Source organism: Varanus komodoensis, unplaced genomic scaffold, assembly GCF_004798865.1.
Source record: "Varanus komodoensis strain SLA01 unplaced genomic scaffold, ASM479886v1 scaffold3, whole genome shotgun sequence".
Classification (NCBI taxonomy): Eukaryota; Metazoa; Chordata; class Lepidosauria; order Squamata; family Varanidae; genus Varanus; species Varanus komodoensis.
The window spans coordinates 60,655,678-60,799,856 of NW_025335761.1; the positions used below are offsets into that span (position 1 = coordinate 60,655,678).

General features: G+C 45.7%; 2 protein-coding genes across 4 annotated transcripts in view; one reads left to right on the top strand and one right to left on the bottom strand.

Annotated features, from left to right (window-relative positions):
- The first annotated feature begins 28,793 nt into the window (after positions 1-28,793).
- RTN1 (reticulon 1) lies at positions 28,794-103,540 on the top strand. 2 transcript variants are annotated; one of them, XM_044436299.1, is made up of 8 exons: positions 28,794-29,511; positions 32,223-33,020; positions 90,545-90,752; positions 92,246-92,384; positions 94,564-94,633; positions 97,176-97,222; positions 99,800-99,858; positions 102,165-103,540. In XM_044436299.1, the coding sequence occupies exons 1-8, from the start codon at positions 28,794-28,796 to the stop codon at positions 102,205-102,207; spliced, it is 2,082 nt and encodes a 693-aa protein (XP_044292234.1). In that variant the 3' UTR covers positions 102,208-103,540. The 2 variants fall into 2 exon arrangements, with proteins under 2 accessions (XP_044292234.1, XP_044292235.1); XM_044436300.1 differs by lacking the exons at positions 28,794-29,511; positions 32,223-33,020 and adding an exon at positions 68,723-68,783.
- Positions 103,541-141,928: 38,388 nt separating this feature from the next.
- LOC123026793 (JNK1/MAPK8 associated membrane protein) overlaps positions 141,929-144,179 on the bottom strand; it is an 8,642-nt gene continuing 6,391 nt past the window's right edge. For both annotated transcript variants that reach the window (XM_044436815.1, XM_044436816.1), the window contains exon 7: positions 141,929-143,313. In XM_044436815.1, coding sequence (XP_044292750.1) covers positions 143,095-143,313 — 219 coding nt within the window. In that variant the 3' untranslated portion in view covers positions 141,929-143,094. The remainder of the gene's footprint in view (positions 143,314-144,179) is intronic.

Genomic DNA, 144,179 nt, shown 5'->3' on the forward strand with positions numbered 1-144,179 from the left:
AGAAGTGATGGGCACAGAAGGCATTATCCTCGAGAAGAGAAGACTGAGGGGGGATGGGACAGCACTCCAGGAGAACTTGAAAGGCTGTCACAAAGAAGGACAAAATCTCTTCTCCGTCATCCCAAAGTGCAGGACACGGAATACAGACCCAAGTTAAAAGAAAGCAGATTTAGACTAGGCCCCAGGAAGACTTTCTTAGCTGTCAGAGCAGTACGACAATGAAACCTTTTACCTGGAGAAGTTGTGGGCTCTCCGTTGCTGGAGACGCTCAAGAGGCAACTGGGCTGCCATCTGAGAGGGACGGTTCAACCTGGAGTCGTACACTGAGCAGGGGGTTGGACTGGCCCCTTCCAGCCCTTAATATTCTGTGATTCTGTGGGCATATAGGCTGAAACTCTGATCAGGAATGCTGTGTGGGATGTGTCAGGACAAAACGAGCGGAAGCATATTCTCTTTTAGCATAATATGGCTGCTAAAAGCCTGGCACAATAAGAACAGCTTTGGATTTCAGATGGGATTCCTGATCTTGCTCCCCAGGTACACCTTTGATATACTAATGTGCACCTGTCCTGAAAGATCTTCCTTTGGGGGCACACCTTAGACACTCTAAGGTTTTCCTGTCCTGAATGCTCTTTTTCCTGTATTGTATTGCCTTAATCCATTCAACCCTATTGTTTTACTCTCCCTATTGTTTTACTCTCCCAACCCTATTGTGCCTATAGCAAACTGTCTAGTGATTCTCCAGCCTTCTTCCAAACTGTTGTTAGTCAGGAAGTTGTGTCCGACCCGTCGCGACCCCATGGACAACATTCCTCCAGGCCTTCCTGTCTTCCAAACTAACAGGCTATAAAATGGTCTTGTACAGACTCCATCTTGGTAGTTCCTTCAGCAGCTGCCAACAAGCTGCATACCATTTCCTGGATGTCTGAATAAACATTCTTTTGATTCTATCCCCCAGCAGGCCTTCTCTGGTTTTCCTTGTCACAGGCATGGGCTCAGGCAGGCAGGCCGGCCCCCAACCTCACCTGCGCTGCCCGGACACCTTTGCACAGCAATTAAGCTTTTTAAAAAACTTCCCTCAGTGCCTCTCCTCCAGATTCACTCCTGTTACACAGGGGCTAAAAAGAAAGGGAGAACTGGTGATTCCCTTTCACCCCTGTGTCGGGGAGAGTATGAATTTAGTGCGGGGTGGGGGAGATGACAGCTGAGGGGGATGTATTTATTTATATCTCACTTTCTCCTGCAAGGAACCTTCGAGCTTCTTACAGCACCCTCCTGTTTTCCATTTTCTCGTCAAAGCAGCCCTGTGAGGTAGGTTAGGCTAAGGGTCAGTGATGGACCCAGGGAACTTGATAGCCGAGTGAGAAATAGAACCAGATCTCCCGAGTCCTAGTCCAGCACTCACACCGTTACGTGACACTGGCTGTTTCGTGCCCATGCATGCTGCCAATCCAGGTGAGGAATCTCTGTGCTTCCTTGAATGTACAAAAAAGAAAGATAGGAACATCCGCACGCTGTATATTTAACACAGCATTTCAGCCAGCTGCTGTTTGCCACCTTTATCTGGTTTGGGAAGCAGGCCTTTGATGCATCAATTCTTTCTCCTTCACCAAAATGCACTCACTTCGAAGGATCCCTCGCTGATCAGGTCCCACTGAGACTTCCAGAAGAATGACTTTGGCCATTCCATCTTGTTTCCTCCCCTAGTATCTCTCTGAATATTTCCAGTTCCTGAGCTGACAAGTGTCAGAGTCTCCTTACCAATGGCGAGAATGACCACTCGGTCTCAGGGAAGATTTAGATTGCATTGAACCCCAGTGTTTTTATGGGGAGATCACCCAGGCCCCCCGTCTTTTACAGCATGCTACCAAATAGTGGTCTCCACTGCCAGCTACAAGCTTTTAGAACATGCTCAGAGTGTTTTATCGGTTCTGAGTCACATGTGCAAGCAGGGCAGGTGATGACAAAATAAGGGGAACACAGTGAAAAAGAATGTGAGAGATCTGCAGAGACTTAATGCAATCGCCTTGATTACAAGAGATTAACATAATGATCACTGAGGCACAGGGATTATTGTCTAGGCATGCAAATGAGGGTGATTGCAATAATGCTAGAAAAACTTGTCTGGTTGCCTTATCAGTTTTGTTTGTGATTAGCCCAATAGCCTTGGGAGCCCCATCTGCAAAGACTTTTCCCAGCAAAGGTAGTTGTTTTTGTCCGACCCATTGTGACCCCATGGACAACACTCCTTCAGGCCTTCCTGTCCTCCACCATCCCTCAGAGTCCACTTAAGCTCACACCAACTGCTTCAGTGACTCCATCCAGCCACCTCATCCTCTGCCGCCCCCTTCTCCTTTTGCCATCTATTGTTCCCAGCATTAGGCTCTTCTCCAGGGGGTCCTTCCTTCTCATTAGGTGGCCAAAGTATTTGAGCTTCATCTTCAGTATCTGACCTTCTACAGAGCAGTCGGGGTTGATCTCCTCTAGGACTGACCAGCTTGATCGCCTTGTGGTCCAAGGGACCAAATGTAGTGGCCATCTCTTAAAGGGACAGCTTGAAAGTATCACTAAACAGAAACCTGCCTTGGAATTCTGGTACTTTCTGAGAAAGAGGTGCAGGTTTGCTTTTATAACACAAAGGCACATATAAGCAACCCTTTTCTACCAGGATTTATCTGGATTTCCCCAACATGAGTTGTATCTTTGCAAAATGGTTGTGTGCAGTGCAGATCAAGCCTTAAATTATTTGTAGTGCCATTTTCACAAATAGTTTATTGTTGCTGTTTGCTCCGTGCTGTCAGGTTGCCTCTGATTTATGGTGACCCTAACAAAGCCCCCCAGAACACCCTGTCCTTCACAGCCTTGCTCGGGTCTTTCGCAGAAATGGGGTCTGAGTCTTTAAATCTCTAAGTAAATGGGTTTGCACTGCTTTAATATTTTATTACATTCACATGCATGTTATGCAACTCTGAGCCTAGCATATTCCCTTGGTAATTTTCCCTGTCAGTTTCATCCTCTCACTAATTCATTCTTAGCTGGCTGTATTTCTTACTTCACAAAGAAGTTGTCCTTGTCACTTTTGTCTAGTTTTTTTGGTACAGATTCCCTGAGCTTTTTTTTTTTTAAATAGTGCAACACATAACCTGTTTTAAAATCCAAACTCTGCATGTGAGACTGACTCAGATGGAGTTAGCTTTCATAACCTATCAATTACATACAGTTTGGAGAGGGGGGGACCAGCTGTGGGGTGTGTGCTATGGGCACAAAAGGATTGAAAAATAGTTCAACACTGTACAAGAAGAAGAACCTTCAGGAGAGGCAAAGAATTAGCATCTCTAAGAGGAACAGTAGCATTTCTAAGGTGTACCTGGCAGGCAAGACTTCCAAGCAGTATCAGGCATTTATCAGTCATAATATGGCAGAGCTTTTGCTCATTTCGTCCTGACACTACGTCAAATTCTGTTCCCATCACAGACTGTAGCCCTGCTCACCAGAGAATCCGCTCCGAGTTGTGCACTCACAAGGATTTCTGCTGTTATAGGTGGGTGACCACTGTTTCCCTCTTGGGAAGAAAAGTCAGGATAAACTGTTCCTGACCTTTTCCTGGAAAAGTACTGGATAGCACACAGTTATGCAGCGGTCAGTTCTGAACTGCAGGGGTTCATCGTGATCGTTCCCATGAACGAGAGACCCAAGAAGGGACCCAAAATTCAGAGGGGTGATATTTACAAACCATTTTTAGCAGTTTTCATGTCTAGCATGAGCAGGTACATTCTACCAGTGGAGTGGGGATAAACCATGGGGTTGCGCTGGCTTTTACTGGGACCAGTGCTTATCGTAAATGATCTGGAATTAGGAATAAGCTGTAAAACGGCCAGATTTGCTGATGGCTGTGCATTGTTTAGGGCAATTAAAAGAGAAAGGGACTGCAAGGTGCTGCAAACAGATCCCTCTAAACTGGGAGAGTGGCCATCGAAATGCCAAATGCGTTTCAGAGTAAAGTGACGGCTGTAAGGACAAAATCTAGTATTTCAAGTAAAGGCTGATGGGATCTGCGGTGGCCAGGCCTGCACAAGAAAGGGGCTCAATGAAGAAGCTGAGTCTGTGCGCACTGATGCTGTGAAACAGACACATTCCATGCTTGGCATTCTTTCCTTGTCCTTGTCTCCTCCTTCTCCTTGTGTCCTCCTCTACTTTCTAATAGTTGAAATTCTCTGCTGTACTGCAGCTGCTCAACAGGACTGTGTCACAATAAAAGAACTTAACTTTTTCATAATCCCAAATCCTGAAACAGTTTAAGCTTTTTAAAACAGTCAACAGCTAAACCATATGTCATAGAATAGGCCAGTAGGTACCTCAATAAGGCATTAGGTAGCTTAAGACATCTTTGAATGACTCAGCACACCTGAGCCTCCAATGACCAAGGTGGCCCACGGAGGGCCTCCAGTGAAGGCTGTGAAGCTGCTCCTTCAAGAACAGCGCATCTCGTTCACAGCAGGTTAAACACACTCCGTCTGGTCTGAGAAGCCACCCACCGACAGCTCCTCATTCTTGTCTGGACTGAGCTTCAGTTTATCCATCTCAACAACCAGACACTGGTTTAGCACATCCACAGCCTCACCTGCTGAAGATGAAAAGTGGAATAGATGGCAACATGCTCCAAAACTTGGGATGACCCCACTGCATGGTTTCTTGTAGATGTTGAGCAGCATAGGGGACAGAATCCCTGAAGAAACCTATCCTAGAGAATCTATGGGGCTAAGCAGTTTTTCTCAGACACCACCACCTGGAGCCATCCACCCAAATAGAACCAGAAGCACTGGCTGCAGTCATGCCAATTCCAGCTCAGACAGCTGCTCCTGGGGACTGAATGGTCAATGGCACTGAAAGCTGCTGAGAGGTCCAGGAGAACCAACAGGGTCACACTCCCCCTGTCTCTCTCCCGCCGTGGCTGATCATACGTTGAGGCCCCATTGGTGAGGGTGTTCAAAGACAGGCTGGACATGTACATGGTGGGAATGTTGTGAGCGGAGCTGGCTGGAGCCGGGGGTCAGACTAGATGGCCCGGAGGCCCCTTTTGACTCGCTCTGTTTCTATGCTTCTGTACCAGGTGACCAAAGCTATTTCTCTGCCAAAAGCTGGCCTGACCCTCGACTGAAATGGATCCAGATGTGGCCTCCTGCAAGAATACCTGGAGCTGATTGGCTACCACCTGGCCTGGGAAAGGAAATGGGGAAAAAAAACATTTCCACAGTCATGCTCCTCTTACACAGATCTATGGTGTGACTACACTTAGAATACCATGTACCATTCTGGTCACTGCAGCTAAGGAGGAGACCGTAGAGCTGGAAAAAGTGCAGAGCAGGACAACTGAAGTGATCAGGGGGGTGGAGTAATCTTTCCCTCATGGGGAAAGATTAGAAAAGAAGCAGGTAAGGGGGAGCAAAAATGAATGGGACAAGAGCAATGGAAACAAATTACACCTGGTGTGGAGAGAGTGAGGCTCTCTTCCCCCGCAACTTACCATGCTAGAACTCAAAGGAGTCATCCCATGAGAGCCAGTGTGGTGTAGTGGTTAAGAGCACGGGGCTGGGACTCAGACAATCTGGGTTTGAGTCCCCGCTCAGCCATGGAGCCAACGGGGTGACTTTAGGCCAGTCTCTGACTCTCAGCCCAGCCTACCTCACAGGGTTGTTGTTGTGGGGATTAGATGGAGGAGGAGATGTAAGCTGCCTTGAGCCCTTTGTAGGAAAAAGGCAGGATATAAATCGAAAAATAAATAAATAACATAAAAATGAAGCTGATGGGTGGGACGTTCAAGACAGAGAAGAGGAAGGTCTTCTTCTCACAGCATATTGTTAGACTATGGAAGTAGCTGCCATGGGAAGTGGTGACGGCCACCGACCTGGATGGCGTTAAAGGGCGATTGGACTCATGAGGAAGGAGGCTCTCAGTGGCTGCTTGCCTTGCTGGCCATGTCCTCCCTCCTTCACCAGAGCTGGCCTGCCTGCCTGCACCCCTTGCTGAGGAGCTTGGGCAGGAGGAGGCCTTGCACCCATCCTGCTGGAGGGTCCTGAGGGCAGCTGGTTGGCCATCACGTGGGCAAATTGCTGGACTGGATGGACCTTAGTTGGTCCAGCAGGTCTCTTCCTGTGCTCTTAGGTCTTGATTTCCCATTCAGGACCAAGCCACTGCAAAATGCTTTACGTTACATCTGGGAACTCTTATGTTGCTGCCAGGACAGTTCATTTGTCCCCAGCTACTGTCAGAGTTGCAGCTGCTCGGAGGAAACAAAGAGTTCTGAGGCAATGGGCATCACTTGCCGTAAAAAATAAGTCAGTCTGGTCCCCCTTGTCATCTGCATGAAGCTGCTGGGTGAGGTCATCCAGAGTTTTGGAGTGCTGCTGACACAGCTCTCTCTCTCCTTTACATCTTCAGAAGGTGAGGCCGTGGATGTGCTTGGCTGGATGAGGCTAACAAGCTGAAGCTCACTCCAGACAAGGCTGAGATGCTATTAGTGGGTGGTTCTTCTGACCAGATGCAGGGAAGCCAACCTGTTCTAGATGGGGAGCACTTTGTAACTTGAGGATGCTCCTTGAGCCATCTTTGTCACTTGAGACCCCGCCGGCTTCAGGGGCTCGGAGTGCCTTCTACCAGTTTCGGCTGGTGGCTCAGCTACATTCCTGTCTGGGCAGAGATAGCCTCCTAGTAGTGATCTGTGCTCTGGTAATCTCTGAACTAGACTACTGCAATGCACAGTACTTGGGGCTGCCCTTGAAGACTGTTCGGAAGCTGCAGCTTGTGCAAAACGTGGCAGTCAGATTCAGAATAGGGATCAGATGGTCTGAGCATATAACTCCAATTCTGACCCATTTGCACTGGCTGCCTATATGCTTCCAAGCCCAATTTAGGGTGCTGGTTTTGACCTATAAAGCCCTACATGGGCTTAGGGCCATGATACCTGAAGGAACACCTCTCCCAACCTCTGTCTACCTAGACACTATGTTCCAGTGCTGGGACCTTTCTCCGATTTCCACCTCCAAAGGATGCTCACGTGGTGGGCAACAAGGAGAACTTCTCTTTTCAGTGCCAGCTAAAGACTACCTCCTACTGCAGGGCATTTAATTAGTTACTGGGTTAGACAGGGTTTAACAGGGTCTTTTAACATATAATTTGTCTTTTGCTTTAAATATTGCATTGCTAACTTTATATGATGTTTTAATTGGTATAGTTTATATTGTTTTAAAGCTGTGAACCACCCAGCGAGCTTCGGCTGTTGGGCAGAATAGAAAGGAAAAATGCATAAATAAACTAAATGAACAAGTGTTGGTCCTCCATTCACAGGACACTTGGCACCAGTATTTATTTATTTTATTTGTTAAAACATTTCTATGCTGCCCCTTGCCGAAGCCTCGGGGCGGCTCACAGCATAGAATAAAATACACAATAAATTAAGACAATAACAATTAAAATATATACATTAGAATAAAATAAGCCGCCCTGGCCAAATAAAATTCAATAGTATTAACATTTAAAATTCTGCTTAAATAAAAAGTATAACCCTGAGGGTGCAAACTCACACTGGGACTCAGGGCTTGGCTGGGAGGACCCCTCATTTCTGGCTCAGCTGGGGGGACCCCTCATTTCTGTCCAATCCTGCAGATCTTAATTTCAAGCAAGAGGCTCTGGGACATTTTTCCCACTGCCTCTGCACTGTACATCTGTTTTGGATTAGCAGTGACAATAGAGGAGAGTGTTAATGAATGAAATGGAATAATGCCCATTTTGCAGCTCCAACATAGCAATTAAATAAAGTACTCAGAAATTCTGCATACACTTCTCCCAGCACTAAACAAAGGTAGAGTGAATATTGATTTTAGGAAAGAAGAATCTTTATAGCATTATCTTCTGGCAGAGTTTCTGGGTCTCTGTGCAATAGACACTATGCAGAAAGGAGTATATTTAAAAAGCAAACAAGGATCAAATCTTTACTGTATTAGCTCCACCCACTGAAGCAGTCCCAGTGTTCGTCCCTTTATTTATTATGGGGCAGCCCATGGCATTGTCTTGGCAGAACTATAAATGAGGTTTTCCCTTTTTTTTCAGCAGGCACCCTCATGACATGCAAAGGAGGCAAATTCTTGTTATATGGCGCAGCGGAGAGGCCAGAAACAGCTCTGCCTCAGTGGGCTCTGGCTTTATTTTCTAGGTCTCTGATAGCTGAAGTAGACAGCTCTCCTTCCTTTGGAAGTTTCAGATTAGTCGTCAAATGTATTTCATCTTTTCATGGCAACTTGCTGGGAGAGTGAAAAAGCAAACCTATTCCGAGAGATTCCTGGCATTCGGGACCTCACCACGAGGAGAAGAGGGGGCACGGAGGAATCCCCATGCAACGTGGAATTGTCTTCCCACGTGAAGAGAGGTTTGGCTCATAGAAACATGGAAACAGAGCAAGTCAGAAGGGGTCTCATGGGTCATCTAGTCTGACCCCTGGCTCCAGCCAACTCCACTCATGACATGCTCATCATACAACATACACAGTGTTACATATTTCCTACAGGAATACCTGAGGGATTTTCCAAGTGTGGCTTTAGGTAGCCGAATGACAGCACCCACTCAAATGGGGAAGGTGTCAACATTTCCCCCCAAAAGGAGGGGTGCCTCCTCAAATCCTCGAGAGCCAGTGTGGCATAGTGGTTAGAGTGTTGGACTGGGACTCAGGAGATTGGGGTTCTAGTCCCTACTTAGCCATGGAGTTTACTGGGTGACTTTGGGCCAGACTCTTAGCCTAACCTACCTCACAGGGTTGTTGTTGTGGGGATAAAATTGAGAGCCACAGGAGAAGAATAATGCAAGCTGCTTTGTGAAAGAAAGGTGGATAGAATAGAAATTTAATATAAATAAATAAGAGGACAAACAGGATGCATATATTCACATACTAATTTATAGATAGCTATACAAATTTGGAAATAAAAATGCAGGACCTTTCTCAAGGAACCAGGTGAGCTGTAGGATCCAAATAAGGAAAATGGAAAGAGACTTTTCCAAGAAGATTTGCAACTGGAACTGTTGCCAAGGGCATTTCTACCAAGGCTGGACTTGAGGGAGGGATATTTATGCAACCAACAAGTGTTTACTTAACTTCTGTGCCACAATAAATACATTTACAGTCCTGTACTTGTTGCATGAATCAAGTGGTAACAATGCCAGTTAAATCCGTTTCTATTCAAGGTTGTACCACAACAAGAAAAGGAAAAATCAAGGGGGGGGGTCAATACTTCTGCAAGGCAGTGCAGTTTTTCTAAAAGTTGCTATCGAACCTGTGGGTAATTTATATATTTCTGTAATTTTTCATGGCAACAGTCCTCAACTTTAATAGAATTCTATTTGAACACTTTGTACCTTGAGATGTTACCCATATTCTTCAGTCACTCTTCCTCTTTGATTTCCAAACGATGTCTGTAAATTTTACATTTTCATCTAAATATTATAGACATATTTGAATATTCTAAATTCGGCTGAGTTTTGTCCATCTTAATATCTCTCCTTCTCTCTCTTTATTAGTGCTTAGTTACAGTCACATTATTTAATATTGTTATGTTCTCTGCATTTTTTAAAGCAGTCATTTCCAGGGGGTCTTTAAAATGAAATTCTCCGGCCACCCTTGTTATGTTTCCAAGCATCACAGCATCTCCCATTGCTGATCTGCATTGTTAAAAATGTCGAACAGCATCACACTGTTGCCGCTCCTCCACATTCCCACGTGTATACCCTCAAAACTATGGCTGAGGCCTTTCACCCACTGCCAGAGGATTTCCTAGCGGGAATTAAGTCTGCACGGAGTAGGGGCAAACAGGCACCAAAGATGCTCAGAAACTCAGTTAAACTCTAAAAATCGACAGAATTGTTAGTGTTCTGATGGAGCTGGCAGTTACTCCGTTAAATCTGTAGAAGACAGGGAAAGTTTGGTGGAATGCATATGGGTTATGCGAGAAGGCTGAAGGGGGAACTGATGCCACACAAAGAGATGAAAATGTGACATAAGCTATTAAGACACGAGGAAGTCCAAAAAGGTGAGAGGCAAGGAGACATAATGTAAGGAGCTTGCGGTGCTTGTGGGTAGCTGGAGAGCTGCTGCACAAAGAGACAGGATGGGTTGCCCATCTCTGGAGGCAAAGCAGGGAGGGCACCGGTCCACCTTTCCTAGAAAGGTGTTCTGGAGCCCTGGGAGAGCGGCTGAGAAGGCCCTCCTGCATTCCCACCAGGGATGCCTGCGATGGGGCCGTGACTAGGAGAAATGTAGGGCAGGCTCAAAGTGTGTGTGGGGGGGGTGCGTCTTCCAGGTAGTCTGGGCAGCAGCCAGAAGGGCTTTATGGGTCAACAGCAGCACTTTGAGCTGTGCCCAGAAGCAGAGGGGGAGAAGCAAAGGAATTCTGTGCGCGTCCGTCAGTTCTCCTTCCGTGGAGGCAGATTCTGTGCATTCTGGCTCCACGGCTTCCTTATAGGACCTGGATATGGGCAGCTGCCGGAGTGCTACTCGAAGCAGTCTAAAAATAGCGGTCCCAAGTGGCACTGAATTTAGTATCTAGGCCAGAAATCATTGCCAACGGCTTCGTATTTTAATTGCCTCCTTGCCGCCCACAGTGGTGCAAATCGGTGCAACGCTGCAGTGACTTGTGTGCACGACAATTCACTGCAAGGCAGAAAGCAGAGTGTTGCTTTCTACTCGGATGCAGAATTTGCTGTTTGGTTGGAGCAGTTGGTATCCAAGGCACTTCACTAAGTCAGTCTCTCCATCCAATGGCAACATTTTCCTCCTTGCAGGATTTGGGACCTGGAGATGAAGTTGTTGCTGGTCAGCTGTTTCCTCTTTGGGAGCCTTTGGCTTCCCAGCTTTGATTCCTATTTGAAATAATGCTGTTTATCTGTCAGTCTTGAATGTGCAACAAGGCTCTTTGTTGTGGCTCCCTCACAAATTTAATACAAAGGAGATTTCACACACACACACAAAGGCAGAAAAGCATTTGACAGTAAGTTGCCCTCAGCTGTATGTGATATGATGCATTCAACTTAAGTACCTTATTCTTCTGCAAGCGTAGCGGAGAAATGGAGATTTTCACAAACTGAATCCAAGCACCAGACACCTAGAGCCGTGAGACCTGGCTAGTTAATATTTTAATCAAGAATGAAGCTAAGCACCCTTTTCTGCTGTGCATGCACTCACCCAGGACTCCTTGGCCCTTTGTTGCCCAGGCTCAAGAGGCCTGCCTACTCCCTTCCTACACGAAGCCTCTCAGATGTCGTTCCTTTCCCACACCCCCTTTCTTCAAGCCTGTCTTTCCTTCAGGCCTTGGTCTCCTCTCTATGATCTGCACTTTTCAAGCCCCTTCTGGCCTGAAGCTCTGTGCTCCTGGGCCCCTTGGCTGCTGTCCCTCCTCCTCCTCCTCCTGAGGTTGTCCTCTGTTTCTCCATCAGCCACAGGGCATGGGACATCCTCTGCTTGTCAACGGTGATTTTTCATTTCCCCTACAAAATGCAGAGTTTCTCAACATTTGATTATTGCCCTTCATGGCACCCTTTAAATGAGCCGTCTCCACTGCATGGAGATGGCTGTTGAGGTTGTAGTCCACAGAAGTAGAACAAGTCACATGGGAGTTGTAGTCCAGAGTGTGCCAAGTTCTGCCAAGTAGAGGAACTGCTTATGCACCTTTGTCGTCTTCCTCTTGGACGTCTATTACATTGATATCCCACCTTTTTCTTCTGGCAAGGAGCCCAAAAGCATCTTGCAAGGTTCTCCTCTCCATTTTATCCTCACCACAACAATCCTTTGAGGTAGGTTAGGTTGAAAGTCCATGACTGGCCCAAAGTCACTCAGGGAGCTCCATGGCTGGGTGAGGAGTAGAACCCAGCCCTCCCGAACCTCAGTCCAATACTCTAACCATTATGCTTGCCAACCTAATGGCAAAGATCCTGCAGAATCCATGTAGGGTGTTACAAGACTGAGGACGCTCTCCTAGGCAGGTCACATGTGATGAACAAGGCAGCAGATACATGGAAGCTTTTTCGAAAGGAAAAGCCATAAGCTGCTTTGGGGGTGTGCAGGAGGGCAACCACCCATTTCTGATTGACAAACTGCCCCACAAATAAGCTTCTCCCTCTGGGCTGGGAGGCCCTTAAAAGGGCACCTCCATCCCCGGGAAGCATGGAATGTTCATAAACATTCTCCTTGGGTCTTTCTCCTTGTGACTATAGCCATCATTCCTCTCTGTAGTCCTCTCCAGGTTGGCCACTGCAGACCCTACTGAAGAAACAGATTCTGTGTCCTTCAATTGCTGAGTCTCTGTAGTTCAGATCCCATTGTGTTCAGTCAGACTGAGCTGTACCTCGATTTCTAGGGAAGATGTTTGCATGTCTCCCACTCTTGTCTGCTCTCCGTCCTCTTGTGCCTTCATCGTTTTTCTTCCTTTCAAAACAGATTGCTTCAGGTTTTGCAAAAAGCTTGAACCAGGGAAAAGTTTAGAAAGTCAGCCTTTGGATCCTGGTCCACAGCAGTAATTTACAGTTTTGGTGCTTTGCTCTTCGGCTGACTCTGAAATGCTTTCATGCTGCATTCCTGTTGCTGGAAAATATACACTCCTAAAATCTATGGTAAATTCTGTTCCTCCTCCTCCTCCTCCTCAGCAGTCAATGAGCATCTGCATTATCTTGCAGTAAAGCCTTTTCCAACCTGACACCCTCCAGATGTGGATGCCAGTATCATCACATACTGGCTCAGGATGATGGAACTTGTTGTCCTGACTTCTGGAGGGCAGTTGTAAGTAAGTGGCAGAGTGGACAAAAGAAATCCATTTCATTTGCAGACATAATGGCAAGTTCTTTCTCTGACCTTTTTCCATAATAAACATTTCTGAAAATTATGAGCTCTATTTAAAAGCATTCATTAATAAATGTTGTGCAGTTTTGGATCCTCCGTGAAGGATGGATTCTTGCTTTGGCACGAATGTTGTGTATTAGATGTTGTGTAGTAGAGCTTAATCATGGCCAGGTATCTTCTGCACGAACCTTCTTTTAATTGCGTTTCATAGCATTGCACTGCTGATGCTATCAAGAACCTTTGTCAAGGAAAGCCACATTTTATGATCTGGTTTTTATGAGCTCCACGGGGCTGTCCTTCAAAATGGTTTGGAAATTTTAGCTGGAGCAGAATGAACTTCTTGTGGCAGGCTGTTGGGAGACACACCTCATTTGTCTTCAATGACAGCCCATGGAGGACGGAGCAAGATGTTTGTGAAAAGGCTGCCCCCAAAGTCAGAGAGAGTTCTGAGAAGTGTATTTGTCTGCATAGCTGTTTTGGAGATGGGACCTGTGACCTTCGTTAAGGAAGGAGTGGCCTTCTCTCTTGTCGTAGGAACAGGGAAGGCTACTTTCCACTGAGTTGGACCTTTTGTTCACCTAGCCTAGGGGTCAGCGACCCGCGGCTCCGGAGCCACATGTGGCTCTTTCATCCCTCTGCTGCAGCTCCCTGTTGCTCCAAATATGTGTCACAGCCGTCAATGTGTGACACCCACCGGCACGCGATTTATTGAGCTTTTCGACCCCTGGTAGGCCAACTATGGATAAATCCAAGAAAAGAAAAGTTTCAGAAGGAAACAGAATGTTTAACGGTGCATGGACAGATTCATTTGCTTTCACTGCTGACAAGACTGGTTTATCTTCATTTTAGATGTCAAAAGGGTTTTGCGGCTCCTGGTGCTCTCTTTTCTGTGGGAAACGGGTCCAAATGGCTCTTTGAGTGTTTAAGGTTGCCGACCCCTGGCCTAGCCCAATACGTTTGACCCTGACTGGCAGCAACCGCCCTGCAGTGTTTCAGGCAGGGTTCTGTTCTAGGGAGAAGCCAGCCATGGAATCTGGGACCTTCCTCCTGGAAAGGGGCTTTTCCAGTGAGCTACAGTCCCTTGCAAAATGGAAGCCTTCCACACTTGTTCTCGACCAGGCATCCATCCAAACGCTACCATGCTCAGGTTAGGGATCAGGAACTTTTATACGAGTTTGAAGATAGCCTGTTTTCCCTGGCTGTAGAAGACAACTTCTGCTGTTTGTAAATAATCTTGCTAGGGGAGCCATGGGAGTAGGCCACACAACTGCACAACTGTATGAAACTGCTCGATGCTGAGCGTGTCGGTCGATCTAGCACAAGATAGAAGAGTAGTAGAGCTTGAACCAGCCATAAGGTCATCAAGTCCAACCTTTCTCTGCTTCCATATGTGGTCACCCATCCTACTGCAGCCAGCACCTGTCCAGCTTCGCAAAGGTGATCTGGGATGCTTGCTCACTGCATAACTGTGCAAGGAGCATGCAATTGGCTGTTTCAAGAGGGAGTACCTCTCCAAGAGGCGCAGTGGTTTGAACCGCTGAGCCGCTGGGCTGGTTGATCGAAAGGTTGCCGGTTCGATTCTGCACGATGGGGTGAGTTCCTGTTGGTCCCAGCTCCTGCCAACCTTCGAAAGCATGCAAATGCAAGTAGGTAAAAAGGTGCCACTTCGGTGGGCACGTAAACAGTGTTCTGTGCACTTCAGTGTTTAGTCACGCCGGCCACATGACCACAGAGACTGTCCACGGACAAACGCTGGCCCCCTCGGCTAGGGAACGGAGAGGAGCACCGCCCCCTGGAGTCAGGCATGACTGGAATTTAATGTCAAAGGGAAACCTAAACCTTTACCTCTACCTCTACCTCTCCAAGGTCTTCAGCTGGAGCCTTTCCCAGCCTTGCTCTCCAAGGTCCTTGTCAACGGGAGGTGCTAGGAAATTAATCCATCTAACTTCTGCCTTCCACTGAGTTTTAGCAAGTCTCCTCATGGTAGGCAGGATGAAACTAGATTGAGACTAGACTAGCTTCTGGTTGGTTTCTAGACTCAATCCAAGGCACTGATTTTGACTTCCGATTGGGGTGAGCACCTTTAGGGGCCTTGTGTTCTAATACCAGGATGCACAGTTTCATTGCAAAAAGAGGAAATATCCACACAGAAAGATGATGAAATCAGAGGACATTTGCTTCTATTTGATGCAAAAACATTGGGAATTTTGCAAAATGGATCACCAAGAAAGAGGACAGAAAAGGATGGTGATGTACCCGTAATGTGCATATCCTAATGCATAGGTATAGATGCAAACTTAGAAATAATTATTAGAATGGATTGTGCAGCTGCTGGCTGTTGACAGGCAACCATTCTTATGGCTGTTTATTTTTAAAACCAGAACTGGAAAGGACTGCCTTTCAAATAGAGGATGTTCCTGTGTAAAAGAGAACACATGGCCACCCTGGATTGAAAAGATTTCCAGGTTGAAAAAAGTCGCTACAAGAACTTGTCAGCTGGACCTGGTGGGGCAATTTTGTGTTCCGTGGGTGTGTTGGCCAAACAATGGTCTCTTGGAGACACTTTATCAAGGTTGTTTGCATGGAACCCACAGTGTGAATGATCAGATCGTCCTGCCTGGGCCATCCCTGCTCAGCTGTTCTGAGTTCAAGGCTGTGGCTTCCTCTCGGGAGTCCATCCAGCTCTTTGGCCCATCTTTCCATCTTCATCTTTCCCTAGCATGATGGTCTTGTCCAGGCAGTTTTGCTTTCTCGTGATGGTCCCCAAACCCACAGTAGGTCAGCTTTCAAGCTTCACTTTCCTTTACAGGTAAATGCTAACTAGATCCTGAGAACATCCCAGAGGCCTTTCTCTGAGTGCCCCCACCAAGTGAGGGGAGACGAAGGGGCTTTCAGTGGTGGTACCCATCATTCCTTACTCTTGGTTGTACTGGCTAAGGCTGATGGAAATTGTAGGACAAAATATATTGAGGGCCACAAATTGCTCTTCCCTGTGAAAACTCTCATTTTATGACCGACAAAAGGCATTAAACAATCTGAGCCAGGTGGTTGATTTAATGGACTGAGTAGCAGTGCTGGAAAAACAATTTACTTTCAGTGCTTTATGCAGGTAAACAAACAAACACGCCTACACACCTGTTTCATGCCTCTTCTCATTTAAGAGCCTTACAGAGTCATTGTAACATCCCTGAAGAGCACAACACCCCTGCTGCTGACATCAATATATTCCATTTGACAAACATTTACATTGTGCAATCTTTCAGAACTGTTATGTCACCCCCAGCCCCGTGCCTTAATGCCTTCCCGAGAGGAAGAACTGGGCATGTTGAGCCTCCAGAAGAGAAGACTGGGGGGGGGGGGGATAGCACTCTTCACATACCTGAAAGGCTGCCACAAAGAGGAGGTCCAGGATCTCTTCTCCATCATCCCAGCATGCAGGACATGGAATAACAGGCTCAAGCCAGATTCCGGCTAGATGTCCGGAAAGTCTCCCGACTGTTAAAGCAGTGCAACAGTGCAACCATTGACCTAGGGAGGTGGTGGCTCCCCCACACTAGAGGCATTGGAGATGCAGCTGGACTGCCTGATGAGAGGAATGCTCTAACCTGACGTCCTGCACTGAGCAGGAGGTTGGACTCAGCCCCTTCCAGCTCGTATGAAACCACGTCCTGTGAATCCAGTTTTTCCACAAAGCCTGCCTTGGTTGTCCCCGTGATGAGCTCTTCTCCAAGTCTGAAGACAAGAGCAATGGGCCACACCTTGGGAGCCCTAACTCCTGATTGAAAACTGCACCAACCAGCCATGGCTGCAGTCTGGTGGCAAGGTGTCATGGCCCCAGCTGGGGCTTTCTGTTGCTGGCTTGGGAATGGCCTGATTTGTGAGCGGCTTGCTGGGGTGCGTTTGCTTTGCCAGCTTGTAGTCCATGCTTCCAGCTCTTACACCTGTGAAAGAGGATTGGCAGGTGGCGTGTAATGTGATCTGAAGGCATCAGCACAGCAGGCTTGGGGTTTGTAGGGGTCAACTGGAAACTGGGAATAATATACTTGGTGGGATTCTGCATCCCAAGATACACCGTCCCTTAGTTCCAGTCAAGTCCCTCCTTTCCTTGCTCTTCAGCTTTTTGGTCCTTGCCATCGCTACCCATTTACTGGCCTCGGGGACATCCTGGTGTAACCTCTCTGGATTAGCTGGACTGACTGAGTTCACCGAAGGAGAGACTTGGCTGAATTATTCCATGCACACAAAAGCTAAGCTGAGCTGTTAGCTGTCCCAGATTTTGGAATGCTGGGGAAATGTCTGGAGGAGCAGTAAGGTGAGCGCCTGGTGTAGCCTTGTCAGGATTGGTTCCCCTGTAACATGGGCAGCTCAGCACAGGTGCAAATGGACTGCAAGCTCTTTTCACTGCAGCAAGAAGAAGGTAGCCCTTCTTTAGAGAAGGTGGCACGGGAACGTCACCAAGGTGATAGTTCTAGTCAATGAAGTTGTTCTCTTAGAATCGTAAAAACTCCATCAAGTTGTTGCTAGTTGTGAAGTCGCGTCCAACCCATCGCGACCCCATGGACAACATTCCTCCAGGCCTTCCTGTCCTCCACCATCCCCCGGAGTCCACCCAAGCTCACACCAACTGCTTCAGTGACTCCATCCAGCCACCTCATCCTCTGCCGTCCCCTTCTTCTTTTGCCCTCAATCGTTCCCAGCATCAGGCTCTTCTCCAGGGAGTCCTTCCTTCTCATTAGGTGGCCAAAGTATTTGAGTTTCATCTTCAGGATCTGGCCTTCCTAAGAGCAGCCAGGGTTGATCTCCTCTAGGACTGACCAGTTTGATCGCCTTGCGGTCCAAGGGACTTGCAGGAGTCTCCTCCAGCACCACAATTCAAAGGCCTCAATCCTTCGGTGCTCAGCCTTCCTTCTGGTCCAGCTTTCACAGCCATACATTGCAATCACAGCCGTACATTGCAAACCATCAAGTTACTGGATATAATCCAAACAGAAACTGGGAGCAGGATTCTGGAGACGGCTGATGTGTGAAGACAGTGCTTCAAAGGCTTTCGCTTCTCATGGTTAAAGCATAATATCAATTGTGAGATCCTGCAAACACAGGAGTCAAAGCAGCCCCACAAACTGAATACTTGAGTGAGAGAATTTCCTGGTACTAAAGATGTTGCATCCGCCAAGCTCCCGGTGTTGTATACATCCAGGGGCACCTGGAGCTCTGTGCCGGTCCAACTCTCCCTGCAGGCAAACGTTGCCTGTAAGTAAGAACTGCACCTAAGTAGGCATTCCTCTTCCAACCTCTTCAGATGCTCCAAGGTAGCATGCCCCAAGTCTGCCCTTCCTCAGCTGAGGTTTTCCTGTTTGTTTCCCCCGGGACATCCTGAATCTGAAGGCCTCTCTTTGGCTGGGGATACCAGACTCCTCCGCTCTACTCCCTGTGGAGAAGTCAGGCAGAATAGAGCTCCCACCATGAGTGCATTCAGCAGCCCTTTCTGTGTCTCAGACTGAATCTTTCTCCAAGGCCACAGTGGTGTTGGGGAGACATGGTGGATGTGGCTAAAAGTGTGCATCAAGCATATTGGTGGTTGTGGTGTTAAATCACAAAGTGTTTCCTTCTTGGAAAGTTAGAAACATAGAAACAGAGTGACGCAGAAGGGGCCTCCCAGGCCATCTAGTCTGCCCCCCTGCCTCCGCTTACGACATGCCCACTATGTGCATGTCCAGCCTATCCTTGAACACCCGCACCGGTGGGGCCTCAGCCACCTCCCGGGGAAGCCCATTCCACACCCTCAGGGTCCTAACTGTCAGGAAATGCTTCCTGGCATCCAAATTGAACCTTGGCTCCCTGAGCTTCGCTCCGTTGGAGTGCGTCTTGCCCTCCTTCATGGGGAGAACAGGTCTCTACCCACCTCCGTGTGGCACCCCCTCATGTACCTATATGTCACCGACAGATTCCCTCTGAGTCACCTCTTCTCCAGGCGGAAGAGACCCAGTTCCCTCAGTCTCGCCTCATACGGCATCCCCTGCCATCTGGCCACCAGCCTTGTGGCCCTTTGCTGCACTGTCTCTAACCTGGCTATATCCTTCCTGTAATGTAGAGCCCAGAACAGAACACAACACTCCAGTTGCGGGCACACCAGAGTCATACAGGGCAGCAGTAATACCTCCTCAATCTAGAAGCCATGCTGAAAATATCCTCTGGCTTAGAGGCTAAATAGGAGCAGGAGTCCCGACGCTGAGGCAGCCTTTCACATGCCCTTCAGCTGCAACCTAACACAGTAAAGCATATTTAGCCTTTAAATACTGCAGGAAGTAATGGAAGAAGGCGGCTTGAGACCATGCAACCCTGCCTGGCTGGTATTGACGGGATCACAAGAACCAGCAAGGTGTTTCTTTCTATGCCAACAGTTTGAGAGCTAATTGCTAAGCATCCAGCTCTGTCTATGAGCTGTGATAGCAGCACTTTAAAAAAAAGTCCTCAGCCATTGCTAATTGCCCCAGATTTTACCAATCACTCCCTGCAGAGATTAGTCCAGGAGTCAAGCTTGTTTTATAGTTCTATTGTATAACTTCCAGGCAATTAAAAAAATGACCCCAGGCCAAGAATTGGCTAATTAAGCTGTTGAAGAGTAGATTTTCAAGTATAAGTTATACATCTTGTAAAATGGATTGCCACATACTGGTAGTACATTTGCTAAAAGTGTGTAACTTTACTCTTATTTTGTTTTTCAACTGGAATTGCCATGATTAAACAAATGAGGGTGCTTTATAGAGAATCCGATCATTGATTCATCAGCTTGTATAAGGCTGCAGGCAAAGGAAGGAAATGGGTGGGGTAAGAAGACATGTTTTGGAGGCCTTGCTCTCTACCCTTCCACTTCCTCGCTCTCTATGGTGATGCTTTGGAGGCCCCCTCTCTCCCCTTTCATTTCCTCTCTCTCTCTCTCTCTATGGTGGTGACAATTTTCCATGCCAAGGCAGCTGTATTCAGGGTGACTCAGAACTTCATGGCCTCTATGACAGCCATGGAGCTGTCTCAGCATGTCACCAGCCCAACACACTTAAAAAGTCACACTCTAGACCTGATCTTCTTAGCTGGACAGGGAGATGGTGATCTGAGAGTGGAAGGCTTAACATTAACCCCTTTGTTGTGGTCAAATCATTTCCCTTTGAGGTTTAGGATATCAGCCCTTTTCCCCTTCTGCAAGGGTGGGAGACCTATTTGAATGATCTGCCCCCAGAGACTGATGGATCTGGATGGCTTCCAAAGGGCTCTGGGGTTGCTTCCTGCGGATATGGCTGGTGCTCCTGTCAAAGCTTAGGTCACTCTGTGGAATATGGAGATGGCCCAGGCAGTTGACACAATGGCACCCAAGCGCCCTCTTCTCTTACAAAGAACCTGGACTCCTCCTTCGTATACCCTGGAGCTGAGTTTGGTGAGACGGGCAGGTAGATGGCTTGAGCGCAGAAGGAAAAAAACTCACGATGGATCCAGATTTGGAATGGAACCTGGCTTGGCCACCCCATGGGATGACTTTTGGCAGGAGAAAGATAAGGAGTGCAACCTGTTGGTTCTCCTGGACCTCTCAGCAGCTTTCGATCCCATCGACCACGGTGTCCTTCTGGACAGGCTGGTTGAGTTGGGAGTAGGAGACACGTCACGTGGGGCTTCCCTTGAGGATGGTCCAGAAACTTCAGCTGGTCCAGAATAGGGCAGCCAGGCTGCTGACGAGGACTGCCAGATACGATCATATAAAGCCAGTCCTCTACCATCTCCACTGGTTGCCAATTGAGGTCCAGGCCCACTTCAGGGTGTTCACATTAGTGTTTAAAACCCTACATGGCTTGGGGCCAGGCTTTCTGAGGGAGCACCTCTCCCATATGAACCTTACTTTCCCCTCAGACCTGCATCTGAAGCCCTTCTGAAGACGCCCCCTTCTCAGGAAATAAGGAGGGTGGGTACAAGAAGAAGGGCCTTTTTGGGAGTGGCACCCTGACCTTGGAATGGGCTCTCCAGACAGATTCACCTGGGGCCCTATCTATGTTCTTTTCGGTGCGAGGTGAAGACCTTTTTATTTCATCGGTATTGTAATTGTTAGTTTGGTTTTAATGGTGGCATATTTTACTATAGAGTGTGGTTATGCCTTCTATGTAAATATAGGTTCTGTTGAGATGCAACATGGGTGCACCTGTATTGTTATTTGATAAAGTGTTTCATAGTGTGTTTTTACCTAGTTTTTAATATGGTTTTATTGTTTGTAACCTGCCCAGAGAGCTGGGTGACCAAAGGGGTGGGCTGAAAAAAATCAAACAAAAAACCAAATAAATAAAAGTTTCTTCCTTTCATTGCAGTAGAAAAACTGAAATGGTCAAGACGTTTATGCAGTTATTTGGTTTTTGGCCTTAGCTTCCTGCACCCACCCCAACGCACGTCAACGCAGCTGCCTCTGAGATTGGGCTCCTGGTTCAGAACATCAAATAGCAATCCCTGAAATAGTGGTCTAAGTGGCTCAGCGAGAACTGCGGCTCCAGCCACGGGCCAGGGCCCCTCCGTGGGCTTCTCCTACACACCAGCAGGCAACTGCCGGGACAGGCCAGCCATTTTCGGGGAAAGTACGTGTGCAAGTGAAAAGGGGAAACTGCCATATTGAGAACAAATTTACTAAATGCATCTGAAAATACACATTTTAATGTCTTTAAAATAGCAAATTAATGTGGATAAGTGCAAGGTCTTGCACTTGGGGCATAGGAATGGGTGTCATAAGTGCAGGTTAGGGGACAAGTGGGTGGAGAGCAGCACTTGTGAAAGGGACCTCGGGGTGCTGGTCGACTGCAGGCTGAACATGAGCCAGCCGTGTGATGTGGTGGTCAAGAGGGCAAACGCCACCCTTGGTTGCATAGCCAGAAGTGTGGCTTCTAGATCGAGAGAGGTGTTACTGCCACTCTACACGACTCTAGTGTGCTCACAACTGGAGTATTGTGCTCAGTTTTGGGCCCCTCATTACAGGAAGGATCTAGCCAGGTTGGAATCGGTGCAATGAAGGGCCACAAGGTTGGTGGCCGGTTTGCAGGGGATGGGGTATGAGGCGAGACTGAGGCAACTGGGTCTCTTCAGCCTGGAGGAGGCTCAGAGGGGATCTGTTGGCAACATACAGGTAGGTGAAGGGGTGTCACACGGAGGTGGGTGGAGGCCTGTTCTCCCCTGCGGAGGAGGGCCAGACGCACGCCAATGGAGCAAAGCTCAGGGAACCAAGATTTAGGGTGAATGCCAGGAAGTACTTCCTGATGGTTAGGACCCCGAGGGTATGGAATGGGCTTCCACGGGAGGTGGTTGAAGCCCCATCAGTGAGGGTGTTCAAGGCTGGACAGGCACATGGTGGGCATGTCATGAGCGGAGCCGGTTGGAGCCGGGGGTCAGACTAGATGGCCCAGGAGGTCCCTTCTGATTCACTCCAGTTCTGTGTTTCTAAATAACAGAAATAGGATGGAACAAGCCTGGTTGACGCCTCCTGCTCCTCTTTATTATTGCATTACATTTATATTCCACTTTATTCTTCTCTTGTGAGGAACTCAAGGAGGCTTACATATTCCTCCTCTCCTCCTCTACATTTTTGCCTCACAACAGCCCTGTGAGGTAGGCTAGGCTGAAAGGCAGTGACTGGTCCAGAGTCACTCAGTTGGTTCCATGGCTGAGCAGGGACTGGAGCCCAGATTGCCTGCGTCCCAGTCCTGCATTCTTAACCACAACTGGCTGTCAGTGTCGGAAAAATAAGAAACCGAATGTAATTGAAGTTGACAGATTTGTCCAAACTGAACTACCTGAATCTCAGGGGAGACTCATAAGAGGCCAACAGTATTTTATTGATTAAAATTACAGTTTGTATTGTTCAGCTTGGAAGCATTCCCTTTTTCAACCTCTTCAATTCGAAACAATTCCTAGATTAAAATTTCTGTGTGGTTAACATTGTCTATGAAGTTGCAGTCCAAAGATTTGGAGCTAGTTATTTCTGCCCTGGTGACTACCACAGACAGCTCCTTTCTGAAGCAAACTTTTCAATCATGTACAGGAAAAATGCGCACCTGGCCAGATAATTTCCTGCCGCCATCGATGAGCCAGTAGGAAGAGCACCATCTGCTGGCAAATGATTGGCAACATGTCAGAGTTTGACTCCTTTCTTAGCTCTGGATGCTGGATAAAGTTGTTCTCCAAGCGCTCTGATATCTGCTTCTCAAGGGCTGCAGTTGTAACTGGAAATACAAGTTCACTGTGGTGGAGTTGGTGCTCAGGTGTACCCAGATTGGCTCATGCACTCCAGCTGGGTTCAGGTACCTGAGAATGAAGATTTATTAAAGGACGGACATGCCCTGCCCTGCCCTGCCCTGCCCTCAAGCCACTCATAAGTTAACAGTGGCAGTAAATAACAATAGGAGAGGCAGAGAAGGTTAACCTGTGGGTGAATGTGAGCAAATGCAATTACAAATGCTTAATCATTACATTATATTGATATCCCACCCTTTTTCTTCCTTGGAGAAACTGAAGACAGCTTACCTTGTCTTCTGCCTCTTTATTCTATCCTCACAACAACAACCCTGTGAGGTAGGTTAGTCTGAGAATCCATGAGTGGCCCACACCCAGTAAGCCAGGTGGAGACTAGGACCCAGATCCCCTGAGTCCCAGTCCAGGTCTCTAACCATCGTACTATACTTGAGACTGGGAGTGGAGGGCAAAGAAAATAAGAAAAGCCCCTTGATGCGATGTAACCTGAGGTCCTTCCATTGTAGTATCCTTTTCCCCAGAGGCTTCTGGGAAATCTACATGGAGGTCAGGAAGGAAACGGCCTGCTCCCATCGAATGGTCTGCAGAAACCGGCATTCACAGGCCACTGAATGAGGAGGCTTCCTTTGGCTGTCCTGGTTAATGCCTACTGACGGACCCGTTCCCCAGAATACATCAGTTCCCTTTTAAACCACCGCAGCCAGTGGTCAGGGAGGGAGTGCCAAACCTGTGGAGCCTCAGCGGGGAACCAGAGGAAGCAATGAGAATTCCACTACCTCCTCTTTGCTTCATTTTCATTTTATTTATTACATTTATATGCTACCCTATAGCACACAGGGCTCTCCAGAGGCTTACAATAAAACAGAAAAACACATATTCCATACAAATACAATAATACGTTAGAGCAATACAATCAAGCAATACGATATTTAACTGTAAGCGATACAAAATCAAAATGTAAGCCATCCTGAGCGCTTGTATGGAAGGACGGGATACAAATGTTTGTAATTTAAAAAAAAACCTTAATACAATAATATCATACATAATGCAATACATAATGTCAATACATAACCCAATATAATACATAATACAATGAATCATATCAACAATAATAAGATATAGCTATAATCCCTCCCACAGACAAAGCCCAATTATCCATCCGTACAGTTAAGGTGACAAATTTTCGCACCTGTGAGATTTGGATAGACAGCACAAGGAAACCTTGCTGTTGATGAAACCTTGCTGCTTGAAGGCTTGTGTGACTAAGGAGGCTAAGCAGCTGTCTGCAGCCCCCTTTCTCCTCTGGGCCCCCTGGGCATCTATCGGCCATTAGGCGCATCAGGGGACCACACAAGAGGTTAATTGGCTGTATTCAGCAGCGGGCACCAGCTCTGTTTCCGTGTGCCTCGGTTCCGCCAGCTCCTTCACAACAGCTCTGCTATTGTCTTGAATGGGATCATCAAAGGAGATCTTTCTGTCCGTGGCAGGATTCGCCCAGTACCATCCTCAGCGACTGAAACCCGGAGATGTATTGGAGGAAACAGGAGGGCCTCAAGCGCAGTCCTTTGAAGAAGTAAACAAGTTTTCGCCCCAGACTCCTGAGAGTACAGATTGCTATTTGAGAACATCAAATAATGTCGTACTCGTTATCACAGATGGGTCTGTGAATTCTTTCTGTGAAGTCACCAGCTCTTCTGAATCTCCTGAAAGAATAAATGAGCCAGAATGCAGTTTTATATTGAATATGGCATACATAGTCATTAAAATCAATATTTTGAATGATTGGAATGCGTATGAAATATTCATTAAAATATATGCATACTTTATTTATTTATTTGGAACATTTCTATCCTGTCCTTTGCAACAAGCCTCAGGACAGCTTACAAAAGGTTAAAAATAGTAATACAAAATACAATTAAAACATTCAGTAAAATCACAACATAAACAAGATTTCTAATTCATGATTAGAGAAAACATGCACAAAAATGTCCAAGGTAATGAACATTATGCTCAGAAACAAACTGAAATAGGGAAAATAGCTTCCAGATAGGCAGGCATGCATGGCAAAATGTGCACACAAAATTACATATTTTAGGAGATGTGCATGCGAGAATGCATGAATCTTGGTGCAAAGATATTGTACATGGATGTGGAACCGGGCTGAAACCAAGACAAGTAGGAAACTCCATAGAACTGTAACTGACAGATTTAGCCATTCCAGCCCTTGATTCTGTGTGAAAGGGATGAGAGAAGGAAGGAGATGTTGTTGTTGTTGTTGTTGTTGTTGTTATTATAACATTTCTATGGCAGTGGATGGATGCAGAAGATGGTAGCAGAATCCAACAGGACTACTTCCAACACTCCGTTCTAAAACCATTAGTTCCCTGCACAGGAAAGGTTTCTACTGTTTTCTGGGAGCAAGAAATTTCCAAGATGTTTCTGGGAAAGTGATATGGCAGCAAGCCTTTCTTTTGACCAAGTTGCTCAGGGATGGGTACATTGTTTTTAACATTTTTTTAAAGTTTCATGGTCATTAAAGCCATCCTGAAGCCATCTGTAAGCTTCCCTTTGAGCATTTCCTAGTCTAGAATGCTCATAGCAATGGCATGAAATAGCATCAGTTCTATGAGAATTCTGGAAAATTCAAGGTAGTTCAAAGTTGCCTTGAAGGGAGAAGACCCTTCCATTCATTCACCGGGTTTAAAACTAAAGTAAATTATTTTATTTGGCCAATATTTTAACATATAGCAATTTTAATTGTGTAAGACTTATGTAATTTATTTTAAATAATGCTTAGTGTGGAACAGTTAACTTATTTTATTGAAGATTGAAATAATGTTGGAAGCCGTCCAGAGACGACAGTAATGAACGGCCTACAATTTTTTAAAATAAATAAATAATAAATAAATGCCAACATCCCTCTCCTGAAATTTCCCTGGAATTTTTCCCACATTCTTTTTAGAGGTGAAAAAAACTGGGGTGAAAGTTAAGCCAAGTTTTAAAATACGTGGTCTGACCTTGGGGTATATGTGAATGTTTGTTGTTTAGGATTGTAAGAGCTGCTGTAAGAGAAATGTCTGTTTCCCTTGACAGAATATAATTACATTATACTCAGTGGGCCCAATTTGCATGTTGCAATAACCCAGAATTTTTTAAGACCCTGGTTTGTTGTGACTATGCTGTCCAGTTAGTTATTCTTGCTGAGAGCAGAAGTTAAACCACTCCGAGATGATCTGTTCTCTGGGTTGTTTGTCACGCCGTGTGAACTGAGAATTCAGGCTTGTCTCTCCCCTGGCAAGCCAGAGAAAATAACTGCACAAAAACCAAACAGCCCCAGTTCCTTGCGTGCAGGTCACAGGAAACAACCTGGGTAGTGTGCCCCACTTGGAATTTTAAAAACTTATTATTTATATTACTTAAGGTATGTAAATACTGTTCATTAGCACGGCACTTCCAGAATGGTGTACAAAAAACTTACAAACAATATGCAAATCATCATTCAATTTAAAAACAGGCATACTATACTTTTTGCAGCTGGGGACCGGCAAAAATAGGGAAAAAAATTCAGGGACCACTGAGGAAAAAATAAAAAGCATTATATGCATAATATAATATTTTGTGCATTAGTTTTTAAATATAATGCCAAAACTGATAATTCTCTAGAATGACCAGAAACTGAGCAGTAAAAAATGATAATAAAAGAATAAATTATAGAAAGTAATGTAATCAAATACAACTGGAATTTTTAGAGAGCAATATTTAATCCAAATAAGGCTAATGTGGAATCTGCTGTGTTTAAGGATAGGCTGGACATGCACATGGTAGGCATGTCATGAGTGGAGCTTGCTGGAGCCGGGGGTCAGACTAGATGGCCCAGGAGACCCTTTCTGGCTCACTCTGTTTCCATGTTTCTTTTCAGGAATACAGTGGTACCTTGGCTCACGAACGCTTCAGTTCACAACCAAATCGGGTCGCAAACAAAAATTTCATAAAAATTTTAGCTCAGGTCACGAGCTCCGCATTGGGTGGCGACCATGATTGTGGCCGTCTCCCCACCCCCCTGAGTGGGGAGATGACCGCAATTGTGCTGGGAGTGGGGGGAAGATGGCCGAGATCACGTCCATCTTTCCTGCAGGAGCGCAACCGCGATCTCGGCCATCTCTCCCCGCTCAGCATGATTGCGCCCGTCTCCCCCACCCCGGTGCACCCGTGTTCGCGCCCGTCTCTCCCTCCCACAGCACGCCCGCGATCGGGCCATCCCTCCCCCCCAAGCGCGCCGGGATGAGGGACGCATGCAGGGGTGAGGGGTGCACGGAGATGGCCGCGCTCATGCTCAGGGTTGCGGGGAGGGGAAATGGCTGCTATCTTTGTCGTTCTTTGTCACTTTGCTTCACATTTTTCCGATTAAAAAAATAGTTACAGGACGGATTAACCTTATTTACACTGAACCTTATGGGGAAATTTAACTTGGCTCACGGCCATTTTGGGTCACGACCAGAGTCCTGGAACGGATTAAGCTCGTGAGCCGAGGTACCACAGCGCCTGAGCGTTATCACTGCAGTGTTGTTTCCGAGAGGTGCAGCACTGACATCCATTCTGTTTCTCTGTTTGGTTTTCATCTGTGATGGAGCTGAAAGACTCTCTGCACACAAATATGTGGTCGAAAATACCGAGTAACAATTTCGTAACTTAGAGATGGAAATTCTTTTCCAGGGATATCCAGAATTGTGACATTGATTGCATTTCATGCCTGGACGCAGGAGTGACATCAGAGCGCTTCCCCTCCTCCTGCTGGGATCCGCTGGGTTCCCCAGTGACGGCTGCAGCGCTGGGCGAGCCGGAAGCGCAGGCTGAGCGCAAGTTGCTGGCCTTCCGTGCAGCGCTGAGGATGCTGATGCCGCCCCCGCCCCCTCAGGGTGCCGTGCAAGCAGCCCCACGCTGCCTGGCGCAGCGCTTGCACTGCCAGACAAGGTGCTCTGATCAGCAGGAACGCCTGGAAGATGCCGAATCACTCGCCTGATCAGGCGCCGCAAGACCAGAACCGGGCAGCTTGGGGCCGCGTGCATGGCGCACTGAGGGCGTGGTGGGGCGGCATTCTCAGAGCTGCCTATCAGGGCCGCAACTGAGCCTGCTCTTCCCGCTCGCTTAGGGCTGCTGCCGTCACCAGGGAGGGGAACTGAGCAGATCGTAGCAGGAGGAGGGGAATTGCTGGTGTGAATCAGGTCCCCAGCGACAGCAGTGGCCCTGAGCGGGCTAAGCACAAGTGGCCGCTCTTAGATGCCTCCCCTCTGCAGCTCCTGAGGGCTTTTTTGTGTGGACTGGCAAGAAATCTCCTGCGGATCGGCGCCGATCCGTGGACCAGTGGTTGAAAACCCGTGCCCTATCCAACTGTAAATTGCAACAGGCATGTACAGTAATTGCAACAGGCACGTACAGTAATAAACAATAAACAAAAGAGTGTATAATAACAACTGACAATGATTTAAACAGCTGTTCCAAATGCACCAGTAACTGACTTTAACAGTAACAGAGTTTTTGCGATGTGCTGGATGGCTCACTGTCGTTTTAAAGATGGTATGGAAAAATTGTTCACCGAAGGGCAGTGCTTCCCCTGCACTCATTTTTATGTTTTGTATTTGTTTTAGGAGGCATGGAAGCCTCTCACCGTTATGAATACAGTTCCTCCAAGACCCCAGACAGGGGCAACGGCTCCTTTTACACTTCGCTGATTTCCGACGACCTCTGCTCATTTCCTCAGGATTCCTCTTACTTCACTGGAAATCTGCCCAAAGGGGATGGCCGAGCGGCTAGTTCAGGCAGCCCCGAAACATTTCACACCCAGGATGGGACAGCCTTTGAGCCGTGTGGCTTGTTTAGCTCCGACTCGGGAATAGAGATGACCCCGGCAGAATCCACCGACGTCCACAAAACGTTTGCCGATCCCATGGAGCAGATGAAATCGGAAGCGTATAAATACATGGACATGAGTCGATCGGAAGAGATCAAATGCCAAGAGAGGTGCGACACGGGCTTGGGCGACGTGGGTCCTCCGAGCTTGACTCGCACGTGCCAGGAAGATGCGACTGGACCTCGCGGGACAGCTTTGGAAGGAAAGCACGTGGCTCAAGATCCGTGTGAGGGGTCCCTGTTTCCGTCAGAAACATTTGGGGACCGCCCCTCTGTAACGGCACCTGTCAAGATTACACTGACTGAGGTGGAAAACGTAGAGGGCTTTGCTGCAAAGGAGAAGACTCCAGAAAGACCAGAGGCAGGTCTCAAGCCAAGCCACGAAGTGGTCCCTACAGTGACCGTGTCCGAGCCAGAAGACGAGAGTCCGGGCTCTGACACGCCACCTTCTTCAGGAACTGGTAAGAATTGCTTGCATGATGAGGATTATTTAATTCTCAGGGCCAGATTGGCAGTTTGCAGATAAGTTACTCTAATGGGGTCCACTTGCTGTTGTTACTTATTTATGTTTTTGAATTGTATCCCACCCATTAACCTTGATGGATTCTCTAGGCAGCTTACAGTAAAATACTAAACCATGAAACCAATTAAAATCACTATAGTGACCATTCTGAGACAGAAGTAGTTGGGCAGTATACAAAAACCTTTACACACACACACACACACACACACACACACACCAGTTATACCAGTAGGCAATAACAAATTTAAGACTATCTTTGAAAATATTCAGAGAATATTTCAGATAATTACTCTGAAAATATTCAGAGAAAACAAGGTTGGTGCCAGGTGAATTTCTCTGGGGAGCCTGTTTCAGAGTTGATGGGCAGACACCAAGAAGGCTGTTCTTTTATTTAATGTCTCCTTTTTCTCTTTAAAGGATGGTTCTTTTAGAAGGACCTCCTGCCCAGATCTTAATGAGTGGGTAGGTATATATGGGATTAAATGGTCCTTCAGCTAGCCAAATCCTAAGCCATTTAGGGCTTTATATGTCAAAACAAGCACTTTAAATCAGGCCCAGGCTACAACTGGCAACCTGTGCAATTTACACACAACTGATGTTCTATGGGCCTGCATGTTAATGTGTTCCACCAACTGCGAGGTCCAATTTGGACCAGTTGAATTCCCTGGAGCGTCTTTGAAGACTTATGTCTCCGGTTAGGACAAACCTGCCAGTGAAACTCCACCAAAAGCTCCTGCTCATCTCTTGTAAATGAAACGCTGGGACTCAATCCATCTCATATTTGGAAAGGAGTCTGTTTAACTCCTAAAAATCATAAACTAAGCACATGTAAGTACTGTGAATGTGATGGCTCACAGGGGATCGGAATGCACTCTGGACAGGGTCAGAGACACTCTGTTTTTCATCCTACTTTCATGGGCAAGAAGAACTAGACCCATTAAGGTATCATGTTAATATCTGTGAGCATGTGTGTGTGTGTGTGTATCCCTACTTACCTGCACACACATTTTTAAAAAGAATAATCTTCTGAAGTTATGGAAATGTAGGAAATGTCCATTTAGTTGACTGTTTTGCACAATCTGTTCAGACCCTCATAGTCAGGAAGATGAGCAAAAACTACTGAAGGGCACAAGCGAATTTGGATGCCTGTACGAGGAACCCTCTCAATTTGAGGATTAGGGGCATCCTGCCCTGAAAAACACACAGATGCCTTCCATGTAGCCTGAATCTTGGAAGCTAAGCAGCTCAGGCCTGGTTACTTTTTGGATGGGAGGCTTGAGGCCTGCACTGAGCGAGAGGTTGGACTTGGTGGCCATCTAGGCCCCTTCCAGCACTGTGATTCAGTATGATTCACTCAGAGGCAGCTCAGAGTGAGAAGAAAGGAGGCTGAGGTGCCACCAGAATACCTCGTACTGGGATGTGCTTGTCATTTTCCTTCCCCACCCATGAAATACCCACACAACCCTTTTCCGAGGTTGCACTTGGAGCTTCAGAGAAGCAGCCAATGTGTTTCTTCCCACACGGACCATGAATTATGGGGAAGGCATGCCAAACTCAGAAACGTAGTCTCACAGCTGGGTGTCTGAAAAACCTGTCTAGATGCTGGCCAACTGATATAGGATTTTACCAAAAGCCTCTGACGTTCAGTCTCCTGAAATGGGGTGATTCTTTCTCACAACAACACGGTGAGGTAGGCCGTTAACTCATTTTGCAGCCAGGGAACTGAGAGATACCAAAGCTGCACGAGGTCATCCAGAAAGTTCACGGCAACTCAGAGTGTGTCATGCAGCCTCTGAATCCAGTCCTCAGATTATTCTGATATTGTTACGTTCAGTTCTATAGCTGAAGCAGAGAGCTATATCAGAGTGCTTTACCACAGTGCATATCCCTAAAACTTGAACATTGGATTTCTTCTTCTTCTCATAAACGGGAGTTCTCTGCCCAGTAGCAAACTGGTACTTCCCTGACCCAGTCACAGAACACGCATTCCGTAGGTGTTTTATATTATAGGCCCATCAGCCTTTCTGAAGCATCTTCTGCGTTCTCAAATCTTTGCTAAACTTAACCATGACAAGGAGTCTTCAGTTGTTGTGGTTGTTAAGATGAGCTGGATGCTTTTAAGAATGTGAATGTGAGAAGAAGCTTGCAGAATTAGGCCGAAGGCCCGGTCAACCATTCCATTCATATACTGGCCAGCCAGTTCCCTGAGCTTCCTTTTACCTGTCTTGGACTTCCCGCCATTCAGCATCATAGGATGGCCTCAGGATGGGACTTTCACTTTTTCTACTTGTTCTTATGCACAAGCTCTAAATGACTAAAGGTTTGTTCATCTGGGAAAGGTTGGCGATGCAGCCCAGCTGCTTCAGTGGAGTGAAATGCATGAGTCTTCCGAATGCACATTTTACTAGAAAGATTTAAATCATTCAAATTTATACTGGAAACAACTACAATTCCCAACTGGCCTTTTTCAGTGTAAACTTGCATAGGTTTGCACTCTAAAGGACTGCATTTTATTTTTGCTAACTGAAATGTTTTCCCCTGTCTTTTCCCCCATTAGCGATATCTTTTCTTGTATTCACTTATCTTCTCCTACTTCTCTCTTTCTTTCTTTCTATTTTTTCCCCTGGGGAATCTCCCTTGGAATTCCAGAACCGTCTGGCTCAGAATCCCAAGGTAAAGGAAGCCTGTCTGAAGAAGAGCTCGTTAGTGCCATTAAAGAAGCAAAGGGCTTTCCCCTTGAGCATCCTGAAGCCCAGCAACCGGCACCCCCTGCAGCAGGAAAACGAGATCCCAAAAGGGTGTCGGAGCTTCCAGCTGGCGGTCCTCCCTTAGATAACGAAGCGAGCAGTGCTGAATCTGGAGATTCCGAGATAGAGCTCGTCTCGGAAGACCCTCTCGCTGCGGAAGAGGTTCTGCACTCCAACTACATGACCTTCAGCCATGCGGGGGGCCCTCCTCCTTCCCCGGCCTCCCCATCGATACAGTACAGCATTCTGAGAGAAGAACGCGAGGCTGAGCTGGACAGTGAACTCATCATCGAGTCCTGTGATGCTTCCTCGGCCTCCGAGGAGAGCCCCAAGAGGGAGCATGACTCTCCCTTGATGAAGCCGATCATCATGGACATCATCCAGGAGGAAAACCACTCCAGGAATGAGAGCAGCGGGGCTTTGAACTACAACACAGGCAGCTCCAAGGAGAGCAGGATGAACAGAGAAAACTTAGCAGACTCGGCTTCCTACTTGAAGTGTTCTTTTGCCGCGCCGAAGGTCAGCTCTGGCCCGGGATCCTCTTCTGCGGCAGCCAGTGCTGAAGAGAGGAAGGACAGAGTAGCTCAGAAGAAGCCGGCCGAGGCGGCAGCGAGTGCTACGGCAAAGCCAGCTCCATCCAAGGGCTCAGGGATGGGTCCCTGGCTCTCTTCACCTCTGCCATTTTTAAATAAGCAAAAAGGTATGTGCGTTTTACCTTCCCTAAAGCAGGAGCGCCTATCAGCTTTCAGCCTGAAGGCCAAATTAATTTTTGGAGGAGCTCTTGGGGGTCTGCATGCTAGCAGTGGGCAAGGTCAAAAAAAAATTGCAGAGCGCAAAATGCCAGCATAGACTCATGGAATGATGGTAGAGTTGGAAAGGGCCAGAGGGTCATTGAATCCATTGAATGCTCGGTGCAGGACTCCTGGTTAAAGTATCGCTCTCCGATGGCTGCCCAGTTGCCTCTTGAATGCCTCTAGTATAGCAGAGCCTGCCACCTCCCTAGGTCATGGGTTCCATTGTCGTACTCTACAACCATCAGGAAAAATTCCCTGATATCTAGCTGGAATCTGGCTTCCTGTAACTTAAGTCCATTATTCCGTGTCCTGCACTCTGGAATAGTAGAGAAGAGATCTTGACCTTCCTCTTTGTGACAGCCTTCCAGGTACTTGTACAGTTGCTATCATATCTCCCCTCCATCTTCTCTTCTCGAGGCTAAACATGCCCAATTCTTTCAACCCCTCCTCAGAGGGCTTAGTTTCCAGTCCCCAGATATTTGAGCTTAAAGCATTTACTCCCAGTAACTAAGCCCTAGGAAGATATTCCAACTGTTTTCAGTGTTGGGGAACCTGTATAAAAGCTAGGAAAGCCACAGAGTCCTTGGTGGTTGTGGGGCAGGGGATGGTACCAGGGGAAGGGGGTGCGGTTGTGGGATTCCCCAGAGGGCTGGGTTTGATGCCCCTGTGTCTGACTCTGCTCCAAAGTAATCAACAGTTCCCTGCAAATTACTATTGTTATTATTGCATTGAATGTATATATCACCTTACTTGCTCATCTGAGGAACCCAGGGTCAGCTAGTCCTACCCTTCTGCTCTCCATTTTTTGCCTCACAAGATTCCTGTGGGATAGGCTCAGCTGAGTGTCTATGACTGGCCCAAAGTCACCCAGGGAACTTGGCCAAGTGGAGACTAGAACTGGATCTCCTGAGCCATTTCGACCTATTTGTCTTCCCACGGAGAGGTGTTTAGGTTCAAGAAAAATACATTTGGGTGGAGCAAATGTATTAGCAGTGAGAGCTGAAGAGCAATATGGCTTTTCCTAACTTAGCCCATATTAAATATCAGCTCATAATCGATTGGGCAAAGTGCCATTACAACATAAAACAGAGTATAAGCCATCCGTTCACTTTCTCCAAGTGTTCACTTATGCCCAGACTTTACCACATTGGCAGGAAGCTGTGTTTGCTTTTAGAAAATTGACTCAAATATTATTAGAACATCCTTCAAGCATCTTTGAAGGACAGCCTCAACCAGTCAACTGCCAGATGCTGGTGGGTCCATGGGGGAGTGTCGCCATGGTCCTAAAGAAAGGGCGCGGATGGCACACCCTGATTTGGATGCCCACTCCACCATCTGGGCTCTCCTCCAATGCATGTTGGCTGCAATTAGCTTGACAAAACGCTGAAGTTTCCTCTGGAAAATCAACCCACACACAAGAACAACCCCCACACACTGCATTATTCATTTACAATATTTGTACACCGTTTCACATCCGAGCATTTTCCAGAGCAGCACACCGCACAGAATTGAAAAATTATGCATGATGATGTTGAAGAGGAAATGTCATTATACTTCCCTGCCTATTAAAAAGCCTTCCAGAAGGTGTAGAGGGATTTCAAACAAAACCTTGCAACAATAAAAACAACACGTTTGGAACAGTAGAAGTATTAATGCATTGGAAAAACATTTTAAAAGGCTACATTGAAATCATGTTTGTTTATACCCTTTCTAAAGGCCAGGAGAGTGGGGTTCAGGTGAAGTTCTTTGAGGAGGCACCTCAAATTCCTTAGTCTGAAGACAAGACAGGAGAAAGTTTAGACCATGATGGGACACTGGATTTCCGCAGGAATATCCAGGGGTGTGAGGGCTGCCACACCAAGTGGGTCAGATTGTTTACTCGCAAAGTCGTGCCTGACCCATCGCGACCCCATGGACAACGTTCCTCCAGGCCTTCCTGTCCACCATTTCCCGGAGTCCACTCAAGCTCACACCAACTGCTTCAGTGACTTCATCCAGCCACCTCATCCTCTGCCGTCCCCTTCTTCTTTTGCCATCTATTGTTCCCAGCATTAGGCTCTTCTCCAGGGAGTCCTTCCTTCTCATCAGGTGGCCAAAGTATTTGAGTTTCATCTTTAGGATCTGGCTTTCTAAAGAGCAGTCAGGGTTGATCTCCTCTAAGACTAACCAGTTTGATTGTCTTGCGGTCCAAGGGACTCGCAGGAGTCTCCTCCAGCACCACAATTCAAAGGCCTCAATCCTTCGGCGCTCAGCCTTCCTTCTGGTCCAGCTTTCACAGCCATACATTGCAACTGGGAAAACCATAGCCTTGACTGTACGCACTTTTGTTGGCAGGGCGATGTCTCATGTCAGATTGGGGTGTGTTATCTTTTAAAGTATATCCAGAAGTGGGAAAGGGAGGAGAATTGCTTAGACAGGAAAGTTGAAAACCTTGACCTCCACTAGAAATCAGCATGCACTGTCATTGGGGCACTTGGGTGGGGGGGGGGGGGGGAATCAGCAACTTCCTGTATGGATTTGAAAACCATTATTTGATTTAGTGCTCATTTGGAGCACTTGAAGAGTTCTGTGTTTGGATATTAGAAGAAAATCCAGAATATGACTTCAACTGTTGGAGCCCTTCTTTCAGCTGGGTGCCCATTAGCTTGGATTGTTTGTGTTTGAATTACACAATTTCCTCCCCCCAGATAATGCTGCAATTCTACACAGGGACACACAGACAACAATATACACAGGCAATGGTGGTGGTGGTGGTAATGATAATAAAACCAAGACTGGGTGCCTAATGTACCCTCACATTAATTAATGATTAAATATTAATCTCTGATTTAATGGCAACACCAGGACTGAAAGTCCTTCAAAATGTCCTGTCCAGGAAAATCCTGGGAATTCTTTTAGGGAGCAAATCCCACCATTAAATACTGGTGCCCTTGCTAATTGTTTACTCTGCATGAAGAGCATGCATTGGAATGGCTTTTTAGAACAAAGGCAATGCTCAGAGTAGTTGTTCTGGAAGTACTTACTGTGGGTAAGAAAAAGACCCTCTTCTCCACTAGAAGCACATTCTTCCTTCCTGTGGACACTTAGCACTCGGCCCCTTTCTTTATACAGTCTGCTGTCTGCTTCCCTCCCTGCAATGGAAACAGGGGACTGGGGACTGGCTCCGGCAGTACTGAATGTGTGACTAATCACAAACAAAAATGGGATATTTGTGGGTAGAAACCTCTCTTTCCCATGGATCTACTTGGCCAAAGTGCACTCCGTTGAATTTCTGCAGCAGATATTTTGCTTTGTGCCCATGTAAATGCAAACCAAACCCACAGGCAAAATAGTTGGCTACTCAATAAACTGTGTTTTAAATATAAATAAATAATCGCAGCCTCTGTAAAAGATTTCCCAAAGGCTTTGTTCGTTATTTCCTAACACACTTTCTGGAGGTGTTCTTGATGTTCAGCAACATCCTTTGTCCGTTTTTCTTCATGTGTAACCAAGAGGAAAACTAATACGAGGGCCCTTAAGACAGACAGAAAAGAAGTCTGTTGTGATTTCTTCTAGGCTCCAGCAGATAATTACAGCTTAGAAATGAGTGACTCCTTTTTCCTTTCTTTCATCCTGTGCCTTGTCTGATGAACCCAGGACAGTGTTCCGAGGTCTTTTCTCATTACAGCAACCTGGTAAGGTAGGCTAGATTGAGAGATAGTGGCTGGGTTTACACAACAGAATAAGCCATACTGTGATGAAAACTACACAGAGAATGTAGTTTTCAGGGATGCCCCTGACCTTGTTGTGTTGACTAAGTTTGGATGACCATGTTTGGCACCAGGGGGGCTGTGAAACCCTACAAGAAGTAGCCACGAGGAAGCCACCCTTGGGGTGGGAGCTGGGTGTGTGCAGCACACTTAGCAGTCAGAGTTGGAACACTGCGCATGTCCGTGCTTGGCCCAAGAACATTTGGGGGGCTTTTGGACTGAATTGGGACTTCAGCAGAACCCCTGGATTGCCATGCCGTGCCCAGCATGGGCCAGCATGATGCAAGGCTGGGAAGCCAGTGCAGTACAGTGGTCAGAGCGTTGGACCAGGACTGGAGAGACAGGTTCAAATTCCCACTTGGTCATGAGGTTCACTGGCTGATTTTGGCCCAGTCATTCTCCCTCAGCCTGATCTACTGTGGAGGGTTGTTGGGAGGATAAAATAGGAGAAACAGACATGCTCCCCCGAGCTGCTGGGGGAAGGTTGGAAAATAAAATGGGCCAAAATCTGTTTGTTTTCTCATGCAAATTACTGAGCTAATAGAAGTTGCAGGTAAGAGGAAATGTGGGTGAGTGGCGGTGTCTGCACCTGCCAAAGCCCCCTCTTCTGCACAACCCGCGAAGCTATAGGAGGCCAATGTGAAGAAGCCCCTGCCAGTCAGGGTAATCTAGATTTCTTTAGGATTCTTTCCTACTCTGGGATATTGACATCGACATAGGATACTGTGTTTTATTTTATTTTTATTTCTGTCTTACTGTTAAACTGTCCCAAGACTACAGTAAGGGACTGTCTAAAAAAGTTTTAAATGAATGAATGAATAAACAAGACAGTACAAACTGGTTTAACCAGCATTCTTTTTCCTGATGGATTCTTGTAACTGTCACTTTGCAAGGGAGTGGAAGGCTATTTAACACTTTGCAAGGGAGTGGAAGGCTATTTAACAGAGAAAGCACGTAACTTCTCCAGACTAGAGTTTCCAGAATTCTTTGGAACCATGTCATGTTTCAAGACTGAGAACTGCCAGAGGTTGAATTCTCCAGCAGTCGCAGCCCTAAGTAGGAGTCATAAAAACTCAGAAACATAGAGGCATAGAAGCAGAGTGAGCCAGAAAGGGTCTCCCGGGCCATCTAGTCTGACCCCCGGCTCCAGCCGGCTCCGTTCATAACCTGCCTACCATGTGCATGTCTAGCCTGTCCTTGAACACCCCCACAAATGGGGCCTCAACCACCTCCTGGGGAAGCCCATCCCATACCCTGGGGATCCCAACTGTCAGGAAGTACCTCCAGATTGAATCTTGGCCAAAACTGGCCATTGGTCCTTCGCAGAGGGGGCCTCGCTCTTGGACCCTGCACCTTGGCCGCGAAAGTCCCATGGCTTTCTGATTACAAGGAATGGGTCCCCAACTCCTCCACTGAGCAGAAACCCCAGTGAGGCTTTCTGTATCCAGATGTGGTGGTAGTTCCGCTCCTATCTCAACGGCCGATTTCAGAAGGTGGTGCTGGGGGACTATGGCTCTGCGCCATGGCAGTTATGCCATGGAGTACCACAGGGTTCCATTCTATCCCCTTTGCTATTTAACATCTATATGAAACCTCTGGGAGAGGTCATCAGGAGGTGTGGGCTGCGGAATCATCAATACGCTGATGATACCCAGCTCTACCTCTCGTTTTCCACCAATCCAGGTGAGGCAGAGGCTCTGCTGAACCGGTGCCTGGCCAAGGTAATGGGCTGGATGAGAGCCAATAAACTGAAGCTCAATCCAGACAAGATGGAGGTCCTGTTGGTGGGTGGCTCGGGCCTCGGGATGGGGGACTTGGGCCTTGTCCTAAATGGGGTTGCACTCCCTCTGAGGGACAGGGTTCACAGCTTGGGAGTGCTCCTCGACCCTGAGCTGTCTCTAGAAGCTCAGGTGACGGCGGTGGCGAGAGCGCCTTCCTTCAGCTTCGGCTGATCCATCAGCTGCGTCCCTTCCTGGAGAACAACTGCCTGGTGACAGTGACACATGCATTGGTAACTTCCCGATTAGATTTCTGTAACGCACTTTACGTGGGGCTACCCTTGAAGACGGTCCAGATACTTCAATTGGTGCAGAATAGAGCTGCCAGGTTGCTGACAGGGACTGGGTGTTGTTCTCATATAATCCCAGTTCTCCGTCAGCTCCACTGGCTCCCGATTGAAGTCCGGGCCCAATTCAAGGAGTTGGTTATGACCTATAAAGCCCTAAATGGCTTGGGACCTGGATATCTAAAGGAACGCTTGCGCCCATATATGCCCTCCCGCCCCTTGAGATCAGCAACAGATGCCCTTCTCCGGGAACCCTCTGTGAATGATATTAGGAGGGTGAGTACCCAGAGGAGGGCCTTCTCTGCGGTGGCGCCCCACCTATGGAATGCACTCCCCAGAGCGGTCCACCTGGCGCCGTCGTTATTTGTTTTTCGGCACCTGGCTAAGACCTTTTTATTTAAAACTTATTTTAATTGTTAAATTATTGAATGAATTAGGATTTTAAAATTTTTAGCCGAGAATGCACTGGGGGTTTTTAAACGATTTTTTAAAATTGTTATATTATCATTATGTATGTATGTATTTATGTATTCTTTGTGAGCTGCCCCGAGGCTTTGTTGTGATGGGGGCGGCATAGAAATGTTTTAAATAAATAAATAAATAAATAAATGTATAGCCATACAGAGAGGGAGGGGGAGAGATTGAGAGGGAGGGAGGGAGAGAGAGCACGCCTGAAGAACAAAGGCTCTTCAGTAGCTGAAGGGGTGGGGCTTCCAGGAGGGCTCCGCTGGCCAGGCCCAGCTGCCGGCTGGTTTCTCCCGGCCGGTGCTGGGCGCTGACTTGGCGGCTCGCACCGAAGCCAAGCCAGGAGCTGTGGCGCTGTCCAGGGTGCTGAGTCAGAAGTCTGTCCTTGATCTGGTCCAGCGCTTGTGCCCTCTTCCCTGATCGGCTGCCTCGCTCACGTGATGGAAACCCTGTTATAGAAACACGGCAGGCAGCTGCGACAGACTGGGACAGGCCTGGGTGGTCCGCTCCGTGGCGGAGCCCTTTTCCTCAAACATCTATAAGAATTAAAGATGATGCATGGCATAGCATAGCGTGCATGGAGACCCTTGAACGCCAGTCTGCATCCCAAGGAGCCAGGGGCGGGCGCTGGGGCATGCGCCTCAGGGGTATTTTGTTTTTAAATGTGCCCACATGGTCGATGCCTACTGTAATGGCTCCAACCACTAGGGACTGGTTTCCTTAAGCAGCACTTACTTTGCAGTGCACGCCACCTTTGGGAGCCAAGGAAGCTAAGTAGCTTGAGGGGGAGAATTACAGCCCCTCTTCCCTGCTGTGGGAAGCCCCTCCAGGGAATGGAGTTGGCAGGCCCTCCCTCGGGTGAATCATGGGAGGCAGCAATTCCTATGGGTGGCACGGAACGTGTTTGTGCTCACATGGCACAGGGGCCGTGCGTTCAACTCGGACCCGTGCGCAAGTTTGCTCGAAAGGCCTGCTGGATTGGATCTGTTGGCTCGCGATGCATAAATGACATTTTGCAGCTCCTCTGTAGGCAGAATGGACGTCCCCTTCGTGCCGAGCGAATGCAGCAACGCTGCTTGCGGGATTGCATGGGTCTTCTTGAGCAGGGTTGGCAGCCGGTAATAAAATACAGCCTGACTGGGGTGTGCAGTCTGAGAAACAGTTTGATTAGGTAGGAAGTGCAGTCAATAGTGGGGGGGGGGCATTTAAAAGGTGAGCTCCCTGTTTTGCACTTCCCATCTTTAATATGGATTTGCTGTGACCCCCCCTCCCTGCCAGGCCTTGAGGCTGTGGGTGTCAGCCACCTGGTGATTTAATCTGCATCAGGTATTTGTAACCTGGGTTATTTGGCAGGTTAAAGTTCCTGACTGCTGGCAACTGTATTTTTAATCCCCAAGTAAACCAGAGTAAATAAACCCGCACCACTGAGAGCATCAGGAAACATTCTCAGGCTCAAGGCGCGTCTGCCAAGAGAAGAGTCTTCAGCATGGCAGTTCCATTTCTAAGAAGCTGCCTGCCCTGGGAGCTTTGGCATCAAACCTGTGCTGTTCTCGGCACCTACTAAAAACAATTTTATTCTGGGAAGCCTTTTCTCGCTAACCAGGTGCAGTCTTCGCGTCATTTTGTTTTTAAATGCTTTAATGTATGGTTTTTTATTCTTTTAATTGTTTTAACCTCATACTAAGCTTGTCAGTGCAGGATCTGTTGGGATGTGGAGCAAGTATAGACATACTCAAATAAAACTCAGATGAAAGCCTGTACTTGAAAAACAGGACATAAATTATAATATTTGCTAAATTATTTATTTGAAAAAGTGCACTCTGTAGAGCAAGGTTGCAGAACCTCTTTGGAGAAGCTCTAAGTGGCCACAATCCACAGGAAGGTGCCACAGCTAAAAGGGGTGGGGCTTAAATATAAGCATATTTTAGCTAAAATCTTATGACATAGCATTTTACTCTTTTGGAGTGGGAATTTTTTTCTTTTTTTTCTTTTTTCTTTCTTTACAGCAGAGCTATTTTGAACTCTTTCTGCTGAACAGATGTTGCCATCCAGTGGCAATAATGAAAATCACAAAACGGAGTTCTCAGTCCTATTTGTATTCTTACTGGATGTATTAGTAATATCCATAATTCAATGAATACCAGAGGCATTCTTTTGTTAAAGCTATGTTGGCTAAAACACGGGACTCAAAGATGACCTTAAAAGGAATATAACCTTTAGATCTCTATCAAGATAGTTGCCTTTGATTTACAAAGTTCCTACATCCACTGGGCCAGTTTTGATATCACAACAAAGCCATTGTTTGCTTGCCGGAACTGTGCCTGATGCTTCCATACTTCCCTGCTCCATCCATGCCCCAGTTTGCTCCAACTCCTTTCTTTGTGTTCTTTACAAAAGCCATAGTTACTGTGATGTTGAAATCGGGCAAGGTGTAGTTCCCGCTAGGGATGTGTGTGGAATTTGATAGCCAGGGAACATCGGATGGATGTTCATGATTCCGCAACCTGCCCTGCAATTCCAGTTTATTAGTTCCAACACTGGGGCTGACCTGCTATTGTGGAAGTGGAGCCCACTTGCAGATTTTGGTGGTTAAAACAGGCTATGGGTTTGCACAAAAAAAGACTCTAAGGAAATTTGCGCAAATCAGTATTTTTGCACAAATCAGAAGCTGGAAACGATGCCTTTCTATGCAAGTACCACAATTCATCACTAACCCTGTGTAGCTGCTGGGCCCCACTTTTTGAAAATTGTATAAATTTATGCAAATTGCACTGATTTATGCAAAATGCACAAATCTCACTCCTTGCCCACCTTTCCTTAAGGTTTGTTTGTTTTTTAAAGCCCAAACCATGGGACCAAGAATCTCAAAAAAAAAACTACCCAACCTAGTTCTGTTGATTGTGGAACTCAAATGTACTAGGCTTCCCTGGCTTGGCACATCAGAAGTTACCCCAAACCTAGTTAACGAAAAAGCTAGAATTAGACATTGTGTTCAGCCCATTGTCCCAAAGCTGGTTTGGAGCACATCATGCTTAGAGGTCCAGATGGCAAACTCCAGTCATCATTATCCAGGAGTTAGAATTGGAATTAGAATGTGAATAGGAAGAGGGAAAGGAAATCAACCCTGGCTGCTCTTTAGAAGGCCAGATGCTGAAGATGAAGCTCAAATACTTTGGCCACCTAATGAGAAGGAAGGCCTCCCTGGAGAAGAGCCTGATGCTGGGAACAATAGATGGCAAAAGAAGAAGGGGACGGCAGAGGATGAGGTGGCTGGATGGAGTCACTGAAGCAGTTGGTGTGAGCTTAAGTGGACTCCGGGGGAAGGTGGAGGACAGGGGGGCCTGGAGGAGTGTTGTCCATGGGGTCGTGATAGGTCAGGCATGACTTTGCGACTAACAACAAAGGGAAGGGGGAACATGGGAGCCCAGAATACAGCTTGAACTGTGAAATCCAGACTGGCCACAGCATTACTGTGTTGGTTGTATGCGAGTTTTCATTGCATTAAGTCTGTTTTTGAGGTGACTTTCTCCACAACTCAAACTCCTTTGTGTTATTTTCATTCCCACTGGGAAAATTGTCCCTCTTTCTTTGTTTAGTTGTGATGGGTGCTGCTCCTGTTCTCCTCTCTTTCTAACTATTATTTTTAACCAGGCGGCTGCCAGCGCATGCTCACCGAGCCTCAGCATTATGGCAGTGGCGTAGGCGCTACCCTTGCAGGCTGGACAAACACTGTTCATTGCTCACCATGGTCACCTGCCGCATAATGCGAGGGTAGGAAGTGTACTGGCATTTTCCAAGATGCAGAATGGAGCACTCTTTTCCCAGCGTTCCCATATCAACTTGAACGTTGTTTCTGTTTCCCAGGGAATTAGGTGTCCCACCCAATTTTGTGTCACTGGGGAATCTGATAAGTATTTCCTGCACCTCCTCATCTGGATCATTAATTGTAAAATGTGGAAGAGCTCTGGGCCCAGGACTGAACTCTGTGCTACGCCACTTTTACCTCTCCCCAGTCTGAGGAGGTGCCACGGAGAAGCACTCTTTGAGTCCAGTTCTGTAACCAACAATGAATCCACCTGATCGCTGTCCCATTTTTAGCAAGTCTGCTAATCTGGATATCATGGGGCACTTCGTCAAATGTGTTGCTGATGTCAGGATATCTTATGTCCACTTCTTTCCCACAGTCCACTGGGAATGCTATCCAATCAAAAAATCGGACCAGATTAGTCTTGAGAAATTCATTTTGGTTTTAGTAATCACAGCATTATTTTCAATGTGTTGGCAGAATGACTGCTTTACCCTCTGCTCCAGAATTTCCCCAGGGATTGCTGTCAGACTGACTGGTATGTAGTTCCCAGGTTCCTTTTTTCTCTTCTTGAACATGGCAACAACATTAGTGCTCTCGCAGCCATCTGTTACACATATTCCATGTTCTCCGAAGGTAATAGGCAGAGATTCTGAGAGTTCCTCTGCCAGCCCCTTCATGAGTCTAGGATGGAGTTCATCAGGCCCTGGAGATACGAACTCATTCAGAGGCATGGAGTGTTCCTTGGTCCCTGGCTTCACGTGTTCCAGAATTCCTCCTGTTATCTTATTCCCAGATCGGCGATAGCAACAGGGATTCCTCCAGGGGCAGGGCCAAACTCCAGAGACTGTGTGGACAACCCCAAGGGCTGGCAATCCCTTACGCTCGTCTCCTGCACTTTTGTACTCTTACACCAGCTAAGCATGGTGCAAATATTATTGCCACCACTTCAGTATTATTGAAGGGGGCCAGTTGAAAGGCTGCAGTGACCCTCGCGGGCTGTTGAGGTGGGGGCACCGGGGGGCGTGGGCTGGTGAGGTGCCGTCGGGCGCACGTGAGGTGTCATGGGGCACACGCAGCGGTGGCTGGCTCGCTCGCTCGGAGATCTCCCGGCAAGTCCAAAACCATCTGCGAGCGAGCGAGCGAGCGAGCCACCACCTCAGCAGCGAGCGTGTGCGCGGGCAGCGAACATCGGCGCGGGCCGGAGGGATGGCCATAGTGGGCCAGATCCATCTCACGGGCTGTAGTTTGAGGACCCATGCTCTAGGCCTTTAACAGCAGTGGAGACAGGAATCGAACAGATAGTTTCCCCCACTGTATGGATTAAATGAGGAATGCAGCACCTGATGAATACCTGCCTGTTGGACTACTGTTAAAAGCAAAGGGTGTGAGGCAAAAAAGAGGGAATCTTGTGTGTCCCAAAAGGTTCCATGAATGGAAAATGTAGCTCATAAAAGGGTTTCTATTCATGCCCAAATTGTTTTATTATTTGGAACTATCTTTTTTTTTTTAGTCTTTTGGTGAAGTCATACATTTCTGTCTTGCACTTCAACTTTCAAGTGTTTCCTGGGAGACAGTACCAATACAGTGACTTTATATATTGGTAAATATAAAATATGGAAGTATAAAACAAAACAGAAGGAAGATAGCACCCGTACTTTCTTTACCTTCCCTCCCCACATGGATGAACTGACATCCAGATACACACCACACTGAATAGGAACTGCAAAGCCGTAGAATTTAGTCTGGGAAAGGCTTTAATCTCACTCACTGTTCCAGAAGTGCTGATCCTGCACCTCCCCTCCCCTCCTGTGACTGATTTTGCTTTGAAGAAGATGGGATTGGGGGGTGGGGGTGGGAATCTGTTAAAAAAATTCTTGTCCGTTATGGCTTTGTGGTATTCCAAACTTGTCTGTTCCTCTGATGCACAAGCAGATCCAAAGGCGGGGGATGCTGTTCCTGGTGGCAAAGTTCAGGGTCTGCAGAATTAAATGTGTGTTCCTTTGTTTGCAATGTAATGCAGGTGAATGGATAAGCCCAGACCCAGGCTGTATTTTAACCTTTGTTAAGCTTTATAATTAGGACTTCAAGTCTGGGCTTGGAGGGGAGAGGAGGAGCATTTGTTGGCTTCCCAACGTTCAAATGTAAGCCTTTTAAATCCAGATTCGCTTTGTTGCTCCTCTCATCCGCTCACTTCTGCCCTCTTAAATAATGGTGTGCGATGAGCTAATGCTTCTTTTTCCCTGGGGGAGTCTTTAAGATCCACCCCATCCCACAGTTCATATTTACAGACACTGGAGAAGGATGGCAAGAAAGCTTGTGACTCTGTATGTAGACAGAGTTGCCGACCTAACGATTGCTTGGTTGCTATGGAGAAGCAGAATTTTGCCGTTTCACAGCGAGCTTTCTCCCCACCACCCCAAGGTTGCCTGCGAGTTTAATTTATCTGGTGGCGTTGTTAGCTGCAATCATGACGGAACAATCCCTGAATCTCTCTTCTGAGAAATGGAAAACCGTGGGTGGCCTTTGGCGTGGTGCAGGGAGCGTGGATCCCTTTGCTAAAATGTCTGAGCAGCACGAGAGGTGAACTTATTCATCTGCATGTTTCGAACGCAGTTGGCTTCATAATTGTCAAGAAAGCTGTAACTCAGCTTGGAGGAGAAGAAACAGCCAGCTTAATGTTTGAGTGCCATCTGCTACGAGCGCTCCCACGTTCTGGCCTCATCTGGTTTACTTTTTATAACTCCCAGGTAACTGCAGAGGAACTTCGTGTTTGTCAAGCATGGTTTTCAGGACCTTCTAATAGGGTCAATTTGTCTGCCATGGAATCCATGGAGAATTGCATCATGGAGAATTGTGTGGGGACTTAGGGTGGCCATGGGTCCTGTTTTGTAGCAGGTGGTCCTTTATTTAGAGAGTCCGCCTTCCCCACCCAGTTAGCTCAGTCTTGGAGCTCACTGGGTGACTTTGGGCTAGTCACTGCCTCTCAGTCCAGCCTACCTCACAGGGCTGTTGTTGTGAGGATAAGAGGAGAATGATGTAAGCCACCTTGAGTTCCTTGAAAGGAAGAACAGGGCAGGATAAACTATATATATATATATCCCCGTTGAGGCACTCTGTTCCCCTCCCTCACTTCCAGTCAGCTCCAAGTTTGAGCACCCCCCCACCAGCAAAGCATCTTCTGGTTGGGCCCCTTTGCAACTGGGTGGGCTTATCTAGTGGCAGCAGTATAATGTTCCTTGCTGGGGTCAAGAAGCCATCTTAATTTCCCACAATGCCTTGCAGCAACACCATGTTTGGTGCATTGTGGGACACCATTACAATGGTGGCTTCCAGAGTTAGCTACCCTGTGCTAACTGAAGTGTCAGGATTTTGTCCCTTTTTTTAGTTTGTTGTGCAATGTTTTGTTTGCATCCAAACTGTAACTTTTCAAAAACAAGATTTTGGTTTTATATTTCAAACTCTGGTTAGCAATTCTGGTTTGGAAAGGAATTGTGACTCACTCAGGGCAGCATTTGGGAGTGGATTGGAACCACCCCATGTTGTAGAGTAGCAAGCTGGTACTCTCCTGAAATTTTTGGTCCCAATTCCCACCATCCCGATCATGTTTGCTGAGGCTGATGGGAGTTGGGGTCATGAGGATGTGTGGACTCCAGATACGAAATGTCTCGTGACTCCCCAGTCTACAGGCAGCTTCCCCAACCTGGCAAGCTCCAGAGGTACTGGACTCCAACTCCCACCATTCCCAGCCTTCAGGGTTGATGGTCATTGGAGTCCAAAGCCTTTGGAGGAAACCGGCATGGGAGTGGCTGCTCTGTAGGCAGAGTAAAATCCAAGGCCCAGTGACACTTTCCACCACCTGAGATTGAACTGCTAATGAAACTCAACATTTAAAATGTCTTTCCGACTTGAACTGCAAGGGGGAGGATATTGGCATCCTCCGAAAGAAAGAACATTTCCCCTCTTGGAGCTGTTCTTCTGTTAACAACCCTTAGCCACAAAACATGCTGCAGTCCGTTTTTAAAAGGGATGGAGGTAATTTTCCTTGTGTGGCTGCATGTGTCCTCAGGGAGCCATTGCTCTTAAAATACATTCCAGAATTAGAGACCTTCAATTCGTCCCTGCTGACAAAGGGCTGGCAGTCGGGCTGATGACTGATGCAGCACAATCAGAGGCTGCCGAAGGCTGGCCCTCTTGCTCAATTTGGCAGGGATGCTCCCTGCTAGCGCTCCTCCCGAGCCATCAACATGGCTGGTTGCCGCGACCGAGAGACCCGCCACCTGCCGAGATGAGCCCGGCAGCCCAAAGCGAGCTGAGAGACCAGAAAGCCCTGGCTGGGGGGTCACAACTCACGCGTGGTTGCCCACCAGCCCAAGCGAGCACCGATTCTGTGTTCTGCTGGGGAAGCCAAGGGCCAGTTCACCTTCACGGCCCACCTTGCAGCCTTTGCGGGACAGAGCCAGAGTTTCCACGTAGGGTTGCAGTTGGCTGGCATACACTGTGTCCTGCAGCAGCTGGGGGTGGGCCCAATGGCCTTCATGGCCCCTTCCAGCTCTACTATTCCATGATTCTGTGCAATGAGGATGTGATCTGTGGCAGGACTAAGGTGGCCACTTACAAATTGTCCCCAATTTATTTCCCTGCCATTCACACAACATGCAAAATTTGGCATTAGGACTATAATTGAGATATAGACGCAGCACTTCCCACTATGAAAGGCACTGACCAGGAGGCCCATGTGCCTGCCTGCTCCTGGACAACTCCAAGGTCCAGCTCTTGCTTTGGGTGGTTCTTTCTATCTGAAGTGGGAAAGCCCTTAAGGGAAGGGCAGGCATATCCTCCGGCAGCCCTTCAAATTGAGGACTGTCTTCTATAACAGAGGACACCTGAGGGTTAGGGAGGCTGCCCATGAAATGTCCTGCTGTGGTGGGGTGGCCCCACAGAGGGCTACTGCATTTTTTGCAACTAATCAGAATTATTACAAACAATTAAAAACAGTAGCCCCTTGGGAATGCTGTCCAGGGCAGCCTCAAGAGAAGGGTTCTGACCATTCCCATGGAACCCAAAGGGTTATTCAAACCAGACCTAAGTTATACAGAATAACTGCTAGATTTGGCTGTGGAAAGGAATTTTTTCCTAGCTCTGATTAGCCAGGAACTCTTAAGAAGGAGTTACCTTTTTCCTTATCCCTCTCTATCTTAAAAAACTCCCATTCTCTTCCATCGGTTTGTCTTCCTTGCACAAGCCTTCAGATATCAAAGTTTGGTTCTGATGTTTGCTTTCCTCTTCCATCCCCTTGCCTTTTTCCTTGGTTAGAAGGTTTTAGACATTTAATTGCGATGAGGAGGAGGAGGAGGAAGAGGGAAAACATGAAGAGTTTTCTGTGGTTTTTAATAGTGCATGTATTTGTGGTTGTGAGTGATACTTGGTATGGGGGCAACTGTGCTATAATTACAAACAGCACAGGCAGGATTTTTATTTTAAAGGGCATTCTTAGTAGAAATTAATTTCAGAAATCTTATCTTCTTTCTGGTTACAAAGCTAATTGATCAAGATTGTTAATGAGTAAGGAATAATTTAGCTCCTTGTAGGCTTTGCCTAAGATAAAAATGAACTGCTATGAAATGGCAAAGAAATAAATACGTTCTGTGGAGGGCTGGGGATAGAAGTAAATCTCATGGTCTGAAAAGCGGATCGATACACTTGCTGGTTGAGCAGACAAACCAGAAATAACAACAACTACTGAACTGGAAATAGATTTCAAATCTGCACTGCCAAATGGCTGGCACAGGGAGGTGATAGTTTTCTATTTGCCCCTCTAACCTCCGAATTCCTTGCCCCCTTCCTGGTTTTCACACATAGGCTACGAGTACATCCAGGTTTTACCTGTTTTCTCGCTGGATGTGTTAGACACACTATGGAATTCTGGAATCTTGTGCTGGGATGAGGGGATGCACAGAATGCAAGCAAAATTAGTCAAATCCAAATACCTGACCTGCATTATGAAGGCACAGTTTATCGGCCAAGGCTCTCATCAGCAGGAGATGACGCATGTCGTCATGCCCACCTGGGCACACTCATCCTCTGGATGTGATGATACTTCCTATAAGATCACCGAAGATTCTGGTAATTCACCAGTTACAAAACCTAAATTACAGACTCTGGGATTGTTCCAAGGTCTCATTTCCGACATTCAGTGGAATCTAGATTTTTTATTTTAACAATAGTTCTGCCAATTTATTTCTCGAGTACTGTTTGTCTGTAGTGTCAAACATATACTTTGTTTGTGGGGGAGGGTATGTATGTATTTATTTATTTTAACATTCCAGCTTCATCTATTTATCTGCCATGGTGCTAGTTATTTTTTTCCTGTCCTGGGGCCACTTGCTGTAAATGTCCATCCATTTTCTTTTCCATTTCCATTCCTTAACCATGTTAAGCTTCCCCAGTTAAGATTCACTGAAGTTCCCAAACAAATTAACATCATGGTGAAATCCAGTTTACGCTGATTTGAAATTTAGAGGTGGTCCCATGTAGCATTAAGACATTTTGCATTGTTTTGTATACCTGCACATGATTTCCCCTTCCTAGTTTGCTGGGAAGACTTAAATATGCCATCGCGCATCAGGTAGCAACCACAGGTGGCCATTCAGGATTTCCTTAGGTACCCTCACTGAGTGCACTCAGGGTCACAAGGTAGCTTGTTCCACTGTCAAAATGTTCTCACCAAAGCTTATCTTAATAGTTAGCCAAGATCTGTTCCTTGCAGCTTCAAACCACAAGTTTGGAGCAAGAGACAACCCATGCTTTTTGTCATCTAGATGGAAAATCTTCAGATGCTTGAAGGCAGTGTTCTTGTCTCACCTTAATCTTCTTTAATCCTGGCTAAACATCCCCAGCTCTTTCAAGCATTCTTCTAGAACTCGATTTTCAGCCACCTCTCGCCATTCTGGTTACCCTCAACTAGACATAGTAGAGTTGGAATAGGAGGGTATTCTCTACATTCTATATATTCTACTACATAGAATAGCAGAGTTGGAAGGGGCCATGAAGGTCATCAAGTCCGACCCCCTGCTGTTGCAGGACACCGCGTTACACCATCCCACTCAGGTGGCTGTCCAGTTTCTTTTTGGATGTCTCCAGTGTGGGAGAGCCCACCACCTCTCTAGGCAACTGATTCCACTGTCATATTGCTCTGAACCAGTGGAACCAACTTTTCCTGATATCTAACCTGAAACTGGGTTGTCATGACTTGATTATTCCAGGTCCTCCACTCTGTCATCAGCAAGAAGAGATCTTGAGTTTCCTCTTTGTGACAGCCTTTGAGGTACTCATAGAGGAATATAATGTGCCCCCTCTGTCATCTCTTCTCAAGGCTGAACATGCCCAGTTCTCTCAGTCTCTCCTCACAGGACAGTGTTTCCAAACCCTGGATCATTTCTGTTGCCCTCCGCTGGACCCTTTCTAATTTACCTGCATCTTCCTTAAATCTTGCTACCCAGAACTGGACACAGTATTCCAGGTGAGGTCTGACTGGTGAGGAGTATAGAGGAACTACTACTTCTCGTGATTGGGAAGTAATACTTCTGTTCCAGTTTCTTCTTAAAGTGTGGCAGCCAGAACTGGAAGCACCATCCAGATGTCCCTGGAGAAGAGCTACAGTTTCTCGTGATCTGGACATGATGCTTCTGTTGGTTAGATTGCCTCAGGTTGCCTGAACTTTCTTTGCCGGGAGGGAGCGATGTTGGTATTTGAAATGGTTGTGAAGGAAAGGTCGGCTCAAAGGCACCCAGGGAGCTGCCTCATTCTAGACCTGGCTCAGAACCCCAGTCTGCTTCTACAAGCTTGTTTGTAATTGGATTGTCCTGAGGAGGAGTGACTGGGGAAAATTTATACAGGCTGCAACAGAGTGCTTGGGGAAAAAATCAATACTGATGCAGTAATCCTAGAAGCCAATTACTTTAGATGGTCTGAAAGCAGCCCTGCTACCCCCTTTCCTAATTAACAGGATGCCTGGCCGAACGGGCTCAATATTATTTACTTTGCAATGTACTACCAAATGCTGTTTTCCCCCCTGCCTGCCTTGGGTTGGCCCACACTTATCAATCTACATTTTAGCTTATTTGCAATGGAGTGAATTCCCTCCCTCCAGAATTTGAATGCCCTCTTGCTGTTCAGCCTCTCACTCAAATGTGCTGCTTTCTTGCTCGAGGGAAAAAGAGCCAGGGAGCACGGAGGTTCTGCGCATCTGTTATGAAATGTCACAACCTGCTGCACACAGGGCCAGCAATACCTTTCCCTGGGAAGGCTTTGAAAAGACGTGTCTATAAGGGCACTTCCACAGCAGCATCCCAAGGACGCCTCTGAGATCCTGATTCTGGAGGCATCGCTCAGGGAGCTTGTTGCCGCAGAAAGGCAAAGAGCCTGGAAGGTCCGACCGATTTATCACGACAGCAGGTGATGTGGCAGCCCAGAGCCCATGACCGTCTAGAAGAGCTCACCCCGCAATAATCCTGTTAGTCTTTAAGGTGCCGCAGAACTCTGCTGTTTTGATGCGTGCCTCGCAGTCAGGTTTGCCATGTGCGTGTGCTGATGCGGAATGCTGCCTTTCTTGACCGGCACATCCATTTTCCCGGAGCAGATGGCAGCCGAGCGGTTCATAGATTTGTGTGGCACTTTGGACGGTGCGCTTTCTGCAGCTCCACCTGTTGTTGCTGCAGAACCCGGCTAGCCCAGAGTGAAGAGTCTCTGCAGGTCCCCCTTGTAAGAGAGAGAACAGATCTGCCCAGACAAGGCAAGCTAAGCAAAGCTCCCCACCTCACTTGCATAGGAACACGGAAGCTTAACCAAATGCTTGAGGCACAGAATAGAGGAAAGCTCCTTAAAACCGGGCCTGTCTTGCGGCCAGATGCACATGACTTCCATTTGAACTCCCGGTTAATTTCCAGCCAGGTTTCCATGGAAGCAGAAGAGGAAATGGACTGCCCTTTGCTGCAGATTTGAGCCAGTTTCCTTTCACGGTGCTTGCCTCTTCTGGTTATTCCAAACAAAGCCATGTTTTGAGTACCTTTTAAAGACATGCAATCTAATGTTTGTCTGTGTGTTTTGGCATTCTTGTTATTTCAGCCCAGCCTGCCATCTTCATGTCAGGTCAGGGGTTTCTCTTGGAGGAGAGGTGTGCTTTTAGGAAAAGGCTCTTGTTTGTTTGTTTGTTTATTGCTTGAGCAAGGAGAACCCAAAGCAGAAGACCGAGGGCCCAGACTTAGATGGGTTGTATAAAGGGAAATGGTGCTTTAAACAAGGCGTCGTGAAATTTGCTGAAATCTGTCCGGCCTCAGGCCCATGTCTCATTTTGCGGCATTTTGTTCCCACTTTTCATAGCAGAAAGAAATTCTAGGGTAGCTTTAGAAATTCTAGGGTAGCTTTACTGAAGAGGTGTGGAAGCTTTTCCACCCTGAGGGCCTGCTTTGTCTCTGAAAAGCTCTGGGAAGCTGCATGCCAGGGCTGGGCAGAACTAAAGACGAACAGGATGGGGCCAAGGGGTGGCATAATTTGGCCTATGTACCTGAGCCTTCGGAGAGAAGACCACCAAACCGTTGCCAGTCAAGTGGAAAAGCTGGGATCTGGGGAAGGTAACTTTCCCATCTCAGTTCAGTGGCTGGATCCGCATCCTAATGCAGATGGATTCGGTCCACAGACCGGAGGATCAGCATTCTTGTTTGCAGAGGCAGCTGAAATGTCCTCCTGCCCTTGCCACCATTTGCCATTTCTATTGTCGGGGTAGCGGGAGTTAAATTTTCCAGACGTTTTCAGGAAGTATACCATTGCCAGCAGCGGCGGCAGGACTTTCTTTTTTGAACCTTGTGGTTTTTGAAATGCTTTTTGGACATTGTGATGATTGAAAAATTGTCAAACGTTTGCCAGCTCAGAATGTCCCTTGAGCAAGGCTATACCATGATGCAGGATTCTTCCAACAGGGCTTCTTAGGAGAATACGGGGGTGATACATCCCTCCGCAGAAGCTCTTTTGCCACGATTATGCTACCCCGTTCCTGCAGAATTTTTTAGTAGGGAACCAATTCCTTGCTAAGGGGCAGCTGCAAACATCAGGTAAAGCCCAAGCTGGTAGCAGCGCACCGTGGAAGCCACGGGCACCGGGGAAAGAAAATTGAGTCAGTTGAACAGTGGATGTGCGAGCAAGAGAGGATGAAGTGGCCCATACTCCTGTTCTCTTGTGCTGGGTGGAAATGACCTTGGAGAAGATGCTATTATCTAACAGCACAAGTTGCAGAAGGCAACTGAAGAGCCAAAAACAGCCAAACAGTGTGGTGGGGAGGAGGAGAAATTAATTACAAACGATAGATTAGGCTTATGGTCTGATAAGCAGCTCACAGAAATAAATGAAGAGAAGTTTTAAAATGAGATTAAGTGGCAAAGCAATTGCTAAAAATGAAGTGTGAAACGGAATGCAAACAAGGGCCAGAAAGAAAGAGAAAATACAAATGTAGGGGTTAATTGGTGGTGTAACCCTAAAGGCATATATGCATTTTTACAAAAAGAAAAATCATACTACCTAAGGTTGAGATAACTATGATGATAAATTTTCAGTAAAGTAAGAAGTTAGGACTCCATGGTGGGAAAGGATGCAAGCCAGGTGCCAGGAAGTACTTCCTGACAGTTAGGACCCCGAGGGTATGGAATGGGCTTCCACGGGAGGTGGTGGAAGCCCCATCCGTGAGGGTGTTCAAGGATAGGCTGGACGTCCACATGGTGGGCATGTCGTGAGCGGAGCTGGCTGGAACCAGTGGTCAGGCTAGATGACCCAGGAGGTCCCTTCTGACTCGCTCGGTTCCTATGTTTCTATGTCATAACTATGGTTCCAAAAAGGACTCTTTTTCCCCACCCCAGGACTGTCCAATACCTGCAGTCATTGTGCTTAATGCTGACGATGAACAGGCATTGCACAATGGCTATTTTAAACCAAATCTTTCCAACCTGTTGCTTTCCAGATGTTTTGGACCAAAGCTCCTATCACACGCAGACAGCACCGTCAATGAATGATGACAGCTCGGTCAAAAATTTGGGGGCACTTGGTTGGAGAAAGATGGTTTAACTAAACAACCAGAATTGCTTTCTGTAGTGAGCTAGCAAGGTGTTCCTCAGTTCTGTTAGGCATTTGTCCGAAACAGCTGTTCTGGTTTTCTCTACAGAGTTGATGGCCCTTTTTACCTTTCCAGCTGCTAGGATTCACTTCTCCTTGTTGCTTTTATGTCCCTGTTAGTTTTATAAATTGGAGGTCCGTCTCCTGCCTCCGTCTCTTTTATGCTGCTCCTGCCAATGTTCTACTGAAAAGTGTGTGTCTACTTTTTAGCTTGGTTCCGGGTGGTGGGTTGTCTCCAGGGGTGACATTCCAGCAGGGAAGCAACTCATGGGAGGGAAAGAGTTGCTCCTCCTTCCTTCAGCTCCCCCTGCCTCTCCCCGAATCTGTGCTGATGGGCTGCTGGATGCTGTGCAGAGTGGGAAAGCCCCGTCATGTGAGTGGAACTCCTGTGGCACTGGAGGACTGGGCCAAACCCTGCGGTCCTTCACCAGGTTGAACAGTGAGAGCTGTGTGGAGTAGTGGTTAAGGATGATGGACTGGGACTCGGGAGATCTGGGTTCTAGTCCCTGCTCAGCTGTGGAGCTCACTAGGTGACTTTGGGCCTGGAGCATGCTCTCGGCCTAACCTACCTTACAAGGCTGTTGTTGTGGGGAATGAAATTGAGAGGAGGAGGAGGAGACTGCCTTGAGTTCCATGAGAGGGAAAAATGTAGTTGTTAGTCGCGAAGTTGTGTCCGACCCATCGCGACCCCATGGGCAATATTCTCCAGGCCCTCCTAACCTCCACCATCCCCCGGAGCCCACCCAAGCTCACACCAACTGCTTCAGTGACTCCATCCAGCCACCTCATCCTCTGCCATCCCCTTCTTCTTTTGCCATCTATTGTTCCCAGCATTAGACTCTACTCCAGGGAGTCCTTCCTTCTCATTTGGTGGCCAAAGTATTTGAGTTTCATCTTCAGGATCTGGCCTTCTAAAGAGCAGTCAGGGTTGATCTCCTCTAGGACTGACCGGTTTGATCGCCTTCGGTCCAAGGGACTCGCAGGAGTCTCCTCCAGCACCACAATTCAAAGGCCTCAATTCTTCGGCGCTCAGCCTTTCTTATGGTCCAACTTTCACAGCCAAAAATGGTGGGATATAAATATAATAAATAAATCAACCAACCAGGAAATGGCAAATAGATTGGAATAGGCTCATGGGACTAACACTGACCTCTGTTCAGAGGCGGGTTGGCTTTGAATGACCAGCAGCGGCCAGGACAAGGTGATGGTTTCCATGCTCTGCTTGTATATTTCCTGGGGGCACTAGCTTAGCAAAGCAAAGCAAAGCAAAGCTCTTCTGCCCTTGCATCTCCCTCTTTTCCAGCCACACATTTCCCTCTCCTGCCCTCTCTTTAGCTCATTTGTCACTAGCTGCTTCCTGCATGGCTGCCATTTTGTCGAGGTGCCCACACCTGTTCCTCACATGCTCAAATGTGTCCACAAAGGTTGGGGACCTCTGGTCTGAGAAGGGAAACAGTGAAGGGAAGAGCTGGCCAAACACGAAGTAACCTTCTGGCGGGGCGAGCGGAACGCCTGTGAGGCTCCTTTCCCACCATCTGGCCTGCCCAGAGGGAGAGGCGCCCAGACGGAGGTGTGGAGGTCGCACCTGAGGGGCCTCCTAAGCGAGGTCTTTCCTGAGGGCCAGTGGAGTGGCCCACTTCCCTCACCTCTCCCCCCATGTTCTTGGCGAGAACATTTACCTTCTGTTAAGTTGTGCATTATCCTCTGGATAATAATGAAAGCAAGCATCGCATGGAGCAACCCGCCGCAAATCCCTGTTGATCTGGCTGGTGCATTAGACTCGCTGCTCCCCACCGACTGGGGCTTTCAGAGCCTGACGGGCCGACATGGGAGGCAGCAAAGTGGCTCTTTGAGGGGTTTACAAGAAGGAGTAGATGGATGACTCCTTTGAAGAAATCCTGCTGCCACGTAGGTAATGCCAGCCAGCCATAATCAATATCCTGTTTTTTGCAAAATTGCTCAGAAGTATTAACTGCTGCGTGAATTATTCTGACTGAGCACCTCTCATAGAAAGGTTAAGTACTTAGATGCAGCTTCAGGGGCAAAGATCTGTTTAAAAAATGCGGCTCTGGTCCCCCCGTGGGCTGAACAGAAGCTACGGGGTGGAGTTTTTCAAGGCAGGCCAAAGGCCGTTCACATCCCCTTTCAGTCCCGCACTTAACCAGTGGCCTTGGGCAGATGGCTCAGCCTTCAAGTTACACTTAATAAGCGACCTTCTCGGGGAAAGGGGTGGAAAAGCACTTTGCGCGTGTCAATTATTCCTCCTCGCTTGCCCACTGCCCCCAGGAAATGGCTTGTTTGAGCCATCTGGTCCCGGCCACCAGGCTTGTCCACAAAGATATTCTTTTCCGAGGGCCAGTTCTGTGCTCCCTGGCCGTTGTTCTTGAGCCATGCGCTTGCAGAGGGAGTGGCTCCCCCCTTCCCCTTGCCAGCCCCTTGGCGCAGCTCTCCTCCGGACATGTGGTCCTGTTGGTCGCAGCGGGTAAGACAATGAGTGGACGATCAAAGCGATGGGCGTGGGTGGGGGACCCGTGCTGCTCCAGATCTTGCTAGATTCCAATTCCCATCAGCCCCAGCCAGCGTGGCCAGTTATTGAAAGGTAGTGGGCAGAAACGCACATGCACGCTCCTTCGTACGTGAAACGCTCGGCTGTCTTGCTCCAGCGACACACATTTGTGGAGGGATCGGCCTCCGACATCAAGACATGGACAGGGCAAAATTGCAAGCTTGAAATAAATAGCCTGCATTGGCAATAAATGTGTCAGCTGGACTGTAGCTCCCGTTTCTTTCTGGCTATCGACCCTTGGGAAGAAAAGCAGACAGCTGCTTGAGAGCCAGCATGATGCAGTGGTTAAGAGTGTGGGACTGGGACTCGGGAGACCTGACTCGGGGCCATGGAGCCAGCTAGGTGACTTTGCCCAGTTCCGAACTCTCAGCCCAACCTACCTCACAGGGTTGTTTGTTGTGTGGATAAGATTGAGAGGAGGAGGAGAAAGGAGAACTCAAGCTCCCTTGGGTTCCTCGGCAGGAAAAAATGTGGCATATAAATATAATGAATGATTAAGATCTGTTCGTGGTTTTCATACCCAAACAGGACTGAAGTGGGTTGGCTGTGTGTGTGTGTGTTTAAATCTGGCTGTGATTTTGGAAGCCTGGCTTTTGAAGAGTCATTCAACACTAGACAATTACCATCAGCTATTTTTATGACTTCGTATTTCCCCCAGACAGCACAAGTACTAAAAGGCATTAGCACTAATAAAGATGCATTTTTTGTAGCCCATTCATTATAGCCTATTATTGTCTGCAGAAGGTTTAAAAAATATATATCCAGCTTTGATTGAAGCTTGGGAAGCTGAGTCTGAAACCTTGCCCTGTGGTCCTCGGAGAAGGCTTGCTGCGCTGGTGACTTCTCCATGCAGGGTCGCAGGCCTGGGCAAGCCTTGTCCTTGTGACATTGCCCATCACAATGGCAGTTTGTGTCCATTCAGTCATTTGCCGGCCTCCCTCCTGACTAGGCTGAAAACAAGCTCATCTAAGCAGCTCAGGATATAAAATCCATATTGTACAGTAAAATCAAGACCACATTAAGCATGGAAATAGTGCTGTAAGGCAGAACATTTTTTTTTAATCACAACCTTTAAAAAAAAACATTTTGTTGTGAGCCGACCAGAGACGCAGAATGATTGGACGGCCTAGAAATATCCCAAATAAGTAAATAAATAAACCCAAAGAGTAGAGCAAAAGTCTTGAACGCCCTGACAAGGGACAGGTGGGCAACTTGTTGCCATGCAGATGTTTCGGCCTAGAGCACCCATCATGCCTGTCAAGCATAGCCAGTGGTGAGGGCTGATGGGAGTTGTAGGCCAAAAGATCTGGAAGGCCCTGAATGGACTGCCCATTGTAAAAGAACAAGCAATGCCTAAGTCTTTCAAAGCCAGCACTGGGGCCGGGGGACAGACTAGATGACCCGGGAGACCCCTTCTGACGCTCTGTTTCTGTGTTTCTACATGCAGCAGAGGTCCATTCCTGCCAGTGATGTTCCCTGTTTCCCCTTCCTGGTCAATCGTTTCCTCACTTGTGCCACCTGGAGGGAGATGTGGCTGGTTTGGGGGGTGCATGGGAAGGCCACCACATTCTGCTGCCCAAGAGGAGGAAGGTCACAAGACGGTGACCTTTCCCACACCATGTTAAAAACCCCTCAAAGCTAACAGGCCACTTGACCCACCGCTCCGTTTTCTGACTGTGACTCCAGCACCTTCTGCCTGAGAGAAAGGCCTCAGCTCTGCCCAGTGGCAGGGCCAGTCCAGCACACAGCAGATGGATGGACGCTGGGGGGCCTCAGGTTTCAGCCTCTTCATGAGTCCCATCTCCACACAGGGACAGACGCTCCCTCCTTCACTGTGCCGGCATATAAGTGCAGGTAAATGGCTATCCGTTCCCAGCATGCTGGTTTCCTTTTACTCTGTCCTTGACTGCCTCTCTGGATGGCCCGTGTGGCTTCGGCTGCCCTCCTAAGCACACTGTCCTGGGAGAAAGCTCCACGGAGTACAGAGGATGCATAGGGTGGCAGTCGAAATGTGTTTCAGCTGCAGCCATTCTGTAGTAAGTAGTGTCAATTCCACTGTGAAATTAAACACTCTCTTAAACATATCTAAAATAAAAGTTGCAATCAGTTTACCAACAGTTAGTTGGGGAAGCCAGTCCGGCAAATCCAGGACAAAGGATTGTTGTTATTACATGCTGTCATGTCATCTCCAACCCAATGAAGGGGCCCCCTCCAAAGTCTTCTCCTGCACAGCCCTGATCAGCTCTTGGAAATGCAAAGTTGTGGCTTCCATCATCGTCGTCGTTGTGATCACATTTTTATACTGCCCATAGCCAAAGCTCTCTGGGCAGTTTACCGCTATAACAATAGGATCATACACTCAAGTCACCCATCCCATTCCAACCAGGCCTGACCCTGCTTAGCTTCCAAGATTAGGCAGGATCAGGCAATGGTAAACCATGTCTGAATTTTCTTACCCTGAACATCCAGTGATGAAACAAAATGAGAACGTGATATAGAATGTGAATGATGTGTTCAGCCAGAAGAGGGAGTCCAAGAAGCTCTAGGATGTTTCCTGGAGCAAAGAGTGGGGTGTTCAAAATGCAGAAGAATATCCTAAATGAAAAATCTCTTGAGAAAATATAGACTCTTGCCTTTGCAGTTGCCAGTTCCTCCCTGGCCTCTCATAGAGGAGCCCTGTCCTTGTGAAGGTGGCAAAGGGATGGCATGGGGGCCCGGCCTTCCGGCAGCTGGCTGGCTGTTTGTAGGGCCCCATAGTTTGCAGTAACGGTTCTGCATAGGTCCAGAGCCACCTTTTCTGGTTCTGGAGCCAGCAGGACTGCCTGCCTGGTTACAAGGTGCTTGTTCTCCCTTCTTGCAGGGTTGTTTTGCTTGAAAACTGGGGTAAGTCTGGAGTTTTATAACTGGCTGACAAAACTTGAGGTGGTGTAATGCACGGATGAGCAACTTGCTACCTTCTTTGTGTGTGTGTGTGTGTGCGCGTGTGCGCACGCACATGCATATGTGGCCTACAACTCCCATGACCCTCCGCTATTACTTATGCTGGCTAGACTTGATGGGTGTTGTAGGCCAAAAAGTGAATTTACAGCACCCCAGCTCAGTCCCAATCCAGTTTGTTGGTGGGAACTTAGAACCACATTTCAGGACAGCTCCTTGCTTCTGGCAAGGGAGGAGGGTAAGAAGTGGGAGACCCAGACACAAAAACGAAAAAAGAGATGCAGCAGAGAAGCAATTTCTTTGAGGGCTGTTAAATCACAGTGAGGTGCACGGTGGGGGTGGACTTGGGTGGAGCAGAAAATCCTTTTTAGCTGCTTGGAATAAACCACTCTGGAATTGATCAGGAAGCTATGCCAGCCTCTTGCTTAACTAACAAACAGGGCCAGCTTTCATGTCTGCCCCCAGCCCCACCCCATGGGTGCAATCCTATACATGTTCCAGCAAAAATCTCACAACACCCAGCAGTCCTGCAAATTGTCGGACGTTTTCCTGTCCAAACAGCCTAAGTGGCTGAGCCGCTTCTTTGTTTACGCTTCCCTCAAAATCACACATTTTCGGTAAGTGCATGTCAGAGCGATTACTGGAGCACAGTAAGATTAGTACCCAGGTTACTAAGTGCATCCCACCCTTGCTTTCAGTCCTAATTATACAGGCACAGTACTGATTTATAAATTCATTACAGTGGTTTATGAGCCAAGAAGGGAGTCATTTGCCCCCTCCGAAAGGATAGCTCCAGCCAGAAGCCTAATTCGGAGGAAAAGATCGATGCGTTTTGCCCTGCCTGCAGGATGGGATTTCTGCCCAGTTGCGGCTGCGTAACAGTTCAGAGTGGCTGTAAAAGCAGCCGACGTTTGCTTAAAAAGGGCTTGTGTTTGGGCTGATGGGTAGTTCCAAGATTCCAGTAAAACAAGAAACTAATTTGATTGTGGGTTGCAGCTCCATGAACAGATGTTGCTGCTGCAAAAAGATTTAAGAATTTAATAAGGTCTCAGCAAATGAAGTTGTTCGCTGAAAATGCCAGTGAGAGCCAGTGTTAAGAGCACGGGACTGGGACATGGGAGATCCGCGTTCTCGTGCTGACTCAGCCGTGGAACCAACTGGGTGACTTTGGGCCAATCACAGACTCTCAGCTCAACCTGCCTCGCAAGGTTGTTGTTGTGAGAGTAAGAGTAGGAGTGTGAGAAGCGCTCTTCTACTTTGACACGAATTCAAACAGCCAGTGCTTTTTTTGTAAGAAAATGGTGCCAGAACTCACATCTTGTTAATCTTTTATTTTTAAAAAATTATATATTCAGTCATTGTGTCTGTTAGTATTCTGGCCTTTTTATTAGCAGGACTGGTGGCTGAGAAGTAATTAGTAATTTTTTCATTTTTAAATTTGGGGGTCACACTTTTACACGAAAAATTAAAAAAAGATTTTCAATTCACCAATTTTTTTTTAAAATAAAGAAATTATTTACCTTTCGCACGTAGTCAATCACTATACACAGTGTAAGCACTCAGCGCACGACCACACAACCAGTCACAAGCTGAGCAGCGCCACAAGCTGAGCAGCGTCATCACAACCAGCATGGACAACGTACGCAGGCATCAGACTCGACACACAAGCAGCTTGCATGCACCGTTTTAATGATTTTATTTTATTTATTTTATTTATTAAAACATTTTTATGCTGCCCCATTCGCCGAAGCCTCGGGGCAGCTTACAACAATACGTTAAAATAATTATAAATCAAAAATATAAACATTAAATTAAAAATACAAAAATACAGTATAAAATTTTGCCGCCGACCTGCTACGGTCGACAGGGCGATTAAAATCCACATGGACCAAACATCTAATTTTCAAAAGTTACTTTTAAAACTTGGAAAATCCATTGGAAAAAGTTGCAATTTATTATTTTTTATTATTGCAGTTGCAATGGTGGGCGTCCCACGGAGCAGATACACCAAGCATAGCGCACGATTTCTTTTTATTCCCATCTCCGTCCTCAAGAAGCCTCCCCTTTCCCCCCCATTTGCTGGGTACTGGAGGGATCACAGCCTTTCCATCCACCTCCTTCATGCAATTCCTGTCTCGTCCCATTACATACATCTACGTACATTGCATGTGCATTATAAATAGCCCATTGTCTATTCAGGGTGTGAGAGCTAATATTCATCAACTTATTCCACCTGCTTACAACTACAGGTTCACTAGTTTACTCCTCCCTGACTCCACCTTGCCCTCCTGCCACCGATCTCATAAAACTACTGGGAGGATGAGATAGGAAGTAGCAAACTTTCTTCCAAGCCAATTATCTCTTCCTCTCCTCCACATTCCTTCAGACAGGCTGCATGACTTAACAAATGGCTCCTTTGTTTCTCAGGCACTGTCTTACTTTTCCTTTTCAGTTTAAGTGGTCCCTCTTGTGTGAATACAGAAACCAAAACTTAATTCTTAATTCATCTCGATTTCCTTCTTCCACTGAGTGAGTAACAATTCAACAGTTGTTTTCCGCAAGAGGATGAGGTTGTCAGTCACCTTGAGTTCCTTGGAAGGAAAAGGGTGAGATAGAAATCTAATAAATAAGTAAACAAAACACAGCATACCATGGCCAGGCTTTAAAAACAGAATCTGCATCTCCTCCTTTCCTGACACAGTCTCTGTGCCTGTGAGCAGAAGCTGAGCACCGAAGGACTCGCTGCATTTGCCTTTTTTTGGAAAGTGTTTTTAAATTGGGTGTTTTTATGCTGATCAAATTTGCAGACGATACTAAAATGGCCACAGTGGCCACAACTGAGGAGCAGCTACTCCGCATCCAGAAGGATCTGGACAGACTATGGAAGTGGGCCAGGGATAACAGGATGGCGTTCAATGTGGATAAGCGCAAGGTCTTGCACTTGGGGCATAGGAATAGGTGTCAAAAGTACAGGTCAAGTGACAAGTGGCTAGAGAGCAGCACTTGTGAAAGGGACCTCGGGGTGCTGGTTGACTGCAGGCTAAACATGAGTCAGCCTGACGTGGTGTGACGTGGTGGTCAAAAGGGCGAACGCCACCCTTGGTTGCATAGCCAGAAGCGAGGCTTCTAGATCGAGAGAGGTATTACTACCACTCTATATGACTCTGGTGCGCCCGCAACTGGAGTATTGTGTTCAGTTCTGGGCTCCTCATTACAAGAAGGATCTAGCAAGGTTGGAATCAGTGCAGCGAAGGGCCACGAGGATGGTGGCTGGATTGCAGGGAAAGCCATCTGAGGAGAGCCTGAGGGAGCTGGGTCTTCTCAGCCTTGAGAGGAGGAGACTCAGAGGGGACCTGTTAGCAACAGACAGGTACGTGAGGGGGTGCCACGCAGAGGTGGGTAGAGACCTGTTCTCCCCTGCAGAGGAAGGCAGGACACGCTCCAACCGAGCCAAGCTCAAGGAACCAAGGTTCCATTTGGATGCCAGGAAGCGCTTCCTGACAGTTAGGACCCCGAGGGTGTGGAATGGGCTTCCATGGGAGGTGGTTGAGGCCCCATCGGTGAGGGTGTTCAAGGATAGGCTGGATGTCCACATGGTGGGCATGTCGTGAGCGGAGCCGGCTGGAACCAGTGGTCAGACTAGATGGCCCAGGGAACCCCTTCTGACTCACTCTATGTTTCTATTTTGAGGGAATAGTGGCTGTGGGGCCCGATCCTGAACATTCTGCTGTTCTGGATTGAGACCCTGCACCCGATTCCTGTGGAATCTGCTCTCCCCCACCCATTAATTCCAGCTTGCCTTCAGGTTGCTGCCTGAAGTAAGCAGATCCTTTGAGGAAACCAGTAATGGAGAAAGGGGATTTCTCCCCTGTTGTGGGGGCCTGATCCAAGTTGGGAATGCCCTGGATTGAGGCCCCCAGCTGTGGAATAATAATATAATATGAAATTTGGCCCCAGGGTTAGTAAATTCTAATTAAAAGAGATAGGTTTAGCCTTGTCCGGCATGGAGATGCAGTGTATCAAGAAGCCTGGACCTGTTGGATGGCTGCCTGTCACACAGATGTGTGAAGGTTCAACTCTGGAAAGCCTCTGAGTGGGCCCTCTTTCTCCCGGCGCAAACTTGTCCCCTCATAATTCCTCCCATTTCACTGGGTCTTTGGGTACTGCCTTCATTTATGGAAAGGAGATTTGTTCCTGCACTGAGCAGGGCCTTATCATTGGTAGCCCCCAAGTCAGGCTACACTTTATCCAGGGACATCCATTAGGCCCCTTCTGCAAAAGGTCCCATGTTCTGGTGACAGAGTAGGGCAAGGTGAAGGCATTTTAAATGCTGGCATTCGTCTTCTTACTTTCATCTTTTCTACTATTTAAAAACATGTTGATATATTTATTGCAGCCTGTATTTTCCTTGTGCATTGTGCTGTACTGTTTTTCTCCCAGGGAAGTTAGTCTTGGTCCTATGGAGGTGCACCCAGTAACAAAAAAAATGGGCGTGGAAGTCTTTCATCATGGTTCCTTTGTCTCACACTTACTGGAACCTATGATCACTCTGGGCCTTGATAACCAGGGTGGAAAAGACACACCATTGATCTCTGATCCCAGGAACAGCCTCTTCTTTCATCCTCTTGTAATTGTTATACAGCCTTCCTTAACCAGGAGCACCAGGTGTGATGAACTGTAAGTCTTTTTATCTCCACAAAGCCATAGCCGAAGTGCCTGTTCTGTTTGAGGATCTGCTTAGCCATCTCTGGCTTAAACTTCAAGAGGTGGATGAGCAAGAAGGGACCTTGGAGTTGCCCACCTGCTGTTCACACCTGGACAACAGGTTTGATCACAGTCCAGGTGTGAACAGCTGGAGCTGTGGACCCCTTAGCCATGACTGGATTGAGGCTAAGGGGTCCACAGTCCCAGCACACCATTTCAGTGTTCCCATTAGCTGGCCCTTGTGCCCAGCTTTCAGACAGAAAAAAGCAAGTTTCTAGTCCTTGTGGAACCTGAGATAGGAGAAGAATATACTCATGCCCAGTTCTGTCTGTGAGGGATGGATCTGCTACCATCAGGTATTGGGTGGCATAACAATGAAATAAACATTCCGTCTGTTTAGCAAATCGGTGATTGATATTTGGCTGCAGAGATCAAGGTTACAGGCTGCAGCCCCCTCAAGTGTAGCACGGGTGGTTCCTGCCCACATGAAAGAATTGAGAAATTCAGGATTTCAGCCTCATTGTGATTGGGTAGGAGCATCTTCAGTCCCAAACAGTAATTAGAAGGGGGTGACCAGAATCTACGTTCTTCCTAGCTGAGGTCTTATTCATGCCAAAAAAAATCTAAAGCTTTTTTTAGTGCATTTGTCAACATTAAAACAATCACCCTACCGACGTAAACAAATTCTGCTGTTGTGCCCATATTGTGTGAGGGTGGTGGGTGGGCAGAACAGCCGAGAATGGTTTTTGTCGGCCCGGCAAATTAGCCCACGGTTCCCATGCACATATTGCTGAAATCAAGAGTGATGCCTAGCCCAGTGGCATGACCACATCTGCAGGTGGTGGGGTGAGTTTTCAGTTGCGCGTTTGTGCATCCTCATGTGAGCGTGTGTGTGGGTGAGACACAGGTGTGGTTGAAGTTGAGGGCTGGAAGAATATTGGCATAATTGAGTAACAGTGCAATTTTCTGCAAATACATTCACTCTGGAAAATAAGTCCCATTAAGCTAAGCGGGACCTTAGATCCAGGGAAGAGAACATGGGGTATTTATTTATTTCATTAATGTAACTTAGAGTCCCACATTAATTAGCCCAAAGGATATAAGGCAGTGGCGGCGAACCTATGGCACACGTGCCACAGCGGGCACACAGAGCCCTCTCTGTTGGCACGCAGGCCGAGTCGCCCCAGCATCACCCCAGCATCCGAACGTCAGATAACAGCGCACACAGGGGCCATGCACATGCTCGGAAAGGAGTAGCGACACCAGGCGATGACGTCACAAGCCGCGATGCATGAGCCACGACTTGTCTGAGCTTTCACATGACTGGTCAGTGCGTTGCCAAGGATATATAAATATATATTTGCTTGGACTGGCTGTGAGTTTTCTTATGTATGAGTTGTTTTTTCTAAACTAAACCCTCCATATTCAGGTTTTATTGCAGTGTTGGTTCTTAGCAATAAGTAAGTGGGTTTTCGGCTGCAGTTTGGGCACTCAGTCTCTCAAAGGTTCTCCGTCACTGATACCTGGGACAAGGCCTCATTTAGCTCAGGGATTAGAGCATATGGGTGGTGATCTGGCATCCATATGCACCTGGCTACAGGTGCAAGGCTTGTTGTCCCGGAGCCCGCCGGGCAAATAGTCCCCGGAGACTGACTCGCGTTCTTGCTGGGGTCCCTTGCATTGGGCTTCCTTGCAGCCTCTTGTGCCCTTTGAGGAGCACAGCTTGGGTAACAGCTCAGCTCAGCTTGGCTCAGCACGTTGCAGGCAGCCTGGTTGTTAAATCAGTGCTTTCCCCACCAAAGCACAGAGCCTGGTTTTCGAGAAATCATGGTTATAAAAAAAGGCATTCAGGAAAACATGCAGCACAGGGAAACTGTTGGCCAGTTTCAGAGCACAGAGCTCTAGTGTTTTGAGTGGTTTAAGGTGGAGATTTGGTGGCAGGTGTCAATTTGCATGAAACCTGGGCTGCCTACCATGGCCTGCATTAAGCTGTCTGCCTGGTTCTTTGAGGACTGGTGGTTTCCGTGGTGAAGGCCCCCTGGCACCTGCGTCAGGTGTTCCCTCTTTGGGGGAGCCCTCACCTGAGCACCTGCCCCAGCGGAATACTCTGGGGTAACCCCTGTGGTGACTGGTTTGCGCATCTCCACTTCCTGGGCAGTTGTCCTCAGCATGGGTCCAAGAGCAAAGAGTTCACGTCTCCTTTCCATGGAGTGCCTGTCCTTTGTGGAGACTCCCCCAAAAACCCTCTTGTATTCTCCTGCAGACTGTCCAATAACTGCTCAGCCCCAGCTCACATGGGTTCTAGAGTCTGCCAAGATGGCCTCAACCAGAGCATTTCCAGCATCCACGTGACCTGGCCAGTAGCTACACCAGTGGCCTGCAACCCTAAAGGGAGGTCTGTTTCTCTTGGACTTGGAATCAGCACAGTCAGACATGCGTGGTCCACTCTGGGCTGACTAGAACAGCATACACACCGATGTGAACAACAGACGGACAGCGTACGATGCACGATTCGCCAGTGTATCTGCTAAAGTGCCCTATTATGAACAAAGTGTGAGGCAATCATATGCTTCAAGCGTGCAAGTATTTATTTAATTTCATCCAGGAGCTAAAGATCTCCTTGTTTTTTTTATCTTCACAACAGTCTTGTGAGGTAGGTTTGGACGAGAGTTTGTAGCCAGCTCACAATCAGCCAATAAGAAGTGGGAAGCATCTGCTGGTTCTCCTTGTGCAGCAGAGTGCCTGGCAAGCCCCAACTCTGTGTGTGTGTGTGTGTGTGTGTGTGTGCGCGCGCGCGCGCGCGCATCCTATTTGGCCATTTTGCAGGAAAGAATAGCTTGAGCCAGCCTTTGTGAGGGTGTGTGCCTAAGACAGGGCTGTGATGTGTACTTGCGTTTTTTCAGCTATGCAGTATATGCTCTGCAAGGGTTTCTACAGAGTAGCTCGCCATGGATGAGATAATTAATTTTATTTCAAGGAAAGCATGGAAAATGATTTCCTCTAGGGCATGTAGCAAAAACTGGCTTTTGCACCATTTCACATAAAGGTTTTTTTGCAATTTAGGGCGGCATATCAATATTTTAAATAAATAAATAAAACAGCGCTCTCTGCGTGTGCACTTGCATAAATGTCACGTGTGAGTTCAGAACCGGGGACAGAATGGGGGGCCCTGCATCCACCTGGCCCACCTTGGCCTTGATGCAGCTGCGCGATCCCTACACGAGGTGGGGGGAGGCCCCTGGTTGGTCATTCTCGGGGTTCACTTCTGGTCAGCAGAGTGGACGGGCCTGCTGGGCCCCTGGGGGGGGCGGTTATCTTTCCCATTTGGACATACATTTTAGGATTATCCTGGAAGGAAAAAAGTCCCAGTGAGTAAATCCAGGACTCTCTGGAACGCATAGATAAACCTAGTTCAGCGCTGGCACGGAGTCCTGATCTCCTTTCGCTTCCTTCGCCGCCTTCAGCGGCGTTATCTGCAGATATGTCTGGGAAGCAGGATTAGTAGAGACAGATGGGAAGAAGGGCACGGGCAGCCTGGGCAGCCTGTCCATCTAAATCCCAAGAAAACACGAGAGTCTTTCAGTTTGTCAAGAAATTTCTGGAAGAAAAATAGTGACTGCTGAGTAAACACGGAGGAAGCCGCGCCCTTCTCCCCCTCCCCACGTCACCCTCCCCCCCCCCGCTCCCCCCCCCATTTGTTTTTGTTCTTTAGCTGTCAGGTTTCGTTACCTTTTTCCCCGGTTAAAGAACCAAACCCCCCCCCCCCCTTCGGCTTTCTCCCCCCCCCCCCCGCCCAAGATCTCCATTATTATTTGCAAAAGTGCCGCCGCCGCCGCCGCCGCAGCGCCCCCCATTTCACAAAAGAGACCGGTCCCCAGGGCGCTCGCAGCATCCTTCCGCTGATTTGCTGCAGTGGCGACCGCAGCGCTTTCCGTGCGCCCTCCCTCCCTCCCCCCGCCCCCCCGCTCGGCCCCTCTTCTGCTGAGCAGCATCCTCCCTCGCCAGTGCGAGGAGGGGGGCGGAGAGGCGGCGCGCGCGCGCGAGCGAGCCCCGCTCACCTATTCCTGCTCTGGAATGCTCGGGCGATAGGAAAAGGCAGTGACCAAGCAGAGGGATAAAGAGGAGCCAGCCGTTCTCGCCTGCCTCTCTCTCGCAAGATGCAAGCCAGCGCGGATTCCACGAAGATGGAGTGCCTCTGGAACAATTGGAAAGGCCAGGGTATTTACCCCGCTACTCTAGCTTTGCATGCCCAGGAAAGATTGCATGGGGAGACCTCACAGAGAGATGTACATTTTACATTGCTGTATTTTTGCTTCCCCCCCATCCCCGTTGCCTCGGGGGTTTGCATGCTTCCGCACATGTTCATGTGCATTGTGTTTTCTGTGCATATATACCAAGCTGCCAGTGATTTTTCTGCGTGTCTATTTCCCACTGTCATGTGTGCTGTGCTTAGCAATGTCCCGTTGCTTTCCTATCCTGCGGGATAGCTGTGACCACCTTGGACAGCCAGTCTACAGCCGGTGAGCACCACTGCCTGTGAATTCGTGTGATCACAGTCTGACTGTTTGGGAGACAGTCAGGAAGCAGGGATGGGGAGATTTTGCTACTGATGTTTTCTGTGGGTGTCATGTTTTGGAGAGAGCAACCTGTTTTTGTTAAGGGACACACCCATATGGAAAGCCCTGCCTGTCCTTGGTACAAAGACCACTGCCACAGCGCAACTTGACTGTAGCCATCTGATTTTCTTTTATTGTTGTTGAACTTTGCCAGCAATTTGGGCTTATTCATATTCTCAGCATGCTGGAAAAAACCAAAACAGAGCCCCAATATTTAATGTTCTTGATCATCTGTTGAGCAAGTGAAAGGAAACAATAGGATCTGTCATTCTGAGGTTTGTTTTGAACACTGTCCCATTGGGGTGTGGCCGGCTACCTTCTTGTCTTACACTGCTTTTCAGCCATTTTTATGCAGACTTCTTTGCGACTCAGAAGCTTCCTTTGTTTTGGTACCATTTGAGGTGGGAAAAAACATGCCTCACTGCCCAGTAATCCTGTAGTTTACTGATGTTTCTTGTTTCTGCTCCTCACCTCGTTTTAAGATGCTCTTTCATTTTGGTAAGGCTCATATTCCCATTAATATAGAATAGGTATTGTTATTTCTGCATGGAGTCCTTTTAGCCTAAGGTAAGGTTTACATTCAAGTCATGTCCAGCACCAAGGGCCCATGTGCATGTTTCTTCAGACATAATTTCATAAGAAAAAGAAGAGAGGCAAAAAGGACACACCACCCTGTTAACCCAAATGTGATTTCTTAATCCTTTGTCAAATTGTGTGGTCATGGTTGTTGTTGTGAGATAGAAATGACCATCGGGAATGGGGTGACTGGTGTGTTGAAAAGTAGATTACAGGAGGATATTTCAAGAAAATGCTTCTCTGTAGACTTGAAAATAGAAGCTTCTGATATTTGCATTTTGACCTATAGGACTGTTGGATTCTGTATGCGGTTTTGCAAGCCAGGATTTCAAAGAGATTGGACTTTTTATGTAATTATGGTTTCACTGGGTATATATTTTCATTTGAATCCTAAGTTACGAGCTTTCATCTAAAACATTTTCTTCGTTGTTTATGGGAGAAAGAAATATTCACCAAGTCATACTGTTGAATTCACCTTGATGCACTACACAGTCTCATGCGCTATCTATTCAGAAGTAACCCCGTTGAGTTCTTAGGGAAATGTGCAGAGGGTTGCAGACTGAGAGTTCAATTTTTATTTTTTAAAAAACATTTTTTAGTCTCCTGCTCTGAGTGAATAATAGGATGTAATTTATTCTTCCAATTTCTCCCCATATCATTGTTTTGAAATCAGTAATCAATATTGCTTAAAATGTAGGACTGCTGCAGCCTCTTTTTGTGCAATATATGCGTTCTCAGTATTTGCTTCTCCCTGACGGGACGAACATAAATGAAAATAGTGGGGGGTCGTTTTATTTTAGAAATAACCATGACATATATAACTGTGCCATTTTAAAACCCATGTAGATAGTTTCATTCTAAAGAGAAAAAAGGTCATTTTTTAAAAAAGATTGTTAAAAAGAAAAATGAACATCGATTTGCTAAGATAGCAAGTTTCATCATAGAGATTTTCTATTATCTTTGTTCACTAGTTTAATTACAGTTTCATTTCAGGTAACTCTTAATTCGCTGGAGATAAACTTTGTATCCAGTACGGATAAGAGCCTATGAAAATCATATAGGGAATTAGAGACAGATACAGGGAATTAGATTAAGCAAAGTAGAATAGTGCCTGGAGAGATGGTTGAATTTGTGGGAGGAACACAGACACAATGAATTAAAAACATGAGCCATGATTTGTTATTATGATAGCATTTTAGTGTATAAAGGTTTCTGCCAAAAACTGTCAACTGCTTGAGTCTGGGGATTTGTAGTCTTACAAGATGCTTTTTGTAAACATGGTGTAGCAACTGACATGGCTTCAGGTACACCATAATGGATAACTAGTGGCATCTTTGGGCAGAAAGGGGAAGGGGACCTGAATAAAAGAGATAAACAGGTTAGCTTCAGAGTATAATGCTGGATACAGCCCAGAGAGCTCTGACTATTGGATGGGATAGAAATGTGATCAAAGAAAGGGTCATTTGCATATCAACAAACCTGGATTTGCTCCTGGATGCACCCTCCACAAAGAGCCCTTCCTGGCTTCCTAGGAAGTACATCTGTGAGTAAAAGGGTTTTGAAGCAACTTGTTCATGCATTGCATGTTCAGTTATGCACATAGACAACGAAATGTAGGGAGAGGTCCTTATTTTTCTTTTCTGTGAATAAAACAGTCCTCTGTCCTCATGTGTGCAAACAAGCTATCTTCTGGTTGGTTTATGGGAGTGCATCTATTTCTGCCTTTATTGATGCTTGCATACAGATCTGCCATATTGGATGCAGTGATGCTTCCTGAAGGCCTCATTCTGATCATGTAAAGAAACATAGAAACAAAGCGAGTCTGAAGGGGCCATCTAGTCTGACCCCCAACTCCGGCCTGCTCTGCTCACGTACTTCCCAACATGTGGTTGTCCTGTCTTTCCTTGAACACCCTCACCGATGGGGCCTCAACCACCTCTCTTGGAAGTCCAAGGCAGTTATGACTGGCAGGTCCTCATTTTGGTCTGAGTTAAGATATGACCATAAAGATAGGTTAACAAATGAATTGTTTACCTTAAACAAAGCACTCATTAAGAGATTTAATAAGCAATCCTATGCACATTTAGACAGAAAAAAGGCCTACAACTCCCGGCATGCATAGGATTTCATCCTTGATTAATTTGCACATTGCAAAATGTTAACATAGGTACATTTTTGAGATTCCATGAGACAACATGAAAATTCACAATTAAACAAAGGCAGCCATCTATGCTAGAAAGAAAACTCTGCTTCAACGGCTTCTTTTTCATCACAGCTATCACATCAGAGATTAAACAATTCCAAAATATAATGTATATTCTTAACACTCATGCCATCACCATCCTGATTAAAACCTGCCCTCCCTGTTTAATACTATTCTCACCGATTGATCAGTTATAAATTAGCTGAATGAGCTTGAAGTCTATTTATTTATAGTGCAAGCATGCATGCACATAACCTTTGCTGTGTGCATGTATAGACTATACCTTAAAAAATGAGGTTTGTACAGATCTATTACAGTTTTTCCATTGTTACTGCACTTCTTGTGCATAAGTCTTCCCTGCAATGCCTCTGCAGCTTTATCAAAAATTTCCATTTTGCAGCTTGGAGATGACAGCTTACCCATGGCCACCGAGTTCCAATCCTAAACCTTCCCTATTTTTCGCTCTATAAGACGCCCCTGACCATAAGACGCACCTAGTTTTTAGAGGAGGAAAACAAGAAAAAATATTCTGAATCAAATGGGCACATCATCACAGGCACATTCCCCATCACTTCCCCATGGGCTGCACATCTGACAGACTTACTGCACAAACACATTCGCTCTATAAGACGCACAGACATTTCCCCTTACTTCTGAGGGGGGAAAAGTGCGTCTTATAGAGCAAAAAATACGGTATTTAAACTTGTGTGAGCCTCACTGACATGAATTGGATTTAAGGCTCAGATGTGCTGGGAGTTATGTCTTATTTTCTCTCTAAATTTGCATAGGACTGTGCCATATTCATGAATAATTAAGACAGGATTTCACCTCCAGGATTCCATTGTGCTGCATTCAAAAACTGCAATGATCCTGTACATAATTATTCACCATAATTAAGGGCAAAATGGTTGCAGCCTGTGAACCTAGATTTTCTGTGTGTAGGTCCAATAGTCACCCAGGCCATTGCACTCACTATCTACACACAGCAATCTCCACATCAACAATTAAAAATAAACAAGTGGTATGTCTAGAAAACTGTAGTTCAGATTCCTAGAAACACATCCTCTCATGGTTTTCCTGATTTCCTACACTATTGATTTAATTTTGCACACTAAACGTTGGGTGCCACTTCGTCCTGCATCGGGCCGTTGGGCCATCTCACCCAGAAGAATCTGCTTAGACTGTCAAGGTCACTTTTACCTATCCTGCCCCCTAACAGAAAAGGTCTGCCTATGCAAGGTGAGGGCTTAGAACGTCCCAGGTGTTCCTCCTGGCGACCCCAGTCAAAGTGGAGATGGGGAACCTCCAGCCCATAGGCCCTCGGGGGCCGATGTGGCACTCAGCCTGAAAAGGGTTCCCCACCACGAAGTGAGAGAGTTCTGAAAAAGTAGGCAATAGGAAATGCCTCGGTAGGAGAACCTGAGGAGTCACTGCCAACCAGAACAGGGAATAGTTGAGAGGGGACATGAGGTAGCTTTCCATGAAAGGACATTCCCTACTGAGGCTGTTGTTCTTCAGGCAAATCATGAGAAGGCAAGACTCTCTTGAGAGTCATGGTAGGGAAAGTTGAAGGTAGAAGGAAGGAGGAGGAGAAGGGGGAGACCAGCTATGAGCTGGGTTGACTCCATTAAAGAAGTCCTGACCTTGAGTTCACAATAGCTGAGCCGGGCTGACAAGGACAGGGCATTTTGGAAGGTGCTAATTCACAGGGTTGAAGGTGCTAATTCACAGTCAGAGATGCGCTAATGGCACATATCAAAAGCTGTGGATTAACCCTGGCACTGACCTGTACATAGCTGGCTGTTCAGCTGGGTGTCTTCTGGGTGGTAGACAAATATGAAGCTTATCTGTTGACGTTCCAACTGGAGGTGGCAGGGACGTAACCCAGAACTTCTGGGGTTTGCTGCACATATAGCTAAAGTATGGCTTTTGCCCTCCTATATGTAGCTTACCCTTCTTCCGAAGATGCCCTGTGCTACATGGGAGACAGTGTGCATGAGGATTGCCACTGTTATCTCCAGTCACAGACTGGAAATAACTGTGTAGATTCCCACATGGCACCAAAACCCACCTGTGGTGGAATCCCAACTCTAGCGGGAAGGGGGTGTCTGTGCAGCCCAGATGGTCCTGTGGGGCATTCAGGGGGCCAGATTAAGTCCTTGGACTGGGGGTTCTGCACCCCTATCCTATGGAGACATGTCTGGGATTTTCCCATTTTTTCTTCAGACAAACTGGGAAGTAAGTTACAATGAAATACAGTGACGTACCCAGGCTATGACTGAGGAGGAATTTTGAACCCAGGTCTGGCTTTTTAATATTCCTGTCTCAAAACTCAGGCTTAGCTGGGAAATAAATCCAGTCTAAGAAGATGGGATGTTAAGAGTGAGGAAAGCTGTGTGCTGCAGCTTTCTACACCTGATTGTAGAATGGCACCTACAACGCATCTCTGATAGATTTTACAGGGGGAAATGGTGTGCATTGTGTTGTGTTGTATGCCGAGTAGTTTATGACTTATGGCGACCCTGTGGATGAGTGTGCTCCAGAATCTCCTGTCCTTGACAGCCCTGCTCAGCTCTTGGAAATCCAAGGCTCCAGCTTCCTTCATGGAGCCCCTCTGTCTCATAGTTGGTTCCCCCCCCCCCCACTTCTTCCTTCACCTCTCCCTAGCACGATTGTCTTCTCCAGCAAACCTAGATTTATAACAGATGCTAAGACTCACTGCATATTTGCAGCGTTTTGTCTCCATTACAAAGAGTAATTGTATATATCTACAGAAGGTGTTTTTCCTGTGGCTAAATATACATACATTATTACCAGACTGTCATGAGGGAGCTCATGAAGCAAACATTCACCTCACTCCCTGCCCCCCCCCCCCCCAGTATCGATAAGACTCTTCGCAGTCCTTTGCTTTACTTATTCCAGAATAAGCTCCAGTGAGACTTCTGAGTAAATTTGTATAAGATGACACTGTAAAATTATGGATGTGGTTGATGGATTGTTTAATAAAAATAATAGAATATGGAGGATGGTCAGTCTCAAGGGGAATATAAACAAACAACCCACAACTGATTCTTGTGAGCAGCTTTCAGAAATTTGGAAGCAGTGTATTCTGAGAAGCTTGGATCTAGTGCTCCGGTACCCAGGAGCCTACTCCCGAACGCTGCGTGGATGTTTCCATGCCTTGCTCAGACGTTTGTTAACGTACTGCCAAAAGATGTGACTGAAAGCAACGCTATCCAGGTGATCTCATCTGGTACAGCAACACGCCAAGAATGTCGGGAACTGCAGTTATGCAAGGCTCCCCGTCTTGCAGAGCATCTTGGATTGATTTTATTCCTGCATCCTGCTTGCATCCTACCCTTCTCTTAGAGAGCTCGGAGCAGTGTGCATGGATTCCCAGGGGCCCCTCCATCCAAACTCCACATGCTTGCTTAGCTCCAAAAACAGTGGCAGGTGCTCATAGCCATCTGCCGGTACCAGTCTCTCCATGAAGATACCATGATGCTTGCCTGGAGGTCTGCCAGCATCACCTTCCAGCAAGATTCCAGGTGGGGACTGGATTCCAGCAATGGTAATGCCCTCCTAGCCCGATGGACCATTTCAAACAGGAATTTCTCCATGTTATATGCTTTATCTTAACTTTCTCGAACCTGTTGTTCTCCAGTTCCCCAGCTATGCTGGAGTTTTAGACAGACAGACAGACAGACAGACAGACAGACAGACAGACTCTTTCTTTCTTTCTTTCTTTCTTACTTACTTACTTACTTACTTACTTACTTACTTACATTGCAATTTATATCCTGCCTTTTTCCTACGAAGGGCTCAGGGCAGTTTACATCATTCTCCTCCTCCATCTTATCCCCACAACAACAACCCTGTGAGGCAGGTTGGGCTGAGAGTCTGTGACTGGCCCAAAGTCCCCCAGTGGGCTCCATGGCTGAGCGGGGACTAGAACCCAGATCCTCCGAGTCCCAGTCCCAGGCTCTTAACCACTACACCGCACTGGCTCTCTGATATGGAGGGCAACAGGTTGCCTTACGCAGTCCAGCTTCTTATCCATGCTCCAAGTGGTTCCATTGTTGAGTTGTTCTTACTGCCAAGATGTTTCTCCAAACATTCAGCCCCTGGAACACTAGTGTGGCCAACTGGTTAGAGCAGTGGATTGAGACTCAGGAGATTGGGGTTCTAGTCCTCATTCGGCCAAAAAGCTCCTTGGGTGGCTTTGGGCCAAACATGGCCTCTCCGCTGAACCTACCTCACCAGATTGTTGTGAGGATAAATTGGAGAGGAGGAGGAGAACGATGATGTAAGCTGCCTTGGGTTCCCTGCAGCAAAAGTGGCAGGATATTGATATAATAAAGGAACGGAATCTGCTATGCTATGATATAAGCCCATTAGATTTAGTCTTTTCAGAGCTTCCAGGCTCCTCCCTCGGTCTAAACATGCCCAGCTCCATCAGCTTACCTTCATGCATAGAAAGGCATTTCCCCTTTTCCTTATCTGTGTAAAATAGCGACTTTCTGTGTGGAGCCTGGAGCCTTTGCAGAAGGATCTAATTATAGATAAATGATTTTTAATTGTGCTTCTGCTTCACAAACCTTTGCCAGAGCCTTCCAATATCCAACCTCTTCATTCTGTAGAAACCTTTCTCCTGTTCCTCATAGCTGCCATCAGTGAGCATCGGTCTCCAAGCCAGGGGGTTTAGTTAGTTTGTTTGGAGCATTTGTATACTTCTGCATATCTAAGCAGATTCTGGAGTGGCGAGCATTACCCAGATAAAGCAGATCTAATTATTTAAAACATTTATATCCCGTCCTTCCCCATAAAACGTCTCAGGATGACTTACAAAAATTAAAAACAACAATAATATTAAAAGTGCAACCAGCAATAGTGTTAAAGCAATAAATAGCAAGAAATGAATAAATCACATTCATAAAGAAAAATAAACTAAATAAATAGAAATGCGACTGTTAACTCAAACAACTAAAATCCCTCATACTTAAAATGATGGTTAAATAAAAAGGTTTTCACCTGGCACTGAAAAGAATATAAACTCGGCGCCAGGCAAACCACTCTGGGGAGCACATTCCACAGTCTGGGCGCCACGACAGAGAAGGCCCTCCTCTGGATGGGCTTCCACTTTACCTCTTTCAGGGAGGATTCCTGGAGCAGGGTCTCTCCTGCAGATCTTAAGAGGCGTGAGGGCATATAGGGAAGGAGACGTTCCCTCAGGTATCCTCACATTAAAGTGGCACATTAAAGCCGAGGCAAGCATGGCTAGTTGCAAGAAAGGCTTCTTGGACCGAGTCTGTTTGCAGCAGGTGCTGCAAACAACGGAGTGTCCTCCCAGGAGCGCCTCACTGAAGGCTTCCCTCAGGGTGGCCTCTGGTCATCCCACAGGTCCACATGGAACCACCAGGAGAGAGTTCTCGGGTGACTTTGGTGACCAGGCAGGTTGATACAGTTGAAGGGCCCCAGATGTTCAGGAGATCTGGAACTGTAAAGCTGACCCTGTAGCAAATAGGCAGCCAGTGCTGTTCCTTCAGCAAAAGTATTGTAATAGCTAGTTAGATAGGTAAAGCTAAAAGACAGAAGAACACAATAGGATCCTTCCACATGGAGCTTGGAGTCTCACTTTTGACAACAAAGGAGGGGGAGGAGCAAAGATCATGGATTAATACATATCAGGGCCAGATGTACCTAAACAGCATTTCAGATGCCAGATTCTGGTCAATAACTACCAGAATGGATACATGTAAGCTAGATCAATTATGGCATTTTGTTCAAGAGGAGCTAGTCCCTTATCCTATCAAAACTGCTTGAGATATTTCTCGCTGACAAAACTGTGGCCTGAACGTCACAAAAGAATGTAAGAAGGGCCCACTAGATTACACAACGGGTTTATTTTATTCACCTTTGTGATATTCTTTGCTTGGATGGCATAGCCAGAAATGGGCATAGTATTCCAAATGTTGCTGCAATGTATATTTTTGCAAAGGCATTATGATGCCGGTAGTTTTACCTGATACTCCGGCACAGAATTGGTCTTTTTAGCAGCTGAGCTGATATTTTCATTGAGCTGTCTGCTCCTACTCTGGAAACGCTTTTCCTGGTTAGTCACCTCCAGTTGAGGAGTCTTTTGGAGAAGCGTTGTATGTTTAGCTATATAATTGTTATTCAATGTACAAATTTTATACAAATCTGCCTGTTGATTAAGGAACCTTTTAACTTTGGCACTTCAGAAAGAATGCCTATAGGTTGGCAAAGCAGTATTTCTTTTTGCAGAAGCCATGCTGGCTTTCTTTACTCAGGGCTTGTTCTTCTATCTATTTAACAATTTTAGCTTTGATAATGCTTGGGGTTGTGCTTTGCTGACTCTTCTTGAATTCCTTGGTATGGGGAAATGGATTTAAGAGACAGATTACCTATTCAGGTTAAAAGTTCAAAAGTTTAGCCTTGGGGTTTTTCAGAACTCTGGTGTGTGTTGTCCAGGACCATCAACTTAGTAATGGATAATTTGTCTGTCTTAGGACTTAATCTCTTGCTGTTTCTTTAGAAGCACTTTGCAGAGAGAAGCACAGGCTCAAACCCTAACTTCTCAGTCTCTCCTGCACAGAAAATTCATGCAAGTGATATAGCTCAGCTGCAGTCTTCTGTCACTTCCCTGGCAGTTTCTTCCTACTGTCCTATGCAAAGAAATAATTCTTTGCCCTAATGCTAGCAATATGATCTCCACATTCTTTCTTTTGCACATTTTTCTTTTTTTTTGGCCAGGTGATGTTGTAAGAAGCTTCCAGAAACAGCGTTGCTTGGGGTACAGCAAATATCAAGAGAACTACAACTAACTTGACAGGAATGTCTGAGTAATAATGCTGGGGGTGACACTTGTCTGATATTAAATCAAGCCATGTCGTTAGTGAATGGGAATCTTTGCCAGTGAATCTGGCCACCCTAACAGACTCCTGCCTTCGAATCTGTTGCCCTGCCTTGGCTTCTTTATGCAGGATCCATCTCCTAATGAGCAAAGCATTTCTTGACCTGGTTTCCTCTAGTTTTCCAGTGATGTTGTTGAAATTCAGTCTTGGATGATCACATTTGTGTTTGTACAGATATGCTTATATCTGTTTCTCCTGAGCAGAGATTTCCCCTTACCTTTCAAATGCATAATCTCAAATGTTAGAATATTGGATTGATGTCAGACTGGAAGAGGGGTTGCATTGCACTCAAAATCCATATCATTACTGAGATGCCAGTCTCCCATCCCCTGTTGGTCCTCCTTTCTGACGTGCATTAAGGATTTACGAAAGAAGGGGGTATCATGCAAATGACGGCATGCCCTCCAATGTGGAACAGAGAAAAATAGTTTTAGGTATGGTTTTAGGGAACAAGCACTTCAGAGGGTTGTATACACTGACCACCACATCCATGAGGACTAGCAGCATGGCCTGCCAAAGGCATCTTGGAATAGTGTACTTAATAACAAGCCATCAGAGGCATGTTTAGAGGGGATCTCCCAGAGGACCTTTATGTGACTTCACCCAAGCTCTGGAACAACCTGCCAGTAGAGGCTGGGTTGGCTCCCTCTGTTTTCTCCCAGCCAAGATGTTCTCATTCAGACAGTGCCGGCATGCAAAAAGGACTGTAGCTGAAGGAGGTTCAATTGGCTCGTGGCCTTCATCATTGCTTTCATTGTTATGTTTTTAATTGTGCTTTCCAAGTATTAGTTTTTATTACTGTTTTAACTGAGGTTTTGTTTTGATATTGGTCTTATTGTGGTTGGGAACCTTGGCATTATTTCTGGTGTAAAGGTAGTATATACATCGAAGGATAATAGCAATGATGATAATATTATTCATTGGAGCCCTTCTGTTAAAATTAATAGAAGGGCTCCTTCCACTGATGGAAGATGTAGAGAAGGGGTCCGTTTTTCTCAAACAACATTCCCACCTAGAATGCTCAGATGTGGAGCTGGATGGAGAGGGAGAGGGGTTGAAATGTGCCACAGAAATGTCACGGTTACAGAGTGAGATTGGTCAGACAGCTGTGGAAAACCAAACTTCCTCGGGTTCAGGGAGAGACACTGTATAACAGGGAGGGGCTGAAAAGCAGGAGTGGGAATCCATTAACCCAGTGAGCTGGCATCCAGCCAAATGAGTGGCCTCGTTAATGAGTCATGTGGCTCACAAGCAGCATGAACCTCCCTGAGGGGGCAGTCGAGCCTTTTGGGAAAGGAAGGGGGCGGGTCTTCAGCTTGGAATCAGCACTTCACATCAGCAAGAGCTTGTTAACTTGATTGATGCTACTTGAGAATAGCCCTGTATCACAAAACTAGCTCAAATAAAGATTGCATTTCAAAAGCCTCCAGTTTTTCCCATTGGAGAAAGAAGAGGGAGGCCATATTTGCTGATTCCACCTTCTTACAGAAGCCCCAGTACTGCTTCTCACATTGTTTTGGGGGTTATTTATTTATTTATAAATTACTATGTTATTATGTTTAATATGTTTAATATTAATTATCAATTAATTGTGAGTTGCTCAAAAAACTCTGGATATTGGGTGATATAAAAATAAAAAACAGACAGACAATACCCAACAGCTTGCAACTTTTCTTTTTTATGGCACAGTTTCAGATCCAGCATATAATTTATTGATTTATTGATTTTATTTCTATACTGCCCAATAGCTGAAGCACTCTGGGTGGTTTACAGCAACACAGCACAACACAACAACCAGATAACAATAAAAGCAACATAAAGATTTCTCCATACAATTTAAAAAACAATTTTAAACACATTAAATTATTATTATTATTAACAACAACAACAGGCATCAGGAAAGCTAACAAAATATAAAAGTACAATATAAAATATAAATGTATAATATAAAATGTCAATTATTAAAACAATATAAAAAACTGTATGTATAATCTGTACCTGTTTCCCCCTTTGTGGCTCAAAAGGGGGTCTTGTGCAAACATGGCAGGATTTTGTCTATGTCAAAATGACATGAAAATTTCCTGCTGCTCGAGTGCAAAGCCCGTTCAGTCTAAGCACCTTGTTCCAGAATGACCCAGATGGGGAGGCCGTGTGTGTGTGTGTGTTTTCCTTCACAGTCGTGCCTGTTCATAAGCTTTGGGAGCTGGATGCACATCACGCCTGGCCATTCTGGGGGAAGTCGCTTCTTGGAAATCAGTTGGTATGGCTTCTCAGCCTTTCAAAGAAGAGAACAAAATGCATCTTTCAGGCCTTTGCTGTTGAACATGCCACCATCTTATTTGTGGAGAACAGAGTCATACAGTTGGAAGGGGCTTAGAAGGCCATCCGGTCCAAGCCCCTGCAGAATGCAGGACTCAAGTCTTCCATCCAAATACTAACCTGAGAGACCTCAGGATTAGGATCAGGTTCTCCATACAAAGCAACAGCCTCTTTACGCAGCAGCAGAGTAGGTCTTTGGACATCAGTGAGGACATTGCAACACTAGATGCCTTCTCCTGGCCCACCGAGGCCACTTTTCCACTTTCGAGGTTCATGGTTCCCTTGTGAGGTTTGTCTTTCAGTGTCTTAACAGTCGGAAGTCCGGGTTTTGTTGGAAAGGAAATCGGGATGGTTGCAGAGTTCCTGGATTCCAGATTTTCTGTTACAGAGATAGAGAAATAAGACATGGAAGATCACAACTGGCTTGTTCTTGCCAAGCTGAGAAGCTTCAAGAACATGCGGTATAGAAATCTGCCTCATATGGAGAAAGATCACCGCCCCCATTACTGCAGGATTGTCTGCAATGTCTGGCAAGTTTTCCAAGGTTTCAGACCTGGAGAGGCCTAGGATTTAACTTTACCAGTGCACTGTACCCCTTCCACTAACAATGGACTAAGGACAGTCTGGAGCAAAGAGCAAGCAGTGCTGTGGAACAGAATTTGGAATAATGTGCGACAAGGTCTCTAACTTCAGAGAGCTGTTTTCAGATATTGGTGAAATTCAGCACCTGAGACAGCTCCTAGTTTCTGCAGAAAAGGCCAGTCTACACATTACACAGAATGGGGAGTTCCGTACTTCTTCCTCCAGACTCTGTGTGTGTGTGTGTGTTTCACAAAATGCAACCATGGGATGCTGGAATTGGAAGTAAAGGACCCATGGTGTTGGGGCCATTTAATTCATTACTTTCCCAGTATGTTTTCACTGAAAATTCTCCCCCTCCACTGCTTTTTTCTCAGGTAGAAGGAAAGATCGTGAGTAGACCTGAAAATGTTGGCCACAGACTTTTGGAACTGAGAGGGGCAGTTGTCCTTGGTGTGCCTTTCCAGGCCACACCAATCTGGACTTCTCAGAGGAGGGGAGGGCTGGGAATTTGTAGCTTCAGACTTCGAGATGAGAGAAGTGGAGGAGCTTTTCTCAAGGTGGCTCTCTTCAGGAGCTGAGGCACGCTTTGAGAATAACCAAGATGTACAACTGTCGGGAGAGGGCCTGGGAAAGGAGTTCTCAGAACCAGTCAAAGTTGGTACAACTCTTGACTCCATGACGCTGTGTCAGGAGAGGAGGGCTAGCCAACTAGAGGGACGACATAGAGAGAAAAAGTGCGCTTGCTTTCAAAAGGGGCTCCCAAAAGAATGGGGCTTGAACACAGGAGAGTTCATCTTAGTGAATACTAGATAGGGTTCAACAAACCGCTCTGTGCATGGTCAGAGGTTTGTTCTGTGCTGATTGGGGTTTTGGATATACTCTGGTGAATGAAGAACTTTGGCAAAGGAATAGTCTGTGGCCTTGAATGTGCAGAGGGACAAAAACCCAGTTCACATGACAGGTTGCCTTTGCCTTGCTGCTCCTGAGTCCCCACCTTGCCTGGCTCCCAGTCGCACAGGTGCTGGATCCTGCAGGGGCCATCGAGAACTCCCAGATGGGCCTAAGCGGAAGCAGCTTGTATTGTGCACATTGTCATGCTAAAAAAAGAAAAACCAGCCTCCCGAAGCTTTTATCACATTAAGAGACCTTCCTGTATCAGTTGCCTGGACCTCTTCTTGGCAGATATCACTGGGAGACATTTCTGGCTGGTGGGCAAGTTACCAATATGAAAGAAAAAGGACAGCCTGCCTGTTCTTTGCTAGAGCTGAAGCCCTCTCGTTTGCAACCAACCAATGGTTCAGCGCATCAAGATACATTTATTTATTGCTCACATTGATATCCTGCCTTTGTAATGCTCTGATTATTTATTTTTTAAAGTAAGGTCTTTGTGCATTTACTTTTTCTGAAGAGCAGTCATTTTGGTTTGGTAGACAAGCGTTGATTTTCCTGACTTGAACACGAGTTGGTGAGCATTTGGCAATTTATTTTTAATTTCACTGAAATTGATCTCACTCTTTATTTGATAAATGAAATCACTTTGAAGTCTAAAAACAGGCTAATTTCAGACATTCATGGAGGTAGAACTGGCAACATATGAAATATATTTTATTATGGATTGTTTAATTCCATTTAGCTTGGATTGCTTGGAATATGTTAAGGAATATGCTTTTCCTTCTCATTTTCAAGGAGAGATGTTTTTGAAAAAGCAGGAAATTGGGTTGCTTCTAAATAGAAACTGGACAGAGTTCTGTCAGGGATTGAACAGCCTGAAAAACAATGACATTTTGCTAAAGTGGTAAAATTGAGAGCATCTGCAGTGTAACTAAAGTAGGTTAAGAATGTTTAAACATTGCACACAGACTCTGTTAGTCTGAGTAGCTCAACAGAAATTCAACCCTATCTAAATATGACCAGGTAATGGTTGAATACACTGTGATTTGCGGCTTCCCTTTTGACCAATGAGAATGCATATCCGAGCTTCGTATAATTTATTATTGTACAGGTTCATACTTGTGATAGACGGAAGTAGCGCTCCTTTTCTTGGCCTCTGCTACTTAAGGGAGGAATCATGCTGCTGAATGCGTTAGGCAGGACTGGCACCAGGTTTTGGGGGGCTTGTGGGTCAGGCACCCACAATGGGATAACTTGCTGAGTGAGCCCACCTTCCCCCATCATTGTCACTGGCACCTCAACCTCTTCCCCCTCGTTGCTCTTTTGATAGGCCAGTGAGCAGGGAGACCAGGCATCTCCTGGTCCTCCATCTCAGCAATTCTGTTGCTTGGGTCCCTGTTGGGCGAGAGGCAGCGGAGCGACCAGGGAAGAGGAAGAGCACGACCAGAATTTGCCAGCACTCGTCAGACCTCACCTGGAGTCCCGTGCCCAGTTCTGGGCACCAGAGTTTCTAAAAGATGCAGATAAGCTGGAAAGGGTTCAGAGGAAGGCAACAAGGATGATTCAGGGACCGGAAACAAAGCCCTGTGAGGAAAGATTGGGAGAACTGGGCCTCAGGGAGAGAAGACTGAGGGGAGGTGTGATAGCCCTCTACAAGTACCTGAAAGGCTGTTACAAAGAGGAAGGCCAGGATCTCTTCTCGGTCATCCCAGAGTGCAGGATACAAAATAATGGACTTAAGTTATAGGAAACCAGGTTCTGTCTAAGTGTCAGGAAAAATTTCCAGACTATTACAACAGTATGACGATGGAGCCAATGACCTAGCGAGGTTGTGGGCATTCTCACATTAGAGGCATTCAAGATGCAGCTGGACAGCCATCTGAGTGGGATGCTGTAACGGTGTCCTGCCTTCTTGGCCTTCTTGGCCCCTTCCAACTCACTATTCTATGAGCTCGTGTTGATTTGATGTTGTGCTGCAGATTTTTTAACTCTGCAATTTATGGCACAAATAACCAGCTGATAGTCTAGAAGAGCAGTTATTGGAAATAATGGTTCCGTATACCCAAAGATATAATCAGGCAGGATGCTTTCCTGTATATTTAGGCCACAGTATGAGGCAGGGAGGGAAGGAAAGGGAGAAGCAGGCACTAGAAATGATTAGAAAGTATAATAGGTGTTTGTTCTTACGCTGTTCTATCAGTTCTTCATGTCATTGATTTATAAGAACACAGGAACAATGTAGAAAAACTGCGTACAAAATAACTCAGGAAAAAAGAGTGTTGCCCACTGATAGGAATAGGACTTTTTTTTATTAAATCAGTCATTACATTTATATCCCTCTTTTTTCCAAGGAGGTTTAGGTGACATGCATGGGTTTCTGTCTTATTTTATCCTTTTGAAATAGGTTAAGCTAAAAGATTATGACTGGGCCCAGGTCACCCAAAGATCTTTGGGGCTACATGGAGGATTCAAGCTGGGGTGTCCCCAGACCTAGTCCAATACCAGAACCTTTCTGCAAAGAGTTAGGGTTGTTGTTTTAACATTAGTCACATTTGGAATCTGTTAACTAGTTAACTCAGGCAAAGTTTTAATTCGTCAGACAACATATTTTAGCAGATGAATTGATGGTGCTGCAGCTCTGAACAGAGTATGAATAAAGCACCCAAGAATTCTGGTTTGTGAGGATTTTCGGGTAGAATTTTGCAGAGATGAACCATTGTGATTTTGCTAAAGTGAAATCAAAAACAAACAGTTGGGCTCTTGCCCCAGTGAAACAGCTGAGGAATTTCAAAGAGTGTGTGCTTCCAGATTAAGTTTTATCCACCAATCACCCTGCCTTGAATATGTAATTTTATGTATGTCTGTGTCCTGAAGTTCCCATCCATTCAAAACCATCTTGTGCTTTCCATCACTTCTTCCATCTTTGTTCTTAACAGAAAACAAATTCATTTAGGAGGAAAAGACAGAATAGGTGCAGGAGGTCTTATGATCAGTAGTGCTAGGAGTCCTCATTCAGAGGCGTCCTACACCTAAAATGTTTGGATAAAACCAGTGACTTTTTTGGGTTGAGGGGAGGGATCAATACATCCCTAGACTGGCAGTGAATGTTGCCAGCTTTGGTACAGAGCAATATTTTGGCATTTCCTCTTGCAGTCAAAACATCTGAGGAACTCAGAAGAGCTTTGCTAAGATCTTCTCTGCAGAGATCCAAACACCTCTGGACTTTTCCAAAACATTACGAAAATAAAAGGGGAAAGTTCTTGACATGCACAGCTCCTGAAGAAATGAGACTGATGATAGCAAGCTTCTCAAACAGAAATAGCCAGGAACAAAAAGAAATTCTGCCATCTTTCAGCAGGATACATGCTGCCTGGAGGCATACGAAAAGCTGTTCCATTATTCATACTTTTGATTGGGAGATGTTACTGCTTCTCGCTCCTTTCTTTCCATCTCCTCCGCATGTACATCCCCGCCACGTATTTCCATTACCTGTCAGCTCTTCACTGATGTGCTTGAAAGAACAATCGCCTCTTTCTTCTTTTCCTTCAGACACACACACACAATTTTTCTCTTTCAAAGAGTGAAAAGCATCTTCAGAAAGACAGCAAAAACAGTGGTGACGTGATCGAGTTGGGAGCTGCTTTGATTATGAAGTGTCTGCTATTTCTGAGGCAATTGAAAAAATGCTAGTGCCTCATTGTTGCATTAGCCAATTATTTCTTTAATGAATGTGATAAAGCTAGAATTCCAGCTGTGAGTCATCCTGTGATCTCTGGGTTGTTTTGTCATCTGGATAGGCATTGATTTAGCAGTCAAACTTCTAAAGTAGCTGACCTGAAAACACATATGCATCAAGGCGCACAGCTTAGCTTTCCGCTTTTGACCCACAAGTCCCTGTATGGCTTGTGCCCAGCAGGGTTTTAGAGGCCCATTAACACTACTTTCTCAGCTTGGTTGTGCGGTTGACACCCTACCAAGCCCATTTCAGTGGCTTATCACAGCCTTCTCCAACCCGGTGCTCTTTGGATATATATTGAACAGCAGCTCCCATCATTTCCAGGCTGAGGATTATGGATGCTGAGTGGTCCAACATGTCTGGAGGCACTAGGATTGGGTAGGCCAGTTCATGAAGTCTGATGTCCGCATCAGTTTGGGATGCTGCTACACACACGCAATTCTAATGCAGCTTTACCAGGAGAAAAAGACACTGTGTGGCAGGATTTTGAGTGCCAACAAAGGGCAGCAAGCTTCAGTGATTTAATAGATTGCTTATTACTAGAATTTTTCCTAGATGAGTGGTGTTTGAACTGAGGTGGGGCTTTGGCTCCATGGATAACCCCCTGCTCTGCATGCAGGGGCTTCTAGGGCCAGTCTCCAGACATTTCTGCCTGGATGCTACTGCTCAGGGTCAACCATACTGGGCTAGATGCACCAGGGCCCAAAAAGGCAACTTCCGCAGAGCATCACAGTGCCTCTGGTTCGGTGGGACATGTTGAACGAGAGGGAACATTGAAATGTAGCTGCTAAACTGTTAATCAATCCATTAATTATATTTATATCCTGCCTTTTGTTCTTTCAAGGAATTCAAGGTGGTTTGCATAATTCTCCTTCTCATCTCAATCTTATCCCCACACCAACCCTGTGAGGTAGGTTGGGCTGAGAGTCTGGGACTGACCCCAAGTCACCTGGTTGGCTCCATGGCTGAGCGGGAACTAGAACCTGGATCTCCCAAGTCCCAGCCTAGCACTCTTAACCACTGCACCATTCTTTTAAAACCATGTATTCACTTCACTAGTTTCCAGTCTGCTTCCAAGCCCAGTTCAAAGTGCTGGTTCTTTTGACTTTTAAAGCCCTAAACAGTTATTTATTTATTTATTTATTTGGATTTTTTTTTTTTTTGTATGCCGTCCCATTCGCATAAGCCTCGGGACGGCTTCCAACATCATAAATAAATACACATACAAATATACATATAAAATCTGGATACATCCTGGCTGAATATTCTAAACCAATAAATAATATCAACAATTATTAAAACATCGTTTAAATAAAACGGTCTTGGTCTGGCGCCGAAAAACAAATGACAGCGCCAGGCGGACCTCTCTGGGGAGCGCATTCCATAGTTGGGGCGCCACCGCAGAGAAAGCCCTCCTCCGGGTACTCACCCTCCTAATATCTTTCACAGAGGGTTCCCGGAGGAGGGCCTCTGCTGCCGATCTCAAGGGGCGGGAGGGCAAATATGGAAGCAGGCGTTCCTTTAGGCGTTCCTTTAGTTAAGCCCCAGGATATCTGAAGGACCATTCAGATTGCACCATGAGGATCTGCCAGTGCACTTTGGTCTTCAGAGACACAGCTCAGTCGCTCGTTCCCCTGCTGCTGGAGGTGCACTCGGCTGGTAAACCGCACACAGCCTTTTTGATGATAAAGCTCCAGTTGTGCTTTAGGTGCCAGCTGAAAATGATAGTTAGACATGCTTTTCAGTAGGGTTTTGTTCTATTCTTGCTGCTGCCTGTTCTCAGCATTGATTTTTGTGGTTATTTTTTGTTTTATGGATAGTTATTTTATGATGGTTATTACTCATTGTGCGAGTTCCATTTTAAGATGGAAAGGCAGGATTAAAAAAAAAAACACTAACTACATAAATGAAGGAACAATCTGCATTTGTTATGAAGATACCAGTACGAGCCAAGCTTGGTGTGCACCTTGGAGCAACATATTCACCCCACGGTCATAGAGGGGTAATTCAGCCCTGGCTGTCAAAAGAACAGCAGTGACTCTAGGCACAAAATATTGTGCCGCCAAGCCTTGGTGACTTCAGCTCAAGGTGATAAAAATCTGAGATTGGGCAGTTCTGGGTTAGTCATAATCCACTTTTGACAGCTTTACTGTTGTCTGAGTAATCGGTTGAGTTGCAAGCCGTGGTTCTGGTGATGAAGCACAATGCTTAGCACAAGCTGCTAAGCATTTTCGGGTAGTGGCACCCATAGCGTGGAATTCTCCAAGCTTTCTCTACTATTTAAGAGGCTGCTTACAAGTGTGTTTTTATTTCTAGGCAATTGGGGATAGGGAATCCATAAATTGTTCTCAAATTCTTCATTACTGATTTTAAGTTTTGCTGCTGTTTCAGAACGTGTTGCTACTATTGTGTTGTAGTTTGTACAATCATTGAGGTTTTAAACTTTTTAATTTTTTATTTGTGGGTACGTAGCTCCAAGTCACCAATAGAGTTCATTTTAATGGAATGCTGGGTGAGGAAGTTAAAAACCAGGGATGAATGTAATGTCATCCCAGCAGAAGTTGGCCAGTTGGCCATCCTCTCTTCCCCTCCTGAAATCCTCCCAAGTGACTACAAATCTACTTGGGGGTCGTCAGGATTCCCAGCCTTCCAGAAAAGATGTTGAAGGTACATAGTTAAGGTGGGGGCATGTTGTGCCGATGGAAGGAGTTGTTTGTAGAATGGCCCTGGTGAATCCAACTCTCCATCAGCAGGTTGGCTGTTTTTTCCACAGTGCAGGTTTCTTCAAGGGAAGAGTCCAATAACATTCAGGTTCACCTCAATGAGCACCACAGTTCCTAGAACTTTATATCTGCAGTGGAATATAGAACTGTTCCACTTTTGTAACATTCAGACATACATACGTTTTGGCATGGGTTTGGCAAAGTCCATGGATTTGTGCTGCTATCAGTGGTGATACTATAGTTTATTATATTGGTTAACTGGTTTGTGAGATTTAGATTGTAAAATATGTATGTGTGCATATAAGCCTCGTGTGTGTGTGTGTGTGTGTGTGTGTGTGTGTGTGTGTGAGAGAGAGAGAGAGAGAGAGAGAGAGAGAGAGAGATCGCCAGTCCTCTGTCACTTACACTGGCTACCAATTGTCCGGGTCTAATTCAAGGTCCTGGTGATGACCTATAAAGCCCCAAATGGCTTGGGACCAGGATACCTGAAGGAACACCTCCTCCCCTATCTGCCCTCCCACCCCTTGAGATCTGAGGCAGAGGTCCTCTGGGAGCCCTCCTTGAAGGAGGGTGGCTGCCCAGAGGAGGGCCTTCTCTGTGGTGGCGCCTCGACTGGAACGCATTCCCAAGAGGTTCGCCTGGCCCCAACACTTCTTTCCTTTTGGCGCCAGGTGAAAACCTTTCTATTTTCCCACTATTTTAATTGTTAATTGTCTTAATTTCTGTTTTTATATTTATTATTGGACGCTGTGCTACTTTTACCTCTTTATCCTATTTTATTGGTGTTCTTGTAAACTGTCCCGAGACGTCAGTGATGGGATGGTATACAAACGTTTTAAATAAATAAATAAATATTTCCAGATACCATTGTGCACATGGAAGATAACCTTGGGTTGAAATGCGTTTGCTCTCAGTCAGTTATTTTTGGTACTGGGGGATTTACTGCACACGTTTGTAGTCTCTTCTGATCTTTATGACTGAATGCCTGAATAGATAAACTCCCTTTTCTCAGGCCTTTGGGAATTATTTATTTTCACCTGCTACTTTATCCCAATTTGTTCCTCGCACCTTCTGGGGACCTGTGTCCCAAGCAAGCACAGGAATGTTCCTTTTCTTCAGACTAACTGCCTGCCCTTACGCAGAAAATGTGCACCTGATCCCTCCCATTCACTTTACTGGGCAAAGGGTTGCAGACCCTTCTGGGTTAACAATGAACCGAACTGTGCAGATTTCAGTGGCCTTTGGCAGCTTCGCTTTGCACAGGATCAGGCTTTTCTTGCCTTCCCTTGCCTTCTGTCGCCCCTTGCCGAGGAGCATCGCACGCTCGCATCCGCGATGGCAGCCCTGGCTGGCCGCCTTCCAACCTCTGGCTTTCATGCCTTGTCCTTCCTCCCCCAGCTATTGACCTGCTGTACTGGCGCGACATCAAGCAGACGGGCATCACATTCGGGAGCGTCCTGCTGTTGCTCTTTTCCCTGACCCAGTTCAGCGTCGTCAGCGTGATCGCCTACCTGGCGTTAGCTGCTCTCTCGGCCACCATCAGCTTCAGAATCTACAAGTCAGTCCTACAGGCTGTTCAAAAAACCGACGAAGGCCACCCTTTCAAGTGAGTACGGTGCAGCTCCTGCCAAGGGAACTGTAGTTTGCACGGAATTCAAACTTTCCTTCCCTAGGAACCGTCCGCAAGAGCAGGAAATGGGTTGCCATTGGAAGGTCTACCGAATCCGAATCCTCCTCGGTAGCTCCGAATGTCTGGAATGTGCATACCTCCTATGCACATCTCAAGGCAACTGGGCAATCCAAGCGGCTGTGAATGCTAATACCCTCCTCACCTTAATGTTTACCCAGAGAAGGCACGATATCATGCCATCTAAGGCAGGACAGATGTTATCCTGTTCCGCTTCAGTCCCTTCCTCTTCTCTGTGGAGCCCTGGCCGCCGCCGCCTCCTCCAGGTCACGCTTCAAGAAAGGAACCTCTTGGAATGACCCAGCTGGCCCAGGTGGGCTCTGCAGAGAGCCACGCTGGCCACTTTGCCACAGCAGGTGGCAGCAGGTGGCAGTCCCCACTGCCCTGCTCTGGCGCATCCTCAAGGGGGAAGCTGGGCAAACGGCTGCTCTGGAGGGCTGGGATGGTCCCTCTCCAGAATGCTTGGTCCGTGCCCCCCAGGGCCTTGTTCTGAAGAGAATGAGGCATTGGCTTGGGGGGTGGCTGACAGGTGTCAGTGGGGAGGGAGTGTACGAGAGAGAGAGACAGAGACAGACAGAGAGAGAATGAGAGAGAGAGGGAGGGAGAGAGAGAGAGAGCTGTTGTCTTTCCAAGTATGCTGTCTGATCTGAGGGTTTCCACTGCTTCATGGGAATTATTTCCTGTTTCTCAAGACCAGCTCCTGGGAAGACAAATAAAGCTACTTCTTCAGCCAAGGGCCAAATAACAGGGACTGACCAGAAAGGGCACAGAATGGCCTACCAGGCACTGAGGGGCCAGAAACGTGATGAAGGAAAGGTGCTGCAAGTGTTTTGAGGCAACTGAGTAGATGCAGAAGGACTTTGAGGGACATGGAGTGAAAAATCGGCAGCACCAGGGGTGTCCTACTGTCCACGGATGGTCACATCCTGGAATCCAGGGAATGGCTTGTTTTCTTCAGAGGTAGTCCCTGCTGTTCCATATGCTGATTGGCATAATGATCATCTGCACATACTTAAAGCCATGCTTGAACTAAATAGAAATGGCCAATCCTATGGACCGCACTCTTACTGTATTCATTTTATTTCCTGCATATACCATCCAATAACCAAAGCTGTCCAAGGCAGTTCACAAAAACTGGAACCCAAAGATGCAATGGGATGAAATGAAAAACCTTTAAAAGTTTTAAGCAAAGCAAAACCGAGGTGTCCTTCTTTTCTTATTAACTCATGGAAGGCAGTATAGAAATGGTTTTAAACCAATTAAGGAGGTGCACATTGGAGAAAGAAATTCTGGAGTTGGCCCATGTCCTATATAAATTCTGGAGTTGCCACACAAAGCTAGGAAGGAAAGGCAAAGAGGCCATGCGGCAAATCCCTGCTGATTTCATGACCAGGGCTGTGCTTTCTCAACAGAAGCTACTTGGAAATGGAAATGTCTCTCTCCCAGGAACAGATTCAGAAATACACAGATTGCCTGCAGTCATATGTGAACAGCACAGTCAAAGAGCTCCGGAGGCTTTTTCTGGTCCAGGACTTGGTGGATTCCTTAAAGGTATGTGGCCACCAAAGAACAGGGAGGGTTTGGGAGAGAAAAATGTGGACAGGGGAAAGCAGGACATCTTTGGAGTTTCCAGAACTTGGAAGGTTTTCAAAAATTCAAGGAATTTATAAAATTATGAATGGAGTAGAATGTGGACAGAACCTTTCCCTCTTCTCCCATGACGCTGGAGCAGGGATGCAGAACCTCAAAGGGCCAAGGGCCAAATCAGTGGCTCCCAGTCTGGCTCGCCACGGTTTTCTAGATGGCCACACCCCCTTCCCTTCAATCATCAGTTGCAGTTTCCTGTCCCATGCAGTTTTTCCCATTCTAAAAGGTTTAACTGCCTTTTGTAAAGCTGAGTTACTTGCAGTAAGAACTTTAAGCTAAAATACCCTGGTAATTGGCTGGGGGGGGGGGTTGGAACACCCTGCCCCTTATGCATTCATGATTTTCCCCTTGGATCCACTAATCATGGGAATGCAGCCACTGAGAGCCTTCCTAAAATGGAATTTGGCCCTCAGACTGAGAGGTTCAACACCCTTGTATTAGAACATGAGATCTTTATGCAGCACTTAATTATGGAGTTCACCACCCCTAAGCTGCTGGGTTAGTTCCTTTAAAAATGGATTGGGCAAATTAATAATAAAAGGTTTGTTTATTTAAAGCCATTTACACACACACACACACACAAGACAGACAGTTAGACAGAGAGCAGGCTTAACTTTAAGCAGCTCTCAAAGTGTCCTTCCTGTATGCTTATACTCTAAAAGACGATACCAAAGGGAAGGAGATGGTGAAAAAAGAAGGAAAGATCACACTCAGAAACCAGTTCTTCAAGTGTCAACCTTCTTATGGTGGCCAGCTTGAATGGAAAAGTTAAGGCAGGGAAGGAGCCAGTGGAGGCTTGGCAATGGAGTAGCCCTGAAGTTCAGCATGCAGGGCATGGTGGTGGTGGTGGTGAAATCAGAGAAGGCAAAAAGAAAAATTAAAGCAATAGACAAGGGAATCCTTGTTCAATAATAACACCCAGTATGTTTTGGTTGATGGGAGACTGAGGGCACAAAACTGGGCTCTTTGGGATCCAGTGTAGTGGTTCAGAGTGTGGGACTGGAACTCAGGAAATCTGGGTTCTAGTCCCCGTTCAGCCATGGAGCCAATGGGGTGACATTTTAAGAGATGGTATCTATGTATTACTTTTCAAAGTTGAATTGAATTATGATAGCAGTGTGTAGTATGACGTTTGCTCAAAAGATGGCATTAATCAAATGAATAATAGCATCACCATGCAACAGTTTTTAAGGCAGGTTTTCCTTTCTTAAAATGTGTATACATTTTTGGCACCCTCTATATTTTGGGGATGTGTGAATATGAACTAATTATTGGTTGAGTTTTTAAACCTCGTGTGAAATGAAAAATATGCTTGGGAAATGGCCTCAGTAAATCAGTTAACTGAAGCAAAGGTTTGATGGAAAGTGCTGGGTACACTCTGTGTTTTAAATAAATACATTCTGCATTAAGCAAATGTCACCTTTTATGCCAAGGGAAACTCCATTCTGAAGCTTCTGTAAATGATATGTTAGCATATATTTGCTCATTTTGAATTATTCTTTTTCCGTAGCATGTGAGATAAAAACTATACAAGACATGGAAGTTCCTTTCTCCAGCCACTGGAAATTCTGTTCAACATACTCTGGCTTCTGAGATGTACCCATTGCAAAACATACATTCATAGTTCTAAGAGCTAGAAACTTGTTTGGTTTCTGCAATTTTAGAAGAAAGTTGAGAGTATTGCAACATTGAATGCTATGCTCAATACCAAATTTGGGAAGGAACAAAATACACAGTTTGTAGGTTGGTTAAAAAGTGCTAATAATTTGTAATTTGCTTTTATAGAGGTTTGGCTAAAAGAATAATTATGTATGTTTTTATCAGTCAAAATATCTACAACCCACCCTACATCAATCAATCTCATAGTGGGGTACAATACTAATAAAACAATAGAGTATAAAACCAATCATTGTAATTTTCAGCTGAGCTACAATCTGAGACTCTACAGCCTGCATAAATAGTTCAGTATTAACTTAGTGCCAGGATGAGGATTAAAGCGAAATTTTCCAGAATTATTTATCATTGTGTTGACTGCCCAAGTGTGCTTGTGAAAATGATTACGTTGATTATATTTCCAATTTAGTTTGCAGTACTTATGTGGCTGTTGACTTATGTTGGCGCTCTCTTCAATGGCCTAACTCTTCTGATAATGGGTAAGGTCAATTATTTTTAAGATCCTTCCTCTGAAATTTTGGAACACAAAACAGTTTTGTCAACTAGATTGAAATGCACTCTCTTCAGAATGAGCAACTTGCAGGCTAGGGTGGATGAAAGTTGTGGCTCTCCAGATAGCTGGATCTACAGATTGCCTACTGCCTTAAAGTGCCAATTATTTCTAGCCTCCTTTCCTTGCTAAATCTTTTAATTAAACAAAAACCATATTCCTGTTGCAGCCTACTGCTGTTGTGTCTGTCTTGTCAGGTTAAGTGCAATTCTATGCCTGTTTACACAGGGAAAAGTCTTACAGCGATCAGTAGGATGCATAGGATTTTTTTTTTAAAAAAAATTGCATAGGATTGTGCACTAAGGTGGTGAAAGTTTTCATTCAGGAGAATTTTCTCATTATGTCCCCAGCCTCAAACTCCCCCCACCCATTCCATTTGCAATGAGCAAAATTATGGCTGTGTTAACATATTCTAAATCCATTCTCTACACTTCGGGGGTGGGGGGCGAGCATAGTAGCTCAGTGGTAGGGAAACTGCCTTGCATTCTTAAGATCCCAGGCATCTCTCGAGAAGAGGGGGACGTAGGGAGACAATGGGAAAGCTGACACCCCAGAGAAGGCTGTTCCCTACTGGAGAAGATAAAACCGGGCTCCGTGAAGGAATAACTTGTCCATTTGCATAATGTAGCTTTGCACTCATTTTCCTCTGCTTCGGATAGGTCAGGCTCAGGCCTGGGAGCAATTATGGGATGTATCCTTTTAGCAAAGTCAGCAGTCAGGCAAGGGCAGTTCAAAGCAGAAGGCAGGCAAAGGTCCAGGGCATTATATTGCCATTCTGGGAAAAGAGGGATGTTAAAAGCAGGACCTTTTCAGGAGTTACCAGCGCAAGGAACAGTATCATCAAGGCAGGCACTATTTCAAGGTGATGGATGCTGAAACGGATGGTCAGTCCCAGATGAAGGCTTATCAACTGAGCCTTCCAGAGCCCTGTCAAGAGTCAGCTGCAGCACATCAGAGCCTTCTGAAAGAAGCTGCGCTCATGGGGAAGGCTCCACTAGCTGGGAATCTATTATTTCCAAATAGCCTGGTTGTTGTGCTTTCGAAGGCACATGTTTTGCCTCTGGGTGGTGGCCTAGAAGGGAGAAGGAACTTGGGATTGTTGTGGATCACAGGCTGGATATGAGTCAACAATGTGATGTGATGGCAAAAAGTGAACGCTGTATTGGGTTGCATTAATAGTGTGGCTTCAGATCACACGAGGTGCTGGTTCCTCTCTGTGCAACACTAGTTAGGCCCCATCTCATGTACTGTGCCCAGTTCTGGGCACTGCGCTACAAGAAAGATTGGGACAAACTGGAAAAAGTTCAGAGGAGGACAACAAAGACAATCACAGGCCTGGCAGCAAAGCCCTGTGAGCAGAGGTTGAAAAAACTGGGCATGTCCAACCTCGGGAAGAGAAGATTGAGTGGAGATGGGACTTTGAAAAGTCTTTGAAAGGCTGTCACACAGACAGGATTGCTTTTCAATCATCCCAGAGTGCAGGGCACAGAATTGGAACAACAGGCTCAGATTAGAGGCAGCCAGGTTCCAGCTGAGCATCAGGAAGAACTTCTTGACTGTTAGAGTAGTCCAACGATGGAACCAATTGCCTGGGCGGGTTGTGAGCTCTCCCACTCTGGAGGCATTCAAGAGACAGTCGGACAGCCTTCTGTCAGTGGTGCTTTAACCTGCTGCATGGAGCAGGGGGTTGGACTTCATGGCCCCTTCCAGCTCTACTATTTTATGGTATGTCCCTCTTTGTTCTGGACCTGGTGCATGCTAGGGTGGGACGGATGCTAGGTCTTCTCCTCAGACTCTGCAAGGAAGGTACAGCCCTCGGGGGCCCGATCCAGGGGTTCATGGCTGTAGCTTTGCTACAGAAGAATCCCATGGGGCTCTATAGTACCTGCATTCCCATCTGAGGAGACATCCTGGATAGGACTGGAGACATGTTTTCCTGCAGAAAGCCCTGCTATAAAATCACCATCCATGATGATGGATGGGAAGAATCAACTCAAGCTGATAATTTTAGGTTGCATTGAACCCAAGTGTCAAATCCCATACACAGACATTTAGCGGGCTTCTTAATTTCCTCACCCTACTTCACCTGACTTTCTCTCTTTCTCCTGATCTCTTCTCACCACTTCATTTGTGTCACATCCGTGAAATGGGAACTTCATTATCTATTCATTTTGCATCTTTCAGTGAGGAACATATTGTTCCTGAGCACTCTGCATGAACAGATCACTGTAACGCCTGTATGAAAAAAAAATATTTCTGATTAACTTTCATATATCACCTTATCTACTTAGAAGTCATCAAAGTGGAGTGCAATTTAAAACACAAAAACCTTAAAAACACTAAACAGTTTATTTTTCTAAAAGCCAAGACATTTAGAACCAAGCATAGTTTTTTGGGAGAGCAAATTCCACAGTGTGGGAGTGATGCAGGAATAACAGGAATGTAACACTTTTTCTTTTTCCTTTATCTAGCTGTGGTGTCAATGTTTACTCTACCTGTTGTATACGACAAGTACCAGGTATGTAGGACGTTTTGTGATTCTTGGCTCCATCAGTGCCTCTCAGTTGGAAAGGTGGACCCCTTGCGGCCCCTTGAAAATTATAGCATTCGGTATGGCATAAACTTGTATAGATTAGATGCATGACTGTGTTAACCTAAGAAACCTAAAATATTATTCTAAGTTAGTAGGTATACATAAAGAAAAATATGCAAGGAATTACAAGGGGAAATGAAATGTAAAAAAGGCAAACAGAGAACATTTTCTTAATCTTAAGTGTATGTAAAATAATTTCAGTGACCGTTTACACAGGACTGATTTGATAACACAGACCTCCTACTATTGGTAAGATTACTACAGGATGAGAACCCAATACAGGCTAGAAGTCATGAAAGTTAATTTCTTGCTAAGTCATAATCTAGTAGTAGTAATCTTGTAGTCTAGTGTTAGAGTCTTCCTTTAAAGTTTCATTCAAGAATGGCTGAGTGAAATGTAAGGTCAGTAACAAAGAGATCTGCTAAAGTGCTTTTTCACTGGTCTGCACACTGATATCACCAGATTTGTGTCCATTTATTCTTTATACCAGCTTGGAAGATGAGCAGGGGAAAGAGTCCTTCATGCTGTGGCCCAGTCCACAGAATGCATCCCAGCTGCTGTGCAGAAAATCATCCTAAACAAAACTAATGATTAATTACCTATCAATATGACTGAGCAATTATGCCAATTTTCTTCTGTGTGCTCATTTTGAGTTTGGCGTCACTCTTTGAAAACAGCCTACACTGTATACATCAGGGGAAGGTTTGAATGACCAATTCAAGGTGCTTGCTTTAACCTATAAGAAGAGCCAACGTGGTGTGGGAGTTAGGGTGTTGGACTGAGGTTCCAAGAGAGCTGGGTTCTAATTCCCCACTTGGCCATGAGGAACACTAGGTGATTTTGCCCCAGTCTCAGACTCAGCCCAAACTACCTCACAGGACTGTTGTTAAGAGGATAAAATGGAGCTGTGTAAGCCACCTTGGGTCCCTTACAAGAGGAAAGAGGTGCAGTATTAATGCGAGGTGGTGGGACTAACAACAGTAGTAGTAGAGTGTGATGTGTCCAAAGGACATTGACTTTTCAGGGCTCCCCAGTGAAGGATGTTTCAAATTGTTCTGTCTCAGGCAGAAAAGCACTTTGAGTGCAGAGGCTCGAATGTGTTTCTTCCCTCTACTATGTACTTTTCTTTTCTGCTATTTGCAGTGGGTGGCATGGAGAAAATCAGACTGTAGCTTTGCTCCTGGACATGAATAGCTTACCATGTCGCAACACCCACTGTATGGTGTGATTCAGAGAGATCATTACATGGCTTTGTAGTAATTGCTGTATGCAGCACACAGTATGAATTAATGATGCAGTCCTGTGCAAGGGACTGAAAAAGAGGCCAACAACTCCCATCCAGCATAGCTGGGGCATGTTGCTGCGCACACATGCTTGTGTGTGCATGCGTGCACACATTTGCGTAATGTGCATTTACTTTTCATCTCCTGTCTTTATTTAGAACAAACTAATGGGTTTGGGGTTTTCCTTTTTCTCAGAAATCTTATTTCTTTTTTTAAAAACTTATTATTTTGGGCAAAGAATACTTAGTGACAAGGAGATGTATAGGTAAGTAATGGGTATATAAGTTGGCCGCCAGCTAAGAGCATGGGACTGGGACTCAGAGGATCTGGGTTCTAGTCCCCGCTCAGCCATGGAGCCAACTGGGTGACTTTGGGCCAGTCACAGACTCTCAGCCCAACCTACCTCACAGGGTTGTTGTTGTGGGGATAAGATGGAGGAGGAGATGTAAGCTGCCTTGAGTCCTTTGTGGGAAAAAGGCAGGATATAAATCGAAAATAATAAATATTCTTCATTTCATAGTCAAGAAACAATGCATATTTCTGGCAGAGGTGCTTTTGCTTCCTGACCAAATCTTGCCTCCTCAACCCCAGGCTTGCCTTTTAAAAAGTTGCTGTAATTCATACAGTGCAATTATGTATCTGCTGACTTCCATGTGCTTACTCCCAGCCATATGAGAAAAGGATCAGTTTTTAGCATCATTTGCCACCATCCATGCCATTTTTTTGTAATGTAATCTCTGGGAAACCAATTGTGTGTTCTGGACAATGTGAGAGCATTCCCTCCCCATTATTTTTATTAATTATTTTATTTTATTATTATTTTATTTATTTTATCTTGAGCAAATGATTACCAACTGGGAAGCAGATAAGAGACGGTATCACCAGAAAGTGGCTGGAAGAATTTTTAACTGTCTGGAGATTACCTCAGGAGTGCAATGTGAGTGGAGCTGGGTATCCAGATCTCAACTCCATGCTTTTAAGGAGCAATCCATAATGCTAAAGCCTGTGCTCCAAATAGATTTAGCACCATGGATAGCTTCTTTAACATTACGAGTGAAATCTGAAGTGGTTACACAGTCCTGCCAGCATGGGAGCCACTGGCCTGCACTGCAGGAGTATGTGTCAGGAACTTTCTTGAGTTCTGTAAATCAGCTCTGTAAAATGTATGAATTCTTCTGCCATCTTGATATCTTGCTGACTTTCCCTACCTTCTTTTCAGGCACAGATTGACCAATACTTGGGACTTGTGAGGACCCACATAAATACTGTTGTGGCAAAGTGAGTTATTGCTCTTTTTTTTTCAGCTTATCGAGTGCCTGATCCTACCTAATCTTGGAAGCTAAGCAGGGTCAGGGCTGGTTGGAATCTGGATGAGAGAATCTGCACTGAGCTTGGACTCGATGGCCCACCTAGGCCTCTTCCAACTGTGTGATTCTATAAGTCATTTAGGACAGGAATGGGCAAAAGTTGTTCAGGATCAACTGAAGATCTCTGGGCAATTTACTGTAGATCAGGATGGATTTCTGAATTCCAGTTGTTTATCAGTAGCTACAACAAAATGGGCTCGTTCATCGTGGCCTAAATAGTTAGGTTAATGCTGCCTGGCATGTGCCACCAGTTTCAATTACCTGCCAAGCACAGTTTCTTATATGATCCAAGTTCAAGCACTGTGGCTTACAGGAGGGAGAAACAACCTTCATTAACCCAACAAAAGTCCATTGGTATTTGAGGGTCTTTTCTCCTCCCAATGAGTTTGCTACCTGGGTTTGGATGATACCACAAATGGTACCAGGATGGAAATTAGACTAATGGCAACTAAGGTCGCGTAAATAAAATAAGCTATCCTGGCTTGCTTTGATCATGCAAACCAGGTCGGAGACTCCTTCCTGCTAAATTGTACTGTTGAAATGAAGAAAAATTGGGAAAAGTGTAAGTGGATTTGAGCATGAAAGAGTGGGAGCTCATCTTAGTTCTGTTTCTCAAACCAAATTCCTGTGCCCAGCAAGTTGCACTTTGTTCTTTGGTGCTCAGGGCAATCCTATGCATGATTAGACAGAAAAGGGTCTTTAGTTTCAGGATACTTTTCTATCTAAACATCTACAGGATTGCACATGGCTCTAATTCAACTCTCTTGTAGCCTGAGAAGTTTCTAAGATCTCAGGGTAAACATCCAGTGATATGTGAGACCAAAAGGAAAAGGGGCAGAGCTGAAGGACCAGCCAGTTTTGTTTTAAAGCTCTTGCCACCAGTAACTAAAACTTAGGAGAGGCATTTTGCCCTATTAGAAGGCAGGAAAGGCAAAAGCCAGGAAACTGCTCAACTATCAGCAGTGAAAGGGCAAGGAAAGGTCATGGCCGTTTGGAAAACCCTTGAGGGCCAGAGTGGTTGGCTGTATCTGACTTGTGGGCCTGAGATTTGACACTCAAGTTCTAGTCAGTGGATTTAGGTGTTGCAGTAAAACTCAAAGGAGATCCCACACACCTGAAGTCTCTACTTCCCTGATCAATACTAGCAGTTACACATTAGGGAAAGTTTATGGCAGAGGGTTCAAATAGGTGGTCCCTTGATATTGTGTTTCTGCAAACCACACAATTCGAGTATTTCTTTTTTTTTTTTGAACCACAAATATGCAAGGGGCAGAATCTTACAAATGGCTCATCTTCTCTCCCCTGTACAACTAGGGATAACACCCCACTTTCTAAAATCCCAATCAACCACAAGGACAAGCTTCCTTCTCTTTGGAAAGAAGCTACTGCCACAGTCTCTTCAACATTCCCTGCCCGTCAAGACAGTTTGATTGATGGGACCTTTCAAGATTCTACCTTTCAGGTAGAACTGGGTTCCTTTCCATGTAAGAACAGTGTGAGCCCCAGCTCTCAGACCTATGGCATAGTTGCTGGGCACGAAGATTTTTCAGGGCCTGATCTGAAAATACACACACAGTTTCTAGGCTCCCCAGCTTGTTTTCATCTCAAGAGCAATTAACTTTAGGGAGTCGCTGAAGGATCTAAACAGACAAGAAGCAGACTCTTTTTGTGCACTGAACATAGTTCAGCTCTAAATGTTCTTGAGTGGAAAAAAGTCTGCTGAAAGAACATAGAAACAGCGAGTCAGAAGGGGTCTCCCGGGCCATCTAGTCTGACCTCCAGCACCAGCCGGCTCCGCTCACGACATGCCCACCATGTGGACATCCAGCCTATCCTTGAACACCCTCACCGATGGGGCCTCAACGACCTCCCGTGGAAGTCCATTCCACACCCTCGGGGTCCTGACTGTCAGGAAGTGCTTCCTGGCATCCAAACAGAACCTTGGCTCCCTGAGCTTTGCTCCATTGGAGTGCGTCCTGCCTTCCCCTGCAGGGGAGAACAGGTCTCTACCCATCTCCTTGTGACACCCCCTCACATACCTGTATGTCACCAACAGATCCCCTCTGAGTCTCCTCTTCTCCAGGCTGAAGAGACCCAGTTCCTTCAGTTTCGCCTCATACAGCTTCTAGAGGAGAGAATTAATGATGCTGTGGAACATGCTCAGTTGAATCTCTTGTCTATTTTTTCATTTTTTGTAATTCCTTTTTTTATCTCTAGGATCCAAGCAAAAATCCCAGGCGCTAAGAGAAAGGCTGATTAAAATCGGCAGCAAGAATCCATCTGCTACAGGACTGAATGATGAGGGAGTCTGGGAGGAAAACAGCTCTGTTCTTACTGTTTACTTATAATTTATTGTTCCTTTCTCTCTCTGTCTGGGTGAAGGCAGACGTAAAACGGAAAGTGAGCTCGCAGCATGCCCCTCAGCTGCAGGGTGAGCCTGGCTTCCTCCCGATTTCCTAATGGAATGACAGGCATGCATGCCAGGGATGAAACCTCGGCCCAGCGGTCTGTCTTGCACTCCTCTCCCTGCTATCTGTGCTTCAGGCTGGCTGTCCAGCTCAAAAACACAACAAAAAAATTAAGAGCACTACATGAATTGTCATGCATTTCTCTTAATATATCAGCTCAATGCCAGTCTTTCCTCTTCTAAGGAATCTTTACTCAAGTGCAAAGTTACTCCAGAGATGGGGAGGGGCAAGAATTTAGGAGATATTGTAGGGAGGCAGCCAATCAGCACAGCCAGCTTCTGCTTCACATCTGCAGAACTGTTTTTTCCAGAGCTTGACCCTGGAGAGGAAAGGTATGTTTGTACTGAATGTAGTGAGGTCTTCCCTCCACTGCTATAATCAGGTTACCTCTGTCTTCACCCCTCTTTCAAACACCATGATCTCAGAGATGTGAAACAACGAAGCAGCTGTTTTTTCTCCTTTCCTGCTGTTTCTGTACTCTCTTAGACTATTTGCAATCACGTATGTCAAGCACTAAAGTATAGTAAAGAGAAAAGTGTTCTAGGTGTGGTTCTTGTGTTGCTTCCCAAGTGCATGATGGTGAGAGCCTAAAAATACTATTGAACTTTCTATTTTTTATTTTCTAGTGCTTCTGCTATTACTGTTACTACTACTACTACTTCTATTGGCATCGCTTCGATAACTTTTAATGTTACCTGTGGCTAGGGCTTCCCTGCTTGGTGCACTGATGCAGTTTTGCTTCTATGTCCACTGGGTTCGCTGGTTGGGTTTATCTTTAGTGTCTATCTAGAAATGTAGACTGATGTCTTTGTGTTGTGTTTTTCTCCAGCACAAGTAATAAAAACAAAACAAAAGAGAAATCAGTACTTCAATGGTATAATCTGTTTTGTATAACTCTCTAAAAGAAAATTCAAATAAAACCCACCCACCCAGTACTTCTTTTTCTTTTTGTTCTTGAGGGATCAACGGGCTGATTTACATGTATGGGAACTGAAGACTTCCGGCTTGTACCTTGTATCACAAATTTGTATGACGTTCTCTGTAGGACTTAATTATGGACTCTAAATATTTGCACTTATGTACTTGATACCGAATGCAGAAATAAATGTTACTAAATGTTAAAAAGGAGTTCTCCTTGCCATTTTGATCATGACTAGTATCAATTTATATTTCAAATGCAGCATATTCCTATAATATACATTGTTTAACTCAGTGTTCTCAGATTCCAGCTAAGGGACAGCTTTTCAATCTTCTCAACAAATGGCAAGTTAATCTTGGCAGCACTGGAACTAGATGGCATTTTTCAGGAAAAAAATACTGCTTTTTGCTCTTTGGGACGTGATGGTAGGGCAACTACTCACAATCTTTGCAAATCATACTAGAGTTGATAGGATGCTTTTTTTCTCCAACCCCCAAGACAGTCACAGGTTTCAAACTAGCTCTGAACTCCATGATAGTCACTGCTTTTAAATCGTCTATAAACCTTGTACATACTAAATGGCTCACCAGCTGCTTGGCATCCGGAATTTTCTTGGCCTCAGTAAAATGGCAACTTTATCTACTGCATCACTTCTAAACAGATTCCGTAACAGGGAACAATAAAAGAACAAATATAACACTATATTAAGAGAGTATCAATTTCTGTTTTAGGTTCTTTATTCACATGGGAGACTGTTTGAAAGCACAGTGGGGAGGAGAGAATGAAGAATGCGGCCTTATGCCTGGGGCAGCTTCAGCAAGGTGCTTCTGGGCATCAGGTACTTGCAGACACCTCTCTTGGCATCCACCACATGTTCTTGGTCACTCCTGACTGTTACCTTTCTTTAAAATCACATAATGTTTAACTTGAGAAGGAAGGACTCCCTGGAGAAGAGCCTAATGCTGGGAACAATAGATGGCAAGAGAAGAAGGGGACAGCAGAGGTTGGGGTGGCTGGATGGAGTCACTGAAGCAGTTGGTGTGAGCTTAAGTGGACTCTGGGGGATGGTGGAGGACAGGAAGGGCTGGAGGAATGTTGTCTATGGGGTTGTGATGGGTCGGACATGACTTTGCGACTAACAACAACAACAAATGTTTAACTGGGAGGATGCCAGCTATATGGTGCTTCAAGCACCATCTTAATGTGGGTTCAGTTGAGTGTTTTTGTATTTTGGAGCTCAGACGTCACCTCTGCATTGTACCGAGGTTCTTGGGAAGCTCCTTCTCTATTATCAATTTACTTTCTGGAAAGTGGGTGTTTTGTGACCAGGCATGTCCACTATGGCCCTCATTTTATGAACTACCGCAGCCCACCTCTCATGGGAGTCATTTTGTGACAGCACTCACTGCTCTCCCTCCAAATTTCAAATGTATCCACTAACTCAAAACAGTAAGAAACTTACACAAGCTCTCCTCATAATGTTGCATAGGTTGTTTCTTCTTGATATCAGTATCTAGATGCCAACAGGGCCTGATCTACATCTGAGCATTTATACAATTCCTCCTCTATAACCATTTTTCAGTGACTAATAAGCACTACACCTACATTTAAGCTTTCCCCGTATTCCAAATGTTTGCTAGATTTTGCTCCTATGCAAAATACTATCTGTCCTAGGAAGCATTCTGCAGCAGGTTCTGCAGTTTTCCATGTGATGAGTTTAAATTGGGAGGGGGAAACTGGGTGTAGAATGTGCATTCTTGAAGCACCTTCAAAACATAAAAAGTGTTTGGGGGAGGTGAGGTAGCAAGAAGGATGCTTGTATTTACTGTGTATTTAGCCCGCAGCAGTCACAGTAGTCAGAAGGGTTTAACACCCAATACCAGTTTTTATATGCTAAGTTTTAAAATTACAGCTGATTTGATTGCATTTCAAGAAAAGTGACTACAGCTCAGAACAGTGGAGTCAGCAAAATATGTCCCATAGGTTTAGGGGGACTTATTTCCAGATAATATTTAGGTAATAGTCATCCAAAGGAAGAAAATTGACGCATTCAAAACATGATGCTGCAGGGGAGTGTTGCAAACACCCTGGAATGAAATGCATGTATTCATATTTTTATTTTTAAAAGGCCTCCCCAAATTCTCCATTAAAGGCACGACGGCCACTAAGAATGCAAAGTCCCACAACTCCCAGTATTCCCCAGCCTACCTTCGTTTTGTCTCAAAACGCATAGGACTGCACCCTACATGTAAGAGTGACCCATTTTAGTGGCCTCTGGGTATTTAACTATTTGGCTTTTATATTGCTTTCAATGGTGTGCACAGCACCCTGTGGAAAAGGTTGTTTTATAAATTTTACAAAGAGGGATAGGTGTGTGCGCGTTTTAAATCAAGGACATGAAACAGGGACCCTCATGGATCGTATGTTTGATGGGGCTGCTGCTTGGCACTGGAGTGCCCCCATAAGCACAGCTACACAGGGGGGGAAAAAACCTCCATCGAATTCAATGGGACTTAATCCAAAATAAGTGTCAGGATTGCAGGAAGGGCGGTGCTAGGCACAGAAAAGATCTGGGGCTCAGGCCCGCAGGTATATAAATACCCCCGCCCAAGCCTAGGCAGGCATGCGCGAGTGGGAGAGCCTATAAAAGTAAAAGGTCCAGTCACCCAAGCGCACCCCATTTGTAAAAGGCATGGAGGGGGAGCACTTTTGGCGCGGGGAAAACCTCAACAGCCAGCCGGCGGGGAAGCACACGGGGGCCAAAAGCCTGCTAGTCCGGGGAACAGATGCAGCAGGGAGCGTCCCCTTCTCCCAGCAGATAACCCTGGACAGCCGCGAGGGGGGTGGAGGGTCGCCCAGAGATTTGGGGGTCCTGCCCCAGCAGGCCGCCCCCTTACCTCGCCTCCGCATCGCAGCCTCAGCCTAACTGGCGGGCGTGCTCGACCCTCTCGCTCTTCCCTCCTCGCTCCGGCGGCGCTGCCGCCGCCGCCCACCTGCCGCCTCCCCCTCCCGGGGGATTCGCGGCAGCGCCTAGGCCGCATCCGGTCGCCATGGCAACCCTCGGCCTCGCGGCCTGGCAGGGCCTTGGCAGCGATGGAGCCTGTGTGTCCGCCGTGCTCTGCGCCTGCGGCGGCGGCCCTGGGGCATCTACGCGACGTGGGTGAGCGCCGTGCTCCCCTGGCTGGACCCGGCGCTGGCCTCGCATCTGAGGAGTGGGCCGGGGGGGGGGTCGTTGCCCAGCGGGCGGTCTGACAGAGAGAAGCGCAGGGCTCGGCTTTTGTGGGGGAGAAGGGTTTAAGTTCAACTTAGGAAAAATGGCGATTAAGGGTGGCTTGATACAGATATGCAGGATTGTGTGCAGGGAAGAGAAGGAGGCCTTTCCTTCCTTCTCTCGTTATACATCGAGCATCTGTAGAATTCACTGATTCTGAATGCAGACGTGGCCACCAGTTTGGATGGCTTGCAAAGGGCATTGGATGGATTCAGGGAGGAGAAGGCTATTAGGGGCTGATAGTCCTTATGGCTGGACAATGAAAAAGCTGGACAAGAGGAAAATCTGCTTATTCGAGCTGTGCTGTTGGCAGAGCTCCTGTGCGTTCCATGGACAGCTAGAGTCAAGAACAAGCAGGTGCTAGAGCATGTTAAATCAGACTTGTCCCTGGTCAGCAAGATAACAAAGCTGAGGCTCACTTAGTTTGGCCATGTCATGCAATCAGGCTCGTTAGAAAAATATGCAGTGCTTGGAATGTTCAGCAGCAAGAGGAAACCGGGTCTCCCAAGAGCGAGCTGGTTAGGCTCCATCGAAGAGGATGCGGGCCAGAACATAGTTCAGCTGAAAGTGGTGGCACAGGATCCGAAAGAGTGGAGAGATGTGGCCCGTAGGATGGTTTACAGTCGGACATGACTGAACAGAACAGTCCTCATGGTTATAGGCCACCTCTGGTATCAGAGACAGTCTGCCTAGGGCACAGGGGCAGGGTGGTGGTGTTGCACTCAGCTGCTGCTTGTGAGTTTCTTGTGGGCACCTGGTTGACCCCTTGAGAACAGAAGACTGGGCTACGAGAGACCCAGGCCTGATCCTTCAGGGTGTTGTTCTGTGTGGTCATGTCATCTCTGACTTATGGTCACCCTATGGATGAAGGCCCTCCAAAATGTCTTGTCCCTGTTCAGCTCTTGCAAACTCAAGGCTGTGACTTCCTTTATGGAGTCAGCCCACCTCATTCTTTGCCTTCCTCTTCTTCTGCCTTTGACTTTCCCTAGCATGATTGTCTTCCTTATTTAACTAAGCCCTTCTTATGTTTTTATGAGGCAGGTAGGCAGTGGCCAGAAATATACCCAACATTGCTTCGGTGGATGCGGGAGATGGTTGTTTCCCTAAACATGCTTCCTACTTCCTCTTTTGGCCCTTACCTGTTTTTTTCTTTCTCTGTGTTTGGGCAGAAGAGCTCATGATTGACAGAAAGGTTGTTATGTATTGCAACCCTAAGGCTGTTGACTTAGAAATAAGTCTCCTGAATTCAGCAGGATTTACTCTTAGGCAAACCCTTGAACAACCTGGGACTACATGCCTTAGCTCTTTTGTCTAGTGATAGGATAACGCATGGCTGTTACATGTGTAGAGTTGGCCAATGCTGTAATCCTTTACACAGTTACCTGGAAGTAAGCCCCACTGAACTCAGTGATACTTTCTTCTGAGTAAATAGGCATAGTACTATAAAGTGAAACTGAAATTCAGTGCTTAGTGGGGCAATCAGTTGGTCAATCCTATGTGTGCCCCTGGACAGGCTGAAAAATACCATACAATTCCCAGCATTCATCATCCATAATCTATGACTAAACCTGCATAGGATTGCACCCCAAATGATTACAAACTATCAGAATGATTAAAGAAAGGAATGTTTTTAGCGTACCTTGGGATTCATGTAGAAACAATTTAAAGCTAACAGCTTTGAAGTCACTTTGAACATTCAATAGTGTTGAAAAGAACTTGTCCAGGAATAACTATTTTTTTAACCATGTCATTTTATTAAAAGTGGTACAGTAATTTACTGAATGCTAGACTCTGTCATTATAGCTCCAAAGCAGGTTAGATCAAGAACAGCTGTACAAAAACATCTTCTCTGGAGACAAAAATCTCACATCCAGAACTTACCAGATGCAGATTAGATTTCTGCTATGGCAAGAACTGCTAATTATACATCTGTTCAATGGATGCTAATAACTCATTGTAGTTTTTAATCAAATCAGGTAAAACTATCACCAGAGTGGACATTTCTGAGAATATGTTTCATTGTCCCATTTTGGAAGCTGGAGGCTGTTCTGCTCATGTTTGCTATGTTTTCCTCTGATAGGCAGCTGAGAGGTTTTCTGTTCAGAATATGTTGATTGTTAGTGTAATACTAGCTAAGATAGAAGCTGATTTGGAAAGCTAATGAACAGATTTGTTGCATAGACCTTCCAACTTTCTGTATATTGATAATAAAATTAGTTGTTAATCACTCTGCAGTGTTGGCTTAAAGAGAGAGTTCTGCAAATAGATCAGCCTTTTATCTCCTAGGTTTGGTGACTGAAGGCACTGGAGCTCTTGAACTGCCCTGCCCAGGGTAGCTAACAATCTGAATTTTAAAAAATTGCATCACATAAGCAGCACTAAAATCACGTTGCCAAAATTGCTAGTATCTAATAAAATACAATAACGCTATCAGCACAATAAATACTCCTTTAGTAGTGCTAATAACATTTTGTGTATCTGATGATGTTCATAAACTAGTCCATAAACTCTTATGCCATAATTACAATGTTAGTCATTGAAGTGCTGCAAGATTCTTCTGGTTATTGTACTATGTGAGGTCTTTCTAAATTTGCTCTCGTACAAAAAGGGTTGGAATAAGTAACAGTTCAGATCACTTCCTTCTCCTTGGTTTTCTGAACATAATGACTATGGCAAACATTTGCGTGTCGTTCGTGTTGTTCAAATTGGGAGCATAGAAACAGGCCCAATGTCTGCATGTGATCTCCTTGAGTAGATCCCAGACCTCAGAAGAACCCACCACTGACCTCCGGCCTGCCCCCCCCCCCCCCATTAAAACAAGCTGTTCCAGACAGCCGGATGCCATTGTTTTGTTGGGTGCCCTCGGTCCTTGCAGAAAGTATTAATTTGCAAATAGTGATCTCAATACATTACTGTGAAGACCACTTTTATTACTTATAAAGTTCAGGGCAGTATTTTTTCTCAGCATGGATGCTGTAACGTGTTTTAAAGACTTCAGATTTTTTTAATCCTTCTCTTTTTAGAAAAGCAGCTTCAAAATGAAGGACTTATTTTCAACAAGGAAACTGTGCAGCACCTTGAAGATGCTATTAAAGCCATTAAGGAACTGGTAATATGAAAACCTGAACGAGGGAAGCTTGTTGGGAGCATAAACAGCAGGAAAGTGTCTGCATTTCTCTGCTTACTGTTCATGGGCCTGATCAAATGGACTTGCCCTGGCTATGTGGGATAGAGTTAGCCACATTTTTGAACTGCTTTCCCATAGCTTATCCTCAAGGGAAGATCTGTGCTAGGAGATGTTTAGTGTTCAAGAACTGTTCACATTGTACCTTAGAATGATGTAGCCACGGTTCCTTCCTAGCCCCAGGACACTAAGCAACAAAGCCCTAGGGTGTTACTCTCTCCTTAGGGTCTTGTGCTTCTTCCACAAGATATGGGGAAATTGTTTATGGGGAAAGATTGGGATATCCAACAGCATAAGTATCTTGACCTGCACAAGAAAGTCATATACTTTTCTGTCTGCTCACTTGTTGAGGGTTCTTATTTCTCCTAGTTTAGAATGTTTTTAAAGCTGCAAAGCGGTTCCAGGGAATGGAGGGGGAGGTACCATACCTCCAATATAATTTATTGTTGTAAGCCACCCCGAGGCTTCGGTGAATGGGGCGGCATAAAAATGTTCTAATTAATAAATAAATAAATAAATAAATAAATAAATAAATAAATACCAATCCTTTTGCATAATCAAGGTGGCATGACTAATTTCTCTTGAGCTCAGGCCTCAAGAAAAGAGGATACAGGTGACAAAAGCATTGTTAAGTGTTTCCTCTTTTTTATTTATGTCTAGATGCTTTTTGAGAAAACTGTGCAGTACTTAATTCAATACAGGTGTATCCCATAGACCATGGGTCCTCAAACTACGGCCCACGGACCGGATCCGGCCCGCCATGCCCATTTATCTGGCCCACCTCAGAGGTTTTTCACTCACCGCGCCCACCGCCGCCCGCCTTACTGTGCCCGTGCGTATGGCGAGGTGGCGGCTTGCTCGCGCGGAGATCGTTTTGGACTGCCTTGCCTCGCCGCGTGCGCCCCACGCCCCCCCACCCTCGCCCCCTCACCGGCCCGCACCCACCGCCAGCACCGCCTTGGTGGCCTGCACCCACTGCCAGCACCTTTCAACTGGCCCTCTGCTGAAAAGGTTTGAGGACCCCTGCCATAGACTGTTGTTCTTTGGTCATGTATATGTCAATTTGTAGGAAGAGAAAAGAAAACATACAATTGAACTGTGGGAAGAGGAGACCATAAAAAATTGTAATCTCCGTGTCAGAATCAAAGGATTCCCAGGAATTGTCATGAAAGAATTTGAAGGTATTTCCAAGTTAATGTTGTGATATAGCAGGATGTAATAGAGATTAAAAAAGTAGAAATGGAGAGTGGAAACATAATGCATTTCCAAACTGAATGGCACGTCATTTCCAGTAAGGCTATAGAGATTGAAGGAATTTGCATAGCATATTTTGATGGAAGAATCCAGATTCATTCTTAAAGTTAGCCTGTAAATAATTTTAGCACACTTCTGGGTCCCTGATCATGGGTATCAGCAAATGCAAATATATCACATGAATGTATTTATTATATTTATATCACATCCTTTCCCTATAAGGTTTGGTTTTAGTCAGCATGTTTTTTTTAAATGTTTCCCAGACAGCCAAAAAATGTGTTGAGTAGGTCACATTAATGCATGCAAATTTTTTTGCTGGGGGACTGTATATGGTGTGCTTGACTTCAGGATCCACATGTGATGGTGGGTCTTCTCAGGAGCACTGCTGAGCTGTCCCTTTGATTTATGTAAAATACTTCTAGGCCACTTTTTAGGGGATGAACTGTCCGAAATCAGCGTACAACCAGAACAGTAATTATACTACAAACATAATAGAATTGCAAACATTCATCTTTAATAAAAACAGCAAATATTAAAAAGAACAAACGCAAAAGCATCATTTCAAAGCAAAGCTGATGCATCTTTTGGAATGCACAAACTCTCTCCTGATGCTTCCATGGAATGAGTATCATAGGTTTCTGCACAGGGCCATGGTAGAAGCGTGGCATGTAGAATGTGAATGATGCCCACCTTAGTAAATCCATCTTCTTAAATTTATTGTTCTAGAACTTGTAGCTGCTGCCCATCGATTTTGCTTGCATAAATTAACTGAAATGGAGGCATCACTAACTAAAGTTACTTCTGCAGTGGAAGCAATCTATTCCAGACAGCAGCTTTCCGAAGAACAAAACACTACACTGTGGTAGGCATGATGCAGTTAAAAGAAATCATAGCATTTGTGGGGGAACACCCTGGCTTACCTACTCCAAGACAACTCTTCCCATGCCAGAGTCACTTTTTCTCCTAAACAGATTTTCTGTGGTTTAAAAAATAAATAAAAGTAGTGGGAAAACATGGGAGGGTTATGAGTAGAAAACGGTGTCACTGGGACTCAAAATTCTGAAAGCACCTCAATTCAGAAAAATTGCAAAACAGCAGCAAAAAGCTAAGGCAAACGATACTGGTATTGAATGCCAACAGTGCTGGAGTTGGAATTATGGTAGCTGCAGTCTAACACATAAGCAGGGCTCCATGGGAAAGGCTGGTAGAGGATGGGGTTGCAATGCGGTGATGGCACATCACACTTGTGTGTTGTTTGCTGTTCCTCAAGTGGAACACCCAGAATTCCCAGTCAATGACACTGCTGGATGGGAATTCTGGGAGTTGTGGTCCAAATGCCTCTGAAAGCTACCAGGTTGGGGAAGGCTGCTGCTGTAGTGGGTAAACTCGAAATCTCAATGCCTCCCATGTCTCTCTTTTTTTTTTTTTTTTTTGGCAGTCAGGAGGAAGCACAGTTTTCTGCTGAATATAAAGAAGTTGCTGAACTCGTGAACCGCCAGTTGGGAGAAAAACATACTCTCAACATTCAGATAAATGAACTTCGCAATTTGCAAAAACAAGAGGAGGAAGAAATTTTCCTGGAAGAATGTACCATTGATGAAGTTAAGCAAATAATGGCCAGCGAGGCCATTGCTTTTAGAGAAAAGAAAGAGCGCTTAGACATTCAGGTACATTTTCTGGAATTGTGCTGAAGAACACCGGTGGTGTCCCATTCACTGTGTCAGGTCCCTAGGTCATGTAACACCACCCTTCTGAAAGATCTCTAGTCCAGCTCGCCATAGACTCAGGCAGAGAGAATCCCCTGTTCGGCTCCTTGAGCTTGGGGGCTGATTGCAAAGTCCCTTCCTTGGAAGGCACCTGCTGAACCACAGTGCAGCAGAAAGTGCTCGTCACCGTTTAGGGCCCCTTCTTTGTTACTGGAGCACCATGCATCCTAGGTTGGGTGGCACCTCTGTGCACCATGTTCAGCAGCAGTGATGCATCCAGCCATCTCTGGAGGGCCACAGGTTCCTGCCCCCGGCCGAGTTCTGCAGTGCCATAAAAACCACGTGTCCTCCTGTACACCCGCGTCACCATGTGTACTCACCACAGAAGTAAAGGCATCTTTCACTCAGTGTCATGGTGTACCTTTATAGTGACTGGAGTGCACAAAGGGGCGATTGATAAGAAGATGTGCAAGCGATAGGGAGTTGTTTCACTTGCACTGAGGTGGTTTTTAACTGTAGATTGCAGAGCTTCGACGCCTACTTGAGATCAAGAACCTTGAAAATGAACATAAGAGGGCTGAGTATGAAGAACTGCTTGCAGTCCTTAAAGCTCTCAAGAAGGATATTGAAGACTATAATCAAGTAAGGGAAGGAAGCCTTTCCGCAGCAATCCCCTTACTTCAGTTCCTGTACAGTCTGTTTAACAGGGATCGCCAACCAGTTGTTACCGGCTAAGACTGGTACACTAGGAGCCTCAGCCTAACTGGGTGGAGCCCTCACTCAAGGTGGGCAGAGCCAAAGCTGATATGTCCTCTCCTATTTTCACACAATCAAATAGACCACCCCCCTTCACACATGCACCTGTTCTGCACACCCTTTCAGACCTACTCCCTTTCTCAGCTGATCAAGGTAGAACAGATGAGGAGGGGGGCATTTTCATTCCCATCATGGTGAGCTAGGAGGGAAGAATTATCCTGCCCCACCAGGGATAAAGTCTGGGACTGCCACTCAGCTCAGTCGTATCTTTATCCCTGTTGCTGCATCCTGGGACCCTCTCGGCCATGGAGCTGAGTGAAAACAAGGGCCACTTACCGAGGGACAAGAGGGAGTGTAAGAGGCCATGTTTGGGTGGAAATCTGGCCAGCCTTGCTACAAGTGACTGAGGCATTCCCAGAGAAAGTGGGAGCCAGCTCAACATGCTGGTGGTGAGCCCATTCCGCACAGGGAAAATAGAAACTAACCAAGGACAGAAGGAAGAAGGTGGTGGATGGAGAAGACGGCCATGCGAGTGAAACTGTACAACAGACAGTTTGGTTTTGTTTTAGAAAGACTGTAGGAGGTGATGGGACTATATATAAAATAAGCCATGGTGGCTTAATTTGATCAAGCAAATCAGGTCTTTGTTTCTGCAAACTATTGCATTCTGACTGGGTGTCAATTAACAAATTAAGAAAGCAGACCAAGTGGTGGCTTCAGAAACAGAAGCGGAGGCTATCCGAGCTATGTTGTCTTGTCTTAATTGGTGCCATCTACCATTTAGGTAATTACTTGTCCAGGCACAACTTGTCATATAATCCGAAGCTGGGTAGCGTGGCTTTTTGGAGGAGAAACAACCCTCGTATAAACCACAGCTTCTTGTTGGGTTATATGTGGGTTGTTTTCTCCTTCAGCAAGGCATGTTACCTAGTCTGATGACACAGCAACCCATACCTGGGTGGATAATTAGGGAAATGGCAGCAATTTTGGTCATGCAGATTAGCACTTCAACTCAGCCCAAGTCAGGATCTTCACACCAAAGCAGGCCCATGATGGGAGGACTGAGATGTATGCTCAGGCCTGACACTCATTGGCAAGTCAATGATGGTCCAGATCAGGCCAGTGCATTAGCAGGAGCGTTAACAAAAAACTCATAAGCTTTTCATAACAATCGTTTTGTTGTACTACTTTGGATGATATTTTTGCATTTGATAGAGAATTTCAAAACAGAGGGAAGAACTAGCAGAGCTTTTTAAAAAGATCAGAGAACTGTTAAAGGTATATGAAGAGAAAAAGGCTGAGAAAGAGGAGATTCTCAAAAAGAAGTAAGCAAGCTCTGCTTTTCTGGTACATTTTGATTTGGGCTGATTTTTAATATCTGTTGAGATTTTTTTTCTTGCTAACTTTTAAGAAAGCTAAATGACTATTCTAGTATGATGTATTCTATATATTATGAGCCACTTCCCACATAGATTCCTTGGTACACAAGAAGCTGCCTATAACTCAGTATTGACCAGTTTGGGTATAACACTAACCCAAGGTTCTGTGGGAATCCTGGCTTATTGTTCCTGAGCGGCCTGGCTGGGCTCAGAGTTTCTGCCCATGGCTGGTTTAGTGTTACATGCAAATGGAAAAGTCTGCTCATCTCTCTTCTGGCAAACCAGAGCCTTAATGAAGCAGCCATGGCTTATGGCTGGTTAATATCCAACAATAGCCTTCTAGATGTCTATAGCCAGTTATAGAAAAGGCATGAAGGTAACTGCCTTCCTTTGTAATATTCCTATAACCTAATGTATTCCAGGGGACATGGAGGTTTGCTTATTAATTTATTACATTCCTACCACACCTTTGCTTAAAAGTGCCTGGGATTCCATTATTTAATGTGGCTAATCAGCTGTTGAAAAAGCCATGTTTTATTAATTTGCATGATCTGTTTTTAAAACTGAGGTAAGAACGGAACATAAGAAGAACCCTGTGTCTGGACTCAGGTTGATGATTTGTTGTCATTTTATAAAATGCTGATAAATATTTACTACAAAACTGAACAATAATGCAATTTTGCTTCCAATGGTGGCTCCTTTGCAAAGAGGAGCCTATTTTAATTTATCTACGTTGTTCTTCAGGGTTGATATTCGCAACAGGTTAGCTTCAATGAGTGCCTCACATGATATAGAAAAAGAAGATTTGCTACGAAAGATAAGGGAGGTAAGAAAGCAAGGCAGTATATCCATTGACTGGCTGTTCCTACCTTTGAAAATATGGGAAAATAAAGGAATGCTGTTGTCCCTGATCCAACAAAATGTATTTAAAACTAGGACCATACATACCTATACCCCTAAAATGGGAAGGAGTCAGGAAAATCTAGCACTTGCTTCCTCTCCCAAGCAATGGGACTGCATTATACGAGGTCAGATATTTAGGAGAGATGTCTATCCAATCAGGGATATGTGCCCTGAAGCTGCTTTGGAAGTTGTATGGTCTTCAGTTCACTTGGGGCAAAAAATGAGGACATGCCTGGATAATAGTGTGGTTGTTGGAATCATCGATAGAAGCAATTGCCCTCTTTTAACAAGCGCCGCACCCATCATGATTTTTATTTATTGCTTTCATTCTACTATATCTATACCATTGAATGGAGTTATTTGTGCCTAGTGTCCTGTAAAGGAACACTGAGGTCCAGTCTTAATACAACCAGCAGTACAAAAATATTTGAATGTAGCTATAAATGTATTCCCAGCACATTCCAAAGGAGGCTGCACAGACCTGTGTTTTTGCATTTATGTCAGGTGGTTCACATGTTCTTGGCGGCCACGTGGGGACAGCTTTCTGGATGTTGCTTCTCTTGCTGCCACTAAATAGGTAGGGCCAAGGACACGTTCCTGTATCCAAATGTGGCAAGAGGCATGTGGAAGATGCCCTGATGAAGCAACACGGTGCTGTTGACAACATGCAAATCAGCCCTTGCTTGTACGTCAGCTAGGGACATACTAATCCTGGGACATTCAGCTAATTTGAGGCCAGTGGGCTTCACTTGCACTGGCGTACACAAAGGAGCAGTCAGGGAGAAGATATGTAAACAAGAGCTTTATTGCAAGCAATTGTACAATCTTGTTACAAAAGTAAGAGGTGCGTATGTGTGAGAATCTTGAAATGGAATTAGCTCACAGCCAGTGGTTAGATGGGAGCGGCAGCAACTTGTTTGTGACTGTGGAGATGGATTGAGAGAACAACGTATTGTGTAAGGTGGAATTCCATGAGGAGCATAATCAGAAGTGGGATAAGCACTATTTGTGCAAATAGTTCTAGCACCTTTTGTGCAAACTGGCCTAGTTTTCAGTTTCCAGTTTGCAAAAGGACTGTGATGGCTGCACATTTTTGTAGTGTTTTTTTAATGTGCAAACACAGTCCATTTTGGAGATGAAAGTGTGTGAGCAGGCTCAACTTTCACAACGGAAAGTTGGTCCCAGCATGGGGCTAACAAATCAGAATTTGGGAGGTATATCCATTGGATTTTCAGCCCTCTATAAGATTCATCAGACATTCCTAGCTTCAGTGGCAGTAAACCCATTTTTTTTCAGTGCTGAAGGTTTGGGGAAATGAATCGATATTACATTAGATACTCTGTTTTATATTGAAGCATGCACTTTGGCATACGATTCTTTGCTTTGGTGTGCTCATGGAAGGGACCATAACTCAGTGACAAAGCAGCTTAGCATCATGTTCAGTGACACTTCCAGCCGAAATGCAGCATTATTGTAAGGATTAGGGCTGCAATTTGTAGACAGTGACAGTAACTGGAAAAACTAAGAATGTCACACTGTGGACATCAGTATTGCATTCGATTTTCTTATGCACAAACCTTAATCAATGAAGGGCATGATCCCATGGGGATGCCCATACGTCTCTGAACTTGGAGGCTCATGGACATTCAGTGCGGAGGGGGAGGAGGGGCAGAAGTGGTCTTTGCTTCCCAACTTCCTCCTGCATTTTGGCTAGATGGCTGCTTTCAGCCACCTAGCCGGGGCGTTTTGCAGAGGAAGGATGGAGCAGCTTCAAAATGCCTTTTATCTTGGCTGTCCTGTCTCCTTCCTTCCCACCCTTCTCAAGTGTGTTTTCCTGCCAGAGCACACCCAATGCAGTCCTTTACATGTTGGCTGCACTGGGGGTTGTGGGGAGGGGAGGCAACAACCAGTGCTCCAGTTCCAGCTCTGTAATCAGAGTACTGTTCCAGCCCCAGAGCTGGAAATCCAAGGGTCCTCCATACAAGATCTAAGGGCCATTGGATCATCCTCTTCTTAACTAAAATTCGTATGAATAGGCTCAGATTTCTTTATGTGAATGGCAGCAATATTAATTATATTCCATAGTCCTTTTCGGAAACATTTTGGGAATTACACAGTCCAGTTAAATTAGCTTCACTGTGCTTTGTTTCTAGGCTGAGGAAGAGCTGGAAGTGGTGAGACGATACTATGAAAAACTGAGATCTGAAAATGACATTCTCACCACACAGTATCAAGTATTGACAGATGAAGAAGAACGTTTCTGTGCTGAAAGAGACCGACTAGCACAGGAGTACGTTAAGCATTTTAGCTTGCCTACAGTGTAATGCTAATAACATTATGTAGTAGCACTGTCCTGCCCTTGGATAAAAACCCCAGCTCTTTGAATTTGACTGGTGTCCTAAAACAAATGAAAACCCACCAGAGTTCATGGAGTTATGTTTGTGTTTAATAAATGTGTCAAAACCCATGACCGAGGCTATTAAAAATGTGAAAACCATGCTTTCAAATAGTTTGTATTCTAGTATAGGAACATCTTGTTGGAACTGGGCATGTCCTTCATGGTCCTAGGCCAACAACCTAGCCCAACCATGGGTGACTGAAATAACCATGTACAGCTCTTCTTTTTACCGTTGTGCCGTTTCCCTCCCCTTTTCCTGTTGTTGCACAGTGTGAATTTTAGATTGGAAGCACTTCAGGGCAGGGGCCTATCCTCCTGGTTTCTGTAAAGAACCATATATACCGAAATATATGGTCCCACTGAAATCTACAGGAACTTTTCCTTTTCAAGTGGGTGTTTCTGAGTGGGCTGCTGGTAGCCTTTAGGCAAATGGGTTTGCCAGTTACCTAGCTGGTGTTCCAAACCAGAGTGCTGGCCGCTCCCAAACTGTGATTCCCTGGGTTGGCTATTGCTAGTTCAGATGGACTGGCAGGGCTGACACTGAGGGCAGAGCTCCTGTGGTACCATAGCAGCAAACCCACATGGCAGGCCCAGTGGTGTTTCTCAAATTACACTGAACAAACCTGCTGAATCTGCTTCTGCCAGGAGGGAATGATCAGGGATATTTCAGGACACTTGGTATGGATTGGGCAGAAATGTGCCTAATGACAGTTACCCCCAGGAGATATAAACCTTGTTTGCATCCAATTTAGACAACTGCGGGACACTCCCAACTAGGGGTGACCTTGAGGAATGTCCAGAAGCTTCAGTTGGTGCAAAGTGTGGCAGCTAGACTGCCTACCAGTGCACAGTATCATGACGGCGTAACCCCAATCTTGAAAGACTGCACTGGGTGCCAATTTTTTTCCCAAGCTCTGTCCAAAGTATTGGTTTTAACCTTTCAAAATCTGAATGGCTTAAAGCCTGGCTGTCTGAGGGATAACCTATCTTCCCATGGGTCGCTTGTAAAAACCTGCTTTTTGGGCATGGAGAAAGAGCTTTCTCCTGCATTGCTTCCAAACTCTCAAATCCACTCTATTTGAAATTGTGACTGGTCCCTGTGCTCTTTGTGTTCAGGAAGGGAGACAAGGCACATCTTTTCAGTTTGACTTTTTTTAAGAGTTACAGCTTCTTGGTTTTCATATTTTACTATGTTTTTATTTTCTGAAACTTGCTTTAGTTGTTTATTAGGTGGTATAGAAATAAATTAGAGATCAAATTGCCAACATTCGCTGGATCATGGAGAAAGCTAGGGAGTTCCAGAAAAACATCTACTTCTGCTTCATTGACTATGCTAAAGCCTTTGATTGTGTGGATCACAACAGATTGTGGCAAGTTCTTAAAGAGATGGGAGTACCAGACCATCTTATTTGTCTCTTGAGAAACCTATATGCGGGTCAAGAAGCAACAGTGAGAACTGGACATGGAACTACTGACTGGTTCAAAATTGGGAAAGGAGTACAGCAAGGCTGCATACTGTCACCCTGCCTATTTAACTTATATGCAGAGCACATCATAAGAAAGGCAGGACTGGATGAATCACAAATTGGAATTAAGATTGGTGGAAGAAATATCAACAACCTCAGATACGCAGATGTTACCACTCTAATGGTAGAAAGTGAAGAGCAACTAAAGAGCCTTTTGATGCAGGTGAAAGAGGAGAGCGCAAAACTTGGCTTGAAACTCAACATGAAAACTAAGATCATGCCATCTGGTCTTATCACTTCCTGGCAAATAGATGGGGAAGAAATGGAGGTAGTGACAGATTTTATTTTCCTGGGCTCCAAGATCACCACAGATGGTGACTGCAGCCAATAAATTAAAAGACGCTTGCTCCTTGGAAGGAAAGCTGTGGCAAATCTAGACAGCATACTAAAAAAGCAGAGACATCACCCTGCCAACAAAAGTTCATATAATCAAGGCTATGGTTTTTCCCAGTTGTAATGTATGGCTGTGAAAAAGTTGGACCATAAGGAAGGCTGAGCGCCGAAGAATTGAGGCCATTCAATTGTGGTGCTGGAGGAGACTCCTGCGAGTCCCTTGGACCGTGAGGCGATCAAACCAGTCATTCCTAGAGGAGAGCAACCCTGACTGCTCTTTAGAAGGCCGGATACTGAAGATGAAACTCAAATACTTTGGCCAACTAATGAGAAGGAAGGACTCCCTGGAGAAGAGCCTAATGCTGGGAACAATTGACAGCAAAGGAAGAAAGGGACAGCAGAGAAAGAGGTGGCTGGATGGAGCCACTGAAGCAGTCAGCATGAGCTTAAGTGGACTCCAGGGGATAGTGAAGGACAGGAAGGCCTGGACGAATGTTCATGGGGTCATGATGGGTTGGGCAGGACTTTGCGAATAACATAACATAGAAATAAATTATATAGTCACCATCCCAGCTTGGTGTAGGGATGTATAAGAATTTTATTCCTCATATGAAAATTTCCTGTTTGGAACTCTGAATGTAAATGTGAACAGGGACATACCTTTCAGGAAATGTCTGCAATTTCTGGAGCTTGCATTCATTTTCAAAAGTGCGTGTGCCTCCACCTACATTTTTCACACTTAAGCCTATGTGAGAAATTGCACATTTGGAGTATGTGCATGGAAAAATGTACCCTTTTCATCTTTGTGCAGTTTTCCTGTTTGAGGGAAAAGATGTTTATGTCCAGGAGAGAACGCTAGACAGGGCAAACATCAAGAGGGAAAATGGAGACCCTCAGCAAGTGGTTTATTCTCTGTTTCCTAAAATGCTGCACTCCAAATGATTGGAATATTCTAGCACATCTGGGGGGGCACCATGCTGGGGATGGCTGCCATATGTAATCTTTCTTTGGAATCCGGTTTTAGTTTTGCCATAGGTTAAAAATGAAATCGGAAAAAAGCTTTCCTTTCTAACTTATCTGAGCAGTGCTTATCTCTTCCCCTTATCCTGGAATGCTCATTAAACCTCTTCTCCAGTGTTGTTTCCGCAACCTTGGAAATGCAGCTGGTGCTTTTCTTTCCGTACCAGTTACAAGGTGTGAGGAATTAGGATCTGAATGCAGATGCCTAGCTCTGAAATGGCAAAATTGTTATTACCTCAGAGCTCAGAATCTGTCAAATCCAATAGCCATCAGGACCCAGTCTCAAGGTCATAGGACTAGTCTGCCCTTTATCTTTTTCTTGATTGTGTCTAGTATGTATATGCTGCAGCGCTGCCCTGCATTTATCTATTTAGTTTGGAAATGTGGGCTAGAATTTTTAAAAATAAATAGAGAAGCAAATACATGTTACCTATATGTTTAACCATGTTTAACTGTCCTCTTCTTGACAGATTTGAAAAACTTTCTAATCTGCTCACTGACAAGCTTGACTATGTGGCAAAGCGCTTAGTGGATACAAAAACTTTAGAAGATGAGGTGGATAGACTGCAGGATATATTTCAGTAGGTTTCCTATTGCATCTTAAGTGTAGTAAGAGCTTGCTATATACTTTCTTTAAATTACTAGCTGAGATTGTGAGACTTGGAAGTGTAAAAGGGCAAGGGGCTCTGGCTAACTTAGAAGATCTGCAAACTAAGTTATTAACAAGACTTTAATGGCCTGGTTGAGACTTAAGGCTGCTCAGCTTAGCGTTGCAGAACTGAGCTGAGGCAAGCCGTGAGCTTGTACTCTCTTATGTTCCTTGTTCTCTCCTCCACATATAAGCAGAAGATCTGAAAAATTCCAATTTTACTTTTAAATAACCTGCAGATGTAGGAAAACTAGACCTTTTCTCTTAACAAAACAGGATGTGAACCATAGTTTGATCCCAGTTTGCTTGAATTAGTCTACTGAACTGCTTTATTGGTTTGATCCTGATTTGTTTGAACTGTTCTACTATGCAAGTTTGTACTACTGTACAGACTGCTGCTTAGCACTGAGGCCATGCCCAACCAGTCTACACATTCTCATGTAAGGATACAACTGCCCAGGGAAACATGGAGACTTCTCCAAGCCCCTACACATGGCTCTCCATTCAATGATTATTTTATTTATTTATTTATTTATTTATTTATTAAAACATTTCTATGCCGCCCCATTCGCCGAAGCCTCGGGGCGGCTCACAACATAAAATATAATACAAGAATAACAATATAAAACTAACAATATAAAATAAATAACAATATAAAAGAAGTCGCCCTGGCCAGATAAATAAGCAAATACTGTTTACAATTAAAATGACGCTTAAATAAAAAGGTCTTCGCCTGGCGCCGAAAAACAAATAACTCAATAATTATTGAGATAATCAGAGAAGGAAGCATGCTCCAGAGAAGGAAGGGAGTCTCTGTCTCCACCGACTCCTCCCAAGAGTTCAGAGAGCCATGGTTACCACCTCTTGTTCCCAGCAGCCCAGCACTACCCACAAAGGGACTGGCAGGCCATATCCTACAATAATGTCCCTCTGTGAAGGGGCAATGCGGATCCTCTGCTCAACACCACTGTAGCCTCCCCCCCCCAAAGGACTTTGCCCATCAGGACAATCAGAAAGGGCATTTTGCCATGGCACCATTTTTGAGGCGAACATGCCTTTATACACATATTTTTACATCCTATCCAACATTCACAAATTTTTTAAGAAGTTGCAGATCTGCTTCAGGGATTAGGGGAGCTAGTGCTAGTAACTGGCTTTCTCCGTAACAAGCTGACCCTCAGCTCCAGTAGAGCCACTCTGAAGGCCTGAATTGGTTTTCCCAAGTTTGACCTGCGGCAGGAAAATGTTCAGTTCAATAGAGCAAGAAAGATGCTGTCATACCTCCCCTGACACACACATTCAAATTTTTTACCTGTCTTCACTCTATTCACAGTCTGGTGGTGGTAGGAGGAAAATGTTGCCTAGAACTCTATAGCAGGAAGATGCTTGTCTAAAAACTAATTGTTCATTCTGATATTTCTTGTTTCAGGACCTCAGAGAATACCTATGCACGAGAATTAGTATCTTTAGAACTAACATTAAAGAAAGAAACTGACAGAAGGTAAAATATTAACTGAAAACAGAGTATTGTAGCAGAGAGAAGCTATGCCCTGTGTCGTCGATGTTGCCAAATAATTATGTGCTTATTTAGACTTGGACCTCAGATCCCCTTTCCAAAGTTGTATAATTGGACAGTGCAAGATCCAATCATGCCCTGTAGCAGTGACCTCAGCCTGGTGGCCTTTGAAGGACACGCCTCATAATTGCTGACCATTGGCCACACCAGCTGGTGCTGATGAGAATTGGAAGTCTAAAATGTCTGGAGGGCACCAGTCTGGGGAAGGCTGCTTTAGAGCTTGTACTCACAGAACCAGACCTCGGGCTTTCATCTCTGAAGAGCCTCCAGCCCATTCGGTTTGGTTCAGAGGGAGGGATGCCTGCTGCTCGTTGCTGGAGCCCAGAGTGCATTCCCTCTGTAACCTTGAGACCTCATGTCAGGGGTAGCTGGAGCATAGTCAAGACTGTCAGTTATGGGTTTCGGTTTGTTTGTTTGTTTGTTTGTTTGTTTTTGGGGACAATGTTTGTTTGAGTGCGACAGGGATGTGAGACCTCAGGTTGGGGCCTAATTTGGCCCTTTGGGAGTTCCAATCCTGCTCTCTGGATTCCGTGTCCCCTCACCTATTCCCCCAACCACTGATTGCTTGGTAGGTTCCTGGTTTTAGTGAACCCCACCCGCCCTATCGTAAAAGGTTGAAATACCTCTTTCAAGTCTTGATTATTAGTAGTAATCAAGTCGTAATTAGTAGTAAGAACTTTAAGCTAAAACATGGTGGCCATTTTCATGTTTTTGGCTGCTCCCAATTTGCCTTCAGACCTCTTCACTGCGGGAATGCAGCCCTCAAAAGCTTCTCCAAAATGGAATCCTGCCCTTGGTGTGAGAGAGGTTTTGTACCTTTGGTGTAAGAGAGCGTAAATTTTTGAGGGATGTAGAACTGTTCATCAGTCAAATGGAAAAACTAGTTAAAATTGTGTAGTTGACCTGGGAAGTGACTGTGCAAGCAGTTTTATAATTACAGTCATGGACAGTGCATGTATATGGTGCTTTGGGGTGTTGCTTACCACAGCTCAGCAGTCCTGTTAACAGCCCCGTAAAATAGGTCAGCAGAATTCTCATTGCCCTCATCAAACTGCAGAGAGGACCAGCTCATGAGTTCAGACTAGGGCAGCGTGTTGAATCAGCAAACCCCAGGTTTATACAGTTGTAGGATACAGTCCCGTGTCCACTTACCTGGGAATCAGTCTCACTGAACTGAGTAACATACGTCAAGTCACCATGTTATGCTAGCACCTTGTAATGCAGAAAACAACTCTAAGTAGAAGGGATTTACAGGTGTAAACTACCTGGTAGACTTATGTAACCATTCCTGTTTGTCTGCTTGCTTGCTTGCTTTAATTCTCTGTGTCCATTCCCGGTTTGTTTTGCTTTGTTTTTTTGTTTTTTGTCATTGTACTGATATTACTCCTACAACAAGTCTCTTCTGAGTTCCACCTTACTTCTTGGAAATGTATAACATCCTCTTCCATGTTTGGGTGAAGAGGCATCCATAAGGGGATCTACATCTCTGCATCACCCAAGAAAGGCATGGATCACATGACAAAGATTTTGTACATCTTGGGCTTGCTCCTGCTCCCATTTCATTTTCCTTGTGTTATGCAGCTACCTTTCCCCAGCAGTTTTTCTGGAAAAAAGCCATTATTCTCTCTCTCTCTCTCTCTCTCTCTCTCTCTCTCTCTCTCTCTCTCTCCCTCCCTCCCTCCCTCCCTCCCCCCCCCTCCCTCCCTCCCCCCCCCCTTTTGCGGTCCTTGCAAGCATATTCTTTTCACCTGCCCTATCCTGCTCTGCTTTCTGGACCACCAGGAACATGATGGTGCATCAGGCTGTAAAATACAAGGAAGAATTGGATCCTTGATGTGTTAGAACGCTCTGTAGTTTCAACCCTGCTAGGGAGTACTCCACGCAGCCAGCACCCCAGACCCTGAAGCTTCACTGGGTTGCTCACACTGAGAAGCACAACTCATGCATACTTGGCTTGAATATTCCCAGGGATGCCTGATCATGGCCAACATGTCTTCTGAACATCCTGGCTTATTGGAAAGCAACCCTACTCACTACAGCTTTGGCTGACTTCTGCCTGCTTTACCTGTCCTTCCCAGATCTTTTTTGCTTCCAGTTCCAGGGCATCCTCCTGGAGCTTTTGTCTTCTGCAGTAAGACAGAGAAGATTTGAAAGAGATTTGCATGCCAAAATAATAAGCCCTTGCTGGGCCTTAATCCTTCCACTGGCTGCTTCCATCAGAGGGCTGGCTTCCCAGCTGTCCAGACATTCTGTAGTGCTGCCTAGAGGAGCAGTTCATTCGCTTTGTGTAATAGACAGTGCTGAATGAGCCTCTCCAGCCATTTCCACAGCACTCACAGCTTCTCCCACGGCATCTGCCAGCCCAGCAGTGTAAGTCCAGACAGGCTCATAAAACTGATAGGCAAGAGTCTTCCACAGAGAAGGAGGAAAAGAAGCAGGAGTGGGAATTGCCTTTATCAGAACCTCCCTCCTGCTCACGAGTCCTGCCTTATTCTTCCGAGGACTTTGCTGAGGAGCTGCCTAGCCCATAGATTGTCAGTCTCTGCTCAAAAGAAAGCATTATCCTTATGAATGGAGCAGAAACCCAGCCACTGAAGTACAGCTCGATTTTCCAGATCCTCAAGGGGCCTCCCATCAGGAGAGCAGTGAGTAGTTCAGTGCGTCTAATGTGAAACTGTAATCATGATCAATCTTTTCGGCTACACTCAAGGCAGTCTCTGCCCCAGGTATTAAATCCTTGGATAAGCAAGAGAAGTGTCTGCTTTCCCAGAACCCAAGCCCCAGTACAGGAAAACGCCTTTTATTTCCATTTCTGCCTGGTTAATTACATGGATGATGACACTGCAGGTAGAAAATCTGCCAGCTGTGTGTGATTCAATCATTTCAGTACTGCATAGATACATAGAAACAGAGCGAGTCAGAAGGGGTTTTCTGGGCCCTCTAGTCTGACCTCTGGCTCCAGCCGGCTCTTTTCTCGACATGCCCACCATGCGCATGTCTAGTGTGGCATGCTTGGGAGCCTACTGCCAAGTACAGGCAGTGCAAGGCGCATGGCCCTCCCCGGGAGCTATGCACACTATGTACTGGTTGGAGTGCGGAGCTGTCCACCTAGTGCTTCATCAGTTTACCCTCTTAGTAGAATGCCCAGGACCTGGTAAGATGAGCAGCAGGGATACAAAACTCTGCTTGGGCTGCTGGTGAGGCTGAATCCTGCTCCCTCTACAAGGAGCCAGTGGCCCTCCTGATGCGGACTGAGCAAACAGTCTTTTTAACGCAGTATATATACAGAGAACATCCAGTGTAATAGCAGGTTTCTTCAGCTCAGCAAATGGATCCAGAGGAGCAGGTCTGGACCCCTCAACCTCATCTTCAACCTCATCAGAACAATAAACTGCCATGCTGGTTCACCAAATTCCAGGAATGGAGGACATAGATGCTCTCAATGTCTGCTGACTGCAGGGCCTTCTCTGTGCTTTTCTTCCTCTCTCTCCTTTCTGAAATGCTTGGGCAAATCTGGAAGTTCTTCCCAATTTGTTTATTTGAAAAGCTTTCATAAAATTTGAATCTGCTGGTTTGAATCCTACCATGTGAAGCTGGAAAAAAATCACTCTTATCTTTGTGACAACCCATCAAATATTGGAAAGCAATCCTATTTCATAGAATCATAGAACAGTAGAGTTGGAAGGGGACAAGAAGGCCATTAGGTCAAACCCCCACTGTTGCAGGACACAAATTTACACCATCCCACTCAGATGGATGTGCAGTTTCTTTTTAAACGTCTCTAGTGTGGGAGAGCCCACCACCTCTCCAGGCCGCTGGTTCCATTGTCATATTGCTCTGACAGTGAGGAAACATTTCCTGACATCCCACCCAAATCACAACTTGAGCAGATTATTTTGTGTCCTATAGTCTGGCATGAGTGAGAAGAGATCTTGACCTTCCTCTTTGCTGACAGCCTTTGAGGTACTTGCAAAGTGATAGCATGTCCCCCTTCAGTCTTCTCTTAATCTTAATTTCCTCTTAATCATCTCTTCTCCAGGCAAAACACACCCAGCTCCTTCAAACTCTCCTCACAGGAAGTAGGCTGCACATCTCTCCCCATCTTTATCACCCTCCTCTAGATTCTTTCCTCTTAAACTGTGGCACCCCGGACTAGACAAGCGGATGTTACATATTGCACTGCATATATACAAGTGTAGAGTGGCATTTTTTCCATTCCTTTTAGCCATCAAGAATTAAAATGTGACGGGCTGCTGGTTTGATTGTCACTGGGTCCCAGCAGTCTACCAGTCTGTGATGGCTGCTTGACTGTGGAAGTGACCGGCTATGAGTGGTTAGATACAGAGACAAGAAGAGCATCAGCCTCATTAGCAGAGTTGTCATTGTCTCTCATTGTCCAGATTATCCCTGATTTAAGCCAGTTTTTAAACCTTGCTCATTTACTCTTCTGCCCTTTGCTCTGCATTCCTGCTCCTCCAGATTTTCCAGCTACCATGCCTAGTAGAATCTGTCAGGCACTCATTTAAAAACTAACTGGGTTGCCTCCAGGCGTGGTGTACTACAGATTTCTCATGGATGGATTTATTTCATGAAAAGTCCCAATTGTATTTAGCACTCCTTTTTTTGAAATGTTGCAAATCACTTTCCGAATGGTTCCTTTAGCTCTCATATTTACCTTACTTTTATCTTGATATCTAAATTAAGAAGGATATAAGAAGTCATGCTGGGTTAACCCCAGGGTCCATCTAGTCCTGTTCACACAGTGACCAGCCAGCTGACAATGGGAAAACCACAGGCAGGACGTGCGTGTGACAGCACTCCCCTGCCCATGTGCCCCTGATGCTGATGAGCACAGGCATATCTCCTCTGAAGGCCGCATTTAGGCATCAGGACTAGTAGCCACTGACAGGGTTCTCATATTATGGCAGAGCAAGAAAACTGTCTCCCTGTCACTTTCTCTACACCATGCATACTTTTGTACATCTCTGTCATGCCTTCCCTTGCTCACACTTTTTCTAGGCTACTGGATCCCAGAATACCTGGGTCAGAAGGGGCCAGGAAGGTCATCAAGTCCAACCCCCTCCCAGTGCATGTTGCCAGTTACACCATGCCATTCAGATAATCGTCCAGTTGTTTCTTGAATGCATCTAGTGTGGAAGAGCATGCAAACTCTCTTACGACAGCTGGTTTCAGTGTCGTACTGCTTGATGTGGGGAGCTTTCCTCATAATGCATCACAGCAACATCTCTTAATCTTGTATTTGTTCATTATATTCATGTTACATTTTTCCTATCAAGGATCTCAAGGCAGCTTACATAATTCTCCTCCTCCTCTTCTCAATCATATCCCCACAATAAAAACACTGTGAGGTAGGTTGGGCTGAGAGTCTGTGACTAGCTGAAAGTCACTCCGTTGACTCCATGGCTGAACGGGGACTAGAACCCAGATCTCCTGAGTCCCAGTCCTGCACTCTGAACCACTACACTGGATCTCAAAGAGCCCAGTCTTGTGCCTCCAGTCTCCCATCAACCAAAACATACTGGGTATTTTTATTGAACGAGGATTCCCTTTTCTATTGCTTTCCTTTTTTTCTTTTTCTTTTTGCCTTTTCTAATTTCATCTCTTAGTCTTGTATTTATTTATTATATTTATTGCATTTATAGCCTGCCTTTTTTCCTGTCAAGGAACTGAAGGCAGCTTCCACCATTTTCCTCCTCTCCTTCTCAATCTTATCCTCACAACAACAACCTTGTGAGGTAGGTTGGGGTGAGAGTCTGTGACTGGCCCAAAGTCATCCTGTTGGCTTCATGGCTGAGCAGGGACTAGAACCCAGATTGGCTAAATCCCAGTCCTGTGCTCTTGACCACAGCACTGTGGTATTCTCTCAGTGTGTACTATGCACTTTTCATATAACGCACTTTGAACACTTATATGATGATGTTATTATAACCGTTAAATAGTTGACATTATTAACATTGTAATGAGATAGAATAATTTATTGCTTTGGTCAGAGATGGCAAACTGGCCCCCCCTGGCTTTTTTGCTGGATTGTACAGGTTAGCACTTTGCACTCCCTGGTGGCTAATATAGCGTTTTGCCCTTCCCCCACCCCTTCACTGCTAGAGATGTGCTGCAGAAGCAACTTAATGACATTACAGGAAAATATCAGAAAATGAGAGCTGACCACGAAGAGTTTCTGAGGATTTCACTGGAAAAGACAAAAGCTGCTGAAAGCCTGCTAGACATGTTAACAAATCAGGTATATATCCACTAAGAAGCGAAAACAATTCCATTTTCCATGTAGCTTTCCAAGTGCAAAGTAAGACCCCAGTGCCAAGCAGGATTTAACCAGTGTCTTGACTACCTCCCTCTGATGGCTTCCTGGTTAATATTTATCAAATACTACACACACTTCTGTATATTGTTTCTAGCTTTTCTTTATTTTATCCTGGCCCAATAGCATGCTCCCCTGCTGGTCTTTTAGAATTCCTAATTAGGTTTGAATTTCCTTTTGATTTCTTGGATTTTCTGGAAGTTGTCTCTTGTTTTTCCTGTTTTGTTGTCTGTTTCTTTGCACTGACCACAGTAATAGTTCCTTTTGTCTGTCTCTAAGTGACAGTGGCTGAAAGGGTGCATTCAGGATTCCAGCCCTTTAACTTTTCTCCTCACATATCCTAGCAAGCGTGTGCGTTTCTTCTGTCATCCATCTAGGGGCTTTTTCTTTTCGTTTTTGTTACAGGAATTGCCTTTTGGAAATCTTTCCTAAGAATGTTTCTAGTTTCAGTCCATAGGTCTTCTGGTCCATGGACGATTGAGTCCAGTGATGCAAATCTGTTCTTTATATGGACCTTAAATTCTGCAGGAATGCTATTTAAATTGGATTTTGGCACTGTTAAACTCTTAGTTATCTTTTTCAGCTTTACTCTAATTCTTTATATTATCAGTTCTTCATCACTGCCACAAACAACTCCTGGTCTGGTTTTGACAGTGCGGAAACAGCCCCTCCCTCTGCTTCTTCCAGTTACATAGTCTATTTCTTATTACATTACATTTCTAAACTGCCTGTATCCAAAACAGTTGGCAACCTTTAAGTCACCCATCCAGATTTCAACCAGGCCCAATACTGCTTAGCTTCCAAGATTAGGCAGCATCAGGCACTTCAGGCTATAAGGAAGCTGTTTGATTTCTGTATTGCCCAGTGGATAATATCCATGTAAATAGTTGTCTGACCAGTTGCTAAAAATATGTATCTGTAATAGATCATTGCCTTCACATACTTTTACAAGTTGTACTCTTGCTTTCTTTCTCAGCCCTTTGCCAAATTATCCCATAACATTTGATTTTGTTTTGTTTCCAATTTTGTGTTCCACTTAGTACTAGCATAATATTGCCGTGTCTTCAGATTTCAGTCTCCTAGCTGCCCTTTTTTCTACTAACTTAAATTTCAGAACTGCTTCCAAGGACATCTCAGCATCCAACTCATTGCAACATCCAGCCCAGTTATAGAAACATAGAAACATAGAAAACAGAGCGCGTCAGAAGGGGTCTCCCGGGCCATCTAGTCTGACCTCCGGCACCAGCCGGCTCTGCTCACGACATGCCCACCATGTGGACGTCCAGCCTGTCCTTGAACACCCGCACCGATGGGGCCTCAACCACCTCTCGTGGAAGCCCATTCCACACCCCCGTGCTTCCTGGCATCCAAATGGAACCAACTGGGTGACTTTGGGCCAGTCACAGAATCTCAGCCCAACCTACCTCACAGGGTTGTTGTGGTGGGGATAAGATTGAAAGCAGGAGGAGGAGAATGAAGTAAGCCACTCTGAGTTCTTTAAAAGAAAAAAGGTGGAATATAAATCTAATAATAAAATAGAAGGGTTATGTGGGTGAGGAGCATTGAACCTGCCCCTTCCCTCCTGCAGCTTACCTTGCCACTGTTTGCCCCCCTGGTCCTCACAGCTGAGCCAAGGGTACCCAGTGCGCTTTGAGAGACTGTTGCAAGGGGTTAGGCAGGAGGGGTTGTGCACTCTCCACCCATACATCCCTTCAGGACCTTTGCACTGAGCACTCCACACACAAACCACCTCCATTGTTGGAGCAGACCTGTGTGAACGGATAGCCCTGCTGCTTCCATCTGGTTATCATCTGTGCATCTCATTTATATTTCTTATCTTCTTGCAAGGAACTGAGAAGGACTTACATAGCTCCAGCAAAAATGCGGAGAGGTCGGTTGGGCTGAGAGTGTGTGAGTGGCCTCAGGTCACCCAGTGAATTTCATGGCTGAGTGGGGACCAGAACCCTGATCTCCCAGTTCCAAAGTCCTGCATTCTGAAGCCACCTTATAGGGTGGCAAACCATGAGCCCTTGTGACGTGCAGTGGCTCTTTCAGGTTTTCAAGCAGGGTTCCTTCCTGCCTCCTTGGAGCACAGATCTAGGCCCTTCTGTTTGTAAAATGCGTCTTCTCCCACTGAGCTGCAGCCTCCTCTCATTCCATATTTCCTTTAACTAGAACGAACTGCTCGACAAACAGATACAGAAGGCTGGACAAGTGGTTAAAGCCCTCACTGCAAAGTTACGTAAAATGACAGCTCAGTATAGCAAACGTGACGCAGGCCTGAAGGCAGAAATCAAGCAGCTTGAGGTAAGAGAGCCTTGTTTTTACATCCAGCTTGGATAGAGCGCACTTGATCTCTGCCACAGCGTAAGCGCCTCCTTCGCTGCCTGGCAGGGTGTTGCATACCTGAAAGCCTCCAGGCTCAGAGGTTTCATGGGCGCGATCCTATGCAGAAAAGGGCCTACCGTTTCCAGCGGGTCCCAGCGAGCACCCATGTCTAAACAGGCATAGAACTTCATCTGAACTGCATTTCACTCCTCCGCAAGTACTTGCACCACACTTTTTTTTTCATTTAGTTGTTACTGCACATTTTGAAACCAAAGCCAAAAGTAAAAGGAGAAAACAAAAGATAAAGCAAAAATGTGTTATTTTACTTTATCTGGACCACACATGTTAAGGGATCATTAGTGGAAAGCCGCAGTGAACACCAGGAGGAATTGTGATGGCTGAGCAAGTAATGAACACGGAAACACACACGAAACAAGGCTTAGCCTAATCAGTCATTTATTACAGCATTTCTGTACTGCACGTAGCCAAAGCATTCTGGGTGGTCATAGAATCATACATGCAAGTCACCCCTCCGGATTTTAACCAAGCCTGCTTGTGTTTAGCTTCCAAGATTGGACAGGATCAGACACTTCAGGCTATACCAGAGCTGCGTGCAACTAGTTACAAAGATATAAACGCTTGGTATGTGGACGGCATTCAGGGTGGAAGGGAAACAGGGTTTAGTTCCAGAGAGTGGATATTAGGGCGGGCAGATATCGGTGCCAAATAAGCAAAGGAGAGTGCTGAAGGTCAGACAGACCCAAAGAGATTCTAGGTGAGCTGGAAGAAAGGAGCCAAGGTATAAGCAGTGCTTGCTGGAAGGAGCAGGGCTATTTTGTTTGGAAAGTTAGAATGGTGAGAAGGAAAGAGAGGCAAAGTCAGAGATTCAGAGTGCAAAACTGCTCGTCCCAGAAGTGGAGCAGGGGATGTTTTTCCTCAAGGAGAGGGCAAGGTAGGATAGGAGTGTCTCTTGCTTGCAGTGGAAGCCATGCAAGGTTTCCTTGGAGTCGTGCATTCCCTTACATCCCTACTAAAATCAAGTATAAGACAATAAATACAGAGAAGGAGAACTGGGCGGGGGAGCACATGGGGAGAGAAGAAAGGAGAGCAAAGCTAATCACAGAAAGAAGGCTGAACCAAGAAGAACTGCTTCCTGAGGTGGAAAAAATTTGTTTTAAGACTTTGGTTTGAGGGAGCATTTTTCTGCGTAGGATCAAAAGAAGGCAAATGTTTCTCGAGTGCTTGCTGGACCTAAGCTTTCTTGTTAATCATAGAATCACGCAGTTGGAAGGGCCTAGCAAGCCGTTAGGTCGAACTGCCTACTTAATGCAGGAGTCAAGTCTCCCATCCAGATTCCAACCAGGCCTGACCCTGCTTAGCTTCCAAGATTAGGCAGGATCAAGCACTTCTTGCCATGCCTGATGATGAGAATGGGGGTCTGCAAGGGTGGCAGGTGGGCGGGGGAGGGAGGGCATGCTTGCATACTTTGGGTTTATGGCTTGGATCGTTTGTTTCATCCCTATGGGTAAGCCCACTGCTCTGTGTTAATGAACTGCCTGTGGTTCTGGGTTGTTGACAGGAAGACTACAATGTTAAAATACAGCTTACCAAAGAAATGGAAGAACAACTACAAGTCAATCACCTGCTCTTGGAGAAAATCCTAGCAGAATTAGACGAGATAAGCACCAACTACACCAACCAGCAGGATTTGTGTAAGGGTACGCTTTGAGTCGTTTCCATTGGTATTTCCTGCTTGTGTGCTCCATGACACCACAGAGGCCAAATGGACATGGTGTGGGAAACGAATGCAAGAAAATGCAGCTCATCCATATTTCTCTCCTTCTCCCAGTCACCCTTATGTAGTGCATGTCTGGAAGGGGCCACTGAAGAGCCAGGTTCAGCCCTCACTATCTTCAATTAAAATCATCAGCCGGAGATGCTAAAGAGCTGCTGCCAGGCAGAGGATGCAGCATTTGGACTAGGCAGCTGTCAGTGGAATGTCCAAGGGCCATTTTTGCTTTATGACACCCCCTGGGGTTTATGCTTGGGGAAAAAATCATGTGTTTTCAACCGAAATATGATTGCAGAGTGACTTGCAATGTTAAGAAGATCAAATTTAGCCTGTTGTCAAGCTAAATTTACTCTGTTTGCTCTCCAGAGCCTCCACTAAGTGACAAAGCCAACATATTTAAAGACAGCATGATGCTAGTGGGCAGCCTTTAAACGAATCAAACAAATACATTTAACTTGTAAACAAAGTGAGTTAAATTTGACCCCTTTAATGCTGTGCACCTGGCACAGGGTGCTGTTTGTTGCTGTTGTTTTTTAAAGTTATTTAGGGACACATGTTTCCCAGCTGTGGGCTAGATGGACAATTAGTCTGACCTGGCATAAACCAGGTTCCTGTGAGGTGAGAGTTTTCATATATTTCCTTTTCAAGATACTTATAGCACTTCCAGCCCAAGTGGGTTCTCAGAGAAGCTCTTAACATCATAAACATGCAACAAAAACAACTGTAACAGTGTAATCCACTACATGTTTTCTCAGAAGTAAGTCCCTTTGAAGTGAATGGTAAGTGTGTCTTCCGATGAAAGTGCAAGAAGAAAGTAAGAAAGCAGGACTGCACCTGAATATTAAGAAAACAAAAATCGTGATTACAGAATGATTACGGAGATTTACTGGGAACAACAAGGAAATTGAAACTGTGAAGTTTTTTCATACCTCAGCTCAGTCATCAATTCAGATGGAGACTGCAGCCAAGAAAGAAGATTTGGAAGGGCAGCAATAAAGGAACTAGAAAAGATAATCAAGTATAAGAATGTTTTAATGGAGATCAAGGTCAAGATCATCCAGACTATCATATTTCCTATCCTGCATGGATGTGAAACCTGGACAGTGAAGAAAGCTAACAGGAAGAAAATGGATGCATTTGAAACATGCTGCTGGAAGCTTGCTTTGTGAATACCTTGAACTGACAGAAAGACCAACAAGTTTGTCCTGGATCAAATGAAGCCAGAGCTTTCCCTAGAAGCAAAAATGACACAGCTGAAACGGTCATGCTTTGGACACACCATGAGAAGGCAAAACTCCCTGGAGGAGGCCATTGTGCCAGGGAAAGTTGAAGGCAGAAGGAGAAAAGGAAGGCCAACTGTGAGATGGATGGACTCCAAAAATGGCAAAACTGAGGCTGTCGTACTTTGGGCACATTATGGGAAGGTAAGAAGACAATCAAGCTAGGGAGAATTGAAGGCTGGAGAAAAGGAAGATTAAACATGAAATGGATTAATTGCATAAAGGAAAACACAGCCTTGATTGCAAGAGCTGAGCAGGGCTGTCAAGGGCAGGCCATTTCGGAGAACATTCGTTCATTTTAGAGGCTTAACACACTTCTGAGACAGCTTAATAGCACATAACAACAACATAATAAGGACTTAGGTTAACAGGTGGCATATAACTCTTATAAAACAAAGCCTTTCTGGCCTGCTGGGCCATTTGCATGGCCTGTTCTAACAATTCCTGTGGTTGTGACTTAACTAAAACAGCAAGTCCAAAGTCTTAAAGGGGCCTTTCTCCTTCTGTTTATTTGTAGAATTACAAGAAGAAGAGCGCACACTAACCAAGTCCATTGAACGGTCACAAAAGGAACTTAGCAAACTCAAAAGGATAAAGGTAATGGCTTGGGCATAAACTGTGTTTGTTTATCTAGTTTGTATACCACAGTAATAGTCCCATGGGACTCTTAACATCATGATTCGTCCCAGCTCTGTCTCTAGGATGGCTGTTTCCTTACCCAGATATTCCAGGGATAAATCCATACAGACTTTGATATCACAGACCACCAAAGGCAGCAATAGACTTTCACTCAGTTCTTCTGTTGTTGTCTGTCTGCCAACCAAATGTTGTTTTGGGGCTTGGGTTCAGCACTCACCAGAAGGCAAGAAGGGACGGTGTGTGGACAAGTGGCACTGGCCAAGGTCAGTATTTCCCAGAGAGGTCATGGTGAACCTCTGTGGAAGCATCCACCTCCACAGACCTCAGCTGTGAAACAGCTAACAGCACAGACGGAGAGTGCTTGGAAAAGCAGCGTATGGGTAGCACAAAGAAATACACCTAGGGAAGGAACATTTAAGGTCTGGGCACTGTGTATTCTCCGTCTTCCCCAGAGCTTCATCCGTCATTCCTGCCAGTGAGATGAGCCAGGAAATGCGACTCTCAGGACCTGCCTGTCACAGGATGCTCTGCTCTGGTGGGACAAAAGCCTTGACTATTCCCCCCTGGAGGTCACAGTGTTCTCCCATGTAATCACTGAGGAACCTCAAGGGGACTGCAGTTAGAGCATCATCCTCACTCATCTCTAGGGCATGGGTGAGAACATGTGGTGTAGTGGCTAAGCGTGTAGGACTGGGACTCTGACGATCTGGGTTCTCGTCTCCACTCAGTCATGGAGCTCCTGGGGTGACTTTGAGTCAAAGCCTTTCAGCCCAGCCTGCCTTGCAGGGTTAACGTTGTGATGTTATTATTGAGAGGAGAATTACGTGAACTGCCTTTTGTTCCTTGTAAGGAAAAAAAGGTGGGATATCAATATGATGGATGGGTGGATGGAATGTGCTCTATTAGATGTTCTGGTTTACAGCTTCTGTCATCCCTCACTGCTGGCTAAGGCCAATGTATCTAGGCCAGCAATCCAAAAGATCTAGGACTGATGGGAGTTGTAGGCCAAAAGTGCTGCAAAGCCAAATTTTGCTGGCCCAGTATCTAATATCTGAGGAGGACATTTTCCCCCTCCTCCCCATCAGTCACCTCTACTTAAAATGGTCAAGATATATTACATAATTTTGAGGAAAGACTAGTGTCTGCTTTTCCCAATTCTTCACAATCATCCTTTCATTTTGCTTCATAAATGAATAATTCATTGATAGTCATTCGGAGAACCTGTCCTGGTTAATGGGCGGTATAGTCCTTAAATAAATAAATGAAAATTTCCTGGCAGGATCACACAAAAAATGAAATAAAGAAGAACAGGGAGTTGGCTTTAGACCAGCTGAAAAGGTTTACATATTCTCTGAAGTTTATTGAGAAAAACCACTACGAGGTTGATAGACAGCTCTACATTTTGAATGCAGAAAATGCCAGATTGAGAGCAGTGAGTATTTTGCATGTGACATATCAACACATAGGCCCATATCTATAAACATGGCCAATACCGAACAAAAGTTTAAAAAGCCAAGGGGGAGAGTTGAAAATTACGTTCATGTTTTATTTGAGCCCTTGAATATTTTTGATTCTGCATGAAGCTGCAAAATTGCAAATCATAGTTGAAGTTGACACTGACTGGTTCACACAACACTGGAAGCCAGAGTGTAGGTTGAACGTGGGTTGACCCCTTGAGTTGTGTTACGTTGCCCCTGCCATGCTAACAAATATCCCAGACTTTATAATGCAACAGCAAACTGTAGGTGGATTGTTCATAGTTAACAAGCCATGGTTTGTTAGTGCATCACCTCTGATCTCAGTTTGTAAAATACTTCTTTCAGTATAGCCAATATATGCCTGTTTTCGGTGTCTGCCATGCAACTAACAGCATCTGGCCTGTGAAGGTTTATGCCAAAACAGTAGCCTTTTGAGGTGCTACAAAAGGCTTTCTTGTTTCCATGTCTCAGGGTGTTGCAGATCCATTGTGCAGGATTTCTGCTTTGTGGAATCTTTTTCTTCTGCATCTGCACATACTGATACTACAGTGGGCAGATGTCTGCCTGTCGGAGAGCCTTGGGGAGATCTGCAGTAGAGTTGGCAGGCCGTGGGCTGCATTCAGACCAGAGCCACACTGTAGATGCCTAGTGCAACCTGGCAGGCTCTGCCCCTTCAAAAGCACAGAACCCACAGCCTGATCCATGCTTTCAAAGGGCACTCCTGTCTGGCTGGGGAGAAAACGGAGTGTTCCTGGTAACAGCAGGGAGAACACTGAAGGCACAGATCTGTATTTTCAAAGGGGTGGGTGGGTTTGCATAAAGAAGACAGAGAATGGGTGGAGCATATGGTATGTGGGATTTGTGTGAAAGGTAGTGATGACCTTAGAAGGGTGAGGAGTACTGGACATCCGAAAATCATTACCTTTCCAAACGTTTTGGCAGTGACAGCTCTCACAGGAGGAATATTCTGAGGTTGCATGGGAATCTTAAGACAGAAAAAGAATATGTTTCTTTGGCTCCATTCACTCTGGGCTTGCTCAGCATGGGCAGTTCAGCCACTGAAAAATTCATTCCAATTAATTAATTTAATGTAATTCATTCCAATTAATTAGTTCCAAATTCATTCCAATCTTTTCCACTAATCCTTGGTGGAAAAGAGGGTGTCCATCCTGTTTTACATCCTTCTTCATTAGAAAAAAAATGTAGATTTAAGAACTGTTACTTTAATTGGCTCCTCTCCCCACCTTCATCTCCCCCCTCCCCCAAATATTCTGATTCTGCAGGCAAGGGCCAGCCTAGTTTTTAATTTCTGTACTTCTTAGGAAATGTAAAGCACTGTATAAATTCTTAATGAAGATATGTTGGATGCTGACAGGAATTATGGATTTTTTCCTCTACAGGGCATTGCATATCTCAAAGAAGATATTTCCACAATGGACAGTGAGGCAAAACTCTATCAGTCAAAGAGACAACAAGCCCAACAGGATAAGAGAACCCTTTATGGTGAGTGGCATGTGATTAATAGCTACCATTAGATTTTAGAATGAATCAAAATACCTTGAAAATTTTGCTTTCTTCAGCAGCCTATTGAAAATGAATCAGAGCTTCTATACCCATTTGGAAAGACTCTTGGCTTCCCCATGAAAAGATTTTAAGGGCATGGCTTTATGGCTTCTTTTTGCCCAGATGGGTCCATGCTCAAAAGAATCCTCACTGCACCGTGGCTCCAAATGGGAGCCGACCCAAATGTCCAAGCAGCAAGGCTGACTACAGGTTCAAGTCTGGATTGCTGAAAGCAGGAGATAACGTTAGCACTGAGACATTGATTGCACTGTGCACTTTTTTCCTTTCCAAGCATGGGTTTCTTTATGGCTCTCCTGGAGCAGCAGAAAGAAAAGTGGGGAGGCCCAAATGAGGAGCAAAATATCAAACAGCAGAATGTGTGTGTACATAAAATAAACGTATGAGTGTTAAAACATTTCTAATCAAAGAATGGAAAAGTATCTGCACACACTGACTGGATTAACACACCTTGTTCCATAACAACAGAAAAGGCAACTGTTATTGGTGGTGCCCTTGCCATGTGCCTGGTAGTTTCTTTTACAGCCTGTTCAGTCCCAAGTTAGGCTGCTCAGCCTGCTTTTGTAATTAAAAGTGTCATTGAAATTTGTATTGATACTTTTATTATGCCTGTTGGAGAACAATGTTATTGAACTGTCTTAACTTTTCCTATCATTTATCTTGTTCTCGCATGATCGGCAGTGCAGAAATGTTTTAAATGCATGAAAGACAGCGAAACAGGTAGCCCCTAGCATGGATCCTTATGAGGCTTATGGCATCTTTGTAAGCAATTGCCTGACACCCCACACCTCGAATGATAAAGGAGGGCACTTGGGGACAGCAGTAGGGTAGATCGGGTCTTCAGCCATTTTGGACCCGTGAGTAGATGCAAGAATTAGAGAATCTGCTGGGACACTGCCGAAAAAGGCCTAACCAGTGGATTACGGCTTTGGCACCTACCAGTTGCATCTCTGGATCTTAGGCTATGTCTTCTTGAGCAAAACATCTTTGTTTCTTGTCTTTCAACCAAGACAATCCCGCCTTAATAAAGGACTATTTAATTCAGCTAATCACTGGCAGAGCAATACAGCTAGCATGCCTTTTAAACACATGTTTTGGCAGCATCCATTAATTGGTTCTTTGTGAGTAGAGAGCTATTTGATTTCAAGTGCACGAATGCAAATACTAAAGACCATTTTAGATACCTTCATTTAAACCATTTAAAACTTCCAAGTAATTCCGGCATATATTTCCAGACGCACTGTAACACTTTTGCATTTCTTTTAGACCTTTTCAGCAAGAAATGGATAAAGGATGACCTTCTTTATAAGGTATGTTATGGAACTGTTACAAAGAGGCTTGGGAGTTTTCAAAGCCATGAAGGCTCACTGCCACTCTTTCAGTGGGATTATGGACTGTGGCCTGTTTTCTCAGGCTAGAAATAGAAGGGTTTCAGTTTCATAGCAAGAAAACTTTTGTTTGTTCTCCCACTCTTGCCCAATTGAACCTCAGGCACTGGGAGAAATTGCTTATACAGGTGCCTTGTTTTCAAATTGCAGTCTCGTTTTAATTGCTCTTAGATCCGGACGTTGTAAATTAAAAAATGGCAGGCATTTAACCTCTGCCCAAAGTGCCTTTAAGGCCGGTGCAATTTTAAGGCATGTATGTGAATTCTACTTTGCTTATAATTCCCAGAAAACCGGCCTGTAAATAATTGCATGGAGAATTTTTGCAAGTAAGAATTTTTTTCAGGCAAAGATGCTTTTATAAATTGGGTGCGAGAGGAATCTTCTGCATAATCACTATGCATGAAAGGCAAGCAGGATCGTTACTTTGGCCTCACCTCTGACACTCTGGATGCCACCACCTGGGCATCCATACATTGAGCACACCTGCAGAACATGAGCTTGAATGAGCACATGCCCAGAATTCAGCTTGCAGGACATCTGGGGAGGGTCAGGAGGCATTATCCTTCTCTTCTGCCTGTTCAGCCTTACACACAGAAGGCAAGTCAGAAGCAGGTTGTGGCTTGCAAGAAGTAACCACGTGTCACATTCTGCAGTATCCTTAAGCATGGCAGGCTGGCAACTATTGCAGACCTATCTGCTCTGATTCACCCAGCCATTTGAATTTTGAGCTAGATTCCACAGTCCTCCGTGGAAGGCAGCTAGCAAATACCAATGATTGTTTCTCCCCAGTTATGGGGCCAAACTACAACCAGCGTTTTAATGAGATGCTACCATTTCTCAATGCATTGATCCAAAGGCTCAGAGGATGCTCTCCTCAACTCAGATTTAATATTGTGCGAAAGACAAGGCTGCACTTGCAAAGAATCCCCTCCTCAGTTATGACCAAATAATAAAAAGGTGCGTGCCTTTTTATCCCCAGCAAAGCTTATTTTTGTGCCCGAGCAGGGTGTGGAAATGTAGAAAGAGGCCAGGGTGACACAGATAGGTTTTTTGCAGTAGAAAATTTAATTTCTTGATTATAAGGTGAGCCATGTGTCCCAATCCCATTACAGATGTTCCTAGAGTATCAACGTGACATCCTACATATCCTGGGAAACTACATCCGCAGGAATAAAAAAAGGAATGACAAACTTGACTACGTGCACGACGGACTACAACTAAACTGCGAGGCGATGGAGTCTCTGTTAAAAAGCAAAGCCACAGAAGAGGGTGAAAAGGTAAGCCTTCTTTCATTCCGTAGTCGGGAGTGCCCAGTACAGTACAAGGTATTCATGAGAGATTCAGTGCGAAGATTAATCAGGCAAGACACTGCAGCCAGCAATGCCTGGCCAAGATGCATAGCTGACGGCGGCCCAGAGGTATTGCGCAGGTGTCCAGTCCACTGCAGAAGCAGGAGTCCTAGAGCAAGGTGGGTTGCAGTCAGCCAGGGAGACGAGATGTTGTTTCTATCATCCTTTCCCACTTTTGAGTGCCCTTAAACAAGAACGTCCAGAACCTGGCCCAGGTTCAGCTGCAGCTTGTCTTGAGCTGTCCTCTTACTTGCAGGGAGTCCACTGAGGCTGCAGCTGAGCAATTGTTCTGGGTTAGTCTGCACCGAGTCTTGGTTTCCTGACCCTCATCCAGTCCATTAGCACGCACAGGCTCAGCCAGCTTTCCCCACTGTCTCCTTAAAGCAGGAACCTAAATGAGTGTGTAGAGCAGCTGGGCTTTTTGGAACTCCACCTAAAAGTGGTTCTTAAGAAACAGCCAGTCCCCCGTATTCCAAATTGTACAGGTTTATTTAAAAATGGGAAAGAGAGTGGGGGAGCAAGGGAAGGCATACAAGATGAAACAAAAACATAGGCACTGTAAAATTCTAGCAAGCTGCAACTTCTACTGAGAGAGCCATGAAGATCCCAGTATCAACATTAGCAGGAAGATGAAAAACTATTTGCCAACAGTCTGCTCTGGTACCGGACAGTTTGGGGAAGCCCATCCCAGTGGAAAGGCAACCTGGTGCAGCACAGGGGGAACGCCCTATACTCAGAGCATGTTTGCCTAGACAGGAGGCAGAGGCCCTTTCCTGACCATTTGGCCAGACAGATGCTTGCTCTAAGCTACCCACTGGGAGATTCACATACAGTGCAATTGAAACGCGCAGGCTGGATCTTGGAGAAATGGAATCTGTGGTCTAGCAAAGGTTTAAGAGAGACAGGTGTGGTCAGGTGCATCCGCCATCTGCTCACACTCTGTTATCTTTGGTGCTAGATCAGCTCCTAAAAGATTTGTGTCTGGAGAGTTTTGCAGCTGCTTAACAAATATGAATTTGGTGAAAGGTGTTCATTATGGGAGAGGGAATTTGTCACCTACAAGTTGATGGGTTCTGGGTTCACAGAGCACATTTCTTATGAAGGCCCGACTGACGTGAGTAGGGCCCATGTCTTCTTGTTCCGATTCATAAGAGTATGCAGATAAGTGGGTGGGGGTTTTTTTTCTTTTTAAATAGCTACATTTCCCCAAACTTCTTGTCTAGGAATGAAGGGACTGCAAGAATTATGGACAGAAACAACCACCTATTCTTCATGAAAGATGTGATTAACACTGTATGGTGAAATAAATAAGTTACACTCAGTTTTCAAGTATGCTGTACACATATTTCACAGAAGGGAGAGGCCCTGATTCTTCACAATTCCAGCCAGTGGGGCTTTACTGCCTGCTGCTGATAAAGCAGTCAAGGCATTTCATGCACTAAGCATCCGCACGTTGTTCTGGAGGCCACAGTCAGCCTTGAAAAGGCTGTAATGATGAACCTGGAAGGTCAACCTGCTTTATCTGGAAGTTGGTCCATAGGGAAATGACACCTTCCTAAAAGAAAATGAAGAGGAAGGATCCAAGTAGCTGCAATCATCGAGGATCGCTACTTATCCAGACTGAGATCAGTTATAGTCAACGCCCATTTGCTCCCTCAGAGAGTATCCGGGAGGGTTCTGTGTACTTGGCAGTAAGCAAGTAAAAGAGAGCAGGTGCAGGCACCAAAGCCAGCAGCGGCAAGTCCTGGTAAACGTTGTTCAGCTTGGAAATGGAGATTATTCCATAGGCGTGTAGCAGCCAGTGGCTAAACAGAACTATAAGTCTTTTCTTCCTGACAAGGAGATCCTTGAATGTCTGGTAAAAACAAGAGACATATTTCTATTAGTTTTTATATCTATATTGTCTGGAAGCATTCAGCACTCAGGCTTCTCAAGGGTTACTGTACCTTGGCATTGTAAAAGAATGCATAGTTTGTAAAAACAAAGAAAATGCAGTCCCCGTGCTTTCAAAACATCTTTGTTCCCGCCACTTTGTCGGAAAGACCAAGTTGAAACATTCTCTTTATGGAACACACTGCTGATTTGGCATTCTAAAGAGAGGAGGGGGTCTGAATCCTTTGTATTTAGAACTGAGGAAACCCTCAGAAGTTCTGTGGACCAGCCGGCTTACTGCTCCATCCTTTCCAAGAAGGAGAAACAGATGCCCCTTCCATAACAGCTTGCCCTCTGCAGCTGTGTGATCAGCACTAGAGCCATCTTTAAAGTAGTCATTCACTGCTTGATCTAGTACCAGATGCTTTTGCCTACACAGCCAAGTTCAGCTGCTGCTCATGCAAATGAAGCTGCAGCTTCTTTGAAAAGACAGACATAACTACTGAAGAGGGAGGAATCATTTGCAATCGCTGCTGCTTCACTTCCTCTTCTCAGAGGCACATACAGCAACCTAGGTATGTGGGACTACACCTCTAATACACCTGGAGCATACCAGGTTGGGAAGACTGCATCCCAGGGATAAGCAGATGGGTCCCAGAGCCTCTCCTCTCCACAAGGCCAAACAAGCTGAGGAAAACACCCTCTGCAGAGTGAAGGGAATGCGTGAACCAAGACTTCACCTGCCTCAAACATGAGGGGGCCTACAGGCTTAGGTCTACACAGAATAAGTAATTTTGAAGGCAAAACCTCCGCTTGATAGGATAGGACATTTTGAGGGAGAAAAGATTC

What these genes read in the sequence shown, in the direction of transcription:
- RTN1 (XM_044436299.1), top strand. Translation starts at nt 28,794, where the DNA reads ATGGAAGCCTCTCACCGTTATGAATACAGTTCCTCCAAGACCCCAGAC. An exon ending in GCCACCTTCTTCAGGAACTG is followed by an intron (nt 29,512 to 32,222) that starts GTAAGAATTGCT and finishes TTGGAATTCCAG; the next exon opens with AACCGTCTGGCTCAGAATCC. An exon ending in ACTTGGTGGATTCCTTAAAG is followed by an intron (nt 92,385 to 94,563) that starts GTATGTGGCCAC and finishes TTTCCAATTTAG; the next exon opens with TTTGCAGTACTTATGTGGCT.